At 38.4% G+C, this 144,179-nt stretch overlaps 3 protein-coding genes across 8 annotated transcripts in view; 1 reads left to right on the forward strand and 2 right to left on the reverse strand.

Moving 5' to 3' along the window:
* Positions 1-14,122: 14,122 nt before the first annotated feature.
* jak1 (Janus kinase 1 (a protein tyrosine kinase)) lies at positions 14,123-76,864 on the forward strand. The gene is made up of 24 exons (XM_002931596.5): positions 14,123-14,296; positions 37,525-37,723; positions 39,732-39,855; positions 50,430-50,580; positions 50,912-51,075; positions 51,739-52,081; positions 53,180-53,362; positions 54,968-55,125; positions 57,127-57,250; positions 58,007-58,196; positions 59,832-59,938; positions 61,230-61,379; positions 61,479-61,566; positions 62,119-62,246; positions 66,345-66,480; positions 67,506-67,657; positions 67,763-67,913; positions 69,466-69,560; positions 70,890-71,079; positions 72,479-72,603; positions 73,178-73,350; positions 74,143-74,260; positions 74,701-74,811; positions 75,599-76,864. The coding sequence occupies exons 2-24, from the start codon at positions 37,558-37,560 to the stop codon at positions 75,698-75,700; spliced, it is 3,429 nt and encodes a 1,142-aa protein (XP_002931642.1). The 5' UTR covers positions 14,123-14,296; positions 37,525-37,557; the 3' UTR covers positions 75,701-76,864.
* A 3,852-nt stretch (positions 76,865-80,716) lies between these two features.
* raver2 (ribonucleoprotein, PTB binding 2) lies at positions 80,717-113,794 on the reverse strand. 6 transcript variants are annotated; one of them, NM_001079382.1, is given in 16 exon segments: positions 80,737-81,329; positions 82,540-82,653; positions 82,727-82,780; positions 83,981-84,061; positions 84,172-84,293; positions 86,315-86,426; positions 91,216-91,406; positions 92,301-92,403; positions 92,498-92,599; positions 93,105-93,181; positions 95,235-95,361; positions 95,576-95,767; positions 99,379-99,848; positions 107,062-107,064; positions 107,067-107,128; positions 113,490-113,749. In NM_001079382.1, coding segments are annotated over 15 exon segments (1,920 nt in total). In that variant the 5' UTR covers positions 107,104-107,128; positions 113,490-113,749; the 3' UTR covers positions 80,737-81,194.
* Positions 113,795-120,381: 6,587 nt separating this feature from the next.
* The window catches only part of cachd1 (cache domain containing 1), a 93,183-nt gene continuing 69,385 nt past the window's right edge, over positions 120,382-144,179 (reverse strand). Inside the window, exons 7-27 of the mRNA XM_002931614.5 lie at positions 143,267-143,483; positions 139,033-139,182; positions 138,232-138,465; positions 137,169-137,318; positions 136,827-136,950; positions 135,809-135,926; positions 133,901-134,069; positions 133,659-133,801; positions 131,606-131,787; positions 131,271-131,381; positions 130,174-130,296; positions 129,501-129,600; positions 129,298-129,414; positions 128,368-128,528; positions 126,802-126,888; positions 126,334-126,450; positions 125,789-125,940; positions 124,932-125,093; positions 124,038-124,115; positions 123,853-123,954; positions 120,382-123,020 (exon numbers count right to left, since the gene is read on the reverse strand). Of these exons, the coding sequence (XP_002931660.2) occupies positions 122,779-123,020; positions 123,853-123,954; positions 124,038-124,115; positions 124,932-125,093; positions 125,789-125,940; positions 126,334-126,450; positions 126,802-126,888; positions 128,368-128,528; positions 129,298-129,414; positions 129,501-129,600; positions 130,174-130,296; positions 131,271-131,381; positions 131,606-131,787; positions 133,659-133,801; positions 133,901-134,069; positions 135,809-135,926; positions 136,827-136,950; positions 137,169-137,318; positions 138,232-138,465; positions 139,033-139,182; positions 143,267-143,483 (3,039 nt within the window). The 3' untranslated portion in view covers positions 120,382-122,778. The remainder of the gene's footprint in view (positions 123,021-123,852; positions 123,955-124,037; positions 124,116-124,931; positions 125,094-125,788; positions 125,941-126,333; positions 126,451-126,801; positions 126,889-128,367; positions 128,529-129,297; positions 129,415-129,500; positions 129,601-130,173; positions 130,297-131,270; positions 131,382-131,605; positions 131,788-133,658; positions 133,802-133,900; positions 134,070-135,808; positions 135,927-136,826; positions 136,951-137,168; positions 137,319-138,231; positions 138,466-139,032; positions 139,183-143,266; positions 143,484-144,179) is intronic.

Consider the following 144,179-nt stretch of genomic DNA (forward strand, 5'->3'; position numbering starts at 1 on the left):
GCTTTCCCGCCGTTTACAATCATTTAATAGGAAAATGTTGTGACTTTCAGATCACCAATACAATATTATCATGACTATTCCGATTTTTTCGTAAGCATTTTCGTGATATTTACGATCATCAGAAATTATCGTATCTACGGGATTCAAACTAGTACTTTGATGAATGTGCTCCTAAATGTTGTACAACCAATATCAATTCCTTCTGCCATCAGTTTGTTTAAATATATGGGACACACTCAGAATGGATTATCAGGCTAGGATGTAGTTTTGAATGATTCCATCGTCTAATCAAGATAGGCTAATAGAATTTGTTGTTCATTACAATTTGGTGCTAATTTAAGGCATCTCTTTGAGTGTTTTGTTTTATAATTTCACTAATTTATATAAATGATTTCTTTGGCATTCTTTTATTTCTTGTGGGCATGAAAAACTGAAGTTTAAAAAGAAGGAAAACAGCTAGTTTTCCAAAACAGTAAGCTGATGTAAAATGGTTAGGACAGAGATGTTTGTTATGGGTAAGGATAATGCCTGTGTTTTGAGAGGTTTTGGGGAGTTACCATTGTTAATTTATTTTGTTGCATTTTGTTAATTTATACACATAAGAATGATTTGGGAATTGTCCCTATGAGCCTAATAAAATGTATGAAAAGAGATTTTATGGAATTGTTGTCTGCAAAACAAAATTGTTATGGTAATGTATTGGCCTAAAAACCTTACTAGAAGTATTTGGAGTCATGTAATTATAATGATATTGATACAGCCAAATTTCAAATTGACAGGGAACTGATGAGGTAAATTATATTAAATGGGCAGAAATAGTAACACAGATACAGTACCCTTTTTTAAGAAGTGCATAAAGTTTTTCTTTAAGGCATAAGGCTTGAGAAAGCAAGATGTAGGGCCTAAAACCATTATTTTGACCTTAATAAACACACATTTTTTTCACTTTGCCAAATAAAAAGAATTACAATTTCTGGATATTATAGACCCCTGGCAACAGTATAGCTGTTGTGCACATACCAGCAACTTGGTGTACTAGTTGATGCACTCTAATCTCTAAGTAACTGAAAGCAAATCACCATGTTTTTTAAAACCACAATTGCAACTTAATTTGCACTTCATTGTAGTGAAGGACAGGGCCAGAAGTAGGGGTAGGCAGACAGAAGTGAGGGGGTTCTAGGCAGGTGCCTCATTAGTCAACCCCTAGTTCGGGATCTCTTACCCCCGCTACTGATTTTTTGATGCTCCCACCCTTCATGGCATCCCTGCCCATTGCGCACGTTCATGCTCACGGGGGAAGTGGTGGGGGGAGGTGTCTGGTCTGGTCACCGGCTTGGCCTTCCTCTGGTGGAGGGTTGGGTCTAACACAGTTGCATCTGATGACTTCCAAGGTGGCAATAGCTCCAGGGTCAATACACACTTGCTGTTGAGTGAACAGATGCCATGAGATAGATGCACTAGTGCCAATCACAACTATATGGATTTGCAGAAACAAGTACAGTTGAATAGAGTTAATACACAAACAGCATTGCAACTATTTTTTCTCGGGCTCACTTGTAAGGCCTATACGGTAGCAGGATTAATTACTGAGTACAGTAAATTAAATAGCTGGGCCTCGATCTTTTTTAACCAGAGATTGCAGGATGAAGTATAGAGACACTGGAGGTGTTACAGAATATGTGCAATAAGCATTTATGAGTGAGTCCTAAAAAATTTATAATGATTTTAATACTAAAATGGTGCATCTCTATTAGAAATATTTACCACTAGAGTCTTTTTTCTCAGTAGCCAATTAACCCATCTGTATGTCTTGGGAATGTGGAAGGAAAATGAAGTACACAGAGAAAACCTACACCATTGCAGGTAGTGCCCAGGATGGACTCAAACTCAGACCTCTCAGCTTTCAGCTGCCTTTGTTTCCTTGCTACATAAAGAATATGTGCACTATAATTCTTCTGGAAAGTTGATGATGCATGGAAATAGGCACAAGGCTGATTACTGAACCACAGCTGAGTGATACAACATTAGGCATTGTCTATGTTTAGATGGCAAGTTTTTCACAAAAATGTGATAGCAACATATGCTATGACTAGCTTTACTTAAGAGAAACTATGGCATACATTATGTGCTGTCCTGTTCATCTCTTATAGCCAGTGTGGTGAGAAGGAAAAGAGGGAAAACTTATGACCCTTCTGCTGCCAATAAGTGATGAGCCATTATTATTATTCTCTACTGTAGTTAATTTACATAGCTGTCTGAATTTAAAAAATCCAGTGTTTATTCAGGAGATTACTGGTGGTTAAGTGACTGCAAGGGGCTTCCTGTGGGCAGCTAGCTCATCTTGTTACACATCATAACAACCTTTTTTTTTTTTTTTAACTTAACCTAAAGTGAACCATGTCTTTAACTGTTTGTTGACTTACAAACAGTGGAATAAATAATTCAGGGTTCCACAGTAAATTATTTTCAGGTGCACTCTTATACCTATAAATATATGTTAATAATATTAACAACTGATGGATCTACCGAGGGACTAGGGCACTAAAGTTGTACTGCAGATCAGAAAGGGTCACAGTTAGGGACACAAGACATAGAAGAACCAGGCAAAATACAGTCTCTGCCAAACCTTTATAGGAGGAGCTTAGATGGAAATGCAGTATACTGAAATAGCTTTAGAAGGGGAAGAGGAACAATTTGGCAAGATTTGGTGAAAGTGTTTTCCATATTAGAATAAGGTATTTGGGAGAACAACCAGCTAGGTTGCACAGGAAGCAACAACTGTAGAGCTGAGAAAGGAACAAGACTGAAATGAAACAAGGTATAAACACTAAAGTGCTACAAAAAAGGTCACTATTTCACCAGAAATATGGGGCAGTTGTTGCCAGGAGGCCACAGAGATTTACATTGTAACATAGAAAGTTAGGTTGAAAAAAAGACACATGTTGACCCAAATGAAGGCAAAAAAAACCCATCTGAAGCCTCTCTAATTTGCCTCAAAGGGGCAAAAAATTCCCTCCTGACTCCAAGATGGCAATTGGACCAGTCCCTGAATCAACTATGATCTACTAGATCTACTATGATCTTTCTCCCATAACCCTGTATTCCCTCACTTGCTAAAAAGCCATCCAACTCCTTCTTGAAGCTATCTAATGTATCTGCCAGTATGACTGATTCAGGGAGAGAATTCCCCAAAATGCTTTCCCACCGCCAATAATGCAAATTGTTGGTGGGAAAGAATATGCAGTGCTTCATTTTTCTTGAAGTTGCCCAAAGTTTCCTTGCAAGGCAAGTTAAACTTCAGAAAAATGAAGCACTGCGTATGTTTTCCCACCAGTGATGCACTTTATTTCTGGTGGGAAAGCATTTCAGGGACATTAGTTGCCCACAGTAGTGAATATTTATTGCAGGCAACTACTCTCCCCTTGTTCCAGTACCCTAAAAGATATATTAGATCTAACTGTCAATCAAAATCGGCCACCCAATAAGACATGAAGAGAGAATGAAGGGAAACGGAATTTGTAATTGATTATGTTTAGAAAGTTTCATGCTCATATTAAATTTATAATATATTAAGTTGTAATTTTCACAAGTTACCCTTTAAACATGGAAAAACCCAAAACTGAGAGTTGCTTCTAAATGAACTTCCTAAGAAGGTTTCCATCTTTTTATCATAATCATTTCAGCAGAACTTTCCTTGTTATAGAGCCAAAGCTATTTTAATTTATATACATTTCCACATTCAGACAAAAAAGCCTAAATTTGCAGAAAACCCTATATCGACAATGTTTTACAAATGTATAGAGAAGGGAAGGACCGCTAAACTGCAAAAGTTATTGCCCCCCATATCCCTTATTAACACAGACATGAAACTATTTGCGAAAATTCTGCCCACAAGACTTGCCCACACTGGTACACTCTGACTAGGTCAGCTTCAGTTTCAGGTAGACAGGCAGGAGACAACATCAGAAAAGCCATAAATGTAATCCACCTAGGCGCTCAGCTGCCTGTAGCCACCATGTTTCTCACATTAGATGCCCAAAAGGTGCTCCAGAGGCTGAATTGAAAGTACAGGCAGTGCTTGAAATTTTAAATCCCCCCACCCTTTAGACGAGGGATACAGCAGCTCTCCATCAGCCAAGGTAACTATTGTAAGAAATCATTCATCTTGGATGCCCTTACTCCACCTCCACTCCACTTACAGCACCACACTCCAAAATCTGCTGCTCTGCAGCTGCCCCTGTGCACGGGATATCATATAAATATCAAAATAAAACAGCCAGCACCAAGGGTCTTTGTGTTTCAAAAAATCTCTCGTGTATTATCATTGCATGTACAACCGACGTTTCAGTCCCTTTTGGGACCCTTGAAAAAGGTCCCAAAAGGGACCGAAACGTCGGTTGTACATGCAATTATAATACACGAGAGATTTTTTGAAACACAAAGACCCTTGGTGCTGGCTGTTTTATTTTGATATATGTGTGTGTGTCTCTATAAATATACACTGTGTAGAGGGGAGCTCTAAAGATTAATATAAACCAGTTATTCAAGTTACACCCAAAGCCAAATCTCCATATCAAAGGGTTTCTCTTGGATGGTGGGACAGTATGTCTGCAAGAAGCCATAAAACTCAACAGTTACTGAACAATGGGCAAAGTGTGGTTTTTATCAACCCAATCTGATCCATTGGTATGTGGGGGGCAGTGGCTGAAAGGTGTATAAATGTGGGCTGGACAGTGGTCAAGGGAGCAACCTGGCAAAGGAACCTGAGGGGAGAACCTGGGGAGAACTGCATCAGAAGTGACCGGGCAGGATGTGAGGGACAGACCAGAGGAGGCCATAGCTAGAGAAAAGGAACCAGACCACCATGCTCTGTGTTTTTTGGTAGCTATGATGATGTAGACTTCGTTATTAATTTGTAGTTGTAAATAATGTAAATATATTTTGTTGTGTTAACTAATCTTTTCATTGAAACAATCCATTGATTTGCTACTCAATATATTCATTTTAATATACACTTATTGGTGTGGGTTATTTGTCTGCTTCTCAAAAGAACCAGAACCCTAGTAAGAGGGGTGATTATTAATATTATATTATTATTATATATAGTCAAAAATCTTACACTATGATGGGACTACTCTCTGCAGATATAACAATAAAAGGTGGAATGAGACAGGGCTGCCTCCTCTCCCCCCCTTTGTTTGTCCTTCCCTTAAAACCCTTAGCGAATGCAGTGCGCCTTGACCCACACATAGGGGGCATTAGGATAAGAGAGATGGAGCACAAAACTGCACTGTACACGGACAACATCCTTCTCACTTTAAGCTTGCCCCAGACATCCTGACCACACCTCATCCACACCTCATGTCCAACTGGCGGCCCTCCACCTGTCTGGCTGCACCTGTCTGTCTTACCTTTGAGTAAGGTTTAAATGGTATCAATACTGAGATTAACTGCCCCCCTGCATGGTTCTCACCTAAAATTCAGGCTGTAATCCCCCTGTATTGTTTAAACATGTAATCCCTTGTGTTGTTCACACCTTTTAATTCCTGCATTGTTCATCCCCTGCAGTGTTCACACCCCAGGCTCAGACATTGTACCGTGTTTCCCCGAAAATAAGACACTGTCTTATATTTTTTTAAGCTCCAAAATATGCACTAGGACTTATTTTCAGGGGATGTCTTATTTTTCCATGAAGAAGAATACAGTACACATTTATTCCATCGTTTGGGTGGGTGTCTTATTTTCGGGGGGTGCCTTATTTTCCGAGGGGGTGAAAAATGGGGGGGGTGCCTTACTTTCGGAGGATGTCCTATTTTCGGGAAAACAGGGTATGTACTGCCTGACCTATGCTGCCTGTGTGTATGGCACACAGAGGCAGCATAGGGTAGGCAGAGTATTGCACATAGGCAGCATAGGGCAGGGAGGGTATGGCACACACAGGCAGCATAGGGCAGGCAGTGTATGGCACACACAGGCAGGGTAGGGCAGGCAGAGCATGGCACACACAGGCAGATAAGGGCAGGCAGAGTATGGTACACACAGGCAGCATAGGGCAGGTAGAGTATAGCACACAAAGGCAGGGTAGGGCAGGCAGAGTATGGCACACACAGGCAGCATAGGACTAGCAGAGGAAATACTAATCTGGAGGAAATACAACCTCTCATTGTTCAGTCGCATCACTGCAGTAAAGATGACATTGTTCCCTATAATTCTATAGCTCTTCCGGGTCCTCCCTATACACTTCCTAGAAAGAGTAGCTGACTCTTAATGTTAACATGATAATGTGTATTTATACTTATTTATTGTATTCATTATGATACTTGTCCTCCCTGCGTGTAATTGTGTAAACTGTAAGATTGTGCAGCACTGCATATCCTTGTAGCGCTTTATAAATAAAGTTATACATACATACATTTTAGTCAATGTTTCATAACAAGCAATTTGTTATTTGTCATTTTCCGCTGAACCTACTTGGTGACATCAATAAACATAAAAAAAGAGACAACATATATCAGAAAAAATGTGAATTGTGTATTAACCTCTACTTTCAAATTATACCGTTAAGTGTATTTTTCTCTAAACCAACAAAAATGCAGTTATTGAAGCCAAAGAAACATCCTTCCTGTAGTGGTTTTGTAGTTTTCTAGAGCAGCTAATAAATGCTGTGTTCAGCATAAGTGTAACATGAATGTTTTTATACAAAGTGAAGCGCAATATCCTTTTGTTTTCAGGGAACAACTGTCTCATACATATGACAGATTGTTGTGTGCATTGATCCAACCAGATTGAGTTTAATTAGTGGGACACAAAATAAACTATTTACACACTGTAATGCACATGTCAACAGAATATGAATAGATCTACTCTAATCAGACTGTTTATAGATGTTTGTATTAAGAAGATAAGAGAGAATGCAACATTTATTAGCAATTCTAAGAATACTTATTAGAATTAAAGGGGATGTCCACCTTTTGCAAAGTCTTACCAGACTTGTAGGCAAGAAAGCACATTCTAAATATTTTTTTTAAAAAATATGTATTGGGAGGCATGAGCAAGGGAGCTCCAGGAGGAGTTGATAAAATATTATTATATTACTGTATTGTTGTTTGTTCAATAAGAGCATAACTTTCTATTTAAAGGGAAATTATACCATATTTCTAAGTGATATTTATGCATCTTTCTTAAAATGCAGTAAATGTACTGTATATGTATATATATATATGTAAATATAGATATAAATTATTGTGTGAAAAGAAAGCATTGTACCAACTTTGTGTTTCTATAGATACATATATGAAAGGGCACTAATATGTATCCAAGTGTCATAAATTTTACTTTAGATAGCTAGTGTATTAGTAAAATACTGGAGATAATGCATTCACCATTGTTACAAATATATTACGCATCAAGAAGTTCCTTGATAAGGAAGAAGGTTGAGTGCATTTATATAGATCCCTAAACATTAAGGTACCTTTCAATATCCTTAGGCATCAATACAAGACAGTAGGAGACTTCCATACTTATGTTCAATGTCTAATATAAACATATTTTTTAAAGAGCTAGTTTGCCTTCAGAACACTATAGTTTATATAAATGCTGTGTAGCTATGGGGGCAGCCTTTCAATCTGAGAGAGGAGAAAAAGCATAGGTTACATGTCAGACAGCTGAAAAGGCCTGTAGAACACAATGGTTTTAGTTCCTACATGGAAAGATAAACAGGGGTCAAATGCCATTTATGGCCCCCTAATTAACAATATACAGGGGTGTATTTATAATAAAGAACCGGAGGGCCAGTGCCTAAGGCGGCACATTTTGGGGGGTGGCCTTTGGGTGCCTATATTTTCTTTTTTTATATATTAAAAAAAAAGCAAAAAAAGCCCCCATTCTCCACCGCAGATTTTCATAGGAAAACAACCGGGGGTTGTGGGCTCTGGGAAAGTGAAGTCACATGCAGCCATCACACATACGGTGCGAGTGACGTCACACACACAACGTGGGAGCATGTTTAGGCCCAGTGCCTAGGGCTGCACTTGACCTAAATACACCCCTGACAATATAATGAATACCTCTCTCATAAGAAATAGGGCATTGCCAAGAAATGGCTTACTTGTTGGTTCTGGATTAACAAATACCGACTTTAAATGTACAAAATATTTTTTATCTTTTTTACATTACCAGTACTTTAAAAGTGATACTTACATAGTATTACTGGTTTAGGCATCACTATTATTCTGTTTGAAAAAGCCTCCATTTTGCCCCCAGCCCAGTTCGTGAGGTGAAAAGAGAGCTGCAGACAATGTGCTGTTTTCTTCAGCTGGGTTGGAGGCACAGGAAGCAGTGTCAGACTGACAGGAGACACAGCCAATAAGAGTTAAGCCTGCTGGCAGTACTATGAGTGTGTATAAGGATATTATCCTGGCTTTTGCATTGAAAACCCAGTGGGTAAGCATTAGTCTTTAGGATAAACCTATATAAATGGGACAAGCCCATGTAAATGGGACTTTTCTAAGAGCCTAAAGGAATTTGTTCCCAGAATCCCTTTTTGACTTATTTGCATACATATGAGGCGGTCTCCTCAACCCTTTTAGCTTGTTCGTGAATCCCCACTCCTGGCTCTACGTAAGCTGATCAGAAAACCCTGCACTACACTGATGAGCCCCAAGAAGGGTGAAACTGGTGTGTAGTTGAGAATCTGATCAGCTATTATCCTGGCTTTTGCATTGAAAACCCAGTGGGTAAGCATTAGTCTATAGGATAAACCCGTGTAAATGGGACTTTTCTAAGAGCCTTAAGGAATTTGTTCCCAGAATCCCTTTTTGACTTATTTATAAGGAAGTAAAAAAGCAACTGTAATGTTAATAGGGGTCACTGATACCCCCATCCCCCAGCACAGCGTCTGTGCAGAATTGAAGGATCAGCAGAGGGATGATTCTGAGGTGGATTTCTCTTCAGCTGCACATTTTTTGTTAACTTTGTATATGGCAAAGATTGTTCTACTAATGTGAACTGTTAGGGGCTTATTTATCAGTTTTTGAATTTGTTAATTCAATTTTGCTTTTCTAAGTCGATTAAACTCGCATATTGTATGTTCGCTTATTAAAGTGGTAAACTCGGGCAATTAAAAAAAATCTAATGCTTTAATTTTCGAGTCTGAAACTTGAATTACAAACTTGAATAAAACTCATAAACTCAGACTGACAATATGACTTGACTTCACCTAGGACAACTCCCATTTACTTCTATAGAAACTCACAAGCTTTTAGATGGCACATTTCTAAATTCAAGCTTTTGGGTTTTTTGCACTTAAAACATCCAAACATTCAAATTTTGAACCACAACTCAAATTCAAGTTTTTTAATCTCAAAAAAACTTGAATCCAAATAAAAAAACAAGCACGACCGTTGATACATCACCCCCTTAGATTTGTGAATGTTGTACAAAGGTGAAGAACTAAATACAATTATTCCAAACTTTCTCTAAGCCAGCCACCACATCAAACCAAATTTAAAATAGCCAGTCTCAATTAGCATTCACTCACCCCTTCACAAAGTTGGTCCAGTTCCTTACCCCAGACCCTTCACTCAGGGAAAACATTTTTTACGACTATTTCTTCATTAAAATATCACATAAATCACAGTTTTCACTGACACTCACCCCACTGATCCAGTGGTCTGGGTGCAGTGCTCCAGACGCGAACCAAAGGGAGACCCAGCAGTCACAAGCACAATTTCTGGATGGGTATGCACTCCAGACACAGTTGAAGGTGGTTAAGAAAAAACTTTATTCACTTATAAACTTTATTTATTCTAAAGGTGAAGAACCCCTTCAACCTTTGTCAAATTGTTGTGTGAGGTAAGTAATGTTGGGTCAGGGGGACTTGGGTGAATTTTTAAACAAGAAAAATTCTGATGTCTAAACACCCCCAATAATACTAAGACCTGTCTTTTATAGGAACGAGTCAGTATTGCTAACATTTATTGTTCTTTTTTCTTTTTATATATTTCTTAATAGCAGCAGTTCCCATCCCTACTAAGCATGCGCCCTGACCTTTACTGAAGTCAACTTCTGAGGTTATTATTATCCTAAGTCAACTAAAGTCAATGCTTTCTGAGGTTATTATTATTATCCTTCATTTATATAGCACCAACTGCATCAACTAATGTAGCCACCTGTAACAGTTTAGAGAGTCAACAACCCCTCTTACTAAGCTGATACTGGCAAACCTGAAAAAAAGGAAACACAATAATTTTTCAAATAGAAAAATGGTAAAAATAGAAAAAAGTCACTTCTACTCCTTCAACAAACCATTCACCACATTTAAATATATATATACAGGTATATATATAATTCAATACAATTCATTATCATTTGACTCTTTCCTATTTTCCAGCCAGGAGATTGAAAATCACTTTAAAATCAAAATGTTTGTTAACAAGAAATTTACCTTCTCTCTTCCTAATCACTGACTGACCCTTGTTATCTTGTATTTTCTTGTTTCCCTTTTCTCTTTGCTTAAGCTATAACTGTTTCTCTGGAGAAGGGCGGATGGCTACAGCCTTGGCAGGGAATACAGATCAGGCTGGGTAAATACTGGGTCCACAAGAAGAATACTTGGTATCACGGAGAGTTATCTAATTCCAACAAAGTTTTGGCAAACACTCATAAATCCCACCACCAGGTATAAAAAAGGAGAAGATAAGTAAACTGTGTTTAAACAAATATAGGACACACCATAGACTTCCTGGTGAGCTAATCCAAAACTATGTAGGGATTCTTGCAAGTATTTAATGGTCAGTACAGAGGCATTCTGTCATTTAATAGCACTCCTCCAGCAGAATCCTGCATTAAAAAACATTTTTCAAAAGAGCAAACAGGTTTTTTAAATTATATTTTGAAATTTGATGTGGTGCTAGAAATATTGTCTTTATTGCTAGACAATTTGTCTTTATTTTTTTCATCATACCCAACTACAAAACTTGAAAAATCAGTAACCAACTGTAGTGATACAGGACATTATTATTTGGTTACAGCATTTTACAATGTTGTTACCTTAAAAAGTATATTTCAAGACAATGGCAACTAATCTAAACAGTCAACCAATAAACATTCCTAAGTAGACTAAAGGTGGCCATACACGAGCAGATCCGCTCGCTTGGCGATGTCGCCAAGCGAGCGGATCTTCCCCCGATATCCCCACCTACGGGTGGGCGATATCGGGGATCATTTAGGTAAAAAAAATAATAATCCGATCGTTTGGCCCTGGGGCCAGACGATCGGATTATGTGAGCGGCAATGGGGCAGTCGGATCGGGGACCGCATCAACGAGCCGATGCGGTCCCCGATCCGACCAGATTTTCTAACCTGGCCGATCGAGATCTGGCCAATTTCAGGCCAGATATCGGTCGGCCAGGCTGCTCTGCTCTCCCCATACACGGGCCGATTAGCTGCCGAATCGGTCCAAGGGACCGATATCGGCAGCTATAGTCGGCCCGTGTATGGCCACCTTAACAGTCTACTGTTGTTTCTTGGGGAAGGGGAGGGAAATCAAGGGGTTTGTGTGTGATGTGGTCAGCACATTTTGGAAAGTTATAAGGGGGAGATGTTCCTCAGTCCAGTGGGATCATACCTTTTTGAATTATGTTGAAGAACCTCTGCAGAAGTATGATATTTGGTATAAGAAGATTGAATTATTAACCATTTCAATGCATTGTCTTTTTCGAGGTGGTTCAGCAGCCTTCCATTTTAGTGCTATAAACCTTTTTGCCTGAATAAAAAGGAAACTTAGTGGTGCCCTTTGTGAATTGGTTGGGGCAGTGTCCTTCACTTGGTTTTAGGAATAATAAAGCTGGTTCAAGGGAAATTATGAGTGCCAAAAGTCTGCCGACTTCCTCGGTCGTTGATTTCCAAAATTTCCTAATGGCTGAGCATTGCCAGACCATGTCTGAGTAATCTGCAGGTAAAACATAAATCAGGGATGTTTGGGTTTATCAGGTGGAGTATGTGAGAAGCCAGACTAGAGCTAGCCATATTCTAAAGGTGGTCATACACCTTACAATAACAATCTTTCCTGAGACCAATGGTTGCAGGAAAGTTCATTCATCTACTCCACTAGCGTTAAGAGCTGAATCGTGAGATGTGCAAATAGAATAAATAGAATTCTACCCCATCTGACGATTCAGCATTAACCTACTGCTATTTGTGCGCCTTTAAAAGCACCCAATTAAAGTTTTCTACCCTGGCCAATTGACAAGACGACCATTATCCAAGGCTTTTGCCAATCTCATCACCTTGTCAAACCACCATACATGCACTGAACTGTAAGAAACCTTGTTTCGTACGATATCAGTGTGTGTATGGGGACCTTTAGTTTCAACGGTACAGAATATTTAATAGCACTCAATAGCAAAACACCCAAGTCTGGCTATGTCTCCTGCATTACACTGAGTAGGGGAAACAATAACTTGTTTTGAGAAGTATGGCTCTTTCTGAAAGTACAGGATCAGGCACAATGACCTGAAATGGCTGCTTACACACCCATATTTCAGCTAAAAAAACATTTATTGATTTATTAAAAACCAATAACATTTTTAATAGTAGAATAAATTATTGATATACGACAAAACTGCGACAATTTCTGAATCTAAAAATTCTCCATCTAAAACTTGTCGAGATCATGTAGAAGTCAATGGCAGATGTTGTTTCCCTTCTCTCTAACATCTTTCTTTGCTTCGCATTTTTAGAGGTTTTTTGTATTTTTGACGTTGGCTTTTGCGTGACAATACAAAAAAGTTGCAGTTATCCTGTGACATTTTCCTTCAACTTTGATTTCAGATTTGTTGATAGATACTAGTGGAAATGAGTTTATTCTTTTTATTTTAAAAAATGAGAAAAATTAAGAGTATTAGTAAATCTTCCCCTAAACATTATTTATACCAGCTATGCCCCTACAATCTCAGGGGCGGAAGGGAGAAAATAGACCCAGGAAGATGGCTCAGGCGTGTATATACGGCTCTAATTAATGAGCATTTTTACTATATTATTGGTAAGACAATACAAGTTGGTAAGACAGATGGCAGACGTTACGACCATTACTTATCACCACACAGATACAGGCAACACATCGCTGCCAGAAGCAGCATCTGCGGAGACAAGCGCAGGTAAGGAAGATGAACCTGGTAAGGGGCAGGAAGTAAAGTCAAAGTTAGAGCTTTGCGATCCAATAATCAATTAGCCCACTGACTACCACCATCGTTAAAGGAGACATATAGGATAAATGGGAAAACGCTAATTTTGTAGGCAATTATGAATAATATACGGTGCTGGATTCCCTTTGGGCTAAACATTAACCCTATCTGTAACAATGGCCCCTTTATTGGAGCTCCCTATAGATCCTATCACTTCTCTGTCCGAGTTTGAAATGGAGAGTGGGCGTGTCCTAACGGTCCCTGCCAGAAGCACAGTAGGAGGGGGAGAGAGGGGGCTTCCCTTTGGGCTAAACATTAACCCTATCTGTAACAATGGCACCTTTATTGGAGCTCCCTATAGATCCTCTCACTTCTCTGTCCCAGTTTGAAATGGAGAGTGGGCGTGTCCTAATGGTCCCTGCCAGAAGCACAGTAGGAGGGGGAGAGCCAATCACAGCCCTGCAGTCACACAAGCACAGACAGGCTTCAGTTCCCTATCAGGTCAGCCTAGCTGCTGATTGGTTCCTATCCTACAGTGCAGTGTATGGAGGGCCGAGGCTCCCCAGCTCATCCAGAGAATTCAGCCAGCAGGAAGTGGAACAGATGGACGGGACTAGTGGGGTTTTGGTGGAATTTCTCAATAAATCAGCTTGAAACACAACTTTTTTAAGCACAATCCTTCTATATCTAGAGGAGTATAATTCACTGGTACATTCATCATTTTTATAGGATATGTCTCCTTTAATAGAACTGAAAAGGAAGCACTAAAGGTTCCTCTAGCCGTTTTCGAACAACTTCGCCGTTCCACCTTAAAGAAAGTTAGCTAAAGCTCAGCGCATGCGCAGCAGAAGGCTTCCAGAAAACGGTGTTGACAAGAATTGTGACCGCTCGTCACGTGACGTCACATAGTTTCTCTTGCCTTGAGCTAAGAGACTGGAAGAAGGAACCTACCGGGGCGGCTGCGCAGGCGCACAGTAGGAGGAGCGGGAGGGGAGTGCTAGAGCTGCGCTGTGGGGAAGAAGAAAAAAAAGAGAAGTTACCGTAAAACAGCAGAGGAAGGGAGGGTGGATTAAAGAGTCCTCTGAAAACCTACGTACCGGCAGAGTGGAGAGGTAAGACGGAAAGCGATATCTTCCGGAAGCTCCTAGGCAGCTGGTTTAGGTAGTAGTAGAGTAGTAACGGGGGTGACAGAGTGTGGATCGACGGGCGGAAACGAAAGAGCAGAAGAGGCTTCTGTAGTAAGTAAGCTGGTCGCGGAGTTACATAGGGCAATGGGCAGAATGTAGGTCACATATGGGTAGGGGGCTATAGTCCCTGTAAGTTGCTAGGAGAAGGGACAAGCTTGCTGGGTAATACTGCCATCGGAGGGATACCAGAATTTCTGGGAAAACCCCGTCCGTAATGCTGAGAAACTATGTGGGGATTTTGGAGACTGTATTTGGTATCAGTCACAGAATGTGTCTGTATATTCTGTTTAATTTTTGCAAGTGAGAATGATATTGCAATGGTACGTGCATACAGGGAGCAAGGGGAAAGTAAATGCATATACTGCTTATATCTGACACACAGGATGGGGGATTTTCCTCATCACAAATGTAGAGTGGGATAAAAAACGGAGAAAATGTGTTGATTTTTTTAATATATAACATTTCTAATATATAAATGCGACGGTGGCAGAAGTGAGTAGAGATTACAGCTTGTCCGGGGTAGGGTTTCTGTACAGAGTAGGATTAATATGTTATCCCTTCCAACAGAAAGGCTTTTGGAAATTTCCCAGTTCTTGGCCAAATATATGTGTTAGCCCCTTACCAATTGTTTCCTTAGTTTTATATTTAGTGGGATACTTTTTCTAGCGCTAATACTTAAGATGCCTCAAGTGAAATGGGGTCACCAAATAATATAAACGTTTTGGATGGAGGTAAAAAAAAAAACATAATTCTATAGTGGGTGAGTGGTGACTTCCCATTTCCACTTCTTTCTAACCTCTTGGGCAATGTTACTGTGTACCTAAAATTACTATTAAATTGTAATAGAGGATCTCATGTGTATGGGATCCGTTATCCAGAAAGCTCCTAATTAAGGAAAGGCCACCCCCTATGGAATCCATTTTAATGAAATAATTAAATGTTTTAAAACATATTTTCCTTTTCTCTGTAATAATAAAACAATATCTTGTACTTGATCCTAACTAAATATAAGTAATCCTTAATGGAGGCATAACAATCCTATTGGGTCATTTAATGTTTAAATTATCTTTTAGTAGACAAAGTATGGAGATCCAAATTATACGAAGACTCCTTATTTGGAAGACCCCAGGTCCCGAGCATTCTGGATAACAGCTCCCATACCTGTATAAGAAAATAGCTGAGAATATTGGACTCAAACTGATATGTATTTGATTAGAGGATATTTGGCCCAGTCTTAGACACTCAACCAACTCCAGACTATTGTTGTCACTGGATCATTAGAAAACACATTTCAACCAGATATGCTAGCACAAATGAGTGTAATCTCATAAAAATTGAAAATTTTATATTTGACCACATCCAAAAGTTATTTTTTTCTAGTGCTTTTATTATTGTTCTTGTTAAAATATTATTTATTATTATTGCTCTTAACAGTTGAATGTGAAGACTGCCATTTGCAGTTGTTTGTAGATAAAACAGTCTTCAGTTTTAAGGTATTTGCTGAAAAGGCAATGTAAGCATAACTGTAGCAGCAATGTTTGCAGACACTTAATTACTTGAATTTCTGCTTCAATGAAATTGACCATTGGCTTCTCACAATATCATTGGTGTTGTCTTGTTTTAAAACAGGATGCATTATTTCCAAATGCTGCAGATGTACTTAATCCAGGATTCTACTTATCATAGAATGCTAGTATTTTTTTACAAGTTTTGGATTTTGTCAGGCTGAATCTGTGCCCTTTGGTATCATGGGAATTTATTATGCAGATCACAAGTTTGGCTGAGATATTGGGGATCAGGAACAAGTTAATATGGTGTTTAGGATCCAGCTATTGTTTTTTGCAGGAGGAGTTCTCAGTTGACAGAAGCCAGTTATTAAATTATTATTTGTTGCATCTGAACAAGTACAACAACTTCATATAAATGTGGTGCAGCAATCATGTTGTTTTTATTTATTTAAAAAAATATATGCTGTTTTTTTCAGACTGGAGGCTTCTGGTCTGGTTGTGGCTATTTAACTGCCTGGGATGTCCTTGTATGACATTTTATCATAATGTGGTCTAACATTTTTAATATATATAGATATATTGACCTAATGATATGAGGTTAAAAGGAGACCATAGCATATTAAAAAACTCCCTGTAATAGAAAAGTATCAAAATGGATGTACAAATTGTATTTTATGTACTAGCATGTTTTACAAATTGCATTATTTATAGATTAGTAAGTGGGTAATGCTCCAGACATACCTAGGGGCTTATAAACATGTAATACTTCAGACAATCACTGCTGGGTAATGTAGATTTTGGCCTATTTCACCCTCGTAAGTGTGCACAATGATAGGCACAGGAACAGCCTTTTAATGCACACACTGAGCAGATTTTGTCACTAAATGCATACTTTAGTGTTTTCCCACCAAAATCAATTCTGTGTGTGCACTGACAGGCTGATATTGTTCCTGTCAGTGCACACAGACAGGAGACATAAGGCAGCAGAGAAAATGACCCATGCTCCATTAGTCTTAGTATTATTGTACAGCAGATAAACATCAAGACCTGTCACCCTACTGTTCCCTAATAGCTCTTAAAATAACAAAAAAAACCCCAAAACATAGTACAGGTATGGGATCCCTTATCCGGAATCCAGAAAGCTCCGAATTACGGAATGCCCATCTTCCATTTTAATCAAATAATTCAGAATTTTAAAACTGATTTCCTTTTTCTCTGTAATAATAAAACAGTACCTTGTAATTGGTCCCAACTAAGATATAAATAATCCTTATTGGATGCAAAACAATCCCATAGGGTTTAATGTTTTATTGATTCTTTATTAGACTTAAGGTATGGAGATCCAAATTACGGAAAGACCCCTTATCCGGAATACCCTTGGTCCCGAGCATTCTGGATAACGGGTCCTATCCTTGTACTGCATGTAAATGTTAATGTCAGTTGACATTACCACAGGAAAGCATGATTGTCCAGCCTGGAGCTTACCAGAGGTTAAGGGGGATGCCAACTCAAAACTACAATTTTACATAGTAAAGAATCTTTTATTCTACTGAACTTTAAAATATAAATTAATTAAAATTAGCAAAAAAATATCAATTTAAAGTTGTATGTAAATTTCTGTAAGCAGTGTTTGCTCCCCTAGCAAATACAGGTCTGTAAATATTAATTTACATTGCTTCAATAATTTCAATAGCCATTACATTTACAAAAAACTGTTGCAAATTTGTAAGTATAGCTGACAGGAAAAATTCTTTCACTAGGCAATTTTTTTTTTTTTTTGTATTGACACCTTCTTTAACTAGTCCCAGCATTCCTGCACATCCTTACAGTCCAGTCTACTGCTTGGCTCTCATATATGAGCAATGCCAAGTAACATTTATCAAGTTTTTCTCGCCTGGTTTAAAGTTGTAATTGTTCAGGCATATACTGTTATTAGCAACATTTATTTTTTGTTAAATTAAAACAAACAAATTTCACTTTTGTTTATCTGGTTTACTTACTGTGTTTTATGTTTGCAACATTTTTGCCCATAAATGAAATGCGTTTTTTTCCATCATAGGCCAGGCAAAATATTTTGGCGGAAAAAAAAGTTGTAATTTGTAAATACTTGAATACTAACGTAAAGTGCTACACAATTTTCTGGCATTGTATCAATTGATTATGATAGGGTAAAAATATTTGATCTAAAAACAATTTTCTACTGGTAAAAACACCATAAAAAATTTTTTCACAAATGTATAAAAATTTGGACTGCAGAAAAAAGGCCATTTGTATTCAAAATTGAGCAGGGAAATACTTGACTAGGTAAATCTACTCCTTAATGTTCATCTTAATTTAAAGGACAAGAAAAGCCTGATTCATGGGGGTGACACACAATATTGCAATAGAGTAAAATCTAAAAATGTTACTCTGCTGTGTCTGTGGAAGTCTTAAGCTAAAGCAAATGCCTGGAAAGATTAGGCATGTCATTATTTTTTCCACATCCTAGTGCATTTTTTCCTAAAAGGAGCACTGACCCCAAGGATAATTCTTAGAAATTAGTTTCAATGGGTGCACCCCAAATTGGCACCCCAAATTGGCACCCCAAGTGTATCAGTGTTCTCTTGTTCTTTAAGTATATATAGGAGAGCTAATACTACGTTGTTCATAAAACAGCAATTTTGGCAAACCAATTTAAATATGTGACCAGTGGTTTAGATTTGACTTGGTATTTACCAAATCAAAATTTTGGATTAAGTGCCTCCAGCAGCCCAAGTCCTGCCTCTGCCTTTCACAGTAAGGTTTCTTGCTCACACTAAAGTGTGTGCTACCTTGGGCAAAAAATCTCCTAAAAATGCCTTGCCATTGCCTTACATTGCTATTGCACAAGTAAAACATATTAGTCATGGTGATCTGGCTTAAAGGAGAACTATACCCCCCCCCCCCCCGGGCTATAAAATCCCCCTTAACTAGCACTGCCTTGACCCTTCTCACCTTTCCCTTATCGCATAGTTTCTAACTTTTAAAACTGTCCCTATCACTAACCCCAACCTAAAAGAGCAGAGTAGCACAGCTGCGTACCTGGCTGACATCTTACCCACAACTGAACAGTCTTCAGGTCTCACTGACACGGACACTGCTTGCGCATGCGCAGTTTAAGCAGATTTCCTGCTACCTCCAACTGCGCATGTGCAAGCAGGGTTTGTATCGGTCGGAGAGACCCGAAGAATGTTCACTTGCAGGGAAGATGTCGCCCAGGTACGCAGCTGTGCTACTCAGCTGTTTTAGGTTGGGGTTAGTGATAGGGACGGTTTTAAACGTTATAAACTATGCAATAAGGGAGAGGTGAGGGTGGTCAAGGCAGTGCTACTTAAGGGGGCTTTTATAGCCCGGGGGGGTATAAATATCCTTTAACAGTGAGAAAATGCAAAGGGAGGCAATTATTTAGCTTTTTGTTCTGCAGCTCTCCAGTTTGGAGTTTTAGCAACTATCTGGTTGCTTGGGCCAGATTTACTCTAGCAACCAGCCTATGGTTTGAAAGAAATTCAAAATTATGAATAGAGGAGGGCCTAAATAGAAAGATAAGTAATTAAAAGTAACAATAGCGTTGTAGCCTCACATAGGAATAGTTTTTTGCTGCTGGGGTCAGTGACCGCCATTTGAAAGCTGGAAAGGGTCAGAAGAGGAAGGCAAATAATTAAAAAGCTAGGACTACTTTTTTGCAGCTGGATGTTTGACTGCAAATAGATACATTAAAACACTATAACTTGCAAAAAATGCTTATCTTGTTGGAGTTAGCTCTGTCTGCTGTTCTGGTTGGAGAACTCCCTAAGTGGTTTGCTTCTTTCATTCTAAGAGGGGGTGGCTTAAGCTTGTATCTGAAAGCCACCTAGAGTCTCCTGGCTGCATCTCTTACTGTTCTAGCCTTTAGAACAACAAACGCCATCAAATGTTTTTGCTGGTTGTCACACAAACAATAGTTTTAGTGAAAGTTAGTGTGCATGCATTCTGTCATATAAGGTTGGGTGGTGGTATCTTAGGCTTTGTCTGCTTATTGTACTCTTTGGAACAAACAACAGCTTATTGTGTCTCTTTGGGGGAAATTCACAAAAGTGGAGAACGAAAGACAGTTTACGGACACTTTTGTGAATTTGTCTTTAAAACAACATTTTAACAACATTTTCCCTGAATTTTTCCTGACATTTTTCCCTAAATAATGGAGTAAAACTTTGTCTGAACAATTCTAAGCTCTTCTGTTTTGCTTTGTTTCACCGAGCCTTCATTTCATATCTCTGATAGGTGCCCAGTTGGGGTCATTAGCATAATTATGGGGATTAGCAGCCTATTGTCATTGGACAAGATTCTGTCAAACTCTAGAACAGGGATACCCAACCTTTCTAAAGGTCCCAATACACCATAAGATCTGCTCGTTTGGCGATGTTGCCATGCGAGCGGATCTTCTCCCGATATCCCCCACCTACGGGTGGGTGATATTGGGAGAATCCAGGGTAATTCGATCGTTTGGCCCTGGGGGCAAAAGATCGAATTATAACGGCAGGTATAGGAAAATTCGGTCCGGGGACCGCATCAACGAGCCGATGCGGTCCCCGATCCGACTAGATTTTCTAACCTGCCCGGTCAGGCAGGCCCGTCGGGAGTGCCCATACACGGGCCGATTATTGGCCCCTGTATGGGGACCTTTACTCGTGAGCCACAGTCAAATGTAAAAAGACTTTTGGAGCAACACAAGCATCATAACAGTTCATGGAGGTGCCAAATAAGGGCTAAGTTTGCTAATAGGCAGCCTCTATGCACACTATCAGCTTACAGGAGGCTTTATTTCGTAGTAAATCTTTATTTTATTCAACCAAAACTTGCCACTAAGTCAGGAATTCAAAAATAATTACCTGGCTTGGGGGCACTGAGAGCAACATCCAAGGAGTTGGTGAGCAACATGTTGCCCCCGAGCCACTGGTTGGGGATCACTGTCCTAGAACAATAGGTGCAAAGTTCCAATTAACATTTTATAAACAAGTAAACACTGATTAAACAAAAAAGTGTAATTTATACAGTCTTGTATATAAAAAGTTTTTACCTGACATTTGCATTAATATTCTATTTTCACCTTAATTTATGAGGCAATGATAACTTAAAAAAAAAATAAAAATAAATAAATATATATATATACATATATATATAGTATAAAAAAGACCAGCAACACCAGGATTTCTTGTGAAAAAATCAAAACATATATTTAAAGTAGCATAAGCAGCCCAATGGGGACCGAAACATTATGTCAGCTGTTTATGCTACTTTAAATATATGTTTTGATTTTTTTACAAGAAATCCCTCTGTTGCTGGTCTTTTTTATACTATTGGAACCTATTACCGAGCACCCGAGGTATGTTATGTAGCGGTGTGCCATCCTTTGTTTATATATATATATATATATATATATATATATATATATATATATATATATATATATATATATATTGTATAAATCTTTATTTAAAGGAAAAGTAAAGCCTCCCAGGTAAATTCTTTATTTTACCAGCAGTGTCCCCCTCTTTAATCACTTTACTGACACTTGTCCCGACTTATTTGTGCCCCCATGACAGAACTATAGAGATGCTTGACAACATTGCTCCCCACCTTTAGCTCTGTCACTTCTGTTTCCAGCAGCCATCTAGGTCATCAGCAAGCAGCATGTGCACACTGGCTCTCAAACAAGGGTATTGGGGTACTGTGAATTCAAGGTTGTACTGGGGAAAAACCTGGTGGGCCTTGGTCTTGTTGGGCCCCTTTTCATCGAGCATGTTGGTGGGTGAGCCAGATTGCTGTTGACTGGTAATCAGTAGGGGGTAGAGAAGTAGTGCAGTGGCATAGTAGTGCAGGGGCTGGGCCCTTGATTCACTTCTTCACATTAAGTGTTTAGACTCTTAAATCTTGTTACAGAAGTGGAACTTACACAAAAATTTAGAAACAATTACAAAGCCCACCATGTTCTGAAAAAAAATATGTATAGTTTTCCTAGGCAATCTAAAATGCCCCTAAGCAGAAATGACATTAAATGAAATGCAAAATCATTATTACAGGTCTCATGTAGATGTGGGACTGAGCTAAAGAAAAATTCATAAAAAAATGTCATCTAAAAGACAAAATCCAAAAACTGTTTGTTTAAAAGACAAATTAACAAAGGTGGAGATAGAGGTTTGTGAATAAGGTGAAAAATCTGACAAATCTCCACTTTATTTTGTCTCAATATCACCACTTTTTGTGAATCCCCACTTTGGGTTGCAAAAGTTACTTGTGTGATACACCTACCTCATTATAACCAATGTTGTTGTTATATGAAGAAAACATATTTACATTAAATGGCTTGTTTCTTGGAAAATAGTTTGGCAGAAACATTAATATATTTAGCAAATGTATTCCAGTATGTTTCCTGAAAAACAGGTTAGGCTGGAAGGAACTGTGAACAAATCAAGTTGCAGCCCATGTCCTAATTTAAATGGATATCTCATCTGTGTTTTCATATGAGTATTATAAAACATAATTTGAGTAATAAAAAAAGACTAAGATTTGCCCACAGCTGATAACTTGTAGCACGCAACCAGAGGTGTGTTTTCAAACAGCTGCTACCTGCTGATTGGTTACTAGACAAGTAGCAAACTTTATACTGTTTATTACATTACCCCAAGTCAGCACATAACAGGGAGCATCATATTCATAGATATTTAGTTTCTACTGTGATAAGTGTCCTGTTTTTTTCTGGATGGTTAAAATTAGCGGGAGGGACCCCCCACTGGTACAGACGCTAGCTGGCAAAAATCTTATAAGACAAGATGAGTAGGGCCCTTGTTTTTTAATTTGTTGCATAGTTTAAAGCCTCCATGTTATCTGATACAGTGTTGCAGAAAATGCTTGATGTGTATAAATATAATAATTATAAAAAGTGAAATATTGTTGCTTTACAATTTCTATGAAGAAACTTACAGTCAATTACATTGTATCTAACATAAAATATTAAATGAAAATGGTAAAGAAAATAGTTTTCTTCTTATAGACAGTCGAAAATATTATTTCATAGAAAAAAGTAATTAAATTAATTAAGGGCTTTGATTAAAAAGTTGCCACAGAGCAGTCTTTACTGCAGCAGATCTTACATCATCCCCACAGAGCTCTTCACTTTTATCATTCTTCAAATTTAATTCTTTGACTCCTGAGACCAATTCTAAAGTCTTTCAGCCTCGCTTGTCCACTGCATTTATGACATGCTTTACTGATCCCATGCCCTACTTTTGGCACAGGTATTGTGCAGCTAACCGTACTTCAACATATATAGAATTTTTCCTTCATATCTTGAAATGTTATCTATCAAATATGCATTCAAGTTTATTCGCAAAAACGCTACTGTGGGTTTATCTTGCCTTTTTAATAGAGTCTGATTTTCCTGTGCCACTAACTTTAAACTCTGTTTATTTTTCTTCATTATCTTCAGCTTACCTTTCAAACTGATCCTTCTCTGTGTCTTATGCTGAAAAAAATTTCCTTTAAGGTGGCCATACACGTTCAAATTTTAGTCTTCTTTCCACAAACGTTCCTGGTTCTAATAGGCTCCCTACTTCCCACTTGCTGCCCCCCTGCTGCTTTACACTTGCTCCTTGCCTCTTCCAACCGCTCCCCCTTTTGTGCACTCCCTAGCAATGGTGCCTGAGGCTTGTGTATCCTCTTCCAAACCCAAGTTTTGACCCTGTTTATATTATATATGTAACAATGTAATTACTGTGTTAAAAATATGTTGTGTGGAGTCAAGGCAAAGGCAGTTGGCATCACAGGTGACCACAGTCAACCAGTAGAGCAGAGCCCAACACGGCACATGGAGTCAGGGGGGCAACTAGGTTTTTTCCCTGTATCCCAGTGGGCCAGTCTGAACCCTGAGTGTGTTTTAACAAAATTTGGAAAAAAACAACACATAAAGGTGTTATCTAGAATGCTGTAATTTGGATCTCTATACATTAAGTCAACTAAAACATAATGTAAACATTAAATAAACCCAATAAAATTGTTTTGGCTCCAATAAGGATTCATTATATCTTAGTCGGGATCAAGTACAAGGTACTGTGTTATTATTAAAGAGAAAAAAGTAATGAATTTGTAAAAATTGAAATATTTGATTAAAGTTGAGCCTATGGAAGAAATAATTTGGAGCTCTCTGGATAATGGGTTTCCAGATTATGGATCTCATACCTGTATATAACACCATATAATACTTAAAAGGAAAAGTTACCTTTAAAAAGGTAATTATGTTGGGTTGAAAACCCCAACATACTGTTCTTCGACTTTAGCTTATTCTTCCGCTTCTTCTTCTTTTTCTTCTTCTTATTCTTAGCGCCCCCTATTTTCTAAACGCTACTCCTCCTACAGTTTTAGGGGTACAACACCCAAACTCCCCACACTTCTTCGCCCTATAGCAGAGCAGGTTGCTTGTGCTTTTCTAGGCGATCCGGCCCCCCGTCTTTTTGTGGCGCCGTTCCGAACCCCCCAATTTTCCCATTGACTTTGACAGGGAAGATTTTCAAACTGCTGCCACACTTACAGCTTTGAAGCTACACCCCCCAAACTTGAATAACATAATCATGGGGTCACCCCGAATGAACCAGCAACATTTGTTGGATGACCCCAAAGTGGGAGGGGCCAACAACAGCCAATCAAATTTTAATCATTGACTTTAATGGGGAAATTGAAACTGCTGCCAATCTTACAGCTTTGAGGCTACACTCCCCAAACTTTAATCACATAGTCATGGGGTCAGCCTGAATGAAAATAGCATGATTATTGGATGCCCAAAAGTGGGCGGAGCTGTGAACCGCTAATCAGATTTTACCTATTGATTTGGTGGAAATCCAACCTGCTGCCATTCTCACAGTAATAACGTCGGGGTCCCCAAACTTTTTACACTTGGTCACTAGGGGACTGCAGTTTAAGTTTTGAAAAGTGGGCGGAGCCACCAACAGCCAATCAAATGTCACCTATTGATTTTTATTGGTTTGATGCCAGATTTTCCAAACTTTGCACATTCAGGTTTTTTTTAAAAAAAAAAAAAACCACAAAGTGGGAGGGGCCAACAGCAGCCAATCATATTGTACCCATTGACTTTTATGGGGAAATTGAAACTGCTGCCAAACTTACAGTTTTGAGGCTACTCTCCCCAAACTTGAATCACACCGTCATGGGCTCAGCCTGAATGAAAATGTGATGATTGTTGGATGCCCAAAAGTGGGCGGAGATGTGAACAGTCAATCAGATTTTACCTATTGACTTGGCAGAAATCCAACCTGTTGCCATTCTCACAGTAATAACACCGGGGTCCCCAAACTTTGCAGGGTTAGGCACCAGGTAACTGTGGTTCAAGGTAAGAAAAGATGGGTGGAGCCACCAACAGCCAATCAGAGTTTACCTATTGACTTTCAATGGGGAAATTCAACCTGCTGCCATTCTCACAGTATTAACACCAGGGTCCCCAAACTTTTCACAGTTGGTCACTAGGGGACTGCAATTTTACTTCTGAAAAGTGGGCAGAGCCACCAACAGCCAATCAGATTTCACCTATTGATTTTTATTGGTTTGTTGCCAGGGTTCCCAAACTTTGCATAGTCAGTCACTGGGTGACTACGCATTTAAGGTTTTTTGTATTTTTTTTAAGTGGGTGGAGCCACCAACAGCCAATCAGATTTTACCTATTGACTTTTAATGGGAAAATTCAACCTGCTGCCATTCTCACAGAATTAACACCTGGGTCCCCAAACTTTTCACAATTGGTCACTAGGGGACTGCAGTTTTAGGTTTGAAAAAGTGGGCGGAGCCACAAACAGCCAATCAGATTTCACCTATTGAATTTTATTGGTTAAGTGCCAGGGTTCCCAAACTTTGCACATTCAGTCACTGGGTGACTACATACTCAAAGTTAGAAAAAGTGGGCGTGGCCACCAAAAGCCAATCACATTTCTTTCATTGTTTTCAGTGGGAAAATTTTAACTGTTGCCATTCTCACATGTTTAATGTCAGGGTCCCCAAACTTTGCACAGTCAGTCACTGGGTGACTATGTTCCACGTTTGGAAAAGTGGGCAGGGCCAACAACAGCCAATCAGATTTCACCTATAGACTTCATATGTTTAAATTTAAACTGCTGCTATTCTTTAAATATTAATACTAAGGTCTCCAAACTTTGCAGAGCTAGTCACCAGGTAACTGCGGTTCAGAGTTGGAAAAAGTGGGCGGAGCCACCAACAGCCAACCCATTTCCACCCATTTAATTTCATTGGTTTATATTTAACTGATGCCATTATTTAAGTATTAATTCCAAATAATTAATTAATTGACTTTTATTGGTTTAAATTTAAACTGCTGCGGTTCTTTAACTATTAATCCTATGGTCCCTAAACTTTGCAGAGTTAGTCACTGGGTAACTGCAGTTCCAGGTTAGAAAAAGGGGGTGGAGCCGCCAATCAGATGTCACTCATTGACTTTCAGTGGGGAAATTTAAATTGCTGCCATTCAGACACTATTAAAGCCAGGGTCCCCAAACTTTTCTCAGTGGTTTTACTATATAACTGTAGTCCAAGGTTAGAAAAAATGGGCGGAGCCAACAACAGATCAGATTTCATTCAGTGACTTCATGCTTTTCAACCCAACATGAAGTTTGTTCACCAAAATGGTACGGTCTGATCTTTAGTTATAGGGGCTGTCATGAAACCGTATCATTATGTTGGGTTAAAAAACCCAACCTACTGTTCTTCGACTTTAGCTTATTTTTCCTCTTTTTCTTATTTGTTGTCTTAGTGCCCCCTATTTTCTAAACGCTACTCCTCCTACAGTTTTAGGGGTACAACACCAAAACTCTCCACACATCTTCCCCTTTAGCTGAGCAGGTTGCTTGTGCTTTTCTAAGCGATCCTGCCCCCCCCATCTTTTTGTGGTTCTGCTCTGAACACCCCAATTTACCCATTGACTTTGACAGGGAAGATTTTCAAACTGCTGCCACTCTTACAGCTTTGAAGCTACAGCCCCCAAACTTGAATAACATAATAATGGGGTCACCCTGAATGAAACAGCGACATTGTTGGATGACCCTAAAGCGGAAGGGGCCAACAACAGCCAATCAGATAATTGAAACTGCTGCTAATCTTACAGCTTTGAGGCTACACTCCCCAAACTTGAATCACATAGTCATGGGGTCAGCCTGAATGAAAATATGATGATTGTTGGATGCCCAAAAGTGGGCGGAGCTGTGAACAGCCAATCAGATTGTACCTATTGACTTGGCAGAAATCCAACCTGCTGCCATTCTCACAGTAATAACACTGGGGTCCCCAAACTTTGCAGAGTTAGGCACCAGGTAACTGTGATTCAAGGTTAGAAAAAGTGGGTGGAGCCACCAACAGCCAATCAGATTTTACCTATTGACTTTCAATGGAGAAAAGTCAACCTGCTGTGATTCTCCACAGTATTAACACCAGGATCCCCAAACTTTTCACAGTTAGTCACTAGGGGACTGCAGTTTTAGTTTTAAAAAAGTGGTTGGAACCACCAACAGCCAATCAGATATCCCCTATAGAATTTTATTGGTTTGATGCCAGATGGTACATTCCGACCCTCCCCCAAAAAATGGTACGATCCAACCCCCCCTACAAAAAAATTGGTATGGTCCGACCCCCCCCCCTCCAAAAAAATGGTACGGTCCGACCCCCCCTCCAATAAAATGGTACATTCCGACCCCCCCCAAAAAATAGTACGGTCCAACCCCCCCCCCGTACAAAAAATTGGTATGGTCTGACCCCCCCTCCAAAAAAATGGTACGGGCCGACCCCCCCCCCCAAGAAAATGGTACAATCCAACCCCCCCATCCACCAAAATGGTACGGTCCGACCCCCCCTCCCCTCCAAAAAAATGGTACGGTCCGACCCCCCCCTAATAAAATGGTATAGTCCAACCCCCCCGTCCACCAAAATGGTAGGTCCAATCTTTAGTTATAGGGGCTGTCATGAAACCGTATCATTATGTTGTGTTGAAAAAACCGACCTACCGTTCTTCAACTGTTTTTCAGCTTATTCTTCCTCTTTTTCTTCTTTGTTGTGTTAGCGACCCCCATTTTCTAAACGCTACTCCTCCTACAGTTTTAAGGGTACAACACCCAAACTATCCACACTTCTTCACCCTATAGCAGAGCAGGTTGCTTGTGCTTTTCTAAGTGATCCTGCCCCCCCCCCCCCCGTCTTTTTGTGGTGCTGCTCTGAACACCCCAATTTTCCCATTGACTTTGACAGGGAAGATTTTCAAACTGCTGCCACACTTACAGCTTTGAAGCTGCATCCCCCAAACTTGAATAACAGAATCATGGGGTCACCCCGAATGAAACAGCGACATTTGTTGGATGACCCCAACAACAGCCAATCAAATTTCACCCATTGACTTTTATGAGGAAATTGAAACTGCTGTCAATCTTACAGCTTTGAGGCTACACTCCCCAAACTTGAATCCCATAGTCATGGGGTCAGCCTGAATGAAAATATGATGATTGTTGGATGCCCAAAAGTGGGCGGAGCTGTGAACAGCCAATCAGATTGTACCTGTTGACTTGGCAGAAATCCAACCTGCTGCCATTCTCACAGTAATAACACTGGGGGTCCCCAAACTTTGTAGAGTTAGGCACCAGGTAACTGTGATTCAAGGTTAGAAAAAGTGGGTGGAGCCACCAACAGCCAATCAGATTTTACCTATTGACTTTCAATGGAGAAAAGTCAACCTGCTGTGATTCTCCACAGTATTAACACCAGGATCCCCAAACTTTTCACAGTTAGTCACTAGGGGACTGCAGTTTTAGTTTTAAAAAAAGTGGGTGGTGCCACCAACAGCCAATCAGATATCCCCTATAGAATTTTATTGGTTTGATGCCAGAGTGCCCAAACTTTGCACAGTCAGTCGCTGGGTGACTACATACTCAAGGTTAGAAAAAGTGAACTGAATTGCCAAGAGCCAATCACATTTCTTTCATTGTTTTCAGTGGGGAAATTTTAACTGCTGCCATTCTCACAGTATTAACCCCAGGGTCCCCAAACTTTTCTCAGTTGGTCACTAGGGGACTGCAGGTTTAGTTTTAAAAAAAGTGGGTGGAGCCAACAACAGCCAATCATATTTCACCTATTGAATTTTATTGGTTTGATGTCAGGGTCCCCAAACTTTGTTTGTCACTGGGTGACTATGTTCAAGTTTAGAAAAGTGGGCAGGGCCAACAACAGCCAATCAGATTTCACCTATAGACTTCATATGTTTAAATTTAAACTGCTGCCATTCTTTAAATATTAATACTAAGGTCCCCAAACTTTGCAAAGCAGAGCCACCAACAGCCAATCCATTTCCACCCATTAAATTTCATCCAATCAAATTTCATACATTGAATTTTATTGGTTTAAATGTAAAATGCTGTCATTCTCACACTATTTATGCCAGGGTGCCCACTGTTTGTCACTGGGTGACTTCGAATCAAGGTTAGAGAAAGTAGGCAGAGCCAGCAACCACCAATCACAATTTACCTATTGACTTTTATTGGTTTAAATTTAAACTGCTGCCGTTCTTTAACTATTAATCCTAGTCTAGTGTCCCTAAACTTTGCAGAGTTAGTCACTGGGTAACTGCAGTTCCATGTTAGGAAAGTGGGAGGAGCCACCAACCACCAATCAGATGTCACTCATTGACTTTCAGTGGGGAAATTTAAATTGCTGCCATTCAGACACTATTAAAACCAGGGTCCCCAAACTTTGCACAGTGGTTTTTACTATATAACTGTCATCCAAGGTTAGAAAAAGTGGGCAGAGTCAACAACAGATCAGATTTAATTCAGTGAAAACCGTCAGTGACAACGTTTTTCAACCCAACATGAAGTTTGTTCTCAAACTTCCCTTTCTAGTTCTAAAATGTTATTTCCTGTTAAAGCTATATGTGTCTGACTGTTACATTCTGCTTACTCCAAACAATGTTGCCAACCAGTTGATTAAAATGATTAAAAGACCAAGAGGGGACTTAATTAGTCAGATCCAGTAAACAGAAAGGGATAAACAACAGAAATTCCATTTACATGTAACTTTATAATAATTGAAAAGCATTTATGAATCTATATTGGAAAGCTGCTTAGAATTATATTTTCCTTCATTATGTAGTGGAGCTACCCTTTATGGTTACTTTTCTGAAGACAGTTGTTTAGGGTTAACAGGGTATTTTTTACAGATTCAAGGGTTACTTGCATTATGTATCTGCTACTCAGAATCATCTTACTTCATCATAATTCTCTTTAATTGAAAAGGTCAGCTTCTTAAGTCAAATTATATGCTGATAATGTCAATTATCAAGCCACATCACCTTAAATGCCATATCATTTTACATTACTGTCCAACATTATTCCAAGACACGGGCAAATTATTAGATGTGTCATGTTCATTGGTCAGATTACAGTAAAATAATGATGTCAAACAAAAGATACCTTGGAGGCATATTTGGTTTAATGTGGCAGTATAGCCCCCTTGTTCAACATTCAGTTCAGTGAGTAGTGCCTGTGCTGAATTATTTGCCTATTGTTTTAATAACAAAAACATCTATGGTCTTCGTTTTGACTTTAGCTAATGGCAATAACATAGGGAGATTTGTTGCCCACGTTAAAAATTTGCTGTTAAATTAATTAGTAAACAGTTGTGAATATTAATTTGAAGTGTTTATCAATTTAGTAGTATTATATAGACATGCTTAACCATCGCTGATTACCATCAAAGCAATGGTAAATTAAGAATACAATTATTGATCAGTAATGTCATAAAATAAGTGTGTATATCATATATATATATATATATATATATATATATATATATATATATACAGTGGCTTGCAAAAGTATTCGGCCCCCTTGAACTTTTCCACATTTTGTCACATTACAGCCACAAACATGAATCAATTTTATTGCAATTCCACGGGAAAGACCAATACAAAGTGGTGTATCGTGAGAAGTGGAACGAAAATCATACATGATTCCAAACATTTTTTGCAAATAAATAACTGCAAAGTGGGGTGTGCGTAATTATTCAGCCCCCTTTGGTCTAAGTGCAGTCAGTTGCCCATAGACATTGCCTGATGAGTGCTAATGACTAAATAGAGTGCACCTGTGTGTAATCTAATGTCAGTACAAATACAGCTGCTCTGTGATGGCCTCAGAGGTTGTCTAAGAGAATATTGGGAGCAACAACACCATGAAGTCCAAAGAACACACCAAACAGGTCAGGGATAAAGTTATTGAGAAATTTAAAGCAGGCTTGGGCTACAAAAAGATTTCCAAAGCCTTGAACATCCCACGGAGCACTGTTCAAGTGATCATTCAGAAATGGAAGGAGTATGGCACAACTGTAAACCTACCAAGACAAGGCCGTCCCCCTAAACTCACAGGCCGAACAAGGAGAGCGCTGATCAGAAATGCAGCCAAGAGGCCCATGGTGACTCTGGACGAGCTGCAGAGATCTACAGCTCAGGTGGGGGAATCTATCCATAGGACAACTATTAGTCGTGCACTGCACAAAGTTGGCCTTTATGGAAGAGTGGCAAGAAGAAAGCCATTGTTAACAGAAAAGCATAAGAAGTCCCGTTTGCAGTTTGCCACAAGCCATGTGGGGGACACAGCAAACATGTGGAAGAAGGTGCTCTGGTCAGATGAGACCAAAATGGAACTTTTTGGCCAAAATGCAAAACGCTTTGGGGCACATTTACAAAAGCACGAACGGCCGAGCGTTCATGCGAACGCTCCGAGCGTATTTTCGCCGTTTTTTTCGGGCGTCCGCACGACTTTTTCGTACGGCGCCCGACTTTTTCGTACGGCGCACAACTTTTTCGGACGTTTACACGAAAAAATCGGAAAGGTGTTTACAATTGTTCGGTACGAAAATTTAGTGACTTTCAGATCGCCAATACGATATTATCATGACTAATACGATTTTTTCGTAAGCATTTTCATGATATTTGCGATATTATGAAATTTTCGTTTCAAATACAATTTTTTTCCCATTCGTGATTCGGATTCGTGGATTAGTAAATGTGCCCCTATGTGTGGTGGAAAACTAACACTGCACATCACTCTGAACACACCATCCCCACTGTCAAATATGGTGGTGGCAGCATCATGCTCTGGGGGTGCTTCTCTTCAGCAGGGACAGGGAAGCTGGTCAGAGTTGATGGGAAGATGGATGGAGCCAAATACAGGACAATCTTGGAAGAAAACCTCTTGGAGTCTGCAAAAGACTTGAGACTGGGGCGGAGGTTCACCTTCCAGCAGGACAACGACCCTAAACATAAAGCTAGGGCAACAATGGAATGGTTTAAAACAAAACATATCCATGTGTTAGAATGGCCCAGTCACAGTCCAGATCTAAATCCAATCGAGAATCTGTGGCAAGATCTGAAAACTGCTGTTCCCAAACACTGTCCATCTAATCTGACTGAGCTGGAGCTGTTTTGCAAAGAAGAATGGGCAAGGTTTTCAGTCTCTAGATGTGCAAAGACATACCCTAAAAGCCTGGCAGCTGTAATTGCAGCAAAAGGGGGTTCTACAAAGTATTGACTCAGGGGGCTGAATAATTACGCACACCCCACTTTGCAGTTATGTATTTGTAAAAAATGTTTGGAATCATGTATGATTTTCGTTCCACTTCTCACGTGTACACCATTTTGTATTTGTCTTTCACGTGGAATTCCAATAAAATTGATTCATGTTTGTGGCTGTAATGTGACAAAATGTGGAAAAGTTCAAGGGGGCCGAATACTTTTGCAAGCCACTGTATATATATATATATATATATATATATATATATATATTATGTTTCTATCTGTTGAATGCACAACTGCAAATAAACAACTTGACAACAATGGCATATGTTATATGAGAGGTTTTCATTTATAGGCTTTTTTTTTTTTTGCCATGGGTAATCTATCTCCAGACTAGGCGACAAAGCACCTAAACATACTTTTACATTTCAGGACAGTGGTATATCCATGTCTAAACCTCTTCCAGGGAGAATGCAAAAGGAAGCATTTTTATGTGATCATGTGGTAGCAGAGGATAAGATGTTCATTATTTCTGTTATCTGAATCCCTCTCAGATTATTTTAAAAACATGCCCTGGTTTGCTACACTGATTAGTAATGTGACAATTCTACTTACAGAACTTAATTCAAAATGTATTGGAGAATCTGGTATTTCAATTGGAGATGACTTGAAACAAAAACAAGTAATACAAAGTAACAGTAACAATATAATTGTAACCTCACAGAGCAATAGTTGTTTTGGCTATTATATTGAAGATCATTGAAAAAGTTGCTTAGAATTGGCTGTTTTACAACATACTACAAGCTAACTTAAAGGTGAACCACCCCATTAAAATAAATTGGGCCCAAGCAATCAGATAACTGCTGAAACTGTAGAGCTGCTAAACAAAAAGTAAAATCATTTATCCAATTGCAAATTGTCTTTGAATATCAGCCTACATCATAAAAAACGTTAACGGGTAACAGCCAGTGTAAAATAACTTGTTTTCTAGCATTTTAAGTTTCTTGTAGAGCTTTCATTTGTACTAATGGTGGTGATCAAACCTATTTACTAGCTTTTAATAGTTTAGAAATTTTGTTTGAGGTCTCACGGGCAAGAGCCAGATATTTTAGTTGAAAATGCCCTAATTGTCCTGTTTCTTACTTGGTTTAGAAGAGTGACTCTTGTGGTTGAGTCATTAATGAAACTGTATACAAGTATGGGATCTGTTATCAGGAATGTTTGGTAACTGGGGTTTCCTAATTTTGGAAATATGAAGAAACATGTTTTATCATTACAATGAAAACACAAATCAGCCAAAAATTAGAAACATGTGTCAGACATGACAGTATTTGTATGAGATACTATATTTTATTTGTCAAGCTCTGCTTAATCATACAAAACTATACTCTGTGCGATTTTCAGACCGTGTCTGGACTCCAAATTATTTTACCGATAATTTTCATACCATGGCAAAATTAGTCATTTATTCTGTCAGACAGGTTAGAAAATTTCTGTCAGATAATGATAAAATCTAATGTATTGTGTATCTGATGATATCCTTGGGTGACCTACAATGCATTTACTTTTGTGTAATTGTTGTCTACCAATTATTTTATCTTTTGAACATCCCCCAATTTGTTATTTTTAGTACGTTATCCTACAGTTTCAATCTAAATGTTACTTTTAGATCATTGCATTTAAATGTACGATCAATATCCAGACTTTTATAGGAAGAAGACTAAAATCTGAACATGTATGGTCAGTTAAAAATTCTTCTCTTGAACACTGCTTGTTTGTGTGTGTGATTAATCAGAATTGGTCTTCCATGATGCTGAAGTCTAAAAAAGACCCCCAGCTAATCGTGTGTGTCTTTTGGAATTACAATCTGTCCAATTTGGATTGTAACCTTATATGACCTTCATAAAGTTGTTTTAGACTTGCACAATGAAATACAAAGTTGTGGTTATAGGCTTATGACACGCAGGTCATTTTCTCTACTGTTCCTATGCCTTTTGCACCTAGTACAAATGGACTTCAGTGTGAAAATGATTACATTAGGGTTTTCACATCAAAATCAGGTTTTTGTGTTCCCTGAATGACTGATTTTGTAACTGTCAGTGAACATACATACAGGAAGGATCAGCTTTAAAAAAAAAAAATAAAATAAAATAATTACGGAAGTACTAGTGAGGTTAGGGTGTGGTGGGCTAAAATTAGCTGAAGTGTCCTTCAGTGTGGAATTAATGCAGTGAACCCCCTTCTTAAAGGAGAACCCACATTCCATTCCAGTTTTTTGAAAGTGCCATCCCTGCAAATAGCCCCCTGTCCTCTTCACATCAAATGGCCCTCATTGGCTACCTCCTTGCACTGTAGATGCGGGGTTGAAGTCCTGATTTCCACAGTGGATGGAGCATAGATTCTTTGGAAAGCAGACCGACTGACTTTAAGTCCCATATAGACCATTACTTTACAATGAAACAAAGTGAGGGAGGAGGTTGCATTACACTGCACATCAGCAATCACATAGATATCATGTGTTCTGTGGAATCAAGTATATCTGGGTATAAATAAATAGATTCAGATCAGAACTTTTCTTCAAAAGCCGAGCTTAATGAGCTCATGTCAAAGCGGGAAGGGAGATAAAGGAAATTGGATGGAGGAGGGCTCAGAAGCAATGTACAGAAAATGCATGGGTTGACTGCCATGACAATTTTTTGGTGTGGGAGGATGTCCTAAAATGTTCACTAAACCCCTGTGTTTACATGGGAGGCACAAAGGAATAGTGAGATGCACCAAACGCCAGGTTTGGTTTGGGATTTGACTTTAGACCGAGTGACATCAGAAACGGTTGATTTTTTTCAAGGTTTTTGCTAATTTGCATATGAAGATTTGGATTTAGCCAAATCTTTAGTGGAGCATTAGATTTTCATCCAAATTTAATAAAGGGGATGTGGTGCATTTCCAGAGGATTGTGGGATTTGGAGTGGGACATGAGAAAGGGAAGACATGGTAACCAACTCTCGACTAGGTAGTTAGGAGAAGCAGCACAGTGGTCAATACCCGGCAGGTGTACTTTTTAAAGCAAAGGTCCACCCAAAATTAAAACATTACATTTCATTATACATTCATTAATTATTTTCACTTGTTTTTAAGTTATTTGTATGTTTAAATCAGTTCTCTCTGTCTCTTACATTTCCTTACACTCCTTTTCCACTATCCATCAACAGTGGTAGTGAGTGAAAAGTGTTCGGGGCAATGTGGGAATGGCTTGAGAAGTCATGGCTTGAGAATGGCTTGAATGGCAATGGCAATGGCTTGAGAAGTCATGGCATGAGAAAGCTACATTTTTGATATATTATTTCTGCAGTCAAGCAAGCTGAGAAGGCAATAGAAAAGAACAGATAGAAACTGCTTTGAAGTGCCATTTAGTTTAAAAATAACTCTTAAAATCATGATAATTATTAAAAAGTTTCTTAAAGTTATATTTGCTTTAATTATGAAGAAAAAGTGTTCTTGGGTGGACATCCACTGTATATAGCAATTTCATGTAAAATCTACTTTAAAGCACTGACATTTTTAAATGGTTGTATGAAATCATTTGTACAGCATATTGATGTTGCTTACTGTTATGTTTGTGTGGGCGTCCCCTTTAATGCCAAAGGTTAAACAATATGTAGAAATGAAACCCAGCATTGTAAGAAGGACACAGACAGAAAGCGGATATTGTGTAGTACCCCAAGGCTTTTTTTTTCGCAGGTTATCAAAAGCACCTAAACTACCCAGTAAAGGATTTCCTGTTTTATTCAGCACTTTGGCTGATGTTCAGACACAAGTGTTTTAACTTTGTTTATATCCACTGACAGTATGCACTCTGTACCATTCTAAAACACATACAAAATACTGTGTCCTTTTGATATAAAACATGACTGGAGCACAGGTCAAAAGTTATATAATTTTATTGGCCTTATATGAATACATGTGTTAAATCATGTTTTACCTGGTGGTAAGCAAGAGAAGCATTATTAATCTGGGTGGTAGAAAGAGAAAGTACAGTAAATTCTTACCCTGCCTTCTCTTTACAAATACCTGTCAGTGGACCTGAGGATTGTAGCAGTGTAGTATTGGGTAGCCTAGATCCCAGTGTGATGTAAACCCCGCACTTCCCCAGTACTTCGGACCCATCTTAGAAGCAGAAGCTGGTGGCATGCCGCCCCTAAAGCCCTGCCACCCTATGCCTGGGCCTTTGTGGCCTTGCCACAAATCCGGGCCTGCATGCACAGATTTCATCGTCATCAAATTGAAAATTTCTAACCTGTCCAATCGACAAAACAACCGATCACCATGGTAACAAAATTATCGGGACACTAATCATATTTACATTTTTAATGTATTCATTTTTAAATTACAAATGTATAATGTTACATTTTGGGTTTTTGTTGAACATATGGGCTTATTACCCACTATAAGGATTTAAGCAAGTTTCATAGTTAGCTGCTGTTGCAGAAATTTTCAACTTTTCTTCCTATTTGCGATTTGATCATTATTGTAGATAAATGCAAGGTTACGTGTATTTGAAGTTCAAAATATGCAAACAGAACCCAGATAAATAAGTAGCATGAAGCTCACTAGGTGGACTTTATAGAAGGTAAGTCAATCAATCATATGTAAAAAGTAAGTACAATACAAAGTTATGGACATGCCATAGAAACATACTAGCATGTACTGTGCCTGTTACAGGAGAGGAAGATTCAGCTAGTGTTTGCCAGATAACCTTCAAACTGTGTTTTGAGAAAACAACCTGGGCATATGTCATCATACAGTAGCGATTGGACAGGTTCGAAAATGTTGGTCTTTAAGAATTTTTCAGAAAATGTCCTTAATCAAAATCAATTCTTTGTCTTTGCACCCACCTGTCTGGCCTGTCTGATGTATCTCTGTTTCAGAAACAAAAGACAAAGATTCATACCTGAAAAAGTGAAGTTTGTCAAATATGCTTTTATTTTCCCCCAGATTACAAAAATGCCTATTTTTGTATTTTAATTCAGAATCTAAATGTTTCGGAAAATTTGAAAACAAAAATGGCCTTTTGTGCAAAAATGAGGAATTCAAAGAAGTTAGAAGTAGGTATAGCTGCAAAAGATGGCCTGGAAATCTGCTTTTACTTGCCTGACAAGTCAACTCTCTATCATCTCCAAGGAGAATTTACTGCTGAGGATTTGTGCATTGAGTCTGCTTTGCACTGCAGTAAGTATTTCTTCTATTTTGTCCACGCATTCCATCACATATTTGTGTTGTTAAAGTATGAAGAGAACTATTTTCTAATGCTAACTTTTGGTAATTAGGATGAAGCAGTATTTATAAAGGCTATAATTAAGTCAAACAAGTATTCTATATGCAATTTGCCCATTATCTTAAATTGCCAAATTGTTTTAATCCATTCATTCAGGTCACAGATTGGATAATATCAAAACTGTCTGCAACAACTATTCTGATGCCTCCACATGGAGCTCAATCTGAATGGAAATTATTCTATATATAATGGGCAGGTTAAGTAAATCTTAAATTACAGATTCTCAAAGGTCATGATACAAAATTTGTGGTCAGTTTAGTGCAGGGGTGGGCAAACTTTTTGGCTCACGGGCCACATTTACTTACCCCCGGGCCAGGGCGGGCAGGGCCAGGCCAGCGTTACGCCCCCTTAGTCTGTTTAATTCCGGCCCGCCAATGACACCAAGTCTCGGCCCCTTGGCTTAAAAAGGCCAAGGGGCCGGATGTGGCCCGCGGTCCGTGGTTTGCCCACCCCTGGTTTAGTGCATCATGGTTTTTCAACTGAGTTATTTCACTGCCACTGAAAATTTACCTTATTTCAATACAAGCAGGAAAAACAGTGTTGCTCCAAGTGCTATAAAAACTTTGAACGGTTTATTAAAAAATGTATACACTTAAAAAATTACACTTGAATAAAATGTATCTCATGAACCACTGCTTAAATATGCTTTGCATCCATGCAATCACTTTCTAATAATTCTGTGCAGGCTAGGTAAAGCCCATGGAACCCACAAGTCAGACGGGTTCGGGCCTGCACTAGATAGCGTCAGCCCAAACTTCAGAGCCCCACCCTGCCCGCATTGGTGTTAAAGTACCACTGTTGTGTGGCAAGTATTGGCTGACCCATAGCTTAGCTAATTTTAGCTCAGCTGCACCAAGGTGCAGGCACACACTGCCAATATCCGCCAACAAAAGTCAAGTCTTGCGTTTGTTGGCAGATATCGGCTGTGTGTGCCTGCACCTGGGCGGATTCAGTGCTTCTGGGTGCAAGCACAGTTAGAAGATTTTATTAGCGTAGGGGCAGATTTTCAGGCTGCAATTATCCCCTTAAGTTGCCTTCAATAAACACGGGCAAAAGCAATGCTTTACAACAAGGGTTGCCTTATAATAATGCATATTTGTTTGGCAGTTGGTTCTGCCTGCTGAAGCACTTACTTTCTGTAAAAGTGTTCTGGTAAATGGAGTGACCTAGTCAGCTAATGCTCAAAACTAAATGCCTATGTCACCCTGATTATTCAAAATTGCATACTGCCACCCCCATTATTTTTATAGCAATGGGGTAAAAGCACCAGCACTGGTGCTTTTCAAATCATTTTCACTTGCATGGTTTCCCATGTAGGTAAGGGCCATATCTATATTTATAGCTTTTTATTGTACGTAATTCTACACCTATACCACAAAATATCTTTTCTTGTAATGCCCAGAACTAAACTGAACCCAAGCCCATAAATTCATTTAATTTTAGTGCTCTGAACAAATGAGTGTTACAATTTCTTGTTCTAAGTTGATGCGATATATATTTATTTTTCATAAATTTCAATATGCAAAATATTATTAGGATTTAGTTCAGTACACAGAGGTGCATGGAAGTTTGTGAACCCTTTAAAATGTTCTATATTTTTATATGAATGTGACCTAAAACGCTGTGACCTATGCGCTTTGGGTCCTACGGGAGAAAAGCGCTTTACAAATGTTTGTTGTTGTTGTTGTAAAACATCATTTTCAAACAAATGGATCAGTTCTGATCTTGGTGGGCATCTTTGGCCCAGGAGTCCACTTGCCTTCAAGTAAATAGGAAGTGGATGCTGGCAGGGAAGGGAGTTTACCTAAAGCAGTTTGCGCTCTAAACTATTGCCATATTGTAATTTATGTTTTTTTTATGTTAACATTTTTAAATTATATTTTTTCTGTTTTTCTCTTTAAGATATATCTCCCCTTTGCCACAATCTGTTTGCTCTGTATAATGAGAGAAGCCAAAGCTGGTATTCACCGAATCATAACTTCAAGATAGATTCTAATGTTTCACTGAAACTTCATTATCGTATGAGGTATGGGGTTTTATTTATGTATTCAACATTCAGCAGTGCTGGTTCCACCATTAAGTTATTGAAAATAAAATGACTTGTTAAACTCAGGGCAGGCCTATGAGCATAGGTGCTAAATTGTACAAGTTGCCAGAAGAAACTAGTCAGCATTTAGTGTTGAACAATCTACTATATTATATAAAATTATCAGCTTATTTTGTACTTGGCATCATGCAACAGTTTTATTGACAAGATAGTGACCCTAGAGTGAAATTTTCTTTTTATAGATTTTGCTAGCAATAGCATGCCTTTTGGTCAAAACTGTGGGTTGTCTAGTCGGAAGATATGAGTCTTAAGCCTTTTTGTGAATGATCATATGGTGAAAGAATGTTGCGTGCAAATTAGGATAATTAATAGGAATTTCAAAATAGGCTCATCTGCTTCCTTCTATTCCCTTTTCTGATTATACTGCTAGATGCAGACCTTGTGTGCCCATAGCCTAATAGGTGGACAGCTTCCAGACTTAGGAATGTATACAAATTTTTCTACCGATTGTGTCTAAAATCTTTCTTTGTCTACCTGACTGAGCTTTAAGTATTACCAGAAACCTTAATTTTCTGTTTCAGAGATTTTCAAATTTTTGGACACCTTTTCCTAAAGTTGAACTACTGTTGCTCATTAATTTTCTTGCAAAGTTTGGGGAGACATTCGGTTAGAAAAATGCGTTAATGTTTTTGTTTAATTTCCACCTCTTCATCATTCTTTTGTTTCTGTAGGTGAATTTGGTTATATGCTGTTTTTATGTTCACCAATTTTATGAAAACCGTAATTTTCATGTTGGGTTGTGACTTAACAAGTTTCAGAATTAGTTCACATGTTTTAACTATCTGGCATAAGAACTCTGTTCCTGAACCAGCATCTTATTAAACCATGGTTCAGAGTAAAAATAATACCCATTCTTCTAGGTACCTGCCACTATACCATTAAAATGAAAGCAATACAATACAGCATGAGCACAGAATAGCTGGAGTGGGGCAAAGAGGACAATAATCTAATCTTATTTTAATATTATGTAAGAGTGTTGTATTTACATAGTATTTAGTATTTTTCAGTACAGACAAATACACCAACCATTTAGCTATTTGTGTCAAGTGGCAGGGTTATTTTTGCTCTTGTCAGCAGTACATACATAAGTGACAGATTACATAATCAGTCAATCAAGGCAAATTCAAAACTTTTGGAGAAATGTCAAACTTTATCCAGCTAACTGGCACTCCTGCCTTTACTGTCTCCTCATTGCTACTTCCTTGACATCAATAATGAAAATATTAAACATTTGCAATAAAAATTTTATGAAGTATTATATGTATATGTTTATTTTTGGCTTTAATTGTATTGTCTCAATTTAGTTTAAAAAGAGTAGTTCAGGGGGGCGGAGCCGCATGCCGAGCTAGTAAGCTGCGTGGTGAGGTTGCTCCGCTGAAAGTCATCCTGAAACTACAACTTAGGACCCCGAGATCCACACCAAACTATCTCAAGTCGTTACCCCTAAACTCCTGGTGCCACGGAGCCGGAAAGATGGGGAAACATACGCAGAAGACACGCTCAGACACCACTGCAAAACTAGAGCAGTATGCGCGCACTGTAATCCAAGATGGCGCCCGCAGCACTCCTCCATCTCCCGACAGACGCAAGTGGAACAGGAGCCAAGTAACCCAAACGCCCTTACACCTAATGCACAGGACATCCTAACGGCAATTGCAAACTACCAAGCTACACTTACCGCCACGCTGACCACCAAGATAGAGGAGGTGAAGATGGAGCTATCATTACTAAAACACAATGTCCAGAATATACGTGAAAGAACAGGTGCAATCGAGGGGCGGGTAAGCATCCTAGAGGATAGGACAACTCCACTCCCAAATGAACTCGCTCAGATACACAAAGCACTAAAGCAGGCCACTGAGCGCATGGAAGACATGGAGAACCGACAGAGGCGCTCCAACATCAGAGTGGTGGGACTCCCTGAGAGGAGCGAGGGCCAAAACCCTGAGCAGTTTGCAGAGCAGTGGCTCAAAGACCTGGGAGACCTGGGAATCAACTACAGTATGATTTTTCCTGCCAAGCTGAGAGTCATGGACGGAGGCCACATTTTTGAACAACCTGCCGGGGCGGAACACTGGATCGAATTCCGCGCATCATCACCACAGCGTAACCCACAGCGACCCAGTCCAACGCACTCTCCAAGGCAACAGGACACCTAGCAGCAATCCGATATGGTGCCGTAAGTAACCAGGCAACTGGGCCGCCTAACTCTAAGAGCCCAGAAGTCACACATAAGACGCTGCTGGGGATACCGACAGCCTGCATTACTTTACTGCCAGTATAACAGGAACCGCAACCACCGTACAGGCCATGGGCAGGGAAAACAGGTACACTGAAGGGCCAAGGCACTTAAAGTACACTCCACAACGGGGGCCCAAGCGAGGGAAACAGTGGAGTAGACCCTCAATTACCTCAATAACTTGTATTTCACTTTGCCAGTTGAAAGCGACTGCAGAGAAACCAGTTCTTTAAAAGTTAAGTTGACACAGTTCACAGCCTGGTTGACTATCTGGCTATAGCTCCAGGCTCCTACTCCATGAAACCAGTTAAGGGATTAATGTATCTCCCAGATGTTTTTTGGGGGGATACCGGGAGGGGGGACAGTTGGGGAGGGAATTGTACTATTTTTTTCTTTGTTATTTCTTATTTATAACACTTTAATCTATGTCGGTGGATGGGCGTCCACACTATGTTTTTCTACAGTAAATGCGCCAGTCTGTGGGTTAGTAACTGTATGTAAAAGATGTGTACCATGGCAGGGCCGAACATCAAGCTAATCTGGAACGTCAGGGGTATGAATGATATAATCAAAAGGGCAGTAATATTAGATCACCTTAAAAGGCTCAAGGCTGACATAATATTACTCCAAGAAACGCATCTAGTGGGTCAAAGGGTAAGGGCTCTGAATAAGCGTTGGCTAAACCCCACATTCCACGCTGAGATTATTCTACCTTCTGGCTAGGTGACTTTAACGCAGTCCCTGACCCTGCAAAAGATAGATTAAAACCACTCAAGGGAGAAACAAGTGCATTTGGTGATTGGTTGAGAGCCACAAACTTAACCGATATTTGGAGATGGCTGCACCCAACGCTACAGCAGTACTCATGTTATACAGTAACAACCTCTGCTCTTTCCCGTATAGACTTGGCACTAGCCTCCCCGTCTACTCTGCAGATGGTGGCTAGCACATCCTATGCCCCAAGAATATGCTCAGATCATGCCCCTCTTCAATTAGAATTGCGGCTGAGTGAAGGGAAAGGGCCAAGGCAGTGGAGATTACCTCCAAAATGGATCACACACAATTTTGTCCAAGGCAGCTTTAAATCCCAAATTAGAGAATTCTGGGAGATAAACGCAGAAACAGCCCCCCCACCAAGTGGTATGGGACGCAAGCAAGGCCTACGCAAGGGGTGCATACATCTCACTAATTAAAGAGGCCAGACGCCAACAAGACTCTGAACTAGAAACCCTACGGGAAACTCAAGGGGAAGCCAAAAAGGCATATGTTAACGACCCATCCGACACAAAAGGGGCAACCCTTGAGATTACCCAGCGAGACGTTAATTTAGCGTATATACATAAACACACTCAATGGGAACTCACAAGGGCTGCCTCCTGGTATGAAAAAGGTGACAAATGCGGTAAGCTGCTAGCCATTCTTGCTAGGGAGCCTACGCAAGTGACATCCATTCCAAGATTACTTATCCCTAACGGCCAAGAAGTGCTTACTCAAGACCGAATCCAAGCTGAATTTGTTAGCTTCTACACTACCCTCTATCAGTCCAAAATAAACTATACACCCGAGACCCTAACCCAGTACCTAAGCGAAATACCAATCCCACAACTGAGTTACAGGGACGCTGAAGCCCTAAATAGAGAAATTACTCCAGATGAGGTCGCGGAGGCCATAGACAGTTTCCCCAATGGGAAGTCCCCCGGTCCTGACGGACTGCCCATTGAATGGTACAAAGCAAACACAGAAACAGTAATACCACAACTATGTAATATGTTCAATAAAATCACACAGGGAGCCCGTCTACCAGAGAGTGCCAAACTAGCCACTATTTCCCTAATCCTAAAGCAAGGGAAACCCCCGGAAAGCTGCGGATCTTATAGGCCAATCTCATTGTTAAATTCTGACATCAAAATACTGGCCAAAGTTCTAGCTAACAGGCTCAAGCAGGTCATAGAACTCCTAATACACCCTGACCAAACTGGCTTTATGCCAGGTAGGGCCACAGATGTTAACATCAGGCGCCTGTATATCAATATCTGGGCCAAACACGACAATAGAGGGGAAAGAGTAGTGGTGGCTCTAGACACCGAAAAAGCATTTGATACCGTGGAGTGGCCGTATCTCTGGGCCCTACTTGCAAGATATGGGCTGGGGCCTCAGTTTATTGCATGGGTAAAAGCCCTATATGACTCACCAGCTGCCAGGATCCTAATTAACGGGGAACTATCACAGACATTCCCCCTGGCACGGGGAACTAGGCAGGGATGCCCACTCTCGCCATTCCTGTTTGCACTGGCCATAGAGCCCCTGGCCATTAGAATACGCAATAATCCAGGCATACAAGGTCTTAAGCTGCAGAGAATAGAGGAGAAAATCTCGCTCTATGCAGATGATATGTTAATATATCTGGCTAATCCTAAACAGTCCCTCTCGGAACTTCACACCGAGATCTTGAGATTTGGTGGTCTGTCAGGTCTCAAGGTCAATTGGACAAAATCCCTGGTATTCCCTATTGACAGGGAAAGTGTCAGAGATCCACTGCACGGCCCCCAACTTCAATGGGTCACCTCCTTCACTTACTTAGGCATAGTGATACACAGAGACCTAGCACAATTTGTAGAGCTGAACCTAACTCCTGCCCTTAAGTCCCTCAGATCCAAGCTACACCATTGGGCCAATCTGCCACTCTCTCTACCTGGCCGCATCGACATCCTAAAAATGGTCTGGTTACCAAAATTTTTGTACATATTCCACAACGCGCCAACTCCGCCTACAAAGAAGTGGTTCAGGGAAATTGATGTATGTGTAAGAGAGTTTATTTGGGCGGGGGAACGACCAAGAATCAGTTTCCCAATGCTTCAATCCCCGGTTAAGAAAGGAGGCTTAGCCCTACCTAACTGTCAATTATACTTTTACGCAAGCCAACTGGTATATGCAAGGTGGTGGCTAAACCCAGACCCCAACAACCAAGCCACAGTATTAGAAGCTGCGGTAATCTCCTCATTCGAGGCACTGGCTAACCAACTTTACAGAGGACTACCACCACTCTACCCCTTAACTCCCCCAATGAAGACTGTTACTCAGGTCTTTGCCAGTACGGTAGGACAATTCCACCAAAAAGCAGGCAGCTGGTCTAAATGGACACCACTGTGGGGTAATAACTCCCTTGCACAATTTAAGTTCTTCCCAGATGCCAACCTCTGGGCTGCTGTAGGGGTAAAACGCTTAAGCGATGTGGTTGAACAAAGAGCACTTAAGCAATTCGCCCAACTAAAACAGGAATTCGATTTGCAAAGTTACATGGTATTCAGGTACCTCCAGCTGAAACATGCATACCAGGTCCAATTCTCTAGGGAACCCCCTAGCATAACGGAGAGTACTTTGGAACGGTATCTACATAGACCTGACCTCCCCAAACCACTTAGCTGGCTCTATGCTATACTTCTACAAAATAACTTTGATTCAGTAAACCACATTAAACTTAAATGGGCCCAGGACCTTCCTCAGCTAGATAGGGAAACCTGGGAGGACATACTTGAGCAAATTTCTGAAATAAATATAGCTACAAGGGACCGCTATATTCACGTTAAATTTCTTAACAGAGTCTATTTAACTCCCCACAGGCTGGCGCAAATGTACCAGGGTTACCCAGATGTGTGTGTGAAATGTAATCTAGTTCAGGGTAACTATTTGCACGTGTTCTGGGACTGTCCCAAAATCCAGCGTTTCTGGACTGAAATACTTACCTATCTCAGCTCTACACTGGAAGTACCGAATATTCGGACAGCCACATTCTGCTTATTAGGCCACACTGAAAGCCTCACCATACCCCCTGGAGACAGACTATGTCTGCAACAACTTTTGCACTACGCCAGAAAAGCCATACTACTCACCTGGAAGGCCACTGAGCCACCTACACTCAGATTCTGGACCAAGCTAGTAGACGATATACTGCCACGGCAAAAACTCACCGATCTCGCTCGAGGGTGTCCAACCAAGTTTGAGAAAGTCTGGAGCCGCTGGTTGGCGGACCCACGATCGCACAATACAGCAGACCAAAATGGCTAGCTTAATGGTATAAAAAGCTCTAACAATTACCTGTATCTAACCTGCATAAATGGTAACCGAGTAATTATGGGCGCCCACCACCACCTTTATCTATCTTCTCTTTCTTTTTCTATTCTATATCAAAGTTTATTTTTGTGTAATGTTGTAAAAACCAATAAAGAAAAACTTACAAAAAAAGAGTAGTTCACTCTTAAACTTTTAGTATTATATAGATAGTGGTATTCTAAGAGAAATTGGCAGTTGGTTTTAATTTTTTTTATTTCTTGAGTTTTGTGTAGCAGTTCTTCAGTTTGGAATTCCAGTTTGGAATGGTTGGTAAGGTCCAGTTTATCCAGCAACCAGACAATGATTTGAATGAGAGCTTAGAATAGAAGAAGGACTCAACAGAAACATAAGTTATATAAAATAACAGTAAACTTGTAGCCTCACAGACAGAAGAGGGAAGTATATAAACTATAAAAATAACTTAAAGGTAAAGTACTCCTTTTATTATTAAACAGAAAGTTGTTAAAACTGTAAGAGTAAGGTGAGAATATGTTTGCAAGGGACATTGACTGCAAAGTCAATATTTAATATTCTATTTAGTATTCATATTTTGGGAAGTAATTCTTTTTGGTTACAAAGAGGAATTGCTAAATATGTCTAAAAAGAGAAGTTTATCTAGTTGAGGCTCCAGGGTCATGTAATAAAAGGTGCAAAGTTTGCACGGTCTAATTAAATCAGCTGGCAACCTGTTTAAAAGCAAACATCTTATTGGTTGCTATGGAGCAACTGGATTCAATTTCTCTCTTTATTCTGTTACACTTGTTTCTTAAATGTTTGTTACAAATTATTGTAAAGCACTTTATAAATACATTCCTAATATAGCAGATTCATTAGCATATGGACAGTAAGGGCAAGGGCACTTCTCTTAAGGTGGCCATACACGCACCGATATTATCGTACGAAACCTCGTTTCGTACGATAATCGGTGCGTGTATGGCATGTCAGCGAGCCGACCGATATCGCAGGAAGCTGCTGAAATCGGTCGGCTCGCCGATCGGCCAAGTTAGAAAATTTTGATCGGGCGCCATAGAAGGCGCCTGACCAAAATTCTCCCTTCAGAGCTGAATCGGCAGAAGGAGGTAGAAATCCTATTGTTTCTACCTCCTTACCTGCCGATTCAGCCCTGAATGGTGTGTGGCGGATCTGACGATGTTTCGTGCGACCGACGGTCGTACGAAACATCGTGAGATCGCCACGTGTATGGCCAGCTTTAGCCCTGCGTTTTTCAGTCAGGCTGAGAGAAGTGGATCCACTTGCCTACACTGCACTGTGTGCCTGCACTAAAACCTACAGGAACCGCCTGAGTGCAGGCACACAGAGGAGAGGGGATCGGCAGTCAGCCTAAGAATGTCTGCTATAGGATTTTTTAGGCTGCCTCTGATCCACTCCGCTCTGTGTGCCCACACTTAGGCGGTTACTGTAGGTTTTAGTGCAGGAACACGTGGCAGCATAGGTAAGCACATCATCCACTTCTCTCAGCCTGACAAAAAACACAGGGCTGAGAGAAGAGGATATTCTCACCATGCGCCCTTGCCCTAGGGAAGAGATGTATATGAACACCACTGCATGCAGGCACATACTGATTTTAGTGTTTCTGAAGGTGTACAGCCCCTAGCAGAGACAATGAGAGTTGGAAGTGGAGCTGCATATAAAGGCTGCAAGGGAATGGCTGTGTCCTCTGCCTTTGTTGAAAATAGACAGTTGCTCGGAATAGCAGTTCAAAAGAGAGCAGGAACTGGGGGAAGGGACCTGAACTGAAAATCCAGTCAGCATCATCTCTGGAGATTACTTGCTAGGACTGCTGACCCTAGAGACCTGGCAAGAACATTTTCAGCTGCACACAGCCTGCCTTTTACTATAATACATGAACATGCAGAAAATGTCTGTATGTATAATTGTAGCGTGTAGGGTTAGGAAGAGTGATTTTGATTTCTTAGATTTGGGGGCATATTTATTATGCTGTGTAAAAAACGGCGAGAAAATTCGCCACACATCGCCAAGCTTCGCCATGTAAAAATGACGTAAAATCGGCGTAATTGTTTTACGCATTTTTTCTTCCACCAGAACTTATGGAAAATAACGGCATAATATCTGGCGTTCAGATAGCGATCTTTTCCATTTATTTTACACAGCTTTTTTTTTCGGCGAATTAGTTTTACACAGCATAATAAATACGCCCCTTGGTGTAAACAAGTTCATTGTTTGTATAAATTGGATTATACACATAGTATCTAGTTATTAGATCATAGTTATTTGTTCACTGGATGCACATGTGAGTTAATAACCAGTAAGGGGTGTGTCGCCAAACGTTTAAAAGTCTGCTCCAAAAGCACAACTTTTGACTTGATAAAGAGAACCTTTTATAGTTGGACGTCTGTCATTATACAGAATTGTGAATTAAATTAAAAAAAAGCCACTAGAAGTATTTAAAGAGTTTGTAACCTTTATAAAAGCTCTCAGGCTGTTTTTTTTTTTAAATAGAGCATGCGTTATCATTTATAATCAACAAGTGTTAATTTATGGTGTGATGATGCTATATAAATGGTTACAAAAATAAATCATGACTGTGATGCATAAGGTTTCAAATTAGATACCCCTCAAAATTCTCATGGTTCAGTTTTGGCTTTTCTTCCTTACAGCTCCCCTGCAAGTACGTTTAGTGCCATGCACAACCACCAAATCTATTTTCTCCTTTTGAGAAATATGCTGCTAAAAATCCTTTGCTGAAAAATTCCCAAATGACTTTAGAGTGGTTAAATAACTGTGGTGAGCTCTAATTTAGATAACTATTCCCCAGGTTCTTGAGTGGGTCCAAAGAGAAAAAGTCTAACTTTGATTTTTGTATCTTATCAGTTGAGACCTCTCCATCCTGTGGTGCTGTGTATAATATGATAGGGGTATCAGGTGCCTTTGCCACTGGCTTGTTAACCATACCTATTAAGGGCTGTGACAGATGGGTGAGATTAGTCACGGCGCAACAAATCTCCCTTGTTGCGGCCAACTAATCTCCCCGAAATGCCATCCCACCGGTGAGAATGTAAATCGCCGGTGGGATGGCATACACGGCGCCGAAATCGCTGAAGTTTCCTCTCGAGGCAATTTCGGCAAATTGCCTCGCCGCGTATGCCATCCCACCGGCGATTTCCATTCTCGCCGGTGGGATGGCATTACGGGAAGATTAGTCGCCCGCGACAAGGGAGATTTGTCGCGCGGCAACTAATCTCCCCATCTGTCACAGCCCTAAAGAAACCATATAATCTTTAAGCAATTTTAGTGTATTCTTATTAGATGTCATATGCTTAATATACTCCAGCACTAGGTTGCATCCTTGCATATTATATCTAATGGTTTCCTTTGGTGTATTGCTTATTAAGTATAAGTCGCTATTTTATATATTGTCACTATTAAATAAACTGACCAACTCATGCTGTTTTATTTTCTGTGTATATCTGCCGAGAATAAAGTGCCCAGTTAGCTTGTTAGTACCTGTATCTGTCAGCCACCAGAGCAGTAAGTGGTGTATGTAGCTTGTGTTTGTTGTGTGTTCCTGAATCTGCGGGTGGCCACAGAGGGAGTGCCTTAACTAGTCTGTGCTTAGTGTTTTGCATACCTTGTTTCTGTGCTAACCGCACAGCTCAGTATCCTTCCCTTTTGTGCCTGATCTACCTGTGTTGTACAGCAGGAAATACTCTAACCAAGCATATCTTTTTGTGCCAAGTTGTAGTATAAGGATATCTGCCTACAAAAAAACTCTAGATTGCTGCTATGTTCTTTCTCAGCTTCTATTTATCTGATGTTTAGCGACCCAATTGTCTACTTTTACAATTGTCATTTTTTTTTAAACTGATGCTATGAGCTTGGGATGTCTAGTATTGACGAGAATGCTGATTGTTTTTTTAGAGGGAAGGGGTACATTTGTGTACAGTACTTTAAACCTTTATCTCTTCTCTCTCAAATAAGAAAAATACATATATTCCTTAAGCAAAAAGAAGTTAATTGTTTTGTCATTGTTTACAATTTTTTCCCCCTAAATAAGGAAGTCAGTTTACAGACATTGTTTAATATAGGACATTTACAGTACTTGAATTTAAAATTCTGTTATCACAGACTAAATTTGGATGACATTTTTTTTTCTTTTTATAAGGTTCATTTTTACAAACTGGCATGGGACAAATGAAAATGAGCCATCCGTTTGGAGACATTATCCTAAGAAAAGAGATGGTTATGATAAAAAACAAATCCAGGAAGGTACCCCTCTTCTTGATGCCAGCTCACTGGATTACCTATTTGCCCAGGTACAATATATGCCTTTCCTGGTCAGAACATTCCGATTCTTTGCCTTTTCTTTTTTTCTATTGAAAGATGGGTTTAAAGTTATTTGTAAATGTATTTTTTATTGAAAGCAGAATACATCTGGCTGTTTATTTTCTCTGTTTCTGACTCCTATGACAATGTGGCACTCATTTATTATTCATTAATGAGCTGGAACTTATTTTTATTTTGGATTAAGACACATGGAGGATAACTGGCTTCTTTATGTGAAAATCCCCTTTTAGTAATTTGTTGCCTTTGTTCATTGATCACTAAGGTTTTTGTTTTTTAACATAGACTTTTGTATTTCTCTAGGGCCAGTATGAATTGGTGAAATGCCTAGCTCCAGTCAGAGAGCCAAAAAACGATCAAGAGGTTCACGAAATAGAGAATGAGTGCCTGGGCATGGCGGTTTTGGCAATTTCTCATTATGCCATAAAAAGAAATATACAGCTTCCGGATCTTCCCAAGGACATCAGGTGAACGAAGTAGATTAAAATAATTAGAGGTCTCATAGCTTTTATGTTATATAACGCAGATGTTTTTATTATGTTTAATGGAAAATTATGCACGCACACACACACAAATTAATTGTCTTCCGACCATTAAAGGACCAGTAGCATCTTAAAGTGAAACTCTATTTTCACATTTAAAGTTTGTATCTGTTCATTGAGTACAATTTCTCCAATGGGCGTGCACTCCAAACACAAGCGGCGTTGGATAAGAAACAAAGCTTTATTTCACATCAATCCAGAAGCAAAATGTTTGGAGTGTGCACCCATTGGAAAAATTGTGCTTGTGCCTGCTGGGTCTCCATTTGCTACAGTTCTGGGGCGCTACTGATTTTCTTGTAAGTGGCACCACAAGCTTGATTCTAGGAGATGATGCAGTTGATCTCAGTTCTCACCATATTACCATGTAATAATATCTCAAGATGTTTCTGCTTCAGAGTTACATTTCATTGATAACATACAAACCAATACCAACCCAAGAGGGGTTCAATTACAAAGGACAATGAACCTTTTTTTGGTATGTGGCCCAAAGTGCGATATGCCTTAACTGCAGGAATAAAAATCATTCTGCACATCCCTTTAATGAGGAGTTGAGACGAGGAGTTTATAATTTGATATCTTAATTTTCAGCTACAAGAAATATATTCCAGAAACACTTAACAGAACCATCAAACAAAGGAATTTCCTAACCCGGATGCGGATAAACAACGTTTTTAAGAATTTCCTCAAAGAATTTAACAATAAAACCATATGTGACAGTAGTGTTTCTCCACATGACCTGAAGGTTAAATACTTATCAACCATGGAGACGTTAACCAAGAATTACGGCGCAGAAAGCTTTGAGACAAATTCGCTGATTATCAAATCAGAGAACGAACAAAATGGCTTCAATATAAGTGACTATGACAGTATGCGTCGTTATGAAGTCTTGGTCACTGGAAACTCAGGAATACAGTGGAGACGTAAACCAACCGTAAGTGTTTACAGGGGAAATAAAGTAACTTCAGAAAAATAGTTAATACACTGAATAATATTGTGCAAACCAGATAGTGCAGTCTATTAATTATTTAATTTTTTAGGAACCATAATTTTCTATTTCTTATTTTGTTTGGTTGCTCTGCCAGCAGAGAAAATTTCAATTTGGCTTTCTAACGAGCCCTATTTGTACAAATTGACAAATGTAGAATCTATCTGTCACTTTAAAAAGATGATTGTTACATTGTCGAAGGTTCGATTATTCTATCAGTATAATTTATTATATTTATCATAAATTTCACACATTTTTCAGCCACATGTTTTAAAGTGACGTATTTATCCTTTTTAATATAAAACAAAATATTTGTACAAGATGTAGTTTTTTTTTGGCAGTGTTATTGAGAGAAGTTTGTGAATATGTATTTTCTAAGACTAAGAAATTTGCCTCAGGTGGCAGCAGCCTGCAATTTACCTGGGGAAGCAAAAAAACTGCTCCTGGTAACTTCAAGAGCTGAAATTCTGGTTTCTAAATCAGATTTCTGGTCTCTGATAAGTGGCCCTCCCTCGCCCTGCTTCAGCACTTGGAAAAGTAAGTGCCGGGAACAAGTGCCAGCTCCTGAAAGTCCACCTCAGGGCAGCAAGGGCTCCTGTTGAAGCCAACACATTTGAGGGTTGGGGGCTTTGTTTAGACAACAAATGGAGTCGTAAATCACATCATTTGTATTTTTAGTATTAGAGGTCTTATAAATATGCTACAGGCACCTCCAGCAACAGTTAATACGTTCTGTGAGCCTTTCAGATAAAAAATATTAATTGATCCTGCTTTTTTTGTGGCACAGTGATCCTGAGAGAATATTTAGAATGCCTGTTTAAAGCCAAAGAGCACTAATGCTAATTACAAGAGATGAAATAGAAAGTACAAGCAAATACCTTTTCGTCAAATGTAAACACTTTTTATTCTGCTGACGGTATGCCTTTAATTACAGCAGTTGTAGTTGCTGTATTTTGTGTGTTAAGTAGGGCAAATTAACATTTGGACATTAAAGCTTCTTGCTAATTTAGATCAGTTGTAAAACCTTTTTTCACTTGTGTTCAGTGTACCACATCAGAAAAAGACAGGAAACTAAAACGGAAAAAAACAGAAAGCAAAAGTAAGAACTCAGATGAAAAGGGAAAACTAAAAGATGAATGGAACTGCTTCTCGTATTATCCTGAAATCACACATATTGCCATAAAGGAGGATACCGTCATAATTAATAATCAGGATAACAAGAGCATGGTAAGTGCCAACAGTATTGGTAAACTTGAACTGTAAATTCCTGATATTTATTTTGTTACATAGCCATCTATAAGCCTAGCCAAATATATTGCTTAAAACATCAATGGTATACTAGTTGTATAGATGAAAGTCCCTCCCCCTTCTTAGTTTAGATCTGAAGCACTTTTATTACCACTGGCAGGTGTAAAACCTGTGTGCAAGATGCACGTTGCCATAGCACATTGGTATTATTATTATCTGATAATTATTTAGCGACTACAGATTTGTGCATCTGTTTACATAGAGATTATACATCATTAACTTAAAGGGGACCTGTCACCCTAAGAAATATTTCCAAATTGTTTTCTATTGTGTTTGTCAAGCAAAATAAACTGCATCTACACTGTAGAAATGTTTTTCACAATTGCAGCAAGCAGGCAGGTGCCATTTTGTGGACACTGTTATTAAGGCAAGCTTTGCATCCTGCCAAAATCCTGTTTCTGTGCCTGTATGGGGGGGACCCGATACCCATGTCCATGTGCTGGTTATGAAATTAGATAGCGAGAAGGGAGGGGGAATGTGAGGAGTGCAGCAACATCTAAAAAGTTCTGAATTGAAAGTGAAAGTAACTGTCTGCCCCGCCTCTATGCCTAAGGCATAGAGGCGGGGTAAGCAAAATATGATTGACAGATGTGATTTTTTAAATGCTTATATAATGGGTATGGATGTGTTAATAAAAAAATGGCTTTTGGTTTTATATTTAATTTGAAAGGGGCTTTTATTATACAGCTTTTTATATCTGGGTGACAGGTCCACTTTAAGTCCCTGCCTCAGTGGCACTTAACCTAAGGTTCCTATCAGATGCACCCACACTATGGGCAGGAACTAATTAACCTGCCTGTATGTTTTTTGTGTGTTGTGTTGAGCGTGTACCCTACCTCTAGTACCCTAGAGAAGCAAAAAAACCTATAGAGACAGTGGAATTTGTCTGTCCAGGCATATGTCACTGGAGGATGTGATCACAAAAGCCATCAGTGCCTAAGGCAATTAAGGGAGAATAAATTAGTTTGGCATTCTGGTCACTATTACTAACATTTTAAGAAATATTTTTTTAAATATTTAACTGCCCCTTTTCTAGTAATCAAGAGCAATATATGCAGGTACCTTTTGGATGCATTAGGAACTTGGACTGGCCTAAAAGTTCCTGCCAAGTGGTTATGTACCTTGTTATCATACTTGTGAATGATATTTACATTGTGGGAGCAGCAAACACTAAACAATGTAAAAAATATTATCTAAATAATTAAATACGTATACAATGGCAGTTCTCTATGTACCTTAGGTTTTGTGTAGTCTCTAAATTCCTCCAAGCTATTTGTTTTAAAAAAATGGCAAAAGTAACATGTTGCAATTTTGGTATATCTGGCAGAACTGGAACCCCTTTGTTATGTCAGTGCAGTCTTTCCTGCTTGTTTCTGGAGACATTTGTTCGAACTGTGTATTTTACTGTAGTTGATATCTACACTAGACTTGAATTGAGAAAATTTGAGAAGATTATAATTAATTATAAAACTACAGTATCTAATGAATTGCAGATTGAAATGTATTTCTCTTTGTTATATTTAGGAGCTGAAGCTTTCCTCACAAGAAGAGGCGCTTTCCTTCGCTGCACTGATTGATGGATACTTCCGTCTTACAGCAGATGCACATCATTACCTTTGCTCTGATGTTGCGCCACCTTTGATAGTAAATAACATAAAAAATGGATGTCATGGACCAATATGGTAGGCCACCAACTAGCTGAAAGTGTGTGAATTTAAATCACAATGAGCAAATATAAAATATTCCCTATTTTTTTAGTGGTTTATGTTCCAATAATTGTCCTCTAATAGCCAGTAAAGTAACACAGCTGACTGTGTGCACTTTCTGTACATAGGTGAGAAATTTAAACTTGAAATTTCTCCAGTAATATATGTTTGCAACACTGCAAGTGGACATGGGCATAGAGCTGGTGTAATAGTCTTGGGGATGCTTTAGGTTTTCCTAAGCATAAATAAGCATTATTGCTAACGGAGATGGAAAAGTAAAAACTAAGTAAACTTTATCAGAAAGGTCTATGTAAATACAGCCATAAGCACTTACAGAATAGCTGCAGCGAGTCCTCTATCAAAAGAAACACAGGATTTCTTGTCTCCTTTTTTGTAAACATGTTGTTTGTGTGTCTGACTTCCTCTGTCAGAAAAATCCTTAATTCCTGTGGCCAGAGACTGTGCAGTTCTCTCCCCTCTTCTGCTCCCCCTCCCACAAGAATGCTAAGAACCCCTCCCTTAGAAAGGTATGATCTGAGCTGTAATGGCTAGGCTGCAAGCAGGAAGCTATTTAAAATGGCAGCTGCTGTCTTAAGCAAAAGGAGAAAGCTTCTAGGCCTCTATACTCAGGTATGGTAATGCTTTCTGCAGAATATAGTGTTCTATGTGGCACTAATGTGGCAAATCTATTGGCAGTAAAATGCCAAAATGACTTCCCTTCTCCTTTAAATAGTAATGGTCTTTTTAGGGTACTGTTTTATAAAGGGTCACACTTTCCTTATCAATTATATTTTTGTAAAACAGATTAAATAAAGCGTATATGTGGACATTGCAGATGCATAATTTTATCTGCAGTGGCTAACTGGAATTTTTTTCTATGTATGTTATATATCATGTGATTTTTTTTTTCTATGTATTTTCTATGTGATTTCTCTTGCTAAGGACATTTTAAATTACTAATTGCTATAGGTTTGACCTTTTTTTTTAAATTTCTGTCACAATTTAGTATACAATGCAAAGTTAAATTATTGCTTTTAGCCATGTGATATATTCATCTTAAAGGAACAGTAACACCAAAAAATGAAAGTGTATAAAAGTAACTAAAATGTAATGTGCTTCTGCCCTGCACTGGTAAAAGTTGTGTGTTTACTTCAGAAAGTCTACTATAATTTATATAAATATATATGTAGCCATGGAGGCAGCCATTCAAAGGAGAAAAGGCACAGGCACATAGCAGTTAACAGATAAAACACTATTGTATTCTACAGAACTTATCTGTTATCTGCTATGTAACATGTGCCTTTTCTCCTTTTTTCCAGCTTGAATGGCTGCCCCCGTGGCTACACAGCAGCTTATTTATATAAATTATAGTAGTGTTACTGTAGCAAACACACCAGTTTTACCAGTGCAGGGCAACAGTGCATTATATTTTTATTACTTTAAAGCTCTTTCATTTTTTGGTGTTACTGTTCCTTTAATGGCACCCCACTGGTCTTTATGCTTAATAAAATTAATCGAGCAGTATGTTTACTTCAAAATTTTTGTAAAGTAGCAAAATTCCATTAATATGTATACATAATCTACAAAACAACTTTGTTTTTAGATATTTTATTAAGTTACATAAACAGAGTAAACATGTGCAATTGTTTACTCTGTGCTGTATTGAGCAGGGCCTTCAACCTTCTGTGTCGATCAGCATTTGTAGTAAAGATGCACCAAATCCAGGACAGAACTAAATCCAAACCCTTGAAGTCTTTAAAGCCCTAGACAGCTGAATGCAACATTTTTTTGTTCTAAATGTATGTAATTTAAAAAATGTTCTCAAATATTAAAATTCCAATTGGGGATCAGATAAAGTTCAGCCAATTTTTTTGTGGAGGAATTGGTATTTCACTGAATACAAAATTAGGTATTTGGCACATCTCCAATTTGTAATTAATTTGATTAATATACATTTGTTTCCAATTATATTATTAGCACAGAATATGCAATAAACAAATTACGGCAAGAAGGAAATGAGGAGGGAATGTATGTGTTGAGATGGAGCTGTACAGATTTTAACAATATTCTTATGACGGTGTCATGCAGTAAAATGTCACAGGTAACTTTTTCCTCTCCTCTGAAATGTTCTAAACTTTTCTCCATGATGGTCTCGGTTATCTGACATTTTGTCTAGTTAAGCCAGGGTTACACAAGCAGCAAAGGCACATGAAGTGCAGGGCTCCAGAGATGTCGGCCTAGCTGGGTGTGCCTGTAGTTTGAGACCCAGTAATGATGCTTTATTGCCAAGTCACAGGCAAGTTTCATAGGGGAAACACTTCCAAAAATCTCTGCTGACTTGTTTTTGCTTTGATTAATTCATAGCATTTTGTTGTTTTTCAAGCAGTGAGTATCAGAAGATATTCCATACAGGTGCAAAAACACATAGCAAATTATAAGATCTTCTAACATTATGGCAAATATAGATGGCGAAATTAGCTGCCTTGATTTTTAAAATCCAGTCACAGAGATTAATCGCCACCGCTAAAGGTAATGCTGTCTTGTACTGTAGCGGTATATTTTTATGCACAAGGGTTAGTTGCCGTGATTAGTTGGTTTTAAAAAAACAAAATAATCACAACTATAGCAACTCAAGCAACTAATCACCTCATCTAAGTAGATAAATCAAAGATAATTGCTATGTTTGCAGTTAGTAAAACCATTTTTATTTTGATGATGGGGACTATGTCAACAATACGATATCTTACAACAATTTAGCATATCTGCACCAAAACAACCAATAAATGTGAACCTACCTGTAGATTTGTTTTTAGAAAATTCTACACATTTAAGAGCATTTTTTGTTCCTTTCAAACAGTTTGAGTCCAAATATGTGAAACAGTACAAAAACTTTCAGATCGAAGTAAAAAAAGGTAGATACTCTTTGCTTGGTCCAGATCGTGGCTTTGACTCACTGAAAGATCTGATGAAGCATTTGAAAGGACAAGTGCTGAAGACAGATGATGTCAGCTTTACATTAAAAAAATGCTGTCCACCAAAACCAAGAGGTAAGGTATTAATGAGAACCCCAAACCTACACATATCTGAGTGTTGCCAAAATTAGATAAGTTATTTTGGTGGTTAAATGGTTTGTTAACAATATTTTACTGCCAGAGCTATTGTAGATTCTCTTAGCCTGTTACTGCCTGAAGCCCCCATTCATTTAAAAAATCAATTTTTACCCAGTAAAATGCACAGCATAGTGATTCCTTGAGTGCTGGAAATTCCCAGAAGCCAAACTAAAACAGTTTTGACAGATAATGAGTTTGTCAGGTATAAATAGCTATGCACCCATTGCTTTATTTCTTTGATGTATCTGAAAAATAGTCTAGAAAATGTTATGGCTTCAGAAAGTTGATATCTTGCAGATTCTTTTTTTACAGCTTAATTACGTAACCAGTGAAAGCCATGTTATTCTATTATTATTTTCTCTTTTCCAGTAATGCAGTGGCTAACGATCAAAAACATGCAGTTCATTTGCAGACAGTAGATCGCAGTGGTCTCTTGGTTGCAAATGTGAATGTACAGTCGCATGTCTATGCAGATAACTAAGCATGTTTATGCTGTACAGATTACTGGAGAGAACGTGGAACTGCATGTTCTCAGTAATTAGTGTAGTGCTGATTTAATGAAAAGGTAGAAAGCTAGTTGGGGTGGCAGGTCACCCAAAAACTCTACAATGGTCCAAGCTGCAGATGGTGTCGCAAACGAGAGTCTTGCCAAAAGTTTGTCATCTATATATCCTGCATATCTTTGCAGGATATGCAGACAACAATTCATAGGTTTTTATGGATTTTCTAAACAGTTTTTGTTAAATATAAAAGGATTAGGAGTATGAAGTGTATGCTAGTATTTCCCCAATCATTTAGTTTTACCCCTTGCTTCATCCTTTTGTCTTCAAATTGAAAACAAATTGTTTAATTCAGTATTTTGCTTTTTAATGAATCAGCTGCTTGTAAAGATAAGCCTTTATCCCAAACTTGAATCAAATTTAAGTGACAGTAGTACAGTTGTAATATATACTCACCTTCCAGTGTTCCTTTTTGTGGTAATACAATACCTAGTCGGCATCATAATGATTACAAATATACACATGAGTTTTAGGGCAAAGACACACAGCTACTTAGTAGGAACTACTTGTCACGGCTACTAAACCCCAAAAAATATCCTGCCATAGATAATACTGAGAATTGCCTCTGCTAAAACACACGTAGAGACAAATATCAGTACATGATCATTGATCATAGTCTATTTTAGTAGCCACGACAAGTAGCTGCTACTAGTAGCTCTGAGTGTCTTCATCCTTATGGACTCACAGAGGTAAATTGGAAAAGACTGTTGTTAACTAATAAGACCCCAATCCACAGAATACTATCACCCCAAATCCATCATCTCAGGTACTATCTCTACACTTATAAAGAGATTTTACATTTAACAAAACTGCATGTAATGATGTTTGCAAAAGAAAAAATGGAACTCAACTATCTTAAACTTTGTGACTGCAATAGTTATTGATGACACATAAAAATTAAAAAAAAGAATCACTGTTTGATACTATTCTGCTTTGTACTGGTCGTTAACATTATTCTGGTAATCAGATTATGATCAGACTGGTTATAACATTAGTTTCTTGTTTCTTTTAGAAATTTCAAACTTGTTGGTTGCAACAAAAAAAGCATTAGAGTGGCAGCCGGTCTACCACCTGAGTCAACTGAGTTTCCATAGAATACTGAAAGAAGAAATCACACAAGTGAGTCATGTTCTTCCTTATTTCATTTTGTGCAAGTTCATTTCATTATTAATTTCATTATATATTTTACAAGTGACTTATTAGATTTACCATCACTCATTACACAAGCCTATTTCTTTTCAGCAGAAATAGAAGAAAAAAAAACAGACTATTGTTAAACCATTTCAAAAATGAAGAAGCACTAGGGGGCAGACTTATTATGCATAATTTTGTATATGAAGACAATATCTGGAAAGATCCAAATTACTGCAGTCTACAGTCTATGGCACACAAAGGCTTAAGAGTGCAAACACTCCAACAAGTTATTTTCTAATCAATATAAATAATAGCAGAAAGACTTGAGTGTTTGTGTATAATTAAACCTTTTTGTATATAATAGGTGCAGAAATAGAAACTACTTGATCTTGTGGTAGAATATGAGGATGCACCCCACCTTACTTTCCTGCTTGTTCTCACACATGCCTAAACCAGCACCACACAATATAAAAAATGTATGAACTATACAGACACTATATTATAAAGCCTGCAACTAAAGTGAAACCACAGTGTCATTTGTGCACACTAGTTGTTTATAAGTTGCCAGCCTAAAAAATGTATACCAAAATTTCCACAAGCCTGTCCATGTTTGGAAACAAAACAGTCATAATGGAATAGAATCTACCATCCAAAAATGTGACCCCAGCCTAAATAGTGAGTGAAGGGCCTGGTGACAATAGTGTATGGTGCTTATATTGACCTGACCTTTGTATCGGATTGCAAACTTAACAGCTTCCTTATTCTCCAAGAACCAGACATATAAATGGACAGATTTTGTAACTTAGAATTAGACCATCCACATAAGTGGGCTGCAGGAGTGTCTGTTTAACAAGCTTTACACTTATGAATGTAAATTAATGATTTCTTCCTGTAGGTTAATGCATTAGGGCAGATTTCTGCCTATGTAAGAAAACTGGGTTCATGGGATTTTAGTCTGGAATAGAGAGAATGGGAAATGTTCCATTGGTAAATGTAATTCTGGAAACAAAAAAATAATTTAACATTGTAGCCTGCAGTTGTGTTTGTTATACTATATAACTTTATAAAGTAACATTGATTTTGCTATTTAAAACAAACCATCTGGTATTAAGGCACAAGACACAAAATTATTAGAAAATCATATATCTCTTGTGGGGGACTGCAATTTGTAGCTGAAGTTGCAATATTGAAATCTCAATATCAAGAACATTGCCTTGTTTATGTCCTGTGAATTACTGTACACCTTAATCTGATAAAGGTACATTGTCTTTTTTAGCTGGAACATTTGGGTAGAGGAACTAGGACCCAAATCTATGCTGGAAAACTAAACTACAAAGATGACAATGATAGTGAAAGCTATTCTACAGAAAAGGAGATAAAAGTCATACTAAAAGTGCTGGATCCAAGTCATAGAGACATCTCTTTGGTATGTAATGCCCAAATAGACACCAAAGTTACCACTAAATAGTCGTTTTTTTATTCTACCTTTTTTATTTTATCATTTTATCTCTGCTTCTACTTTTAGGCATTTTTTGAGACTGCAAGTATGATGAGGCAGGTTTCACACAAGCACATTGTATTGCTTCACGGTGTATGTGTCAGAGATGTCGAAAGTAAGTCAAAAAGACAATGTTTTATTCTTACTGTTATGATTTTTAACTGGAAACAAATCTGTAATGCAAGAATGTAATGTGCACTTAAACCCAGAATGCCCGGGCCTATTTTGAAGCCCAGTCCAGTCCATAAACCCAAAATTCCCATACAAGAATCAAATAAAAAATGGACAAAACTAACATCATCTTACACTGTTTATCCACACATAATTTGAAAATAAATTATTATGGTATAGGATAACTGTCTTAGAAGGTCCAGTTCTCAAACATATCCCCATTACTGCTGAATGCTTGGGGGGGGGGTAATATTAAATTGCCAAAATGGTGTTTATCTAAATTACAAGTGTGAGTTAAAGCAAAATGCATAATAAATAATACAACAACATTTAGTTGGTTGGACTTGGTCAGGCAGTTAATGGCAACATGTGGACTTGGTCTGCATCCTTATGATCCAACATTGCATTCCAAGCTCACAGAAAAGGTTTTTGTTGTTGTTTTGTGAAAATGCTTTTCTTTTAAATACTAGATGTTGAGAGTCTATTATTGTTACAGATATAATGGTTGAAGAATTTGTGGACTTTGGCCCGCTTGATCTGTTCATGCATCGTAAAAGTGAGGTTCTGACCACCCCATGGAAATTTAAAGTTGCCAAGCAACTCGCTAGTGCCCTGAGCTACTTGGTAAGCATGTTTTATGAAGCAGACCAGATCTGTGATGGATTTGCAGAAGCAGGAACCAAGTGCAACCTGTATTGGAATGAGAGCCACTGAATTCTGTATGTCTCAACTTTTTGGCCTTAATGCTAGGACTAGACATGTAGGTTTCCCGGGGCACCAGCTACACCGGAGATTCTTAACTCTGCCTCCTATAATAGATGCTAGCAGTAACACTGAGATTGTAAGTCAATGGCCAGCCCTGTGGAAAGCACACATGAGCAAGTAGCAGAATAATAATTTACAATACAGTTTTATCACACTGAGCCTTTCAAATATTCTTCCCCATTTTAGCTCTGATAAACAACTGATTATTCCACATGGCTTGGTAAATATTTAATGGCTTTTCAGTTCCAGCAATCATAAAGGAAACCCCACATAAATTAAGCAACTCTCATTGGGGTTTGGGGAAAAAAACATTGTTAAGGTTTTAGTTAAGGTATTTTCCCTTCCCTGTGCTTTCTTAAAGGAATACTATCATGAGAGAACATGTTTTTTTCAAACCACATCAGTAAATAGAGCTTCTTCAGCAGAATCCTGCATTGAAATCCGTTTTTCAAAAACACAAACCTATTTTTTCATATTTAATTTTGAAATTTTACATGGGGCTAGCCATATTCTCCATTTCCACAGGGTGCCACAGCCATGTGACCTGTGCTCTGATAAACTTTAGTTTTACTGCTGCACTGCACGTTGGAGTGATATCACCCCCCCCTTCCCCCCCAGTAGCCGATCAGCAGAACAATGGTAAGGTAGCAAGATAGCAGCTCCCAGTAGATATCAGAATTAGGGATGGGCGAAGTTATTTAGCTGTACGTCACTTCCTTTTGCGGGCATCATCTTTTATCGCACGCGTCACCGGAATGAAGCACGCATAAAAAAAGCTGCGCCTGCGTCAAAAGTGACGCCTGCGTCTGTCGCAGTTTTCGTAGGACAGTCCCTCTTTTGACAGCTCAGGATTCTTACTGAAAAGTCCCTCATTTTCCTTTGATCTCCTGCACTAAGCTAGAAAAGATACAAATGTAATTAAAAGTAGCTTTTGGCAGAGAGCCCAGAAGGTTAACAAGCTTCTCCTGCACATATATACAACTGTAACTAATAAGCTATACAGATTTCTTGGGGGAACTGAGACTTGCATCTTAAAGGGCAATTTCAGCTTTTTTAGTAAAACTGTAATAACACATAAAACAAGACCCCAAAACCCCCAGAAATGTGTACAAACTTTAAATAACCTGCCAAATTTAGTCAAATGGGAGTGGTATTTAGGTGGTATGGTCGCAAAATGGGCGTGGTAAAAAAAAAAAAATAGCCGTGCGCAGCTTTAAGATGCCAAACATTTCCTTATTTAAAGAATAGGTAACATTTGGGCCAAGTAGGCAGTGTCAAATATCTAGCTTCCTTCTTGTTGGCACTTTCCCTCAGGCAGGCAGCATTTAGTGCTGTGTTGTGTGTAAAGATGCTGCCCAATATTAAGATCTAATCATAGAATTACCCTCACTGTTTCCAGTTTGATTACAAATGGGATAGATAGCTAATACCAAAAGGACGTATTGTTACAGGAGTCCAGCAGTTATTTAAACATTAAATTGACTATTTAGATTTTTCTAAATGAAATTTGATTGGTTAGTGGGTTTGACTTAGGGCACATATATCAGTAGTGATCTAGATTGGGCAGAAAAGACCATATTGACCAACAGTCTGTGCTGATGTTGGGATAGAATTAGTTTAGATCACATACAGTGAGGTTCAGCCCTGACCGGTAATGTAGCATCTTGATGTGAGAAGGAATTAACAATTCTTTTTGTGAATGCAGTGCATGACTAAAGCAAGAAATATGTATTTGTTCAATAAAACAGTATTCTGCATATAATGGTAACATACAGTTAAGGGTTAGGTTCTCCTATATTTTGTTTGTAACCTTGATTTGTAGAGCTTCAGAATGATTTTAGGATATATTGTTTTATTATAGAATTGGTACCTGTTATTTTTATCTAAAATAATCAAAAATGCAGACATTCACAAGCAATAGGGAATTAAATGTAGTCCTATAAGCCTGGTGTTTTTTGAGTATGGTTCCCTATAGCATTGATGTGGAATGTGGTAACTGTTCTAATAATTGCTTACACTACATCTTTCTTCATAGACATGAGTAATAGTACGCAATTAGGGCATCAGGCAAAGAAAATCGATACAGCTATTCATTTTCATTGTGTTGCTGCTGACATCCAGTAGTTATTGTGCATGTATGCCAAATTGCTCTGTAAAATTTCAGATGAAATTGTGCAGCCTCAATTAGCATCTGTTCATTAACTAGACCATCCATTTTTTTTTTATTACTGTTATTATCCTGAGTGCTATAGAGGGAGCTGCCTGGTTTAATGTGTAAACAGCAACATGGGTCATGGTCATGCTTACAGCATCACCTGCCAGTCTCTGGACAGATAGAAGAAACGCTAAAGGTTGCATGTCTCTTGCTTTTCAGATCATGTCCTTGGAGCAAGTCTTGGTGATATAGCTAGGGCTGTATATAGGTCTGGTGGTTCCCGAGACACACTGATTACAGAGGGTCCAGGCAATGGTGGAAAACTGCCCCTCTCTGTCGGTCACCTTTGCTGATGTCACAATAGTGACAAGTTGACGCCCACTAAAAAAAAATTCTTGTAAGGGTCCAACCTGCTTCACACACTGCACTTCTGATTCAGTATCAGCAATAGTGACAGGTGAACAGGGTGAACAGGGATGGTTTGACTGCCACCCTTTTCTACTGGATGTCAGTAACAGTCAAAATGCCTTTTGTGCCAAAGGCCTAAGTCTTGTTCCAAGGACATTTAATTGTACTGTGTGGCCTTGCTCAGATTGACTCTGATCATTTACACGTTGTAAACGTCAGAGAGCAGTGGCAGTCAGAATGCATGTGTGTCATAGGCAAATGGCACTAAGGTGGCGACTGGGAAATTCTCTTCCCAATTGTCATCTGGTCAGGCTTGTTCTTATACTGATCTGGCTGTGTGAAAATGTGACTGGTTGAGGAAGACTTTGGGCCTTTGTATGTGATCTGCAGAAGAACACATTGCACAGGCCCCACGTGTGATCTGATTGATGCCATGAAAACAGTCAAACTGCCTTATTTAGTGCACCATCTAAATAGCTGGAGTGGGCATATTTGCTTCTTTGTTGACCTGTCCACACAAGGAGATGTTTAATCTAAGCTTTAGTTACTCTTACAGTAGTGGTTTATAATGAAAAATGTCCCTATGTGGCATGCTGAAGAACTGAATCATATCTGAGAACATGCTTCTTCATTGCAACCACTAGCAAAAGATCAGTAATTGACCTATTAAAGTTTGTGCCTGTATGTTACCCAACCACTCAGATTGTAAGCTCTACGGGGCAGGGATCTCCTTCCTACTGTGTCTCATACCACATGGCACTTATATATATATATATGTATTTATTGTATTTATTTATTATATCACTCGTCCTCCCTGTGTGTAATTTTGTATTCTGTAAGACTGTACAGCGCTGCGTACCTTGTGGCGCTTTATAAATAAAGTTATACATACATACATTAAAGGGTTATACATTTAACAAAAAACCATAATTAAAAAAGTCATGAGCCCACAATAGGCAAAGCTGGTGTTTGGGATCTAATCGACTGCTGCCTCAATGAAAATGAACATTTTAGGAGCTAAACTGGAGCTTTTTTCCTTCTTTGCTATAAAAATTTAGATTGAAGTTAAATTGACTTTGATTTTATAGAAAAACATCAATTCAAAGAGATTAAGTCACCATTGTATTTTATAAACATATTTTCCTCCTGCAAAAGTCCTTTTTTATTTGCTTAATTTTCTTGCAACTTGCAATTTACTGATTAAAATAATTGTCCTGGAATATTCCTTAACATTTTTTAACAAAATCATCACCTCAGACCTTTAATAGTTTAACTGTATCATTTTTATATCATAGTAATCTGCTTTGTTCCTATTTTAGCCACAGGTTGTTTATGACTTGAGTTTCGCTATTTGATTTAATACATGCATTATGTTTGCCTTTTTTCTTTAACAGGAAGATAAAGATTTAGTGCATGGAAATGTTTGTACTAAAAATATTTTACTGGCGAGAGAAGGAATTGACAATGATTGTGGTCCATTCATAAAGCTTAGTGATCCTGGAATCCCGATTACTGTGTTAACAAGGCAAGGTAGGGTATTCTTGTACACTAGAAGCAAATACTTGGTGAAGTGTTGTCCTAAGCAATCATTTTCCAATGCTTATTGGAGTTGTTTGCAAATGCTTTCAAATAAACCTATTGCTACCATGTGCAATGGCAAGCATCATCTGAAGTGGGGTAAAGGTCTTCTCCATTGGACTCTGGAGTAGTGGATTTGCATCCTCTGGTGTGATTGATGCCATTTCCCTATCTGGCAGTCTGGTGGAAAAGTCTGGGTTTGGTAAATACCTGGAGAACACTTTCTGTTAGAATCCATAATACACGAAAAGTTTGGTAGAAGAGGACTAATACGATGGGGCTAAATTAACCTAAAGGCTACAGTATACAATGATATTCTTGTCACTTCTGCGCTTTTCACTCATTGGCAACAATTGGGGAAATGTTTTTTTTCCAGTTTTGGCACAATGATTCATTTAAAAAGGGAGGTCTGGGTCTTGTGGAAAAATACTACAATTTTGGCACTGGAAACAATACTATTACATTTTTATTTGGAATCTGGAAATTTTAACTTTTCAAATCCTAAATACTTGCAGACTTTTGGTTGCAAGAAATAGGGAAAAAACAAGATGTTCCAAGCATTGCACAAGTGATAAGATAAGAGTTCCAAGGCTGTTTCAAGAGATTTTGTTGGAAAAAAACAAGTTCTGGGAGCTTATCAACTCTGGATGACTAATATCCAAACTTAGTACATTTACTAGTTTTATTGTATTCTACCTAAATTTAGGTCCATTTAACATAATGAAAGAAATTGTAATTTTAAGCAACTTCTCAAAGTATATGAATTTATATTGTCAGTGGTTTTAAAGGACCGAAAAAGACTGAAACACTAAAAGGGGGGGGGGGGGGCAGTTTGTTAAGCACCTCCCAATGACAATTATCTCTACCATAAAATTGAGGAAGGATCTGCGTATTTGGCAATCTTGCCAAACGTTCATATCTACATGTATGCCCAACTGTGGTATGTGTATTTATGTGATAGTTTATGTTTCCTTTAGAGCGTGTAGAGCGGATTCCATGGATTGCTCCTGAATGTGTTGAGGATTCCAGAGTATTAAGTGTTGCTGCTGACAAGTGGAGCTTTGGAACCACTTTATGGGAAATCTGTTTCAATGGAGAAGTGCCTCTTAAAGACCGGACGCTAGCAGAGGTAATGTCACTGCCAAAATATGATGATCCTGACATTATGAATCCAGTCAGGAATCCCAATCTTCAGAATGTAATGGTAATATCTCTATTTTTTATTTTTTTACAGAAAGAAAGATTTTATGGAGGCTGCTTTATGTTAGTCGCCCCTTCATGCAAAGAGTTAGCAGATCTAATTAATCAATGCATGAATTATGACCCCCTCAGAAGACCATTTTTTAGGGCAATTATGAGAGAAATCAACAAGCTGGAAGAGCAAAGTAAGAATCTTTCTTTCTGCCAACACATACTCTCATTTTTTGTGAATAACTTGATTGCTTGTTTAGATTGTCCAAACTTTCTATTCGTACAAGACTATTGTTGCAAGTACTACTTTCAATTGTATGGCTGATATTCTGTGCAGATATTCATGTTAAGGCTAAGAGCTAGGGCTGAACAGAATATTGGGCCTACTTTGTTAAATATAGAAAATGAAGTATTAGTATGCTGAGATGCACATACATTGCAATCACTGACTCTGGGAATATATGGTATATAAAAGAACTAAAATGAACCATTGCTGGTGGGAGATTCTATTTACAGAATGTATATATCTGATAACACATGTTGTCAAGATTTCATCTGAAATATTGAATGATGGTTTAACATTAAATTAAGTCAGTATGATGTAGACAGTTTTCTGAGACTGTTTTTAGTTTGTCTTTAGTTTTTGTGCTTTTGTCAATTGCGTAGCTCTACAATTTGAAATTTCTGCAGATATCTAGTTGTTGAGTGAGAGACTGGAATATGAAGAGAAATGGACCTGAATAGAATAATAAGTGATTAAATGTAACAATAACATAGTAGCCTTACATATCAATATGATAATGAACTATTTGAAACTGAAAGAGGCAGAAGAGAAAAACATAGTAAAAAAAGATATATTTATAAGATGACCAGTTGGAACATTGCTTTGATGTAACTTAAAGGTGATATTTTTTTTGGCTCTGTTGTTATAATGTTTTTAAAGCCTGTCAGTTGTTCCCACCTTTTGTGAGAGGTAGGTTTCCAACCTTGTAAAATGACATGTCAGTGTCATAAAATGGCATCTTTGCAGTAGTAGAAGCGTCTTTTAAGAGTAAGGACACACATGGCGATTCTATTATAGCCTATGGAAGAAAAGTCACTGCGATTAGTCGCCGCAACAGACTTACTTTTTTTTTCGCCCACCCTGACCTAACCGGATACGTTTGCATTTAGTTTTCTTCAGAACAGTTTAGCTCAGTAATCCCCAACCAGTGGCTCACAAGCAACATGCTGCTCATAGCCTCCTATAGTCTTCTAGTCCATGTGGCTCTACCAAATAACCAATCCTTACTGGGCCCAAAAAAGGTTGGGGGCCCCCAGTTTAGCTAATACATCTTCCCTGAAAAGAAAGTGAATGAGTTGATGAAGTGCATGCACACTGACAGCCTGAAAAGGTCATTGACAGGGTTGTATATCTGCTCTTTCCAACCATAGGTTATAAAAACAGGGCAAAAAAAAATCAAAACCAACTCAAAAATACTTATGTATATTGTAGAACACATACACTGATAGATTGGCTTAGAGAGGTCACCAATAAGCAGATTAGGTCCATACATTTGATCCCCAGGCTAACGATCAGATCATAAGGAGGCCTATGGCAATCTGTAAGGAGAACCACATCAATTCTAAGATGTTGCCTTTACCTGACTGGATTTTTAAACCTGCTCGACAGATATCTTAGTGATTTTGTGCCAGATAAAAGCGGACATAAAAATTGTATTGTTCTTATTCCTCTTTTAATATTAGATCCAGACATTGTCTCTGAAAAGACCCCATCTGCAGAAGTGGACCCTACTTTATTTGAGAAAAGATTCTTGAAGAGAGTAAGAGATCTAGGAGAGGTAGGTTGTTCTAAAGCATTCATCTCCTTGTGCAAACTTTTCTATTTCACAATTGTGTTTGTTTTATTGTATATCCAGTGATTATAATTCCATGCCAGTTTAGAAACAATAGCCTCTGTCCTCCACCTCTACATCAGTAATAGCTCCTTATTTCTCCATCTTCCCTTCTTATGCAAGTTGGTCAAATTACTCTGTTGAGAAGATTAATCTGAGCAATTTTACATACACATAGGGGCCGATTCATTAAAACACAAGTTCGAATCCCGAATGGGAAAAATTCTGATTGGATACAATAATTTCTGAAGATCGCAAATATCACGAAAATGCTTACGAAAAGATTGTATTAGTCACGATAATATCGTATTGGCGATCCGAAAGTCACAACATTTTCGTACCGAATGATTGTAAACAGTGGCAGAACCTTTCCGAATGTTTCGCGCAAGCGTCCGAAAAAGTTGTGCGTGTATGTGAAAAAGTCGCGCAAGCGTGGAAAAAACGGAGAGAATACGCTCGGAGCGTTCGAGTCTTAATAAATTTCCCCCATAGGGTATATATATCCACTTTAAAGGGCATGTCAACCCCCAAAATAATTTTTTGCATAATGAAAGAAAACATAATTCTAAGCAACTTTCCAATATGAAATAATGAAATATTTGTAATTGCTATTGAAAGCAGGATTTGCTGAACTCCTGGTTGTTACATTTTAAACAATGTTTCAAAGGTCTTGCTCCTCCAGCAATACAGGTCTGTCAGTCTGCTGCCTTGTGTTACATTGTTTCAACAGTCTGAACCACCAGGGCAGAGAATAGAAAAGGACAGGCAAACACTGCTTTTCTAATAGCAATTATAAATACAAATAACTCAAAAACCATTACAAACTTGTAATAAATGTATATTGCAAAGCTGCTTAGAGTTTTGGTTTCTTTTATTAGGCAAAACATTATGTTTTGCGTTGCCTTGTCCTTTAAGCTAAGCAACAATATTAAAGAAAATCCATAAACATTTACTGATGGTTGTATGGAGCAGTGTGCTAAAAAAATACTGGTTGCTGCATAACAGTGAGCGGGGTGCTAGAAACTGATCAGCTTTCCTGCTTTGGGCAAATTGCTATATTTGGACACAAATTAGGGTTGATAGGTTACTTAAAAAATCAAGGAAGATTCTAAAAAAATAAAGAAAGTTGCTGAGTTGACTGATTGGAAACTCATTGCGTTTAAATGAAAGGGACAGCGCTCTAGCTGAATGCTCTCTGTGTGTTTAACATGTTCTGTAGCATAGTCTCAAATAAATGACTTTGAAACCAACCCTTTTATATTCATTATTTTACAGGGCCACTTTGGAAAAGTTGAGTTGTGTAGGTATGACCCAGAAGGCGACAACACCGGGGAACTGGTTGCTGTGAAATCACTAAAGCCTGGCACAGCGGGCAGTCACATTGCTGATCTGAAAAAGGAGATTGAAATCCTGAGAAATCTGTATCATGAGAACATTGTAAAATACAAAGGAATTTGTGAAGATGGTACTTGATACTCTTCTTTGTATAATCATATATTTGCTTTTGGAGCAATTATATCTTTTGTATAAGCACACTAAGTATATAACGTACTGATCTTTCTGAACAAATGTATGTTGATCCAGCCTTGCTGTCGGGTTATCATATGGGTTCATTTCTAGTGATGAGCAAATTTTTTCGGCAGGCATGGATTTGCAGAGAATTTCCGCATTTCACCGTGCCTAAAAAATTTTCGCCATGCGTCAATTTGGACGCAGGTGCGGCAAAAAAGGGTGCGGTCACAGCAAAAAAGGGCACTGGGGGGTCAAAAAAAGGTTGAGCCAAAACGCAGGCGACAAAAAAAAAAGACATGGGCGACACAAAAAAAAAAAAAAAAAAAAAGCACAACAAATGCATTTCACACTTTTTTTGCTGTTTCGCAGATTTTATGGCGAAACGAAATGGGACAGATTCGCTCGTCACTATTCGTTTCTTGTGCCCTAACAGTGTTGGATATCTTGATCATTTACGGCTGATTGAAGATTACAAACATATCAAAATATATTATTGTGTTATGCTGTAGCTTTCACTTTAAAATTGCAAACATGGGAGTATTTCATTGATGCCATTCATGCCAAAAGGGAATACACAAATTATTAAAGCATTAAAGGGCAAGTCAACACCAAAAATATTTTGCATAATAAAAGAAAACATAATTCTAAGCAATTTTCCAATATGAAATAATTAAAAATTTGTAGCGCGTTAAAAGTTATTTGTAAATGGAATTGCTATTGAAAGCAGCATTTGCTGAACTCCTGGTTGTTACTTCTTAAACAATGTTACAGCTCTCAGTCTCTTCCAGCAAGTCAGGTCTGTCAGTCTGCTGCCCTGTGTTACATTGTTTCAACAGTCACAGCCACCAGGGCAGAGAATAGAAAAGGACAGGTAAACACTGCTTTTAATAGCAATAATATATACAAATAACTAAAAAATCATCACAAATTTGTAATAAATGTATATTGCAAAGCTGCTTAGAATTTTGTTGTCTTTTATTAGGCAAAAAATGATATTTTGCGTTGCCTTGTCCTTTAAAATTGGGAGATAAATCACCTTTAAGAAAGATGATTTCTCCTGCAGGTCACATCACCTGTCACATTTCTCTGTCATAGAAAACTTCATCAGAAAGCAGGCATGGTTTTCTATTTGTCTGGAAGCCAATATAAGCTGAATAATATTCACTGGGTTTTGAAGCACAGAGCTAGATACAAGCTATAGCTTGATTTTATGTGATACGGGCCGTTCCAGGCTTTTACTAAACATTTGCATCCCACAACCTCAGTTACAGTTTTTGTATTAATGATTTTCTGTACAAATATGTCTATGAGATGTACTTATACTGTACAACTAAATTGCTTTTATTTTTTAGGAGGCAGTGGAATAAAATTGATCATGGAATATCTCCCATCAGGGAGTCTAAAGGAGTACCTTCCAAGAAATGTGAACAAAATCAATCTGAAACAGCAGTTGAAATATGCAACACAAATATGCAAGGTGAAGTCTAATATGCCATTTCACTAAATCACTCTCAACAAATGAGTTTCTTAATGATCTCTCTAAATACAGTAAATGCACCTCCTACAATAGACATTAGTATTTACAATAAGATAAATGGGTTTACTCTGATTTGTGGGTCACCAGGCTGATTCCCCCCAAAAATATGGGTCCCAAGAGAAAAAAGTTATTTTTGTAATAATCTGGCCATCTAAAAGTTCATTAATTATTGCAACTAACCAGAGAACGTTATTAGTTAGCTTGTATTTATTTTTTTGTTGCAGAAATTACAGGTATAGTAGAAATATTTTATAAAGAAATAAAGCTCTTCTTTCTTAACCTTAAAGGGCAACCAAACTCATTGCTCTACTTATTTGTTTACACAAATCTTTTAAACACTGCCTATAGATGGATACATACAATTACAATTATTAGTAAAATAATACATTGTGAAACTTATGGGCTTACAAATCAGGGAACATTACACAATATGCAATGCATTTCCTTTGCTAAACTATTTGCTTAGATGTTGTAAAGCAGCTGTAACCAACCTGTTCACCCTCTTCTCACCTAGGGAATGGACTATTTGGGTTCACGTCAGTATGTCCATCGAGACTTGGCTGCAAGGAATGTTCTTGTTGAAAATGAACAAATAATAAAGATTGGAGATTTTGGATTGACCAAGGCTATTGAAACTGATAAGGAATATTATACTGTCAAAGATGACCTGGATAGTCCTGTTTTCTGGTAGTGAATTCCTTCCTTTTAAGCACATTGTAAGAAATGAGTTAGCTGAGCAGTGTATGGAAGCTGTTCCTTTGTTGCAGATTAGGAACATAAAAAGGTGCTCAATCTTCTAGCAGATTGCCTACTATGATTCTCTTCCTATATTTTAATATATTTACTACGGGTGTGGGACCTATTATCTAGAGCAGGGGTCCCCAACCTTTTTTGCACCAAGGCCCGGTAGGACCAGGCGGAAAGGGGGGCACGGCGCTGCGAGGCACAAACTTCAGGCGCGTTATACATGCGCTGCGATGGGGGGGTTGGTTGCGCATTATACATGCAACGCGGTGGGCTTGATAGCTCCTTTAGGTGTGCGTCCCATGGTTTTTCTGCGCTGCGGGAACTGATGCGGCCCGGAACTGGTCCGCGGCCCCGCGGTTGGGGACCCCTGATCTAGAGTGCTCGGGGACTGGGGTTTTCTGGATAAGGGATCTCTCTGTAATTGTATCACTATACTTATTAAGTCTACTAAAAAATCATTTAAACCTTAATTAAACCCAAAAGGATTGCTTTTTATCCAGTAAGGATTAATTATAGTTGGGATAAAGCACAAGGTACTGTTTTATAATTACAGAGAAAAGGGAAATGTAATATTTATTTTACCGTTACTGGGTAAAGCAAATAGAAAATAATCACATTTTCATATGTCGGCCTTATCTTTCTTTAGAATTGCTATAATTTATTATAGTGCATGCCATATACAAAATTTAAATGCCTTCTATTTGTGCAACTGTGTTAATTCATTTCTTGCAGGTATGCTCCAGAATGTTTGCTGCACTGCAAGTTTTACATTGCCTCTGATGTCTGGTCATTTGGAGTAACCTTGTATGAACTGCTCACATACTGCAATTCAGAATACAGTCCTATGACGGTAATGTTATTTCTGAATGCAGAAAACATTTTTACAAATAATTCAGGGCAATTGCTGGTACTAGGCTGTCTGTCTTGGAATGGTTGTGAGTAATAATTATATATATATATATATATATATATATATATATATATATATATATATATATATATATATATATATATATATATATTTCCACATGCATATTAATATATATATGAGTACCTCCATGATATCTTTAGATAACCACACAGGTAAAAAGCTAAGCCAGCTCTATAACTTAATTCTAACTGGCTGCATTTTCCCATCCATGGAACAGTGTAGTCAACCCTGTAAATTCTGATTATTAGCAGTAATACCCTTCTTCATTTCATTTTATAGAAACACTGATGTGCTAAGTATTTACACATAACCAGCACATAGATCCCTTTTACTGCTAATCCACTGATTTATTTTAACAGATGTTTTTGAAAATGATTGGCCCAACACAAGGACAAATGACGGTTACGAGACTTGTACGCGTGTTGGAAGAGGACAAGCGTTTGCCAATACCAGCAAACTGCCCAAAGCAGGTATGGGGTGTTTGGGACTAAGGAATGCCACCCCCTGGCCCCTCCATGTTTAGGTTTAGTGCGTCAGAGGTAGAGTGGGATCTGTGTTGATTTGTGGCCAAATTTTATAGCAATAAAATTTCAGCGCCAGCTTCATGTTTAATGCCCCCGGACCAGTATATATGCTGTGTCGGTTTCCCATTTAATAGCCCCAAAACACATAGCAATATAAATGTAGAGCCAGCATCATGTTAAATGCCAACCCAGAACACATTGCATTCTCAGAGCACTTTGTCATAATAAAGTACTGATGAACCTTACAAAATACTTTCTTTTAGTAGCAGGATTAAGAAAATAGAGGTATTGCTGAACGCAGCATGTTCATGGAATCCTGTACAGAAAATACGGGTTATGTGATATAAGGTGCAAAGTTTGCTACAGTTCTTATCGCCTATAGCAACGAATCAGCAAGTAGAATTTAATTGTCATTGGTTGCTATGGGTTACTGCACCTAGGAAAATTTGTGCCTTTTATTACATGTAGGGCATCTAAAGCTGCCTCCTCACCATTATAACATAACACTGAACTGTACAGCATAATGCAGACAGAAGAGTGCCCAGTAGCAGAATTGTATATATATAGTTATGGACATTATGTCAGTCCGCGCATCTTAACAAACTAGTTAGATTCCTCATAACCAGGCCGCTACAGTATGACTACCAGGCATAATCTCCCTGTCCCATGTTAGTGCTGCTTATTCTGGTACTTCTCATTCATGTTCTCTGACTGTGTTTTGTCTGTGTGACAGGTGTACCAGCTCATGCTCAAATGCTGGGAACAAAATCCAAGCCACCGCACCACTTTTCAGGACCTAATTAAAGGCTTTGAAGCTATTATAAATACTTTGTAGCCATATTGCTACACACTGGCGAAAGGACGATATTTAGACTTTCTAACTCTCGATGCTGCTCCTGTGGATGCATATTTTTGTTTTTATTCGCACTTCTATTTGTGATACCTGTCTTCTACATTTCTACTACTAGATAGGACAAAACTTTCTCCTATGCATTATTCCTTTTGGGGCTTCACAAAGAAAAGGTGGAAACATGTCAAGGAACTTACTGGCTCCTCCAGAAATGAACTCAATGTAGCAGAACTGTAAAACACCCCAGGCTTGCACAGCGTGCCAGATGCACACAGAAAGGCTTTGTCTTTCCTAAAACATATTCTATAACAGTTTCAGTTCTAACGTATCAAGTAAATATAAGTGTATATACATGTATATAAAAATCTAAAACACAAATCATGGGAACCATTCTTGCCCATTGCAGGGACAGGATGCTGAACACTTTCAGGACATATACTGTATTTTGCAGGCAAATTGGCTTAACCAGTAGTTTTTGACAAAGGAATACATTGGCTTATTGTGCATAATACTTGGTTGTTCTTACATAGCAACAGTTTTTCTGCAATTCCAGGCAATAATAATTGTCATTATGTTAAGCATATCAGCAAGTTGGATTCATAGAAAGGAATTCAAACTGGAACCATTCATTCTGAACCACGCCCAGTGCTAGATTGGGGCCTACATTACCAGATGTTGCAGATAGTTGCACCTATGTACCATTTTATCACACAGGGCTGTGATTGTTTTATGGAAACGGCACAGTCCCTAAAAGTATGTTATATCAGTGTAACACAGAGATCTCCGTATAAATAAGGATCAGTAACACATAAGATACATTTGCATCACCCAGAACAACCTTCGAAAATATACTCAAATCAAAAATGTAGTTTTTTTTAAAAGTGAAATGTGCTTTCGGCCCTAATAGCACCGCTCAATTCCTGTTTCTTTCTCTTTTTATACCAAATGTTGGAGCCCAACAAAATGCAATAATTACAAGCACTCTGACACACCTCCCGCCCAATGCTGTAGAACTGCACCCGTATCAGACAAAATCTATCTTTTGTTTTCCTCAGGCTCCTGTTAGTTACATATAAGTTTCCCTTCATGAAGAGGTCTGTACTGTGCCATGGTTCATATTTTAATAAAGAGTTTGAATTATATTGTTAATCTGCATTATTTTTTCCTGAGATACTGAATAATATTATGAATGTGCAAGTACACTGTAAGGGACTGAATGAACGTATGCAAGTGCTTTGCAGATCTTATTTACTAATATGAGAAACGTGTGCAAGTGTCAGTACTTGTGTTATTGGGCTGACAAATGTCAGTACTGGCCCCTTTAATGTTTCCAGTATTAGTACATATTGTTTCAGCCAACACTTCCCTTCTTAAAGGAGAAAGAAAGGTAAAAACTAAGTAAGCTTTATCAGAAAGGTCTGTGTAAATACAGCCATAAGCACTCACAGAAACGCTGCACTGACTTCTCTGAAAAAAGATTAGTTGTGTCTGTAATTCCTGTGCCAGAGACACGCAGCTTTCTGTTCTCTGCTCTTTCCTGCCCCCCCCCCTCAAGAATGCTAAGAAATCACTCCCCCCCCCTTAGGAATGTGGATCTGAGCCAATCAGCAGGAAGCTGACTCATAGTCTAACTAACAGAGCATGTACACTGGTCTTGCTTTTGGTGCAGGAGTGAGGCATTACGGGAACTTTCTTTACACAGCTCAGTGTTTTTTCTTCCTGTTTGGCTTCAGATCTTCTGAACAGGAGAAATATGGGGAGACTTAAGGGCACTATTGATACAACAGAAGGTATGCCTGCAGCTTGAGATTAACTCTTTATTAGCCTTTCCTTCTCCTTTAAAGAACATTTTCCCTTTTAGAATGTCCTGTGTCTTTAGGATTACTCTCTTGGTAGCTTGATAAGCTTAAATGGGGTAGATCACTTCAGGCACATTGGAATGAACCAGACAAGTCTCTAGAGTCTGTGCCCGACCCTGCAATGGCACCTTCCAGCCTGACTTCCTGAACAATTGCCAGGGCAACCTCTGACAAGGTGGCAACTGCTAGGGGTTCTTTTAAAGCCTCTGGACCTTCACCTTTTTTGAAAGCAATACATGACTCCTCCAGCTCCGTTTCCTTTCCCAGCCTACACAAAGCCTTATTAATTCACCCAAACAGGTTGTAACCCATCTGCTGAACCTTACGAGTTAAATCAGAGCATGTCAGGGGCAAAATTTGGACAGGTGAAAAAAAATCAGCTATCCGCTATGGTGGCAAAAATGAGTAGAGTGATATAATAATTGGCTCATAAAAACTATTTTTCGTCACATGTTCAAGTATATCCAGGGAACTGTCTGATGAAAATGTGCCCAAAACCTGTAGTGAATACAGTTAGTAGAAATTAATTTCACACACATTTTATTTATATTTAGTGCACTCTCAGTCTCACCCTAATCCATGCTGGCTCTGGAGCTAAAGAAGAACAGGAGCAGTGGGACTTCTATACTTAGAACTTAATGGTGAAAAATTTTGTTCATTCATTGTTCCTGCAGTGATAGTAAAAGTATGATTGTAGTTTGTACCAGATTTGTCCATTCACTCAGAGCTCACTGCTGACCTGGAAATATCACTTAGTCAGGAGCACAGAAGAATGGCAGTTACACCTGATAAATCTACGGTAAATGTCAGTGCTGCTTGTGCCTCTCAACTGCCATCTCTTTACTCCAAGAGACAGATTAAAGCAACCATGGGCGGGAACAGCCACCAGGGAGAGGAACTGAAAGAAAGGGGCCAGTCAGAATACTATAAGAGTAAGTAAAAATTAAAAAGAGAGGAAATTGCAAGATACTAAAAGACATTAAGGAGTTAAAGGGGTAAATGGGGGTAGTACACAGACGGATATGAAAGTGTAAGTTTGGGGAAAGAAATATTTACCCATGTTGAATTCAGCATTTCCAAAACTGTATGGTATTCTTGGGTGTTTGCACTGCGACGGGTCAGGTGATTGTGCATTGTCTTAATTATAGCAACTATGCCTCACTGTGTGAGCAGCACAGATACTGAGAGATGGGCCTGAGTGCATCTGAGGTACCCCGTGTGGACCTACACGCCGTGTGTCTGTTTTATTTTCTTGGCTAAACCGTTAGCTTTGAGCATTAATATGCACCTTCCATATTCTGGGATTTCAACATGAATAATCATATGTGATAAAGAAACGAGACATTTGTACCTAAGAACGCATAAGCGATAAGATGCTATAAAGTGCAATATTCATTGTCACTATTCATAATTTGGGGTCTCTCCATATAAAATCATTGGGTAGTTAAAAGCACCCAACACCAAAGCATTAGAAAACCCAAGGCATTCATATTTATGATATTTGTTATAACATGTTATACAAACCAACTGTAGTAGAATTGTGGTTGTGTAGGTTGCAGATACATAAAGCCGCTTTGAATTTTAAGAAATATATGGTTTTGTGAGGTTATTCTAGAGTTAAGGTGCTTTTGTGGCACAAACAGCAGACAAGGAGCTCAAATATTAAATGAAGAGGGAAATGAGTATTAGTGCAGTAACCCATGACAAATGGAAACTTTCACGGTTTTAGCAGTTGCCTAAACAAAGTCCAACTGATTGCTTTCACACGTTACTGCCAAAGTGCAAATTTACCCAGTACTATGAATCTCTAAAGCAGAGTGAAACACAGAGTTTGGCTACATGTTAGAAACGTGTATACTCCAGGGCACTGAGAGTACAATTACGTTTATTTTGACTAAAGTATTCCCAGCTGTAACCAGACTGCTGCTTCTAACTGAACTCCAGTCATTCTGAGAGTAAGGTAACCAGTATACAAGAAGCTAAATCACGGCATAAGCAGGCTGCTACACGTATGGGATCTATTAACCAGAAACAGGTTATCCAAAAAGCTTCATGTTACATTTCCTGTAGAGCCCTATGTTAACAAGCAAGTCATTATTTTTCTCTTTAACAGATTTGCCTTTTCTCAGCTATAATTAGTCAGTACCTTGTAGTCGGTGATAATTAAGCTTACAAATCCATACAGATACAGATGTAATTTTTTTAGTAGCCTTTAAAGGATAAGTAAACCTTTAAAATAAGTTGATGTAAAATTGATGAGAGTGCTATTCTAAGCATTTTGCCATTTACAATCATTTTCTTTAATTATCCCAAGACATTCAGGGTTAAAGTACTGTTAATCTGAATGGATTTTTGTTACGACTGTGCCACCTGCTGGTCACTCACGGACCATGAAGTAATCAAGGAGGTTTTCGAGGCAGTTGTTAAGAGAGGATCAGAGAAAAGTAATCGGAGGTTTGTAATGTCTGTCCTAACTAGAAGAACATCAGATCAGCCTCTTTCTCCTAACAACTTCCTCAACAACACCCTCTACTACTTCATGTTTGGAAATGACCGACGGGCGGTGCAGTTGTAACAAAATGCTTTTATATTAACAGTACTTTGAACCCTCTAATCTTGGGATTAAAAAAATAATGAATATAAAATCCCAAAGTGCTTACAACAGCACTCTCATCAATTCCACAAACTTATTTTAAAGATTTACTTCTCCTTTAAGCAGAGTTCTCCAAACTATGGAAAACACCAGGTCCCAAGCATTCTAAGCAATAGAACCCATACCCGCACTTCCTAGTTTTCCAGGAACTGAACCATATGAACAAACAGACTCCAGGATCCTGGAAGTGAAGCCTATAAGGATGGAGAACCTGTAAATAAAGTCAGCCAAGTGACAAATATCACACAAACCTTGCCTTTCAGAAGTTGCTGGAGCCACACCCTGTGCTCATATAGGGACTGGGTGGGGGCACTTCCAGCTATGGCTGCATAGGCAGGCACCAAGATAATGCCCTGACATTATCCAAACTCACCAACATGAGCAAATGCATTCTACCAGCCAACCGTACGTCTGAGACAAAAGGCCTGAAGTCGAAGTTCAACTTTATATATACTTTTAGTTTTAGGGATTATATCCTACAGTACAATGCAGATTTCAACAAGGTTTTATTTTTTTATTGCTCAAAAACTACAGGAGGTAAGGAAGTTTTTGGAAAGCATGCCATTGGAGACACAGTCACAGTTGGAAGATGTTGCCGGCTCTAGTGGCTAATACAGAGGTGTCCATCAGTGCATCAGCTTGTAGGCAAACACAGGCCATTTGAAGTCACTTGTAAAAGTAAATCTTTACTATTAACTTTATTGCTTAATATTTACAAATTAACTTTTTTTTGCAGGCAATAGCAATATTATTATATTATCAAATATGTTATTTACCAAGACATATTCCGGTGTAGAAAATATCTACAAATCTTAAGATTTTTACCATTTATAATAAACAATTCAGCCTGAGAAGTTGAATGTAACCCTTTAGTTCCCTGCTAAAAGGCTTAGAAGAAGATGAACTGCATTGTGCATCTTTGGGTATGTGATGATGGAAGCAGAAGGGACTTGTATAGTTCACACAATTAATAAACTTTCTTCCTTTTAAAGTATGAATCGCCATAGTGCTCTCCCGAACCTTCTGTTAACGGATTCATGTATCCTGCTGGGCTGGCCTCTGTAGCAGATAAAATATACGCTCTCTTTTCTTTAGTTGATGCCTAAAAGAAAAAAAAAAAACAGGGCTGCCACTTGCTATTCAGGTTTAGTGAAAGAACAATACCACTGAAAAGATTATAAACTTATTCTTTGGATAAAGTTGAAAAAGTCCATACTAACAAACAGGAAGTATTTGTCCTCTCCTAGCCCTTACCGATTACCAGGTAACACAGTGCCATAATGGCAAGGGCAGCTTTTGAGTATTGTGGCCCTGTCAGGGCAAGACTAAGGAAAGGAGGACTTCAGGCCTACATACATAATCAGCCAATTCTGTCTTACGCTTCGTTCATTGAAAGCTTATTTGGGATTTAGCCACTTGCATAATAAACACTAGTATAACCTTATTCCTTCAGCCTTGTTCCCCCTTGAGTTTTTTTCATTATCAAGGTCCATTAATACAAAGGATCTATAGGTAACCCAGGAATGGAAAAACTGTGCAGGTGAAAATGCCTGACATGATATAATTCAAGACTAGGGGGCACATTTACTAATCCACGAACGTCCGAAAAGCGTCCGAATGCGTTTTTTTCGTAATGATCGGTACTTTGCGACTTTTTCGCAAATTGTCGCGACTTTTTTGAGCTCTCAATACGAAAGTTGCGACAATTCGCGAAAGTCGTAATGGCTATGAAAAAGTCGCGACAATTCACGAAAGTTATAATGGCAATGAAAAAGTCGCGACAATTCTCCAAAGGCATAATGGCAATGAAAAAGTCGCGACAATTCTCCAAAAGCATAATGGCAATGAAAAAGTCGCGACATTTCACCAAATTTGTTATGGCTACGAAAAAGTTGCGACAATTTACGGGAAAGTCGTAACGGCGACGAAAAAAACGCAAAAAATACAAAAAAGTCGCAAAATGTTCGTTTTCCAATCCGAATTGTTCTCATTCGGATTTGGATTCGTGGATTAGTAAAATCAGCCCCTAGGTGTTTCCCCACTGCTTCTCTAATCCATGACTAATAGCCTTTAGTTTCCATTGGTCCCTAGACCCAAACAGCTTTTACATATCATAAGATATATTGAAACTCAAAGGCTTCTTCAAGACTCAGCTGCATCCCATCATTCTGAACACATTTATATATTTTCATTCAGATAAAATAACCCCCACTGCTTAAAACACCCAATTCCTTGTTTCAGGATTAGGATTGACACTTTATTTCACAATCATGCTATAAATCTGGGTCTCCTCTCTATCCTCTATTACTTACCTTATTAGATGGCGCTGTACTCTCCGCCTGGTAGGTCATCTGGGCACTGGAGTAGTATGTTGGTGGTGCTTGGACATATGCACTATAATTTCCATACGCCAAACCAGAAGACGACTAGGAAAGAAACAAAATTCTGAAATTTGTCATGACAAAGAGTATACAATAAAAAAACTTGAATATACTATACCTGATAATAGTAATTCTCTCCTTCAACTCCAGTTGTATATGAGTTTTGCTGCTCCTTAGAAAATAAATAAAGATCTAATTTGATCGGAAGTAGAAGGGGCCAGAGAAATGGAGCTACTGTCCAGCCAATAACTGAGTGCAATGCTACAGGGTGTAGCAAGCACAGCGCCTTAAATCTAAAGCAAGCTGTAGGCAGAAAGATGTGACACAGCGGGGGTACACTAATGGCTTTCTGTGTTACCGTTTGTATCCGAGACACCTGCCAATACTCTCCAATATCTTACACATATATTAGCAAGAAGGAGTGTCTTTTTGATAGGACATAAAGGAGAAACAAATTTATTACTACATTATTAGCATTCGATATCCAAAACAAGCTTTATAACCCTACTTAGAAGTGTGTTTATTCAGTAAGCAAAGGCTCATTAAGCCTCGAGTATATCTGTAAAAAAAAAAAAAAAAGGCTGGCTGTGGACCCACAATGGTTTTTTATGGTGCTCCATAGGCTACTTTGCAGAACAACATTTTAATTGAATTCGGTCCTTGAACATGCATTATGAGAACTACATGGCCCAACAACTGTGAAAAGCAGGGCATCACTGATCTAAATCATTGACAAATAGAAGGTTTATGTTGAAAGCACTTTCCCAATAGGAGAGACACCAAATGACAGGTAAGACACGTGAAAAAACCATAAACTTCTCACTAATGACATATTATTCAATTCAATTCTAACTTGCATTCATTACCTACTGAGTAAGCATTTAGTACAGTAAGGGCAGACACACTGAGCTACTAGTAGCATCTACTTTTTCATGGCTGCATGGCCAAAAATAACCTGCCATAGAAAATTCGGAGAACTGCCCTTTGCTAAAACACCAGAGACAATTATCAGTAAATGCTCAGCATTGTCTGTTTTAGTAGCCTTGACAAAAAGCTACTAGTAGCTGCTGTGCATGGGTCTTCAACCTAAGTTGATCCACTGCATTCTAACCCTTATCCCAGCAGCACTGACAGCAAATGCCAATCAGTATGTGCACATGGTGGATTTGGTCATGCAAATTGCTTGCTTAATTTAAACCTCAATAAAAAAAAAAAAAAAAAAAACAACAAGCAGAAAACTGCAGAATTCAGACCTTTCACAGTTGTGCATTTTTGGGCTAAACATGGCATGCGTAACAATAGTCTTACGAGTCTCATACAAAACAATGGCCTGACTAGAAGTTAAATGTTAATGGTATTAGGCATTGCTTACAGCTTGCTCTTCACTATGGGACTGCTCCACTTGACTGCTGCTGTAAGCAGAATATTGATCGTACCACTGCTGCAGGGCTTCCTAGAATGCAAGCAAATGCTGCTCTAGTACATCAAAGAAGCTTGGAGGGAAAAAAAAAACATTTTTTAACATAGAAATGAAACATGTAGACCTCCTAAGGACCAGCATACCTGTGAATAATCTCCATATTGCTGACTGTAGCCAAAATAACTTTCCAACCCAGGCTGTGATGCCGATTCCTGAGTGGTTGATCTATTCATATTATGTTGCTGAATGTTCCGTAAGCCCATGCCTGGCCAATAAAACACACAAATAACATTAGATATTAACAGCAGTGTTGCCAATGCTGTTTGTAGGCATAAAAGATACACATCTTTATAAATAAAACAGCCTAAAAACGCATAACCACCAGGGAAGGTATCATGCTGGTAGCATTCCAAGATCTTCTCATTTGGTAAACAAGCTGCAGCCCCACAAAGTTGTGCTTTTATCTTTCAATGTATCAATGCAATACAATTATCAATAATGCCTGTTATCCAGAATGCTTGGGACCTGGAGTTTTCCCAGAAAAGGGGTCTTTCTGCAATTTCGGTCTCCATACTACTACTAAAAAAATCATTTCAGAAAGGATGCTTTTGCCCCCAATAAGGATTAATTATATCTTAGTTAGGATCAAGTACAGGGTACTGTTTTATTATTTTAGAGAAAGGGAAAATCATTTTTAAAAATTTGAATTATTTGAATACAAATGAGTCTATGGGGGACGGCCTTTTCGTTATTTGGAGACTTTTGGATAACTGGTTCCTAGATAACAGATCCTATACCTGTACTATATTACCAGTAATTAAATTTAGCACTACTGAACACTGATAGCAATTGATTTTTAGGTCTTAAATGACATATAAAATGTTCTGATATATTCAAATGAGAGGTTATTTTCAACCAGCATCTGTATAAATGAATAATACGTATGGTGTCTTCTTGATTTATGTACTATTCTTGTTCCCTCAGGCACTTAATATTGTGCACTCTTACATGGTAAGCCCACACATATTATAGAATACTTATTTATACATGGCTCTAATATTTGCCTACAAAATTAAGGTGATCAAAATTTAAAAAAAATGAAAGGCTCGGGTAGTGCAGGAACAGGAATATTGCTCCAGTCTGTCATTGAATTTGGGCATTAGCACAGAGAATGCCACATGGCTTAAATGAGGAATTGTACAGGCCCTGCCAGGGGAATGAGCAATGGTTTATTTGGGTGTGATGTGATGTAGCTGGTTGGGAGTGTTGTCTATTTATGAGACCATTTTAAAAGTAAAAACCTTATTTACTTAGTTGCCAGGGACCCACCCCAAGGGGTCCACCCCTTCCTACTTAATTGCATAGGCTCCCATGATTTCTGAAGACAGGAACTTTTACGCTTGCCATGCTATTTACTGTGAGTAAACACACAGTGCGGCACTGATCAAACAAAACCTGCAGATGCAGACTCTATGACGCAGGTACTATGGTACTTTAATGTTAGTACCATAGATTATATGCTGGCTAAGAAGGAAAATCTCCCCGTTTGACATATTCTCATTCAGTTAGGCTCTCTGTACACAGGCACCAGTTCCCTACTGGGAGGGGAGGGGGCCACCTATGTGCTTCCCCTTGCCCGTCCCTTTAGAATCGAGAGTTGCCGAACACAGGCCACAAAGGAGTCTAGGTGCAGGCTACAGGAGTACAGAGGCCTGCAGCTATCTGCACACTGCACCTGGGTGTTTGCCCAAAGGCTAATGGTGGCCTTTTTTGCACTTTGCATGCTGCGCCTTGTTTCACAAGTGAGCCCTTATGTGTTATAATAAAAATTTCAGTGGCATCTTACCCAAAACTTAAATTGTTTTCTAATAATGCTGTGAATGTAATTGCAAGTGTTCCTTGCATGGCTATTTAATTGGGGGCCCCCCCCATAATCATTTAGCACCAGGTTTGAGAGGCCAGGTGTGCGTGTGCACTTACTTTGGTTTCAGTGAATGTAATTGCCTCAGTTTCACAGAGTTTAGTATTAAAAACTGTTTATTATACCAATCACCATCTATTCCTGTGTGAAGTCAGAACAGGAAAGCACACTGTGGTCTGTTTTATGTAACCCCTAGATGCTTTTTGGTGCAGGTGCAGTAGAACTGTTCTATTTCCAGCCATCTGGTAGATGCTTCAGAAGCAGCCGGGGATGCACATAGGTAACACTTGGACAAAATTCCATGAAACACTGAGCTATACCAAATGATACTTATGATAAAGAAACCACATTGTTATTTTTCTCACCTGCTATTGAGGAACCAGCCAACACACTTGCCAGATTTAGATATGGATTTGTACTCAGTCTGATATCTCTTGGAGGCTCACCCAGAAGTGAGGTCTGATTACTGGATTTATTCTGAAACCAATTGATAAGGATAAATATGTTGCATCCAATTAATATAAGCACAAAAGGATTTGGATGATTTAGGATGTTTTTGGTTTGTTTTTTTTTTGCTATAGCACATTTATCTGGCAATAACAGAAGGAAACAGCAAAGGAAAAGTAATGATTTATTCTTTATGGCCTCTTTAGGCTAGAACTTTGTTATTACTCCTGGTCAAATGTAACCCTAGCCATCTCCATGCACATCCATCATAACACTGTCTTTGCATGCTATTTATAATTTTCCCTTAAAAGTATTTCCTGATGCTTTTACATTCCCTATCTGATCCCCTATGTTGCTCTATGAGGAGGCTGCCATATTTGTGCAGCAGGAGTCAGTTAGCATATTAGCGTTAGCATTAGAAGCTATAACTGACAGTTTGAGAAGGGACAGTCAGATTGGCAAATCAGTCAGGTTCAGGAACTTCACTTTACAATTACTTACAAAAGCAGCCCTATCAGAGAAAAATGATCAACATGACCTGTAGGTAACTTTTAATGTACATTCATATTTTGAAGGGTAGTATTTCAATGTGCTTATCACTTTAATGGTTATATTCTAAACAGTTTCTGGAGTATATACATTTTTAAGACAGCTAATAGAAGGCTTTTGGCTCAACTGAGAGTCAGCAACCCTAGTGTTAACTGAATGCAGGAAGTGCATAGAAAGCACATAGGGTCACTGACACTCAGGGACTTAAAAATGCTGTTGAGCTAAAAGCCAGTCTAGCAGTTACAGAATTACTGATCTTAGACCAATTACAGTTTTACAGATTTTTCACAAGAGAAGGACAGATTTTTACATAGTTACAAGTTAGGTGCTAATTCACTTGTTTAGAGATTCAGTTATATTAAAGGGGTTGTTCACCTTTAAATTAACTTTTAGTATGATGTAGAGAGTAATATTCGGAGACAATTTGCAATTGGTCTTCATTTTTTATTATTTGTACAGTAGTATGTTTAGTTATTTTACTTTCAATTCAGCAGCTCTTCAGTTTTGAGTTTCAGCAGTTATTTGGTTGCTAGGGTCCAAGTTACCTTAGCAACCAGGGAGTGGTTTGGATGAGAGACTGGTGTATGAATAGGTGAGGGTCTGAATAGAAAAGAAAGTTACAAAAAGTAACAATAACATTAAAACTGTAGCCTCACAGAGCAATAGTTTTTGACTGCCAGGGTCAGTGACCCCCATTTGAAAGCTGCAAAGAGCAGGAAGAAGGCGGCAAATAATTCAAAAACTATAACAAGTAAATAATGAAGACCAATTTTAAAAGTTGCTTAGAATTGGGCATTCTATAACATAAACTAAAAATTAACTTTGTTGGAATAGATGGAAGTGAATGTGTGTACCATTATATATTTTTGGTCCATGTAATTCAATAGTACAGCTGTCTCTGAGTAGGCTCTCGGTGTAGGTCTTGCCTTTGAGAAGGATTCTTTGGCTTCTTTTAGCCTATCCCTGCCTAACTAATATGGATTTTTTGCTTCACCTGTCCTACCCTGTAGGAAGCCATGTTCCAATTTCAAGTGATGCAGTGATCCCCAACCAGTGGCTCCGGAGCAACATGTTGCTTACCAACCGCTTAGATCAGGCTCGGGAGCCAGATGTGGCTCTTTTGATGGCTGCATCTGGCTTGCTGCCAAATCTTTAATAAAAAAAAATAACGGGGGCGTGTCCTGCGCTCGGCAGATAGAAGACGTGTTCTACGCCCTCCTCTGCATCGCAATCGCATCTGGCATCCTTGGGACCCACCCTACCTTGCCCCGAAGCATCCGCGGCCAAACATATTGTTTGGCTCTCACAGAATTAATTTTAAAATATGTGGTGTTTATGGCTCTCTCAGCCAAAAAGGTTCCTGACCCCTGGCTTAGATGTTGCTCTCAGTTGCTGGTTGCATAAAAATCAGGTGTACTGAAAAACAGAACCTCCTGGAGGCTGCCAGTCCACATAAAGTCTACCAAATAGCCAATCACAACCTATTTTTGGCACCACCACGAACCCTTTTTTATTTTACATTTGAATGTGGCTCACAGGTAAAAAAAGGTTGGGGACTTCTGCACTAATAAAATTTAAGGAGAGTGAAACAGGCTGTCTGCAAGTTTGGATACATGGGCAAATGTTAGACACCCCCCAGTAATTGTAAGCACTTACCTGATACCCTGGGCTGGTTCTCCTGTTAGCACAAAACTGCACAAGCTGGGGTATTTCCGTGTGAGCAGCAATGGAGCGATCTACTTCTACTTGCCATTCCACCGGCAAGAATGTAAATCGTTGGTGGGGTGGCATATGCGGGGAAACTGAGGCAACACTTATGCCATCCCACTGGCGATTTACATTCTTGCCGGTGGGATGGCATGTCGGGAAGATTAGTCGCCTGTGATAAATCTTCACTATTGCGGACGACTAATCTCCCCACTGCCCTTAAAAGGCCAGCATTTTGTTAAAATTCACTTGTTTCTCTATTGCACATAAGCATTCATGCAAAGAACGAAGAAGCAGGAAGACAATTGCTTGCACAGATGTATGCCAGGTTGGTGCAGTCTTCTGCTCAGATGAGCACCATCCTGGAGTATCAGGTTAAAATATTAAAATTACTGGGGGGTGGTGCCTAGCATTTGGCACCCCTAGTGATTAAAGCTTTCCTTCCCCTTTAATGCAGTGCTATGTGTATAGCATGAGGCATGCAAATAAACCTTCTCTGTCTAAGTGTCTTTGAGAAGAGTCAGTCTCTCTCTAACCTGTATGGTTCTTTTGCGTATCTACTTCCATACAAGGGTGCAGGCAGTTGTGATAAATGCTATTGGATAATAATAAAAAGCATGCTCCTACAAGTGAGCAGGTGGCTCTACATCTGGCACATAGCTAAAAACAGCATTTATTCAAAGCTAGTTAGTTATTCTGCGACAGATTAAAAGCCACCTACAATAGTACATCAGGAGGTGGTCCTGTAGCTGTGATTAAATTACAGGTGTTCTTGAACTAAGGATGAGGGAGCTGTTGCAGGCAGCAGGCCACACCATTGTGTATTTTAGTAACTGGGGACAGCCGGAGTGCCAATTTCTGATATATACTATTGGACAATTAAAAAAAAGTTCCTCTATGTGAATGGTGGCCCTCTAGCTGTTGCAGGACAAGAACAACATTTGCCCTTGGATGTAGCCAACTGTTCTCTGACAGCTAGACAGCCACCTAGTTACACCAGTATATCAGCAGTTGGCTGCCCATCTGTGAATAAATCACAATTTGCTCAATCTAAGGCTAATGCTCCACGGGGATATTAGTTGCCTGAGGTTAATATCTGCTACTATGGGCGACCAATCTTTCAGAAATGCCTTTCTACCAGCAATAAAATGAATTGCCAGTGGATTGCTTCGTGTTTCTGAAGTCGCCTGAAATGGAAACACGCCGCTGAAGTGGAAAGGCATTTCTGGGAGATTAGCTGCCTGTGAAAGCAAAGATTAACCACTAGCAACTAATCTCGCCATTAGCCATTGCCATAAAGTTGAAGGTTGTTGCTTCTGGCAGCAGGAAAGACATCCCATAGTACACAAAAGTTACTATTGTATTGCAGACTGCTATACTTAGATGTCATTCCCAGCACTCTTATTTGCACATATTCTACTAACAGCTGATAAAGAGGCAGTTTGGAGGAGAGTTGTAGCTCCACTAACCACAGCTTCATAGAGCTGGAGAGTTGCTTGTCACTCAAATGACCACTTCCTGTTGGAGAACTGGCAATATACATTGAAAGAAAGGAGGAATATAATACTAACATTAGGCAAACACAATATTTTATAGTTTAATATTGACAAAATCTCAAGTGTGCCATAGGCCTAAATATTTCTAGGCCATTTAGTTAGTTTTATTAACCTGCCAGCATGACTGTAGAGATAATATAGTGCATACTTGTACAGGAGTTAAAGCAGAAGAAAATTCTTCACAGTGCATAATGCGTCACAGAATAGGCCAATTTCTTTAACTGTGTACATATTGTAGTTAGTCAACAATCCATAATTTTAGCTAGCAATCCTGACATGGAAGAATTTATGACATGAGCAATATCAAGTAAAGATCACGTATAGTTGCAGATAACCCTACCATGCAATTACAACTGCTGTAATCCAAGTAAAAAATCATTTAGTTAGAGTAAACAGATAATGTACCCTATAACAATGTAAAATTGCCCACAGTGTCTCCAGCAGTGTCTCCTGATGCTTCTCTGCTCCATTCTATCACTTTTTTCACACTGAGCTGCCCTTACCAGGGCAGATAAGCAAGGGACACTACTGTTACAGATTCATGATATTTGTAGTGTAAAAACTGCTAATGTCGTGAAATATGAAACAAAAATGAAAATGAATGTTAAAGTGGTCAAAAGACCACTCTAAGCAATTTACATTAAGGTACAGAGGCGGGTATATATGTCCCCTTTGATGTCCCCTGAGCCACAATTAAAGCCTACAGAAAACTGTTTGCCAGTACACATGGTTGCAACCAAAACCTGCCTCCAAGCCAGAAATTCAAAAATGAGCACCTGCTTTGAGGCCACTGGGAGCAACATCCAAGGGGTTGGTGAACAACATGTTGCTCCCAAGCTACTGGTTGGGGGGATCACTGAATTAGAGGTTCCTGTGGCTTTTTTTTTTTTTTTATTAACATTGATATGGAAAAAATACTCATAAAAAACAAGTTGTGATTGTGTCACTATTAATTATTAATGAAACACTGAAAATGAAGAAAAAAAAAATCAAGGGAAGCATCTTACCAAGAGTGGTGACCCAGAGCTAGCAGGCTGGTTTTGTGGCTGATTCGGCCCTGTAAGCACTGATCCAGACTGCTGTAAATAAGGCTGAGATCCTGCCCCTTCCAGCAAAGCTATAGATGTCGGCTGTTTATCCTGTGTCAGACGGGACAGAACTGAACTCATGTGCGGATTGTGGTAGAAAGGCATCATGCCTAGAAGAACAAAATATAGATAGAAAGTGATTGTAAAATGAACCATCACAAACCTGCCTGGGAAATTCAAGTTCCTCCTCTGAATTTATTCAACTAGCCCTTTAGCCATCTCCATGTATCCCATGTGCCAGCTGTTCTATGTAGTGATTTTATAATTTAGGCCTTTCAAGCTGCACAGCAATGCTCTCTATATTCAGAGGATGTGGGAGGACAGAAGGCGGCAAGCTGAAATGCAAACTGGTGTGAACTCAAAACAAGCTATATTTCACATATATCTGAGGGTTTACACAGTGGGGAAAAAAGGAAAATAAAAATTGTTTAAAATGAAGGACATGCTGAATATTCCATAAGTAGATACAGATATACAGAATCAGTTATCCAGAAATGGATAGGCCATCTTGATTTTAATCGAATTCAGATTTTTTAAAAAATTATTTCCTTTTTCCCTGTACTAATAAAACAGTACCTTGTACTTGATCCTAACTAAGATATTATGAATCCTTATTGGAGGCAAAACAAACTTACTGTGTTCATTTAACATTTAAATTTAATTTGAATGTTTCATTTTTTTAGTAGACTTAAGCTTATCTGAAAACCCCCAGGTCTTGAGCATTCTGGATAACGAGTCCCATACCTGTACTACTAAACATTTTTAAAAAACCTGGTAGGGAGTACAAACTACAACTTAGCATATCTGAATGTGGATGTAGAACATAAAACTGAAGCCATTTATATATTTTAAGATATACTGAACATTTAGGTGGCCATTTATAAACGCTGGGCAAATTTGCACAGTAACCCAAAGCAACCAATGAATTTCTTTTTTTAGCTATCTGCAGGTTGAACATTAAAAGCAATTATCTGATTCCTCATAGAATTTTAAAGACAAATTACTTTTCTGCCCATCTTGTTGCGAAGCCTCCACTGATCCTGGCTGTGATGGGCCCATTCCTGTCTGTAACACGGAGACTGGAGCTTCTCCGAGAAGGCCAGGTTTCTATTATGAAAGAAACATTTCTTTAGGGTACAAAGACTGCAACTACTTGTATATAACAACATGCAATTATACACATACTTATGCACATACTTACACAATTATTCGACTGAGCACTTTTTAGCTGCAAAAGTTGCTTCTGTGCCATTTGTAGATGTGAGAAGTTTTGAAGCAGGGAATTACCTCCCATACCTTGTGTCTGTGTAGGAACAAGCATACTGTATTTTTTAACAAGGTCCAAAGTACTTTATTAGCAGTGAGAAGCCCTTTTGCCCAGAAAAAGTTATTTTGGCCACGCAGTATTTCTCTGATCTAGAGACAACTGTCCAAATATACAATGCTGTTGAGATTGTGTCCTTTTTAATGTCACTTATAGACTAAAATTTTCTGCCACATTTAATGATACATAGTTTTGCTTTCTGGTATCTTTTAGGGCATGTTAAATGTAAAGAACATTGTTAAAGACCCAAAGAAAGCGTATTGGTATACAAATAGTATGGTAATAGGAACAAATCTAGCGTGTATGGCTAGCTTGTTGGAGGGTATATGTATTCCTTTAAAAGTTTAGTTGCATATAAAGGAACTGCTGTGATATCTATAACTTCATCAGGTTGCTTAGCGTGTCAAACGCACAGCAGAGTTTATTAATGTACAGGTTAGAGTTTCTAAGTATCACCGGTTACCAAAATGTAAAGGTTTGTTACCTGATGCAGTTTGTTGAGTTGTAGTAAGGCTTGGCTTACTGTCGGATTCACAAAGTGAGGCCGTCCTGATGTTGAACCTTTTAAAGGCAATATTTACAACTGTTAGTAGAACAACATAACTTGCTGCTGCTTGAATTAAAATGATCATCATTCATTTAGAACCCACAGACATCATCGCTGACATATCAGGCTGCAGCACTGCAATTTGCTATGATGTAAAGGGTACTAATGTGGTCATCAGCAATACTAACTTAAAGGGCCACCAAGCAATTAAGTCTTTTCAGTAAAATGTGTTGAACACAAGGGGATACATATACTGACATAATTACATTAGTATTTTTTAATATCAGCAAAACTATGTACTTGTTCGTTTTACAAGTAATGTTAGAGAATACCCCTCTGCCCAATAAACTATGCTTTTTATAAGGGTATTACAAAACTAAGGATGTTAAGGGAAGCAAAATGTGATATGCAGCTCTTTCAGATCATAATTGTATAATGTAAACCATCATTTATGAAGCACCAATATATTCCTCAGCACTGTAATAGGGTGCAAACATGCAACATATAGAATACATACATGTGTCTGCTACATTTAATTTTCTACACAAAACGAAATTACGTTCAAACTCTCTTTAGAGACTAACATTTGAGTCTAATCTGAATATGCAAATAAGGGTTTGGATTTGGTTTATTATTCAGACGCATATTAGAGAAAGCTAGTATTTACTTAGAATAAAATAAAAATATTATTTTCAATATAAATATGGATGCTCTGAATCCTTTGTTATTGTAAAATGACTTTCTGCTCAGAATGGTATTTAAAGGAGAAAAAAAAGGTAAAAACAAAGTAAGCTTGATCAGAAAGGTCTATGTAAATACAGCCATAAGCACTAAGAAATGCTGCACTGATTTCTCTGTCAAAAGATTTGTTGTGTCTGTAATTCATGTGCCAGAGACACACAGCTTTCTGTTCTCTCCCCTCTCCTGCTCGCTCCTCCCTCAAGAATGCTAAGAACTCACTCCCCCCCCTTAGGAATGTGGATCTGAGCCAATCAGCAGAAAGCTGACTCATAGTCTAACTAACTGAGCATGTACACTTGGTCTCGGTCTCGGTGCAGGAGTGAAGCATTATGGGAACTTTCTTTACACAGCTCAGTGTTTTTTCTTCCTGTTTGGCTTCAGATCATCTGAACGGGAGAAATATGGGGAGACTTAAGGGTACTACTGAGACAACGGAAGATATACCTGCAGCTTGAGATTAACTCTTTATTAGTCTTTCCTTCTCCTTTAAGTACAGCCACCCAGGGCATGTGTAATGCCTTATACACCAATAGAGATCTAACAAATGGTAAGCTATGGCTGATGCAGAGATCTTCACTGTCATGGCTGCAATACTTTTCTATCTCTCAAAATGTGTAAATTTAGGGTTAAGCTTCTCTTTGCACAGAGTGTATCTGAATCTTTTGGGCTTATATAGAAAAGATGCAGATTTGCCCCATATTAAGTAAAGTCTCTGACAGCAACCAGTATATTTTAATTCAGATGTTTATTGAACTTTTCATGAACAAGTTAAAAAGTCATACTTTCCAAAATAACTTCTTTATAGCTTGTTGCTAATGTAAAACAAAAAAAAAATATTAAAGAAAAAAACCCACCACAGTGGAGACACAGAGATATATTGGTATTGCTGTATAAGAGGGGTCCCCAACCTTTCTTACTCGTGAGCCACAGTCAAATGTAAAAAGACTTGGAGAGCAACGCAAGCATCATAAAAGTTCATGGAGGTGCCAAATATGGGTATTAGGCAGCCTCTATGCACTACATCAGCTTACAGGAGAATTTATTTGGGAGTAAATCTTGTTTGTATTCAACTAAAACTTGCCACCAAGTCAGGAATTTAAAAATAACTATCTGGCTTGGGGGCACTGAGAGCAACATCCAAGGGGTTGGTAAGCAATATGTTGCCCCTTAGCCACTGGTTGGGGATCACTGCTGTAGAAGATATACGCTGTACTGAGTACAAGAGTGTCAGCTTTACTAATTTTGCCAAGAACAAAGGCTGCATTGGTGCTATAAGCAAAGCTTTGCTGAGAAGATCAGAGACATTACCTTAAACAATTGGCTTACCATGCTTTCCCGGTCTTCCTCTTTGCTGGGGTTGCAACAGCATCTGTAACATTGCTGGGTTACTAAAACTTTGCATTATTTGTACTGGGTTTGGTTCTGGAAGCAATCCTTTCCTATTATTCTGCAGCTGTAAATGGACATGTAGAAAATAATTTATATATATCATTTAGCCATTAGTAAGAAAAATATATCTTTGCATGCAAAAATGTGCTATTTAATTGAATTTTTAAGTGACCTGGTCAAACATGTGGGCCACATTAGAACTTTAGGCCTTTAAAATATCGACCCACTGCGCCTCCATAAGCAAAATCTTAAAGAGAGAAATAGTTAAAATTCCTCACCATTCCTTGTGCTGCTATAAGAGCTGCTAAAGTGCTTCTGCCTGGAGAGCCCGGGGCACAGAAGGACAGCTGGATTCTGCTTCCTTTGACAGTGGTACCATCCATTGACTTTCTTACCTCCTCAGCCTGCTCAGCTGTCTCATACTCCACCACTGCAAAACCAACAAAACAACCAACTTCATCTTCAGCCAACTGCAAAACAAATGAGACATTTAATTTAGAAGATGCTGAATACTTCTTTTTACCATATACATAAAAGAGCAGCAGCCACATTTAAATTCCCCTTTAAAGGGTAAATTCTATCAATATCAAATTGCCTAGAGGTCTATTATAAACACTTCTGCAATTTACATTAAATGTATCTTGAGCACCCTCACTTGTTACACCTGAGTGACAGGGAACTACCAAAAATATTGACACAAAAAAAAATCAAGTATTTACCCTTTGTGTCCCCTTTAATGCACAAAAAGCCTAAAGACTTTGTACTAATCTGTACTACCTGTGGCAGTTATCAAAACATCTCTACCTGCCATAGATAACTTGGTATATGAATGGGCACCACAAAGGTCTACAAGTACCCATGATTATTTCCCAATTTTGAACATGAGTCCCAGTTGCTTAAAATGGAATTAGTGCTAGCTAACTGCTACATGTGCTACACCCCTAAAGGCAAATGAGGAAGAAAACTTTCTATAAACATTTATGAAAAGTACTGCTACAAAAGCTCCAGCATTCATATCACTCCCTTCTTCTGCACTTATTTCACGATAATCAAAAATACCTGGGAACAGGAGGCATATTTCTGGCATGTTGCTCAGTGTATTTTTTTTTTTTTTTTTTTTTTTTTAAATCAGTCACTCCCATAATGTTAAAAAGCAATTGTCTAAATATGTAACGTGGCAGCTGATGGCAGCCTAAAGGTGGCCATACACGTGGTGATCTGACGATGTTTCGTGCGACCATCGGTCGCACGAAACATAGTCAGATGTGCTACACACCATTCAGGGCTGAATCGGCAGGTAAGGAGGTAGAAACAATAGGATTTCTACCGCCTTCTGCCGATTCAGCTCTGAAGGGAGAATTTTGGTCAGGCGCCTTCTATGGCGCCCGATCAAAATTTTCAAACTGGTCCGATCGGCGAGTCGTCCGATATCAGCAGCTTCCTGCGATATCGGGCGACTCGCCGACATGCCATACACGCACCGATTATCGTACGAAACGAGGTTTCGTACGATAATATCGGTGCGTGTATGGCCACCTTTAGATTTGTGTCTTCTTTTATTAGGAAAAAATTATATTTTGGGTTGACTTGTCCAATAACAAAACTTATTAAAGAAAATACTGTGGTGTGCACGTTTTAAGGTGGCCATACACGCACCGATAATATCGTACGAAATCTCGTTTCGTACGATATTCGGTGCGTGTATGGTATGTCGGCGAGTCGACCGATATCGCAGGAAGCTGCTGATATCGGCCGATCGGACCAGTTGGAAAATTTTGATCGGGCGCCATAGAAGGCGCCTGATCAAAATCTCCCTTCAGAGCTGAATCGGCAGAAGGAGGTAGAAATCCTATTGTTTCTACCTCCTTACCTGCCGATTCAGCCCTGAATGGTGTGTGGCGGATCTTACGATGTTTCGTGCGACCGATGGTCGTACGAAACATCGTCAGATCGCCACGTGTATGGCCACCTTTAGTAACGTTGCAATATACATTCATTACATATTTGCAATGGTTTCTGCATTATTTCTACATATAAATGCTATTAGAAGCAGTGTTTGTCTTTTGCTGCGGGAGACTTTTGCAACATTGTTTAAAAAGTAACAACCAGGAGTCCAGAAAATGCTGCGTTCAATAGTAATTACATTTACAAATAACTTTTAAAGCATTAAATAAGTTTAATACATTCATATTTGGAAAGTTGCTTAGAATTATGTTTTTTTTTTTATTCAGCAAAAAAATATTTTTGGGGTTGACATATCCTTTAAGATCATGGTATGAACAGGAGTGTGGCAAGTGAAAGCAAAAACAAATACTGCTGTTGTGTTTACAGACTACTCGGCTCCTGAATAGGAAAGCCCACCCCTTTGAATCAAGCAGAGGGATTTATTTTATGTGTATATATGTTTCTGCATATGTACAAATGTTAAAAATGATAGCCCCTTTATGGTACTGTTAAGCAAAAAAAACCGTGAATAAACCTATTTTTTTTTTTTTTTTTTTGCTATTTTGCACTGTTCTAGAATCCATTTTGTTGCTTTCTGCCTCCTCTGGCTCAAAGATTGTTCTTTAGTGACCTCATTCCAACTGAATACCAAAACTTTTTGATCTGGAGAAACATGAACATTTATCTCTCCCACAACAAACACACATGCATAGATAATGGTATTTAAAAAACAAAACATGTATAGATAATGGTGTATATATATATATATATATATATATATATATATATATATATATATATATATATATATATATATATATATATATATATATATATATACATACACACACACACACACACACCATTCTGGGGGTCGTGAAATTCAGGTCCCTACCATCATAGTCAAAGTGGATAAAAGGTAAGCTTGAGGGTGGGTAACATTGGGTTACTGGCCTCAGGCTACAGGGAGTGAAATGCCCATGGTTCCCACTAGATCACAGCAAATGAAGAATTTGCCCATTTAGAAATAAGAAGGGGCCAGTTTTAGTTCAAATTTGCTGTTTAGGCCATTGGCTGAATAAACAGATCAAATACTTTTTGATCGAGCCTGGATGGCCAAACTGGACAATATAGTGTAGATAACAGTTAAAGGAGAAGGAAAGTTACGAACAAAATTTTAGGCACCCCCTCAGTGATTGTAATCACTTACCTGAAACCCTCAGCCAGTGCTCCTGTTAGGGAAAACTGCATCGGCCAGGTGGTACGAAAGGAGAAGGAAGGGGATTGCTTGTCTGTATTTACCCCATGGCCGATGCCGTTTTCTCCTAACAGGAGCACCAGCCGGGGTTTCGGGTAACACTTGCCACCCCCTAATGATTTAATATAGAGTTAATCTCAAGCAGCAGGCATACATTCAGTTGTCTCAATAGTGCCCTTAAGTCTCCCTATATTTCTCCTGTTCAGATGATCAGAAGCCAAACAGGAAGAAAAAACGCTGAGCTGTGTAAAGAAAGTTCCCATAATGCCTCACTCCTGCACCGAGACCAAGTGAACATGCTCAGTTAGACAGACTATGAGTCAGCTTCCTGCTGATTGGCTCAGATCCACATTCCTAAGGGGGGGAGTGAATTCTTAGCATTCTTGAGGGAGGGGGGAGCAAGAGAGGGGAGAAAGAAAAGAGCTGCGTGTCTCTGGCACAGGAATTACAGACACAAATCTTTTGACAGAGAAGTCAGTGCAGCGTTTCTGTGAGTACTTATGGCTGTATTTACATAGACCTTTCTGATAAAGCTTACTTAGTTTTTACCTTTCTTTCTCCTTTAAATTCAATGTGCATGGATGTTTTCAAAACACTTTCAGATCTTTTGGATTCAGGACACCTTTCATTGTGTACCAAAATATGATCTACACCCTTACCTTATAATAGGTTTAAAGATTAAAAGATATATATTTTTTTTAAAAAAGGGCCTACATTTCACCTAGATTGGACTCTGCGATACAGAGCTTTTGGTGGGCGAGACTGGATAACTATAAAAAGATTAAAAAAAAAAAAAAAAACCTAAAAAATAAATATTTATATTTATTTTGTATTTTACTGGAGGAACACCAAAGAGAAAATAAACTGACTGAATCCTACCTGGCAGAACAATGGTTTGTATAAAGCAGAGAACAGCTGTGTTAGTTCATTAGAATCATTGTAGCCCTTGGGAAGCTTATTAACACACAGGCACTTTGAGTGAATAAGTTCTGTGGTTAGCTGATTGCTATCCATCCATTGTGCAAAAAGGGTATATTCTGCCAACGTTTTCCCAATTAATTCCAGTCTAGCTTTAGAGGCAGAATCTTTTTTCATGTATTCCACAAATCCATATCCTTTGGAATGACCTGTAAATTCACTGTAGACCAGCAGGCATCTCTCAGTATTGCCATAAGCTCTCACTAAATCTTCAAAGTCATGCAATGTAAAAAACGGGGGTAAATTGGTAACACAGAGTACAGCATCCGTAGGCTGAAGTTGAACTGAAATGTCTCTGTCACGGAGTGCGTACTGATGGAACTTCTGAATGACATTTTGTGCTTGCTCTCCATTTAATAACGTGATGAAGGCTGAAATAAGAGGAATCAATGTGAAAATCAAAAGATACATGCCAAAGATTACATTCAGAAAAGCATTATAGTTACTCTGGGGAAAAAAAATCAAGTTCAGACATAGCATTAACTTGAACATTAATTTAAATATTTGTAAGCAATATCATCTCCTTTAAAGAACCAACTTGTTTTGAAATTGTATAAAAAGTGTTTTACCATTTTCCACACAGCTTCTCTTTTATCTTGCTGTGTCTTGTGTTGCAACATAAATCAAAGAGAAACCTAGAACCATGTGGTCAATTTATGGCGACACTATTAGATTGTACAACAGGTGGCACTTAAAGAGCTGCTCAGCATGGCTTACTGTACCTGCCCACAGCCAAAGGATTTGAGATAAAGCATCCATGACACTGATATGGGCCTATTCTAATGTCAGCTTCCTTTATAGAAGAAACAAATATCTTTGCTACACACTGCTTCCTGTTACAGTTAAAGCTGCATTATTCCTGGTCATGTGATCTCTGAGGGAGCACAGAGCCCATCACTAAATGGTGGATCAAAGGAAAGGATGTAAAAGAGCAATATTTTCGGATATACATATTCCAGTTTGGAAACATTCTTTAAAAAGGTCACTTTTAATAAAATACAGTCACATAATATAAACTGTTGGTTAAGTATTCATTCTGGGGGGTATAGTTTTCCTTTAAAGACAATCTCTGCATTTACATGGGGGAGGAGTGGGTTGGCAACCTCCTTCTCCAGAGGTGGAAGCCCAAAGGCACCTTAGAATTAAGTGATACTGACATGAAAAATGTAGTCCTCAAAATAATGGTGTACATCAAAAGTTAGCTATGGGCTATACTGATTGTTTTTTGCCCAGATGTCTGCTTTATTTAGTAAAGTTACATGAATGTCTAAAACCCGACTGTTTTGCAAACCCGACTGGCACTTCTCAAACTGTCAATTACTGTTTCACTTCATTGACGTCAGCTGAAGCTGGGCGGTTCTATTCCCCTTACTTCCTTGCAGTCTGTGCCTCCCCCACATCACAGACATCAAGATACTTTCACGGAGCGAGCGCTGCCTGTAAGTGTCTTCTCAATAAATCTTTGCACCAGAGCTATACTAATTAATCCTGCTGTGATTTATTATTTGAAAGGAATGCGCTCCCATATAGATAAAAAGTATACACGCTGCGTGTGTCTGCTATAGAGTGTACATGACAGAGACGGCCAGTTCAAAGGGTATCGGAGCAAATATGCTTAGAAAGGAATACAAATACCTCGTTCCTAAACACCACTGTCCACTGTTGTACTTCAGCATTAAAAGATTTCATTAGAAATAGTTTGTATGTGCAGCACTGATTCCGATTGGCTAGGATTTTTAAACTAAAATTAAGGGGAGTGTTTTCAAACAACAACAAACAGCTACTGCCCAAACATGGCAGCCCCCTCAGAGAGAAACCCATGAGACCAGAATGGCATTGTAAAAGTGATAGCTATATGGTTATAGGTTGAAATTAAAGAGATAATACAATGATAAAGCAATGAAAGGTTTAAAAAACATCATTATTTTTGGTGTCAGTATCACTTTAGGTGTAGACTATAATTAATAAAATTAAAAGGATTTTTCATACATTCATGTATTTGAAAGTGCTTCTTTGCAAAAGTCATATCACTTTAGTGAGCATCCTCTATAAGTATCTGGACAACGGGTGGCCGCACAATTTCCTGGTGATCTGCTTTTAGGCCAAATCATGTGTGATTTAAAAGCCCTATATTTTTAAGGGAACTGTGACAGAAAGGAGGTTTGTCAGGTGATTTTGACACTCTCGGGGTCCTTCTGCTAGGGTAGACTAACATCAGCATTTTCGACAGATAGAACCCAGTCACATCATATCTTCTACCCTTCACTCAAAAAGATAGCTGGTTATGACCTCATCACCTGGTTAAGGGCAGTGACACACAGGGAAATTAGTCGCCCATGACAAATCTTCACTATTGCAGGCAACATTTGATGGTCTTTTGATTTTGATTTTAATATATGAATTTTTTTTTTACTGCTGGAAAGCCAAATTGATACTTGGTACTTCAATAAAACTACTTTTAATGAAGACTTCTGCCTGAAGATTTGCTCATTGAGTGTCTGCTCTTCAAAAAATGTTCCTAAAATGGCTGCTGGAGCAATTCCTGTTTGGGAAAAATAAAAAGGATTCATGGAAATGAATGGCCATAAAAATTTCATGAATTTCTCAAATTTTTTAGCTCAAAAATTTTGGACAATAAACTCAATATTTTCGTTCAACCCTACCAGCATTATTGTGACATTTAATAAATGCAAAAGTGATCATGTTTTATTCAAAAATATACAAAGTCAAGTTTGCACAAGTTTCAAGGCCAGAAAAATTCTAGTTTTAGTACATCTAATGTAAAGAAGGATCTGTGGATTTCTGTGGATAAAAGGCTGTGTAAATCTAGGCAGTGTCACTCAGTGGCTATTAAAGAAAAAAAGTACTTCCTTGCATACAAAAGGGTATTAACTTAGGGATGAAAACATAATTTTTCCCCTTTATAGGTCCGTAGTAAGACCTCACCTTGAGTATGCAGTGCTGTTCTGTGATCAATTACTTAAGCAGGATATTAATGAACTGGAGAGAGTGCAGAGATGTGCAATTAAACTGGTAAAGTGAATGGATCAATGAGTAAAGGCTATCAAGGTTGGTGCTTGTTTTCTCTGGAGAAAATGCACTTGTAAGGGGACTTTATAAATACATTTGAGGACATTGTATAAAATAGCAGATGGTCTTTTCTCCCATAGAAAAGAAAACAAAAAAAGTAAGTCACCCATAAGAAACTTGAAGACATCAGAAACATAAATTTTATTTGAAGCAACGTAGGTGGTTCTTCACAGTGGTGGAAGTGAGGCTATGGAATGCCCTGCTGGGTGATGCAGTGATTGCAGATTCTATTAATGCTCTTAATAGGTGGCTTGGATAACATGAACAAGCATAATATCAAAGAGTATTGGGATCTTAAAATTTACAGTTAGCTTAGTTTAAGTATTGGTACATATAACTAATATATGTAAATGTATAGATACGGCATGTTAATGTGTACTGGGGTTGAACTTGTTGGGCTTTTATTTTATTTTAACCCAAACTAAACATCTAACTATAAAACTTTAAATCTGAGTTTGCAAAATTCAGGTTTAACCGTATGTAAATGAAAAAAATAACTTCTCTTTTAAAAAGGAGTAAATTTAGTTGGACTTTTGTAGAAAAGGTGCAGTCGACTGCCAAAAATTAAAGTGACTCTGACACACAAAAAAACCCACAACTTTTCAAAATATTAATGTACCGTATATACTCAAGTATAAGCCGATCCGAATATAAACCGAGGTACCTAATTTTACCTAAGGAAACGGGAAAAACTTATTGACTCGAGAATAAGCCTATACCAAGAAAATGACATTAATTGAGGCATCAGTGGGGTATATATTATTAAATATTTATTTCAAAGAAAAACAGTAAACTAGCTCTGTAAGTGGAGAAGAGGGTGTAATATATAGCCTGGCTTTTGATTTTTAATTTCAAATTAAAGAATAAAAACAGTTGCTTTAATAAATGTGGAATGTAGTGAAAATGAGCTCCCCCCACCCAGCGTCCTCCCCAACATCCTCCAGCTCCACTCAGCGTCCTCCCCAACGTACTCCAGCTCCCCCACCTCAGCGTCCTCCCCAACATCCCCCAGCGTTCCCCGTAATATCCTCCCCCACCCCTCCTGCTCGCCTGCCTGTCTGCCTCCCTGGCCGCCGCGTCCGCCTGCGTCCCCCGTCTCTTCTTAGGTCCCAATTCTCACAGCTGCAGATCATTTATTATTGTAAGTAATTGTTATTGAAATCCCTAAACTTGACAGTTTTGCCAACCTGACTGTCCCTTCTCAGCCTGTCAGTTATAGCTTCTAATGCTAACGGACTCCTGCTGCACAAATATGGCAGCCCCCCATAGAGAACATGGGGGATTAGATAGGTAATGTAAAAGCATCAGGAAAAACTTATGGCAAAATTTTAAAGCATAAACAAACACAATGTTATGATATACTTAAAAATAAGTTCAATGTCAGGTGTCAGTATCTCATTAATATAAGTTTTTTTTCCCCCACAGGTTAAAAAGGAAACAATAATACAGAAGTGAACCATAACACAACATCATTTAGGCAGTCATGCACTTCCTTGCACACCTTGTCCCATTGTGAATAAATGGATTCTGAGACCTGAAGCCTCTCTGCTTTGCATAGTGGGTTTGGCACAGATTCTACAGAAAGCAGATTGACTTTATGTACCAGAATCCATCAGTTCACAATGGAACATGGAAAGGCAGGGGTCAGATCATTTTGTGGAACTAAAGGGGTGGGGTGTGGAGAAGGTCTGTGCAGCACAGGCAAACCATCATGGCTTTCTTTAATATGTGGAATCAGTAAAAAAAAAAAAAAAAAAAAAAAGAGCTCATATTAAAATGGGGTGTATATTTCCTTTATAAGGCATGGAATTCAAATCACAGAAAAAACATTCCGGCTAATAGATTCTATAACTGTACAAAACTATTTTAACTATTTTAACTTTTAATTAACAGGGCTCATGACAAGTTCAAGAAGATAATTTATCTTTAGGGGTTTAGATCCTCTTAAGTAATAGAACATAATTAAAATTTAACCGAATATATATTGCATTTACATTGATTTTCAAGGTTTAATGGTTTCTAGGATATTAGCAGATGACTAATAGTGGGCTCAACAACCCTCACAGTGACAATGACTATGTCCTGTTCTACACCACTTCCTATTTTCAATAAACTCTAGGGTTGCGGATTCTTGGTTGAGCCAAATGCCTCATAGCAGTCTAAAAATGAAAAACAAAAAAACACTAAAAATAAAAATTTAAACTGCAAAATCTTTAGAGAACCATAAAGAATAAGTGAATGTTTGCAATTAAAGAGCCAAGAAAAAATAAAAAAAACTATGCTGCACAGTATTTCACAGAATTTCAAACATTAAACATGAATATGTAGATATTTTGATAAGCACAGATGCCTTTACAAAATGGGTAATATGTACAATGTCCAAATACACATCATAAAATGCAGCTATGTATAATTTCTTAGTTTTGTTCTTAGTAATACCAAGCTGTTAATTCAGTTGTGCTACAAACAAACCAGATCTAAAGACAAAACAAAGCAAAGTGTAAAAAAAAAAAAACAAAAACCAGAGGACCCATTGTTAGTATTAATCTTAATCTCTCTCTGTTTTTAAGGGTAATGGCACATGGGACGCTTTCAGTCTGGAATATTTCATGGTGTGGCAACAATAGTCTTAATTGCACATAAAAATAGATTTATAATGTAAGACTGATCAATAAATCAACACATATAACCACATCTGTGAAATGATATGCAAAGTGGATCAGAGCTCAAAGGGAAACTTAAGTGCTACAAATAATTTTGCAGAAAAGCTTGTCTCTGCATTGGGCTCCTGTACTGTTTTACCATGTACAGCAGACCTATGCAACTAAATTCAAGAACCCAACCTGATCTCCCAGCACTTACCTTCTGTCTGGTGATGGTCTGTGACTCCACGTGTGCCCAGAGTGCTTGCACACCTCCAAAGTCAGTTGAAATCTCAGGGACATTGATTTAAGGATTGGGGGCTGGATATAACAGAGAGCATCTGGAAGATAAACAGTGCAGATCGGGGGGCTATAAAATTAGTTGCACAGGGCTGCAGTACTAGATACATTTTTAGCAGCCCTATGCAAAGAGACAAGCTTATCTGCAAAAGTATATGAAAGGATTAGTATTCCATTATTCCTGTTTTGTAAAAGTACAGCTGTAACTACATTTGCCAGAGACATTTACTAACTTAACTAAATGTATACATTCCTGCACTTTACATAACACTTACCCAAGTCCCATGAGGAGTGCAAAACTGATGTTCCTAAGTAATGATTTTCTGAAAATAAAAAATTAGCATGGGCCTACATTTTACTCTGTGGAGCTCCGCAACAATCTACAAAACAGGAAACTGTATATCTTTGTAAGAGCTGTGGGGAGCGAGGCATAGTGTAAAAGATTTATTTTCCTTTTTTATAAAAGGCATGACAATATTTTTTTTTATATCCTGATTTTAAAGACACCTGTTCTTATATGTAGAGAGAGACGCCCCAATATCTATCTGCACTATCCCATGCAACCTAGAGAGATGGAGACTTGTATGGGGGGCAGCATTAAGGTGGTAAATCAATGTACGCCACGCAGGAATTTTGCAGCTGCAAAATAGATATGCAGTATATATGTGGATAAAAGTACATTTGAAATAAATTGTGGATAAATCTTGCCATACAAAACTGAAAATGTTATTGCTGCCATGTGCTGGCCATTCTATTGGCTTCTCTGAAATAGCTGCCCATACAGGTAGTGCTGAGGACTCTGACTGTAAGTCATGCATTTGCACTGGACCCAATCCAGTGAGCCTGGAGCACATGCACATTCTCTGAAACAGCAAGTGGGTTCACTCATAGAAAGAAAGCAGGACGACACACCTGGAGAGAGCAGCTGCTTTACCTGTAATGAACAGCAGCCTTATAAGAAGTATTACATTCATGGCAACTTTTATTAAAGGACAAGGAAAGGCAAAGTCACTTGGGGGTGCCAAAATGTTAGCCACCCCCAAGTGACTTTAATCGCTTACCTTGTACCCCGGGCTGGTGCCCCTGTTAGGAGAAAACAGCACCAGCCCCGAGTACCTGCGATTGAGCGCTTCCTCCTTCTGGCTTCGTTTTGCCGGGACCCCACGACAGGCGCATGTAGAGTGTAAAGCCGACTTCTCTGTTAAAGTTCAGCTTTCTCACTCTACTGCGCATGTGCACGCGAGCGAACAGGAAGGAGGAAATGCTGCAGCTACCCTGGGCTGGTGCGGTTCTCTCCGAACAGGGGCACCAGCCCGTGGTAAAAGGTAGGCGATTAAAGTCACTTGGGGGTGCCTAACATTTTGGCACCCCCAAGTGACTTTGCCTTTCCTTCTCCTTTAAAGTATCTTAGATGGCTTGTCCTATTTTACCAACCAACCTCTGTTCATATCTCAATATTTTTTGGACTGGAATTACATTAAACATTGTCAGATAGAATTGTGTTTTTATAATGTATTATTTTACTTCCCTGAAATAAAAAATATGGTATTACCTGTTTTTTTATTTTTGTCCACGTAGCAGTATTTAATTTCATAGCCTTTCAGCAAGTCATGGATATCCTGCAGATGAATCAGAAACGGAAAATGAAAATGTTAAACAAACGGATTCAGTTTTTGTCAGGAAACAGAGCGAGAATTCAAACAAAACAAAAGGTGACTTATGTTCTTGCAAACCTTGGCACAAAATAGCCTAATGTGACCCCCTTCTACACCTAAATACACTGGAGGCCACAAGAGGAACCATATTAACTTTAGCCTTAAAAAAAAGGGAATTGTAATATTCCCTTAGAAGTGCAATCCAAATAAATATGGCCTCACTTTTTAATAGTCTTACGGCAAAGGGCTACTGTGCATTACCACAACCACCAGCTTTATGAGACGTATTGTGGTCCTCCTCCTCCTCCAAGCTTCCTGCATACGCATGCATACATATACATTTCTACCAACAATTGAAATTAAACAAATCAATGTTATTTATAAAATGTATACATATGGTTCAAGAAAAATATGCTTATGCTTCTTTTATTTCCAGAGCAATGATGAGAAGATGTAGTTTATACCAGTCTATCCTGCTTTCCTGGAAGGCTAGCCATTTAACTGACACACCTAAAATATCACCACTGCCAAGATTCACAAATAAAAGGAAAGACAGCTGCAATTTGATATCATTCATCAATAAAATCCATTGTTGGTTGTAGATCAGCATCCAAAAGTAGTAAATTTAAATAGATGAATACACAAATACATAGCAACATAGTAACTTAAGTGGAAAAACAAAAGCATGTCCATCAAATCTCTTATATGTAAAAGAAACCTGCCTATTTGCTAGTTAATGTAGAGCAGGGGTCCCCAATCTTTCTTACTCGTGAGCCACAGTCAAATGTAAAAAGACTTGGAGAGCAACACAAGCATCATAACAGTTCATGGGGGAGCCAAATAAAGGCTAAGATTGGTTATTAGGTAGCCTCTATGCACACTATCAGCTCACAGGGGCTTTATTTGCTAGTAAATCCTGTTTTTATTCAACCAAAACTTGCCACCAAGTCAGGAATTCAAAAATACCTGGGGGGCACTGAGAGCCACATTCTGCAACAAGCCACTGGTTGGGGGTCACTGATGTAGAGGATGGCAAAAAAAAAAAACCATCTGAAGCCTGTCCAATAAGCCTCAGAGAGGGACGAATAATTGCCAAACTAATTTGTGATTTTAAAAGCTAAAAACAAAAGGTAAAATAGTGTATTTGTATGTTCTGTACAAACTCTTATTTTTCAATAATTCTACTTAATAATTAGGCATTGGCTTAAAATGCAAAAAATGTTATTCTGTCAACTTTTCCTTTCTGTTGGTTAACAGAAGTCAATTCATCTCCAGGTCCCTTAATCAGCTGGTTTCTGCCACAATATTTCAGGAGAAAGTGGTGGCAGCTGTAAAGAGACACTTCTAATTTCAAATACATTTACAAAATAACTTCAACCATTGAAAAATGTTTAAATTAATATGTACTGGAATGTACTGGACATTTAAAAAAACACAAAAGAGACTTGGTTGGAGGACCCCTTTAATAGAGATACTGACACCAAAACTGAAACCTTACTTTACATTAGAACATTGTCTCTGTATGATATTCATAATTTTGCCATAAAAGTATTTGCCCAGTGCTTTTACATTCCCTATCTGATCCCCATGTTCCTCTATGAGGGGGCTGCCATATTTGTGCAGCAGGAGTCCGTTAGCATTAGAAGCTATAACTGACAGGCTGAGAAGGACAGTCAGGTTGGCAATCAGTCAGACTTAGGAACTTCATTTACAATTACTTACAAAAGCAGCCCTATCAGCAAAAAATTATCAACATGACCTATAGGTAACTTTTAATGTACATTTATGTTTCGAAAAGTATTTTGTTTGTGTCAGTCTCAGTAAAAAATATATGAGCCCAAAAAGGCGACTACCATATCATGGGTTTTTTTTTTTCTTTGTGAACTGCTTTAAAGTACTTGCCAGCTGTCCAGTGTATCCCCACTACCAATAAAATGATTAATACCCAAGAACTGCTCAGCATCTTTACCTTCAAAGGAACTTTAGATGTACAGCATATGCAAGGCTTGAGCTGATGAATTATTCTTGTTACTGAGCCTGACATTCTTTTATTTCTCAGGCACATGCTGTCAGATGTTTCATAAATAAAACATAACACTACCCAGTGGGCTGAAGACATTCTCATCTCCCACAAAACAAAGCACCAGAATGTATCATAATAAAACCCAAATGTGGAAAAACAGGCTATTGTAACTCTTCCCTTCAAGAAAATGTGGCCATATGCAGCCTATATAGGTCCCATATGCAGAGTTTAGGGGTAACCAAGGTCTGAACTTTGTCAGTGTTTTCAGAACTTTTATGTTCAAGTCTGGTCAGGACTATCTTTACCAGAAAAAAAAATGGGGCTCCTGCAACGGCCCTTTCTATCTTCAGGATATCTAATTTTAGAAAAGGTCAATTATTTTTTTTTTTCACAAAACTTTGGCCTCCAGGATCATAATGGCCCCCAATTTTATCTGACAAATCATATTTTAACATTCCTTTGGGCATAGCCATCTGTTTATCCTAAAATCCTATGCCTCCCCTCTGACCAATCAGTTTACACCATTACATAGCATTGCAGAACAACTAAGTGGGATATTATTGCATACGACATAACATGTAACTAGGGTTATTTAAAGGGGACATATTGTGCCAATGAATTGGAGGGAATGTGCTTTAAAAAGGTAGAGTTTTGGTCTGATTTTTTGAAAATGTCTGCAAAACCCCCACTAGTTCTGCCCATCTGTCCCACTTTCTGCTGTCTCCTTTCCCAGGCTGTGCGGGGACCGGCACCACTCAGTACACTGCACTGTAGGATAGAAACCAGCAGCTAGACTGACCTGATAGGAGACTAAAGCCTGTCTTTGCTTGTGTGACTTTAGGGCTGTGATTGGCTACACCCCTCCTGCTGTACTTCTGGCAGTGACGGCTAGGACACACCCACCCCTAATTTGAAACAGGGACAGGGACCTGAGAGAATCTATAGGGAGCTCCAATAAAGGGGCCATTTGTACAGATAGGATTCATTTTTAGAGCAAAGTGAAACCAGCACCATATATTACTCATAATTGCCTACAGGATTAGAGTTTTTTTTGTTTATCCTATATGTCTCCTTGAAAGGGGCTGAGCTGCCAACCCTTTACCCCAAAATAGCAAAGCGATCTGCCATCCATTTACTCCCAAACCCTGCACCTACCATCACATCAATAAGACTGCAGCCATTCATAGTATTGTATAACTACTCAGCAGTGCATTTTCACAAAACAAAACTATGTACTAAGGGTTCTGAGATTGGTTGCATGGCCTATTTGCCTGAAAACCTGATTGGTTTACCAGCCATTGCTGGGTTCAGGCGCAACTACTGCTATGATCAATTCCATAGCACTGGAGAATTTTGTAAGGGAGAGGGCTTTAAAAAATAATAATAATTATTATTTTATAAATAATAACAATAATACTACTACTATTTTAATGTAGTAACACACAGAATACTTCCAGGAAAATAGAACCAAGTATGACAAGCCTAATTTGGCCCAATGCATGGGTAGCCAAATCAAGCAAAAGCCCACTCATTTGAGAACTCTAGCCAAACAAGCAAATCTTAAAGTGTATGGCCAGGATGAATGCAAATACCTCTAACCTTGTAGGCAATTATGAGTAACATATGGTGCTGGATTCACTTTGCTTTAAAAATGAATCCTATCTCTAAAAATGGCCCCTTTATTGGAGCTCCCTTTAGATTCTCTCAGGCCCTTGTCCATGTTTCAAATGAGGGCTGGGAGTGTCCTAATGGTCCCTGCCAAAGCACAGTAGGAGGGGAGTAGCCAATCGCAGCCCTGCAGTCACACAAGCAAATACAGGTTTCAGCTCTCTATCAGGTCAGCCTAGCAGCGGATTGGTTTCTATCCTACAGAGCAGTGTGCTGAGTGCCACCGGCCCCCACTGCACATCCTGGAATAGAAGTGAAACAGATGGGTGGAACAAGAAGACTTTTTAATAAATCATCATTTTAAAGCATATTCATTCTATATTAAGATGAATACAATTCATTCACAATATTGTTTTTCGCACAATATGTCCCCTTTAAATGGCTGGCTTGGACTGATATATTTTGGTCTGTAACACGGTTATTGATGGAACACAAACCACCAGGCCTGAAAATGTATATTCGTAATGGAGCCCTTGTGCATACAAGACAGAGAAGATGGGTCATTTATGAAATTCCCTGCCGCAAGAGTAGCATGAGAATGCCGCCTATGCCTTGCACTGAATCCAAGGCGCAGCACAATAAAGCGTCCTACTTAATGCCTGCGATAGGGGCCTTGCTGAGTGGTTTGCCTTCCAGCACTAAAATCTTGCATTTATTTCAGAGGTGCAAGTCTTTACGTTTCCAAACAAAAACAAAAAAAACATGGAAACAGTGGATTGCTTCTGCTGTTTGCACCTGTGAAGAAAATAAGCCCTTACATCATTCATTTTTGTATCAGCGTGGATACAAAAATGTATGGCACTTTCCTCCTACTTATTATATTAACCACTGTGTTTATTTATATTAGTGCTTAGTGCTGGATAACATGTGAGTATATTTACAGCTATGTCTCATCTGCTCAGCTGCTATCTAGAATATATAACCATTATCATTTAAGATTTACTTTAAACAACTTAAGCATGAGTCACACATAATATGTAACAATTAAATGACAAGATTTAGCTACATATACCTCACTACAGATGAAGTGACTCTGCCTTAAAAACTATTTAGTGTGTTGCAAACAATTAGTAATGCTACATAAGGGAAACATACTTTATGCCAATAAATTACAATGGTCTAATTTTAAAGACATGGTGTCATATTTGCAAGATAATAGCACGGTGAAACTAGAACGTTACTTATGAGCTATGGATAATGTACCCCCACCTCCCAAACACAAGAGCAAAACAAGTCACCTTGAAGTCGGATAACCTATATAAAGTCACAGGCCTTTGGTACTTTAACACAAATCAGAGCTCCAGAGACATCCAGTTATTAAAATAAAAATATACTATGCGCAAGCTTAAACTCATAAACCTGATGTACATAAAAAGGATATACAGGAAGCCAACGTAAAGTCAAATAAAGGAGTATGGGAATCTGCCTTGTGCCTTTATATGGTCACAGGACTCCTTGCTTCTAATAAACTACAGGCACGGGGTGGCCAATTTCACATTTTACTTCCACTAATGGAAACAGAAACAAGTAGAGTTACCAGTTAGGTGACAATGGATAAAGCTAAACACACACTGTATTACTATGCACCAGTGACCCGCTTAGGAAAGCCATCAGTCACCAAAATAAAATAATGACAGTTTGGAGCAAAACAAACACCTAAAGACAATTTCACTAAAATAATGAAAGCAAATCCTGGCTTTCTCTCTAGACCACATAACAACCCCCATAGTCTGAAAGGATTTGGCAGTTTACAAATGAGCAAACAAAACTCAACAAACACAGGTAAGAGAAGCTAACATTATTTCCACTGCGGTGTATAGGAATATTAACTCCTTCCCTGCCAAGGGAACTAAGAAATCTTAAAATAATCATGCTTAACTTTTTATATGTTGGGCAACAACAGGCATATATACACACATACATGCACACAAACAACTTCTGAAAGTGACAGTGATAATCTGGGAGGTGAAGGACACTAGAGAAACATGCTGTTCAGATTAATGACATAGTGCCCTCACCAATCAGGAGTGGTGGGAGTAGGGGCACAAGAGGATCTAAGAGGTCTCAGGCTACCCATGGCTAGCAGATGGTTTATCCTGGCTAAATGTATTCTAATAACCACACTGCAGGGAAACTGTGGACAACTTTCATAGGCAAGTATAGAGTCATACTTTCTAATAGAACTGAGGAAGAGGCAAATATAGTCATTTCAACTCATTTTCAGGGCAGGGACAATCACATTTTAATCCATGGGCTGCAAGGCTAACTAGTAATTCGTTTATCAACTTTGTGGATGGCTGCACAGAAAGTGGTACAGTCTGCAGCACGCCATAAAATTGCTTGTATTGTATGGGCAGTATGAGGGATGAGGTGGCAATGCTCGGAAGTGTGAGGGAATGCTGCCAGTTGCAGGGTACGTGTGTATAACTCGGTAGAACAGCAGTGCACCTGGGCATGACGGGGCAGTGCCCAGAATGGATCGCTGCCAACTGCCCCATACAATCTGCCTGGAGTGGGGGTAACATGGGTGATATTAGTGGCACCCTCTCTTTGTACACTGCTCCAACCCAGGCCGCAGCCTAGCTATCGCCCATTCCTACCCCCCCCCCCCCCCTTCCCTTCTCGCTGTCCCACCTGGCTGGTGCAGTCCTGCGGCAGGTTCCTCATGAGGATCTTCCTGCGGTTCCCAAGCTCCCACCGGGTTGCCTCCAGTCTCTGTGCTATCTCTAGCTCGCCCAGCGCAGGCACACTTGCAGCTGTTCCCTCACTACACACAGGCTGCTTTAGCCCGCACTCCTGCGAGTCCTGGGAGGCTGCAGCAAAGGGGTCCGGGTTGGCTTCATCCTGCCCAGGAGACATCAGGGGAACCCCGGTATCCCGTGTCGCCATTTTGCTGCGGCTGGCTTGTTGTAAAGAGATGTTGGGGCGGGGACTGTTATTGACCCCGCCCACCAGTCCAACCTCCCTTTACAGTAACTTCTGAACCGCAAACTCTGTGTAGGGTTTCTACCTGTTAGTGTTTTGTACAGACAGACAGGTTATCCGACCTCTGACCCTTAAGCTCCTATTAAATGACCCCCCCCCCCCCCCAGGGAGGATATGGGGGATCCTGGCAGTTGCAGCTGGTTTCCCTGTAACAATTGTATGGGCTGCTGTTCGCTAATTCCATGAGATTCCCGGGGGGCACTATAAGGCATATACTCTGCATACACGGCCCTTAACCTGACAAATGCTTTTCTGTGTTACTGCATATGTATTCCCATTGTTGCTTAGTCTGATAAAAGGTCGATAACGTAAAGGAGTTTTTTAATTCCTTTTATTTGGGGCCAGCTGAAGGGAATTGCTTTCTTTATGCGGAAGGGCATGGGCAGTGCTAGAAGCAGTCAGCAGAGACTGTAAGTGTATGTACAACTGGGCATCTGGGCAGGAGGTTAAAGGATCGAATCGTAATGCCAAAGCAGTCCTTTAACTGGATTTTTTTTAAACTGCCTAATAGATATCAGTCTGAAGTTTAGCAAGATATTGGTCTGGCCATAGGGAAGAACCCATTTCTGGTTTAATAAGCTGCTGGCTTGTCCCTTCATTGCCCTCCAAAGTAGCATAAAATATCAACAAGATGCAGAAAGCCACAGGCCCAGGCAACATTCTCTTTTTAATGCATGGTGGTGGTGTTGAACTTCAAGTACTATGCCTTAGGGCTAAACTACAACAGAGCTTTTGTAGGATGGGGTCAGATCAACAAATTGCATCAGATGTAAAAGCTGCACACTACCTCTGCATGACATAAAATCCAATGGTGACTGAAAGACATTTTCTTCTCAGTGAAATACATTGGTGGAAGTAGATGCTGGAACCATATGCTCCTACCTGTACCTCCTCCCAAATGAATGGAATACGCTCGGGTGCAGGCACATAAATGCGCATAAAACGCGAGACTTTGCATTCTCTCACGTTTTTATGTGGATATCGGATACATGTGCCTGCACCCAAGCATATTCCATTCCAGTGCAGGCACAGGTAGGGGCATATGGTGTGTATGGCACATATTTTACGCCATACACCTGGTGTGGCATTAGCCTAAAATCTGACCCACATCTGGTCTAAATCTCCTATGTAGTTTGGGCCAGTGTTATTTCTGCAGGCTGAGAGAAATGGATCCATTTCTATACATAGATCCATCTACCTGCACTGAAAAATACAGTTTCTGCCCGTGTGCATTTGAGCGGAGTGGAGGTTGTCCTGAAAATGCCTGCTTTCATATTATTTTGGGCCTACCTTCCCTCCATTTACCTGCACTGAACAGAACCTGTACTTTTCAGTGAAGATAAGCACATATGCTTCTCTCAGTCTGCAGAAAAAATGCAGGCGAGAGAAGTGGAGCAGATACTCCATGTGCCCATGGTCCTAAGGGAAATAATTTGTTTAAAGGACCACTTAAAGGAGTAATTCACCTTTTAGTTAACATTTAATATGGTATAGAATGGCTAGTTTTACGCAATTTTTCAATTGGTCTTTTATAGTTTTTGAATTATTTGTCTCTTTCCAACTTTCAAATGGGGATTACTGACCCCGGCAGCAAAAAAAAAACTGTTCTCTGTGAGGCTACAAATTTATTGTTATCTTATATTTCTATTCAGCCCATCTACTATGCCTATATCAGTCACTCTCTCAAATCACTCCCTGGTTACTAAGGTAAACTGAACCCTAGCAATCAGATTACTGCTAATATTCCAAAATGGAGAGCTGCAGAACAAAACGTAAAATAATGAAAACACTAACAATGATATAAAATGTGGCCACCTTTACCCTGGTTAATTCAATAGGGCATGGGTTACATTTTAACCTCTTCAATCAGATAAGATGATTACTATGGTGTAACTGAATAAGCTACATGTGGCATCATGGGTTTACCATTAAATGATCAAAATGTATCAAATGGTGATGTTTCCTTATACCTACCCCTATGCATATGAAGTGGTTAGCCTCAGTTAAACAAAATTGTACTGGGATTGTACTGGGAGTTTGTTAGCAGTTGGAAATAGCCATTAAATGGTCCCTAAGGTGTGTAATTATGTACTGGGGGTTGCTGTGCTATCCACAGGGGAGGAGGCATGTGGATTTAAGGGTGTGGCTTAATATGACATAATTCTTTCACATATGAATGATGGTTGATATCTCTGCAGACAACCATTTGGGTTTTTGCTGCACTACCACCATTGTGATCAAATAGGAGTGGTTTAAAGGGGGGAGTGGTCAAAACTGGCTTCCATTAGCGGCCCTCCACCATGTATGCGAGAAAAATTCCGGCCCTCAGCACCGCAGAAGTTGGACAGCACTGCTGTAGCTGATTTACAATTGCTAAACTGCATAAGTTTCTAAGCATGAGGAAAGCTAGAGAGCGTATAAATAAACATGCCTGCAGTTAATCTTAACCTAGAAAGGATCAGGCAGAGATTCTTCTTGTCTTAAAGGAACAGTAATGCCAAAAAATGAAAGTGTATGAAAGTAATTAGAATATAATGTACTGCTGCCCTGCACTGGTACAACTGGGGTGTTTTCCCCAGAAACTTATATAAATAAAGCTGCTCTGTAGCAATGGGGGCAGCCATTCAAAGGAGAAAAGGCACAGGCACATAGCAGATAACAGATAAAACACTATTGTATTCTAGAGAGGTTAACGGTTATCTGCTATGTAACCTGTGCCTTTTCTCCATTTTTCCCCCATGGCCACACACCAGCTTATTTATATAAACTATATTAGCGTTACTGTAGCAAAAACACAACTTTTACCAGTGCAGGGCAACAGTACAATATATTTTAATTGATTTAAAAAATTTTCATTTTTGGTGTTACTGTTCCTTTAAGGCTGGTGGCACATGGGAAGATTAGTTGCCTGCAATAATTCTTCCCCCCCCCCCCCCCCCCCAAGAAAGTGAGTCACTGGTGGGATGGCATATGCGTTGCTTCAGTTTTCTGAAGTTGTGCAAGATGAAACTTCAGGCGACATTGGAAAACTGAAGCGATGCACACGCGAATCACATTCTTGCTGTTGGGAAGGCATTTCAGGGATATTAGTTATCTGCAATAGTGAAGATTTATCATGGGTGACTAATCTCTCCATGTGCCACCAGCCTTAGAGTAATGTCCCACGGAGATATTAGTCGCCCGCAAAAGATCTCTGCTACCATGGACAAAAATGCCTTTCCACTGGCAACAAAGGGAATCGCTAGTGCACAGGCCTATGCATTACAGTTTTCCAAAGTCACATAAAGTCTCCTTCTGCAGACAACTTTGGAAAACCGAAGGGCAAGTACACACACATAAACTGTGCTAGAGTGAGTCCCCACTTGTCACTAGCACCGAAGGGCTAAATTATTTGAAAGCAGCCAAATGGAATGCACTTGTTGTCACCAGTAAGTAGTGCTCTAAACTTTATGTGTTGCACTACAGTTAGAAAACAGCACCCACATTCTCTTCCTCAGTCTCGTAGCCAACAATTATACAACTTTTCTCCTTTTTCTAAACAAACATACATACATACATACATGCTAGATGCAGTTTCATATAACAGTACAGAAAAATCTGTCTCTCCAATTCTCCAATAGGACAAATATATATATATATATATATATATATATATATATATATATATATATATATATATATATATATATATATATATATATATAAATTTAGCAAAATTTTAATTGCCGTTGTACAGATTTCCAGTTGAAGCTACACAAATTACACTGGGAATACAACAGATTTATTGACTGTGATTTTCTTAGATACAAATGAAATGTTACAAAAAGAATACACTTATGTACAACCTGACAGTCTGTGTGTCATTTACATTTTCCAAGCCACAATCTCTACAACAATCTTCACTTTATAATGGACTATACCACCAGGTGAGAAATTTCCAATCTGCAGTTGTGTTTCCAGTTTCCTTCAACAAAAACACCAGGGGATTTTTGGGAGTCGTGGTTCAAAGACTTCTGCCTAAGGGCTGTGGCACAGGGAGCAATTGCCAACTTGGGAAGTAGGGACAAAATGCTTAAAACGCCTTCCCTTGTGTGTTCACTTGTATGGCAGGTGTCTGCAAGCGAAAGTGCAATTAACAACCAGGACTTTGCAACTAGGTGTTTGCCCTAGAAATGACCAGAGAAGCAATGTTTCCCTGACCCCTGCATCAACAATCAAAATCACCCTGTGTAACTTTTCCTTATATATAATATTTGAAAATATTTTTTCCTTTCAGTCATTTTTCACAAACCTCATGTGACTTACGATTGTCACAGTAAACTGGTAATGAATTAAACGGCTCAACCCATTAAGTTTAGGAATTTAAAAGAAGCAAATTTGCAATGAGGATTTTTATTTTAGTTTTAGCCTCCACTTAGTGGGTTGACTTTTTAATCAAAACACAAAAGAATTACCAGGGGTTTAATTTTAAGTGAATAAATGGGCCCAAAACCTTTGTGATAGCATTCATAGCACTATTTGATAGCATCCATACACTTAAATGTAACAACCTCTGTGAATAGAAAGATGTGCAGTAAAAGAAAAGTAAACTCCATATTTCAGAGAAATCCTACTATTGGCAGTAAAGGGGGCATTTGAAGTAAGCATCCCGTAAGTCCAGGAATCTAACATTTATCACTACAAAAAATGTATTGGCAACTGTGCCTTTCATGGCAGATATGCTTGCTAATAAACACAGGAAAAAAATGATACTTATACATCTAAAGGGAAATGTACCCTGCTAATATTTAATGTTATTGTAACATAAATATACAACTTTATATGAGGACAGGGTATTTATCCTCAAATGGAGATTACCATGAATTAGCATACACATTCTCACTGATCTGCAATGATAGATGGACACTAAGGGGCAGATTTACTAATCCACGAATTCGAATCCCGAATGGGAAAAATTCAGATTGGAAACGAAAATTTCTGAAGATCGCAAATATCACGAAAATGCTTACGAAAAAATCGTATTAGTCACAATAATATCGTATTGGCGATCCGAAAGTCACAAAATTTTCGTACCGAACCATTGTAAATAGCGGTAAAACCTTTCCGTTTTTTTTGCGCAAGCGTACGAAAAAGTCGTGCAGATGGCCGAAAAATTTGGCCAAAATACGCTCGGATCATTCGAATGAACGCTCCGAGCGTTCGTGCTTTTGTAAATATGCCCCCTAGTCTGGGGTGATCAGAGCACTTGAAAATTCAGGGACACATCATTTTTTTAAGAGCTCTTACACATGGGCGTTTTTAATGCGTTTAACATGTGCTTGAGTGCATCTAAATGCATCAACTAACCGATTCCATTATATTCTAACTGGTTTTACTCATGAGTGTTCAGAGTTGCATTCGTATTTCATTGCATTATTTTTTTTTTTTTTTGTCACGTGCTGTATTTTCTTCAACTTGATGCACACTCAGATACAAGAGAACAGAGGGTTATGTGCTCTTGTGTTTCTCAATGCTTAAAAAATGTCTGTGTGTAAGAGCCCTTAAATAATATTCCATGCACACGTGATTTTTTTTTTTTTATTATAATCAAGTTTTTCAAAAACTCGTATTTAAAGGTTATTATTGTAATTTCACACTGCAATGTCTTTTTGAAACTGGAACACGAACAGAATAACAGAGAAACACACATCTGATTTCCATTAAAGAAATAAAGCTAAGGGTTTGTTTGAAGCTAGGCACTAAAATGGGTGCAAAAATGTTGCACTGTGGGTAAAAATCTGGTGAATTTTGCACTTTGTCCATGTTATGTATTAAGCCCGCTCTGATCCATATGGATTAGTATCGTCAGCACTACTAAGCATTATCCATACACTGTATTAAATTCATATCAGTGTATTAAATGTATAACTGATACAACAGTACTTAACATTCCACAGATGCTGCTATAAAAGGTATCAACTAATGAAGCAAACTGTAACAGTTCAGAGTCAGCACCTAAATTAATAAAATGCCAGACTGAAGCATCAGAGGAACATCAAAAGCTTTTATAAAAAATGGTTAAAAAATAGGAATAAGTTAAAAAAGTAATTATTTCTGATGTACTATCTGAAACCATCTGAGCAATGTGTGTAGAAGGTGAACTACCCCTATAAGAGATGTTCCATTAGGGCAACCCCACCCCTCAGTTACAAAGCACACACAATTGCCAAAATATACATATCTGTAAGGATTGGGTGTCCAAATGCTAACGAGATAATGGTCCATTTAACAAATTATACACTGAAAATTGGAGGTGTTTTGTATTTTACAAATAATCTATCACACAGGAGCATCTTGTATTTTTCTCAAATTTACCTTTTAAACTACAAACCAGATGTAAATATGAAAAAAATGAGAAATTAAATTGCTAACCAAATAATCCATTCAAATATCTCCCTAAAGTAGATTAAACTGAGTATGTTTTGCCAATGAATAAAATACATGTGTATTGTTTAACCCTTAAACTACAATTGGTGAACAAGAAAAACACAAACAAAAGGACTACCAGTAAGATTATTAATAAGACAAATGTAATGCATATATAGTTTCCAATTTGTTGGCATTCTTTAAACAAATCATAATGCATAATGAATATTTCTGTTATCCAATGTACAAAGGCAAAAACCCCTAAAAAACAATGCTAAATAAATAAAACATCTACATATTTTAAATAGTGATACAGTTGCATTGGAACTTGCCACAACACAGGCGCGTGTATATATGTAACTATGTATGTATATACAAACGTGCCTGCGCATACATAGAACTGTGTGGCTAAATAATGGCAAAACTGAAAATAAGGAAGACTGTTTTTTTTAAAAAAAGATCTTTTTTTAAGGGTCTGAATTATATGTAAACGTTGCAGTGCCAGAGCCCGTTGTAGCTATCATTTCTATTTTTTTCCAATGTGTTATACATCTGCCGTTTGTTCTTATGGCCAAGAAGACAGACGTGAATAGCGTGAATTTCTTGGTGGCTGTGAAGTCTTGTAAAAGATATTCTAGTGTGCTGGGTTCAAGAGTGCTTTTACAGATGTGGGCCAGATGGGGCCACACACGTGCCAAATGAGATCCTTAACCAGCTGCGTTGACCATGGATCATATCTAGCTGCGTTTTTACAGTTTTTGTAAAGACTGCTTGAACAAGTAGATTTCAAAGCTTTTCAACTAAGGAGCCTCAGTAGAGAGAGGTAATTTGCCATTTCAGCCAAGATCAGCCATACTGTCTGATCATATTGCTTACAGCATTGTCTAAGTACTTAAAGTACTATCAGGTACAACCCTGAAAATGAATACACAGTGGCTTAAGTCACATGTAACCCTTTTGCTTCAAAAGGCCTGGAATGCAGTATAAGGGAGATAGATTTTTCTTATGAAAAGGGACTTAAAATAGTGGTTATTTTGAAGTTCGGTCAGCAGTGGTTAAAAGTGTTTTACACCTGTTTCTTAAAAGGGCCAGTAACCTAAAGCTTTATGTATGTATGTATGTATATTTTATTTATATAGCACTACTATGCAAGCAGCACTATATGCATTCCAATACAATTTACTCACAATTTAGTACTGCTACAAGCATTACTCCCATTAAAGCTCTCATTTTTATAACAACATTTTTTATCATGTGTGTATAAAAAACACATCAAAACATGATTGACCTTTGCATGATGTCTGCCCAGCTAATCCAATATAACTGAATATCAGGTGAACAACAAGCTTTATGAAATCACTCCCGATGGTTACAGTGAGCAATTGTATTTATGAAAAATTGCATATTCTGGAGGAAATATATATTGCATTATAGACAGACGTAGAGCACATACATATAATATAATTAACCTTTTTTAAGGTTACTGGACTTTAAGAGGCAAAAATGAAACTGAAGCTGCACCCTATTTATAAATATGTCTAAAGTGTAATTTAACAGACCGACAGCAATAACTGGAGTAGAGAAAACAAAATAATCACTTGCATATTTGCATTTAAACATATGGGCTGGAGCTGCCATAGATTCTTCGAGATAAAACATGGAACATTTTCCCTGTAGGCTCATTGAACAAGGTTTTTTTCTGAGAAAAAATGAATTTAGTTATATTGCCATACCACCTATTTTTCTTTAAAACACAAGGATTGTACTTCAGTGGCTTTGAAGACAGAAACAGTGCATTTGCCCTGGTTTTAAAATGTGGTTATTAATGACAAACCCTGATATGACAAGTCACCTACAGACTAAAAAAAATAAAAAGTTATCAGCAGCAAGTGGCTTTAGCAAGTGATCATACAATAGAAAACCAAGAAGAACCAGACTGAAAGAAATCAATGTATTGCTTCCTGTGTAGATAATGTACTGTAGGAAGAATCCTAACCATTCTTTGTAGAGAACACTCCATTGCATTCACTCTCTTCTTCAGGTAAACATAGTGTTTAATGTTCTTAGGTAAGGGTGTAGGGTTTCCACTGTCCACAAGTTTTGAATATTCAATAAATAGTAGAAAAATAATCCTTTAATTAAAAATTGAGATGCATTGTTAAGAAACTATTAACATTTCTACTCAAGACAATGAGTATAGTTTTTTTTTTTTTGTTTAGACACTTTTTTTTTAATAAACCAGTATCTTCATTTGTTCAACTGTCCAAGGTCAAGTGATAAAAAGTCAGGAAAGCCCTGTCCTTCACTTGGGTCTGAAGTCCACTCTTTGTGCAGCTGTTTGCATGCAATATTCTCTCCACATTTTCTGTATTGAGGTCCGTTCACTAGGGCATAATCATTTGCAGAATAGTGTTTTTTTATTGTCATTTCTAAATGCCAAACGTACTCAAACAATTGCTTAAAATGCATATGTTGAATGCAGGACTGAGTGGTCACCATTTTCCATGGTCTTTTGGCAACAGTTTTAGTTCCATCAGCATTCAGCATCTACAGAATGTACTGTCACAGCTGCCTGTAAATGGTGACTGTGATGTAAAGCTGGATGATGAAGTCTGTAATGGTGATGAAATTTGTGGCTCAAAAGTGCAGCAGTCTGAGGGGGGGTGTCTGGTTCTAGATCTTCATCATGGTTGCCAACATCAACCCCAGCTGACAAAGGGTCATTATTGCAAGGTGGGTTTTCACTATCTTCTTGAGGGCTCATGGTGCTATAACCTAATTAAAAAAAGAAAAAGTAAATTCTGAGATATACTAAGAAAAACAAACTAATGTATTTTTTACTTTTTACCAGGACCTTCAAAAAAATTGCTCAGTGTATTGAGGTAACAAAATATACTTTATTATAAAAGCTCAAAACAACTGCCTGGTATTTCATTAAAAGCCTGGTCAGCATATTATTTATTTATATCTATCTATCTATCTATCTATCTATCTGTGTGTGTGTGTGTATATATATATATATATATATATATATATATATATATATATATATATGTATACACACACACACACACACACACACACAGTATTACAGTTTCCAAGCTTCCAAGAAATAAAAGGGCAGCACTGTATCTGTATAAACAGGGAGAGTAAGTAACATAAACCAGAAGACCAGAGAGATCTTTCCTAACTGCTCTGTCTCTCTGAACAGCAATTATTTAGCATTCCATTCGGTTCTGCTTTACCTGATTCTTTGTAGAATACATTCAATATAGATGAAACTTGTTTTAAACAATCTGCAGTAACTACTGCAAACAAATAGGTGATGGCCTAGGCCCTGTTATCTACATCGTTTTCACAACTTTATTGCTTTAATCAGCAATTTCAGCAATCAGCAAGTACTCCTCTTTACTTATTAAAAATGAATAAAAGCAATGGTAAAAATCTTTACTGCATTATTCAAAACATTAAAAGCATTCAGAGCAATAAATAAGTCATTGTATTGACAGGGCCAGCACTAGTAGCTTGCCTACATGTTTTAAAGACACATAATCCTCAAACTGTGTATGTTAATGCAATATGAAAAGATGCACAAGCACTATCTTACCATGGTCACTCTCTGTACCAGACCTTCCCCAGTAACGCCGTCTGCGTTCTGGACTGTGGGCATGCCTTTCAATTACTGCTGCTATGAATCTTGTGTTACTTACTGTGAAACAAATATATAGTTAGCATGGCACTGTGCTGCTTCCAGAGTATATTTTTACATATAGCAGAAATAAAAGCACTCACTGATTCCCCGATCCTCATGGCTGTCTTCATCCCGTTCATCTCGGTCATTTTCCAGGTTGGACATTCGTACAGACATTTCTATACATCATACACAAAAGATAAATGCAAAAAGACCCACTAAATACATTATTAAAAATAATGTTGTTTATCTTCAGTATTGTAAAGATTGTGCACTCAACAGGTCCTAATAATAATAAAAAATACTTACTGGTAGAAAGAAAGGATACGCTTAATCAATTTTGCAAATACTATGGCTCAGCAGCTTACATTTATTAGAAGCGTCTCAGGTGTTTTTAGATGATCTGCTAACCTCACTCTAGTGTACTCTAGTGCATTAACTTGTTCTACTTTTAAAGTTATTAGTTAAGTGTTTTCCCTAAAGGCTCAAATGAAGGCTATGTAAGGGAAACTGACATTATAGGTCAGTCCCACAAAGGCCTAAATTGCAGTTTTATTCTTATCATTGCATTAAAGAACATCTGCACAAAGGGTTCAAAGCTAGTCTTATGTGCGTTGCAGCCAAAACAGCAAAGATTTTGCTCACAAAGTGCTGAAAGGTATAAACACCTTGTAAAAATCCTTGTCTAGGTTCAATTTCTAACTTTTGATAAAAACAATGACCCGGAAGTACCACATCACACTAAAGAGTCAAAAGCAGTCCAAACTTATCTACTGTCAGTACCATGCACATTCCTGGGGTCAACCACTGAACATGATGGCAGCTCTGCAGCAAAAATAGCTTTTCCAGATATAGTTATGCAGGGAAAAAAAATTGTCCATATGGATCTGGCACATTGCAGTTGGTAAGGAACATGCACACGGTAATGATAGGTAAAAGCATGTTTATTACCAAGTTTTAGTTTTTTTTTTTAGTTTAAAAATTAAAAGAATTACCTTGGGCTGCAAGTGGTGACATATGCTGATGGCTCCTTCTGTGGATCTGGTGACGATAAGCATACACAGCCAGGACAAGCACCATTATACAACCCATTATTCCTCCAGCTACAGGCCCAACAGGAGCACTTTTAATCATGTTCAGTGTGATCACTTCATCCCCTGTAAGAAAGTAAACATCACAACTAGATTAGAACTCCAAATCAGAAGCTAAGGATGCAAGTGAGCATAAACTTGTAAAGAAAATTCTTTTTATACAAAATCAATGCTGTATATTAAAGTGAGACGGCCATAAAGAGAGATTTCCACAGCCTATCAATCAGGAAATATTGCTACTTATATGAAAAAAAAAATCACACTAATTTTGAAAGGTTTGCTATGGTGTGGGCAATTTTTAAATCCAGCATTTTTGGAATGAAATTACCTGTACCATTGGTTTTAGGCATTTTGAATGCAAATAGCTGAGTACACAGTGTGCTGCTTTTAAGCAGACTGACTGAGAGGGCTTGTGTCTGCCATTAGCCCTAAGGTTAACAAGGTATCCTCACTAAAACCATTGTTTTGTTTATACCTGTATAGCTTCCTTTCTCTCCGTGGCTAGCCCCATATGAAATTTCAAAATTAAATATAAAAAAATCTGTTTGCACTTTATAAAAAAAATAAAAATGGATTTCAATGCAGGATCCTGCTGGAGAAGCTCTATTTTACAAGCAGAGAGTAAATTCTTCTGGTATTGCTCTGCTTAGGAAGACCAGAGAATGACTTTTAGATAAGCACTCTGTGCAATTTGTTTTGATGGTTTATATGTCCTTTAACATCAGAAGGGTTGTAGTAGCAGTCGCTAAAATGTAAATTACCTATGGAACTCATATCATCTGCATACGGACTTTTAGCTCCAACAATGCCTCCAAAGCATTCCTTCTGGAGTGCACAATAAGGTTTGTCTAGATGGGTTTTCCCATCACTGTCCACCATGCACCATTCACAATCCAGAACTCCAAAGCAATAACTGTTGGAAAAAAATAGCCAATATTAAAAAGATAATAAATAATAAAGTATTGGATGAATAAGGTATTCAGGAACAGAAGAAATGTAACTTCTTTCTGAAAGCTTAAAAGTTTAGTTACAATTATTGAGTGACCAAGTAAATATGAAAAATATTATTTTAAGAGGTAGTTAACATTTCTTATATATTATAAAATTATAATAAATGTCATATTCCTAACAAATATATTAGAATTTCAAATGCACTTCTAGAAAACAGGCCTGCACTCCTTTACCATGTTTTTCACACGAGGTGGGGGATCTCAGAATACCCCCTCCAAACAGTAATAGTCCATAAAATAATGCAATCAAGTGCTACATTTTATTCTAGGATAAATATAAGAACTGCTAAATTCACCTGCTTTCCATTCTTTGTGTGCATCCAGTATTGACACATTGAAAAAGTGCATCCTGTAGGCTGGGATCAAGCATGGTGAAGGTCATAGGTTCCTGATGAACTTCACAACTTGGATTCCTGCAGGGTAAAATACAACAGCTCATATATTATTAACCAGTCTCACAAAATGAAATTGATATTTAATCTGACACACCTTTCAATTTGGGACCTACATATGAGTAAATATTTTTTTTATAATAAACCAAATAATAGTTTGGAAACATTTAAATGGAAAATATACCTTGGGTCTTTTTTACTTGTGCTAAGTAAATCTTTGGATGCTACTATTGTTTTTCTATGGTTGGTGCTTAAAGAGACAATGAGGTGAACCCCATATCTACTAAAACTAAATCCCATCACTAAATAAGTTAATATAAAAATAAAAGGCACTACTTGCAATTAATATATTTATTTTATACCAATATTTACCTGCTTTCTGCGTTTGTAAGATTCCCAGTGCACTCGTTCACCTCTAGAGGGCACTCACATGGGCATTCACACTCATTCTGCTCCATCCTAACAGGCAAAAATTAGTCCATATCAGTACATAATATTGCTCACAGTGTGTAAACTTAAGTGAGCAAAATACTAATACACTTAAAAAATCTGAAAACACAGTATATAGAAATAGTACAGTAAAACCATAAAAACTAAATTGGGTGCACAGGCAGGGTCCTGGAACCCCCCCCCCCCCCCCCCCACACACTTTTATTTTAAGTAAGAGCGGAGACAGAAGGGGCAAATAGTCAGTGTGATTAGTTACCTCAACTGGGTTTTGTGTCATTGCGACTGGATTTTCATAAAAGTTGTGGTGACTAATCGCCCTGTCTGTCTTCATCCTAAGGGCAGTGGCACATGGGGAAAGTAGTTGCCCGCAACAGTCAAGATTTATCGCGGCCAAGTAATGTCCCTGTGTGCCACTGCCCTAAAAAGTAACACTGGCCTGGGTAAAATTAGCAATTCTATTCACTGGGGGATACCAAACAGATTGGCATCCACCAGTGAGCTTCTTTGTTCTTTTCCCAAAAGTTAATAAAAAGAGATTTAACAGCCTTTTTAGATTCATAATTTAATCACAAATTGTTGTGATGCCCAGTCAGCATTCAATAGGGGTGGATGTTTGAGAGAGCTGGATCTGGGATGCACACAATTGTTTAATAAGCGTACACATATATTTATAATACCAACATATTCCACAACGTTGTACAATAAGTGGTAATAAATTAACAAATGGGTGTTGACATTGAGCATACAGATTACATACAAATAAGCTGCAGAAAGAGCACCTGCCAGGTCCACCAGGTAAAACAGGATATAATTTGCATTCAGATACTTTTTCTATAACTGCTCTGGATACGATCCCCTGATTTGTTTGGCCAGAGAGGGGCGCTTATTTGTATGGCCAGTAGCTCTGTAGCTAGTACAAAGATCATGGGAGTGAGGGTTCCCTTGACTTGTTCCCTGCTCCCGTCAAATGCAGTCTGAAAGCAGTCCACTGAAGATTTTTTGTGTGGGGTAGTAATAAAACACTGGACTTTAGGTTTGGAGGCAGGCTTCGAACTTAAACTGGACCACGATTTCCCAGACAGTTCCACTGCACTGTGACAAACATCTTATCTTGTATAAAGCTGTATAACTGATATCTCTGTCCTTTGTTCATAGTCTCCTAATATAAATATCTGTAGCAATGCTGGGTATTAACCCTATATGACCAGGGTGGACAATTTTACCAATAACAACTTGGTTGCTTCTTAGTAATGCATGAACAGTCCATTATAGAATCCAAATGCACCACTGCCATGCCAACAGTATCTTTTGCCACAATATTTAACACTAGTGTAATAAGGGAGGTCTCAAAATAAAAGTAATACTATTAATCTTATTTAATATTCATATTTTTTTCCAGTGTTTTTACAGCTGCCAGTTTGTGCAATCTCTACTCTAGTATTTAGGATATTCATTATCTTTCATGTAACTCCTTGTTGATTTATTTACCTGTGACAGTTAAGGCACAGACGATCTACCATGCTGCAGGCACAAAAAGCAAGAGAATCACATGTTTCATTTACTATTCCCACAAAAGCATTTGTCCCTGGTACTCTAGTCAGTCGGTATTTGGAGCAGTGACTTCCGTGAACGAGGTTTGTAAGGTCCCCCTAGTGGATGTAAAGTATATTTGTAAAACAATTCCCAAAAGGAAAATCAGAAAACAAAAAATGAGCAATATTACTGCTGCAGTGCCTGAGCTTTGGCATTGTTAAAAATGTTATTGTTGGCATATTCATCAACTAGACAGTTTGTATTAATACAGTATATTTTATAGCCATACACACAAGATTAAGTGTTCACATTAGGTAATAAAACGTATTAAGGTACCCCAGGTGCAGTAACCAAAAGATGTTTGCTTTTAAATTGGTGATTAGTAAATATTTCCTGCTGATTGGTTGCTATAGTGAATTAGACAAGTAGCAAATTTTGCACCTTTAATTACATTTTGCACATTAATTACATATACGTTGTTTTGCATGCCACATTTTTCAATAGCTCAAATATGTGAAGCCAAACAGTCATACTCCATTGCCCTATATAAAAATCACCTTGCTTATTCAAGTTCTTGCCTGGTGATTTTCAGGTGAGAAGAAATGGGAAAACAAACCCTTCCAGGTGACTGAAGTACAGGGTAATAGAGGGATTCCCTTAAAAAACGGGTGCCCAAATTTGCCAATACAATATGTACTTGTGCAAGTTTCATACTAGCTTTGCTAGAAGATCATAAATGAGAGTTTTTTCCTGTAATACATCTTTGGGCAAGATGCAGCAACAGAACACTACATTTACTACAGCTCTTGGCACTTTCATTCTTACTTTCTGGAAATAACGATAAGAGACACTTACAAATTGAAACATTTACAAAAGTAAGCTTACCACCAGACTAGTATTGAATTTATAAAATCTCTGTACAGTTCTGTCACTGAAACTGTTGCACAGATTCTTCTTAACAAAGTTGGGGTGGTTTAGGATGTCGTTTGCCACTAAAGGTTCCTGTGATACAAAATGAAAAGATAAGATGATCAGTAAACGTGCAGTGTATTCCTTACATGTGCTCTTAAATTAAAATGCACTGGCACCTTGTGTGTAATATGCTGCTGTTCTACAGGAGCGTGGCCTTTGGGATCAATTAAAGTTGGGTGAGCAACAAGATAGCCTCGGTCTTCCATGATAAAGCACCTGACAAAGAAAAATAGTTTGTCACACAGGATTAATAATGTACGTGTGAAACTGTTGCATGTAGCACCAAAGCAATGCTTACATGTGAACTGTGAAGTGTTATTGCTATTAACATGCAAACAAAATGTACCTGTTGCTTACTTTTTTTCCCACAAACATTTTGTTAATTATTAATGGTTCATTAGTGCATCCTCAATCTAACATTAATATCTTACTGCAAACGTTAACGGTGACAGACAACAACAGGTTGCAACACAACAACATTATATATATATATATATATATATATATATATATATATATATATATATATATATATATATATATATAATAAAGACAAATTGATATAGTTAAGTGACCTTGATAACACAAAACAGTGCCCTAGACAATTATGGTAAAATGGGCAGGTGATGACTTTTTGCTGTTCCACATGCTATTGGAACTATACTGGGGTGACTTTTACAACACTGTTCTTATTTACAACCTCATTCACTCTGGAGTGAATGCACATATAGACAGCTGCATGAAACCTCTTGCTTAAGAAGTTATACAGTACATTTCTTTAGTTATTACCTTATTTTGTTGCCTCCATCTTGATTGCAAACTGGAAGCAGCTCCATAAGCACTTTGTAAAAGTACCTTAGAGTAAAATCTATTCCCATCACTGCCACTGTGTTTCCAGGAGAGATCTGGGAACTAAACAGAACACAGAAAAGAATAATCAGAAAAGAACAATTGCAGAACCAGTTTACAGTAAAGCTCACATTCTTTGTATCCTGCAAGAGAACTTGCAGCCACCTAGCTGTTGCTGACATACTCCAGCATCCCCCCCCAACTAAAAATGGTGAGTGCTGTACATTAGAAACAGCTGGATTGCATAAGGATGTACATTCCTGTATTAAGCCACAGAATAAATGTAGTGTTTACGCTATGTACACACATGATGACAGTGCTTGGTCAATTGTTTAATGAAATATCTGTGTATGTGGTGCCTAGTGAGTATATCTCTTAATAGATCAATAGAATCAATGGAAATTTGTGAGTTTCTAATAGCAGAGTACCAAGAGCTACTATTAGGTATGCCTGGCATTCTCATGATTATTTAGATCGCCTATCAGGCATTTGTTGCTTGAAAACATGGCATGCTCTCTGGGTTGCTAAAAATTCATGGTGAGCAAAAAGCCCAAAATAACCCTATCACCCATAGCTTTAAGAAGTCTGGACATTATAGGGCTATGGGGTGCAAGCATCTAAATGACACCAAAGTAAGGGGATGGATATAAGGCAGAGGGGGGTTCACCCTCTGAAATGGACTGCAGAGACCTGCAGCAATTCTGAGAGGGATATAAGCATGTGTGCAAAGTGCAACATATGGATGCATTGTGTCTGTGTGTAGCACTTTGCTCATAAATAAGCACTTATAGCTTCAGCTTAGCAAAGTACTGTTCACTGCATGCTCCACCTAGTGGCAGAATGCAGAGTTTACAAATGAACTGAAATATTTAATTAAAGAAAAAAAAAAAAAACAACAAATAGTAAGAAAAGCTATTGTGTTCCATTAAACCACAGTCACATGTATAAATAAATATATATTTTTTTTTCTATAGTCCGTTTTTGACCAAAAGATGGATCCACAGATTCTGTTATCTATTAATACATTTGATCCTTACCTGGAAGAATGTATAGTGTGGCTTATGGTGACAACATAACCAGCACCTCCAACATCCAAATACGGACCAGTAAAAGTGATCAACCCAGGGTTCGCCAACGCATGCAAATACCTAGCATACAAGGAATTTTTTATTAAAAGCTAAACAAAAACCCAACTGTTTCATATGTAAAATGCTTCATTATGGATCTCATATATGTACATTGAAAGAAAACTAGAATAATTTTAAGCAGACAAAACTATATTTAACATAAGCTAAATAGGATCATGACTGACGAGCAAGAAACGGCATCATATTCTCTGACACATGTTAAATATTATGAATCTAAAACTTACCATTGTCTCCTAGTGGGATCAAATGCTTTGTCCATAAGAGAGCCAGGGTAAATTCTGAGCACCCCATTGGGCGTTGCTATGTAACGGCGCACAATGTAACTGTTCAAGCTGCTCATTTCCATTTGGGTCATCCATTCATCTGTGACGTGACTGGTAGCCATGACTTCATTTCTGACAGAAAACTGAAAGACAAAGACCCACATAGCAGGGGTTCCCTTAAGACTCACATGAAAGAGCATTAATCTGCTCCTGGGGATTCCTAAAAAGACTTGGAAAGATAATCTAATCCCAATTACCTTTTATGTCTACACTGAATGTTTATGTTTTCAGTAGCATAGAGGAAAATTGTTTCCAAAGACATATATCTCACTTGCATAGCAATACACATTTATTCTGCATTTCCAGTGTATAAACCAGCCACTGCACTCCCTACCCCGAGAAAGGAAATATGGTTCAATTCTATTTTTCCCATTCCCTTATATGCATATTGGTAGATGGGGATTTGAGAATTAGGTTGTGTTCTGTATTGTTATTTTGCCTTGCTTCTTTTGTATTTCTAAGTTGCTATTTACTGTACAAATATGTGATATTATGGCAATTAGGATAAAAAAAAATTACCATATGTTGCCATGCAGCAGCTAAAATTATATTGCTTTAACCTGCATTCTAACAACGTGCAATATAATTCTAAAGTGTATAAAAAAACAAATACAACAAGAAAAAAAAGGAGGAACCAAAAAGCTAATGTAAATGGTTATTAAAAGAATGTGTTGGGGACATTAGTCTTTTACATTTTTTTTTTTTTATAATTTATCTACTTTTTATCCATTTTTACCTCCAACAGGTAAGCAAAGACACCATAAAGAAAAATCTTCAGCACACCACTTACATACATGTTCTCAAAGGGTGCTTGACTTCCATGGCCGCTCCCAAGCCTTTTTTCCATGTATCTTTGCAAAGGGGAAGAAGCACGCCAGTGTGTCGGCAATGCCTTTAAATCATTTATTTGCAGAAATGAACAAACAGCACAAGCTTTCGGGGGTGACCCCTTCTTCAGGTGATTGCTTGTGCTGTTTGTTCATTTCTGCAAATAAATTATTTAAAGGCATTGCCGACACACTGGTGTGCTTATTCCCCTTTGCAAAGATACAAGCAAAGACACCAACCAGGACGAGAGAGATCAGGGGCCATCTGACCTTGCCCACTCCAACTCAGGCTGGACAGCCCAACCATGCTTCCTGCTCTGGCTGCTTCAGATTTCAGGTGCCACACCTATGCTTTGCAATGGCAGAGTAAAGCAAAGTGTCCGGGTGCAAATTAATGGCTAGCTGTTACTACAGGTGTCTGAGGGTTTAATCTGTGTAACTCTGAAAAATTCTGGGTTATCTGACATGGTAAGATGATTGTGTGTAGTAGTGTGAACTACACCAGTGCTTCAAAAGCCTTGCATTTAGGGATCAATCCATGAACTCAAATGTTTAAGGAGGTTCATTACTTTATGACTATTTATTTATGGCATGTTTATACTTTTCACTTTCTTTCTACCCAACAAAAACTGTATTTATACATTTCTTTGGGGTTGCTGCTACTTGTAGGAGTGGTAACACTAGTTGAAACTCACTACTGGTCCCTTCATTAGGAAGTCAGTGGGTCATCCCAATCCAGAGATTTTCCCCAAGGGAAAAAAAATGCAAGTAAGCCTATTCAGGTTTTTTTTTTTTTCTTTAAAAAAGGGGGGGAGAGCCCCATGTGCCACAACCCTATGTAATTTATAGCATAACCAAAACTAGTACTTTTTACATATAACATTTTAATGCGTGTGTAGAGAATTTTGTTTATACTACAGGCAAACTCTAAACTTCGTGCCCCTTAAAAAACATGAGGTAATACAAATAATAATCATTGCCACTGCTTAAAAAAGCTTTAACTAAAACATTACAGGTACAGATCTGTATTCTGACTCTCTAAGAGCCACAATAAAGTAACTACCTGACCACCTGCGTAGAACAGACTTCTGTCCCTGTGTAGTTTATAGCAAAATGCTAAAAATTACCTTCAGACCAGGATTTGCAATTAGCCGTGTATTATCACTCAGATATGCTGTATAGTGCTCAACCATCCGCTTTGTTTCAGGCTGACTAAGGTGTTCATAAGGCGAAGAAAAACTTCCAGCAGCTAACATTACAGTTGGACTTTCTAAAAGATGAAATGACATGATAGCAGCTTAGTAAAATGGTGGTATAAAAATTCTGGGATGACAGATAACAACCATTGCACATATTTATTGTTACTTACCTAAAGTGGCAAGTTGCTTAAAATGGAGGCAGGCAGAGGGCTGGCCTAAAAGATCAAGACGATGATACAATAATTTGCTACTGGGGACAGTGTTCAGGTTTTTCAGTTGTTTGACTGGTATCTCAGGTTGAATTACTACGATGCAAAGAATGAAGGATGTGTCCTGAACCTAGAGCAAAGGTGCAAACAGATATACAAATTAATTCTGCCAAAGCACTGTCACTAACAACACAACATTGTGTCATTTAACAAATATGTCTGATATATATAGAGAAAACCTCGCACTACACACGGTTTTTAGGGTGCACAGTATTTTGAAGTTTTATGATATAAAGTATAGTGTTAAAGACACAAAAAAGAATCAGAAACTGGCACACCTAAAGATTTAAAATATAACTTTTACTTTGGAGTAATTAAAAAATTGGAATAAAATTAATAGAAAAGTTAAGAAGGAAAAGATTAAAAATGTATAACACACACTGTTCGGGTACTATGTCTAATGGTTGCACTTGTAACTTATTACAGAGTCTCTGTACTAATACTTAAGTGCTACAATAGGAAGCATTTGTGGCTCCGATAAGTTTAGTTGTATACAGCAATATTATTTTCGATACACTTAGGGATGGTGGCTCAAAATGTGTCGGTATTGTTACATAAGTTTGGAGACTTCGTAACATATGTAGTTCACCTGATGCAATCCCTTTTGTTACCTACACACCATATTGGTGTGTAGGTAACAAAAGGGATTGCATCAGGTGAACTATAAGCACAACTGATCAGGTTTACTTTATATGAAAATACGCGAGAATAAATACACACACAACACATGAATGGTAAATCAATAAAGTTTATTATACTGGTACGTTGCATCTCGGCCAAGTTGGATAATACTTACCTGCGAAGTTTAACTTTACTTACCTGATCCCTAGAAACAAAAGAAGGGAAAAGAACGGCTACGGTTTCTCTTAGAACTGATAAATCTTATAAGGGATCAGAGAAAAAACCCTCATCCTGTCTTTGCTACATATGTTACGAAGTCTCCAAACTTATGTAACAATACCGACACATTTTGAGCCACCATCCCTAAGTGTATCGAAAATAATATTGCTGTATACAACTAAACTTATCGGAGCCACAAATGCTTCCTATTGTAGCACTTAAGTATTAGTACAGAGACTCTGTAATAAGTTACAAGTGCAACCATTAGACATAGTACCCGAACAGTGTGTGTTATACATTTTTAATCTTTTCCTTCTTAACTTTTCTATTAATTTTATTCCAATTTTTTAATTACTCCAAAGTAAAAGTTATATTTTAAATCTTTAGGTGTGCCAGTTTCTGATTCTTTTTTGTGTCTTTAACACTATACTTTATATCATTTAACAAATATGACCTCAAGAATAGGACAGCATAAATAAGAGAATATAAACTATGGTCATACATGGCGAAGTTGCCAAATGATCGGATATTTCCTCAATGTCGAGCTGATCCAATCATTTGGCCCTCTCACAAGATGAGAAGCAGACAGCTGGGGCAAGGACCACACCAGTGAGCCTATGCAGTCCTTGTCCTGAAGGGATTTTCATACAGGTACCATAAATATCTGCCAAATTTTCGGTCAGATATTGGTCGGGCAGGCCTGTCGCAGGGCCAAATCAGCACCTTTATTGTTCCGCCAAAATAAACCCTGCAAAACATTGCTAGGACTTGGCAGAATCCCAAACCAAATCTTGGATTCTATGCATCCTTGTTATTTAAGAAGGCTATATATTTGTGAAAGAAGTTTTATAATACTCTTTTATTAAAGGGTATAACACTCATTACGGACTTCACTTTGTACAGCCATTCAGGTAATGTATTATTTTAAACGTATAGAATATATTTGTTAGTCTAGATCTTTATTCGTACCATTTTCCAAGCGTAGCTGACATTATATGCATCTTTTCCAGGGTCTCGTAGTTTGTTGATGTGCCAAGACAGCGATGAATTTACAGGCACTGTAATAATCTGGCTGCCCAGAGGGAGGCTATGTGGGAAACAGACACCAGTAAGTTCCATGAAAGGAAATCTTAGAATCAAGCTGACAGAAAACTAACTGAGGACTCTCATTGCACAGACAATAGTAATGATGCGCAAGTTCCACCATAACTCATCACATAGCTTCAATTGCTGTTTTGGTATTGCAAAACAACAGAGACAAAAAGCAAAACATTGTACCCAGGGGAATAAAAGGACCTTTGTATTCTTTATGATAAACTGCAAATTTCTTTTTGGCAAACCAGACATACTTGTCTGAGAGAAACACGGGTGTGTATGCTGGGAAACACTACAGGTACCTCTGCAGGCTTTGTTACATATAGGGATGTCAACTGAAACAATGTCTAAGCTAAAGTTAACATTCTCTAAAAATAAGAGAACTTCACGTCCTAAAAACCACAAATATACAATTAATAAGCATATTATCTATGCAGAATTTACCCTATGTAACACATCCATAAACTTGATGCACAATAAATGCAGTGTGCTATTTTCTAAAGAGATCAGTTTTTCATGAAATGTCAAAATTAGTGTCTGTTTTGCTCTTCATCTGTAACTGAAATGAGCCCCAATTAAATAAGGCTTTTTTAAGTGTGCCCCTGCCACAAAAGGGGGGGTGGCTGTGCCAGAGATATTAAGAAAGTAAGTGGGGCAGAAAGTGGGCTGAATTTAAAACCAGCCAGCTGTAAATGATCCCAATTCATACCCTGCTGTTTCCCATTCCTGATGGCACATGGACTGGTACCCCTTAGCTAGAAAATGCATATTGAGCTTTAATAATTTAACTTCAATAACTTGCCTTATTGTTAGACTACCTTACCAAAAATATACTAAAGTCAATCTCCCTTTTGCTTATTTAACTATACAAATACTTAATGCTGTATAATACCTTAGGATGTTCTGTCGCACCAAGGCAAACTTGGGGATATTTTCATAATGTATAATGTCTGTGTGCAGTGGAGGTTCTACCAGTAAGTAGGGTCTTGTGAGTGAAGGATGCATCAGAGTGTAACCTTGGAGGAGAAAAGATTTAAAATAAATTAGTTAAAGTGGCATACCAAAAAGAGAACATCTGTCAAAGAGAACACATGCACTAATTATGCTAGGTGTGATTTTATTAAAATAATTGTACATGTTCACAAAAAAAAAAATTAGGTATGTTTTTCTTGCGCATATAGTTATATTTTAACACAAAAATGGCAGAGGTGTCCCCATTTTATCACAAACTTACCCTTGTTATCTATCAGAAAGGTATATGATGCCAAGGAATCCTGGTAGTAGGTGACATCTTCAAGGATATATGCAAGGTTAACATCTACTCCAACAATTCCCAACAACAGGTTTCCAAAATAACAAGGCTTGCTGACTGTCATTATCAAACCTGAAACAGACAACAGCACAAAACACCCAATGTTATGGAATGGAATTGCGGAAATGCTATATCTATGAAAACTTTAAAAATCCACAGTACATTTTTACAGGTTTTTTACCACTGAAAAAAATATCTTTGACCAAAAGATGTTAACATTCTGACCAAGAATTATGGATGCAGTGAATCCTTACTTTTTGCATTTAGCCAAAAACTGTCTCTTCCAAAGTGCTTTGCCAAATGCTGAAGCAGTATGACCCTACGCTGCTTACTTAACTCTAAACATTTTTTTAATGGCTTCATGGTAAAACCATGGCAGTTCAGTACTTTAAAGTCATGTGACTTTAAAGGGTTTGAATTTGGTTCAGTGAGGCATTTAGGAAGCAGATGAATCCAAATTCTGTAGAGTGCTGTGTGATTCAGATAAATGCTGACCAAATCCCAGATTTGGTGATGCCCAACTAATTTTGCCCCATAAAAGAAAATCAGTAAAGCAAAACCCAAAATATTTATGCAGTTACAACTGGCAATGCTACATTTACAATTAAAAGGACAATAATTATAAGATGATTACCATGTAAAATATATATCCAAATGCATCAATTTAGTTTTTATTATTACAAGCACAAAGGGGCTCATTTTAGAAAAAAATTAATAATAGCTGCATGCCAACTGACTTTACTGCTAAAACCTGTATCTTGAAGAAGTTGAATTTTAAAAAGACCTGTGCAAACCTATTAATGCAACATCAGTGCAGAAACTATTGCTGACACATATGGTCAAATGAAAAGCACACCCTATCTAAGGGACTTACAGTAAAGGTGGATCAATGATCAATAAGTACAGAGGGAACCGAGATACATGCTTTACAGATATCCAAAAACAATCAATCATTCATATGTTGAATAGAGACACATTTTCTTACCATCACCCATCTCATCAGTAAAAGGCAGACTAAACACAGCTTCATCAATCATTCGATTCGGAAGGTTAGTATAAAATCGTCCCACAGTCGTCTCCAAGTTGCTGAGTTGGTTTAGCACCATCATGCTTCCCTTTGTAACAGGAAGCCCCGTCTTGTCAGACACACCATACTTAGCAGAGTTTTGCTCGGCCAGGTCTCGAAGAAATGCTAATTCTTTCAAACCTGTAACTCCCTCTGAAAAGGAAACATAAATAACATTAATAGATGTACACTTCCTCTGAACAAATGAATACTGAATTAGTCAATAAAAACGTCAACTACAAAAATGTCTTGATATAAGAATGAGATGTTTTCCTAAAAAGGAAAAAAAAAAATCATAAAAGAGGCTTTTTTCATTAAGCACTTGTTTATTTAAGAAAAAACCTCACACCAAATAAGTGCTTTTGCAAATTGTCATGGAAGAGAAGTTGCACGCCAGCAAAAATCACTTTGTTCCATTCATTTTCAATGATGCTGAAAATCTTGAATGTTTTAATAAACTGGGAAAATAAATAAATACATTTGCTTGAGTCAATCCCTATTGACTTTTAAAGAAACTGACCAGCTTTTACTTGCAGAGTTTCTTTTTTTGATGCCTTTAGCATTTTTTTCCCCTCTTATAAAAACTATTCATAGTTTCAGAATAATATTCTGTAAGCTTTAAATTTTGCCAATGCTTGTATATAGGACCTAGATTCATTTCTAACCATTATCCTCAAAGTCACAAGAATTTATTTTCAGAACTCTGTCCTTTATGCTCACCATTCATAATAGCGTAGGTTAAGATCATTACAGAATTGTTCATCAGACTGTTCTCTTCACTTATGACACGTAAAGTAGCTTTTTTATCCTCTTCAGAAGAATCTTTAGATGTAATGCCAGCTGATAAATAGATAATCACTATGTCTGTATCTTAAAGGAAAGAATAAAAAGAGGAAAACCATTAAAATTGCTAAAAAGACATTCCACATAAATCTATAATCTACTAAAATTACCCAAACAATAAGTGTTTGTTACTGCTTAATAATTTAGGGAACCCTATGTATCATACATTACTCTTGTACCACTTATGTAGAGTGGCCACCTAGTCAATATTTTACCAGCTTAGCCAGTAAAATACCAGCCAATGCCAGGGCCGGCATTACAAATCTACAGACTATGTACTTGCTGGTAAATTTGTAATCCCCAGTTGTTCCGCCACCAGGCAAACCTTAGATCTCCTCTATGCCCCCAAACCCTGCCTACTCACCAAATCTGAAGCACATCAATCTATTATTAACCCAACTGGCCACAGAAATATCATGACTCTGCCTAAAGCACATGTAGTGGTAACAGGTGGACTGCTGCTTAAGAACACTCAAGCTTGTGACCACCATGTGTGCTTTCTTTGTGAAGCAGTAAATCGCTGATTGAGACATTTTTCAGCATATAGGTTACCCTTTCATCATATCAACTGGGGTGGGGGTTACCAATGTTTATTAAAATATTGTAGAATAGTGTTGGAAATTACCTGATTTTTTTTTGTCAGTAATTGGGCCCTCAACTTCAGTTATCTGTTGTTCTTGTATGTAAATCTGTATGTGTAATAGGGATGCAGCCTTTATCGGCAGGATTCGGTTTCTGCCAAATCCATGGTCCTGGCCATGGTTAGGGTTCAGTTTGGTATTCCGCCGAATCCTTTACAGTGGATTCGGGGGTTCAGCCGAACCCAAAAGACTGGATTTGTTGCATCCCTAATGTTTAATGTATACATCCATATCTGTTTATTGTACAGTGCTAAGGAATTTGTTTTTGTTGTGCTTTTTAACTACCTATATACTCGAGTATAAGCCGATCCGAATATAAGCCGAGGTACCTAATTTTACCTAAGAAAACTGGAAAAACGTATTGACTTGAGTATAAGCCTAGGGTGGGAAATGCAGCCGCTACTGCTAAGTTTCAATAATCAAATATAAATACCAATAAAATTACATTAATTGAGGCATCAGTGGGGTATATGTTTTTAAATATGTATTTCAAAGAAAAACAGTAAACTAGCTCTGTAAGTGGAGAAGAGGGTCAACAAAAACAACAGGCACTGGAGGGTCTGGTTGTGGGTGGCCTAATTTGCACACAAAGGACAGAGGGTGCTAGTCTGGAGGGACCCATGGCACCCGACTCGAGTATAAGCCGAGGGTGACTTTTTCAGCACATTTTGGGTGCTGAAAAACTAGGCTTATACTCAAGTATATACAGTATGTAATAACCAGGGTCTGATTCCACTGTAGTAACATTCCTGGTGTTAATAATAACAGCAACAACATATATAAAAACAAATAAATGTTTTTTCCAGTCACATGTATAATCTGTTAAAGGCACTCATACTGCAGGATATTTAAAACAATACCATATTTACTTTGGAGAAATAGAATGGAATGGTGCTAAGCACCATGTTAATATAAAACATTCTCTGCTCTCCCAAAATCGTGCAGTTACAACAGTAATGCACACAGACATGGAACAAAACTGTAAGAACAAAACCAATTACATTCTATATATAGCTATTGGAAAATTAATTTCATAAGACAAAACCCATAAAAGAAACCAATATTCACATCTTAACTTAATGAGAAACCAGCAATGAATTACTATATACTACAGCAGCTGGATTGGCCCACTTGTTAATAATGACCTGACATTTCAGTATTTTAAGCTCATATATTACTGTTATGGATGTATTTATTTATATAAATGACACATTATTTTCTACTTTATTTGCAGATTGATTGTACAAAAGCCCCCCCTAACATCAAATTTCACATCTTTTGCAGCACAAAACAAGGAGACACATAGGAACTCAATATAGTCTGAATTTTGGTGAAGATATAGACAAACATCTGTGCAGCACAATGTTAAGGAGGACTATATCCCCCTTTATCAGAAGGATCCCAGAATGACAGGTCATAAGGTGGCCATACATGGGAAGATTCATTCGTGTGGCAAGGTCGCCAAGCAAGCGGATCTTCTCCAAATATGCCCACATAAAGTCGGGCGATATTGGGCTAATTCAATTTGATCGAATTACCACTGCGGGCATAGGTGCCGTCAGATCGGGGGCTGCATCAACGAGCCAATGTGGTCCCCAATCCAACGGGAGAGCAAATCTGCCCGACTGAAATCTGGCAAGTTTTATGCCAGATCTTGGTCAGGTAGCAATAGCTTGAGAAAGGGTCCCGAAACGTTGCTCTTTGCTTGTTTATATGTACTTGGGCAAATAAAACACATTTTTTTCACGGCTTGCAACTTCAGTGTGCTACTGGATTTTTTTGCTGTTAGATCTTGGTCAGGTAGGCCTGTCGGTTTAAAGGACACAAATCGGCAGCTAAAATCTGCCCATGTGTGGCCACCTTTAGACACTATAGGGCTGATTCACTAAAGTGCAAAATAATGTGCGCTATCTATAGTGTGTGTTAAAAATTTTATCGCGTCTAAATTACCGCGACTTTTCGCACGATTCACTATAAGCATACTTGCGCTATTTTACGCGCGATATTGCATGCGTTATTTAACTCGCGAAGACTATTTTCATGCGGTATTTGACTATTTTCATGCTCGCGTATAGTCGCCGGATATAAATAGTAGCTTATAAATAGTGTATATAAATTGTCGCCGCATATAAATAGTGTATATAAATATTAGCCACATATAAATGGTAGCATATAAATAGTAGCCACATATAAATGGTATCATATAAATAGTAGATGCTTATAAATAGTAGCCACTAGTGATGAGCAAATGTTTTCTGGTTATCTTTGGTGAAAAATTAGCAAATCTTTTGAAAGATCCACGAAATGGCAAAAATGTTGTGCGGGCAAAAAAATAGTTGGACGTGCGGTGAATTTTTGCGAAACGCATGAAAAAATTCGCCGCACGTTCAAAAATTCGCTGCGAATCTATGCCTGGCGAAACATTTCATCACATATAAATAGTCAATAGTTAATTTTCACATAGCCTAATGCGATATTTAGCGCGCCTTACTGTTTGTGAATCATGCGTATTAGTATTCTTTTCTGTGCGCTAATTAACGCATGCGTTAAAACTACCGCATGCGGTCGTGCGAAAAATAACGCATGCGATATGGCGACTTAACACACGCGATAATACTATTATCGCGGCTAATTTAACGCAAAAAAAGTGCGATAAAATTTATCGCACTTTAGTGAATCAGCCCTTATGTGTTACAGGTATTAATACCTGAGTAGTGTAATCACTGTAAAATGAAGTCAACAGCAATACATGCAGACACAAAATATCTGCACAGCAAACATAAAATGAAAGGTCTAAGGCTACTGACACACAAAGAGATTAGTCACCCTGCAAATTAATCTCCTCTAGTGGTGGTGACTAATCTCCTCTTAATGCTTTCCTATTGGCAGTAATGTAAATCGACAGTAGGAAAACACGGGTTGCCTAGGCTTTCCGAAGTCATCCGAAGTTTTCTCGCAAGGCAACTTCAGGTGACTTGGGAAAACCAAAGCAACATATTTTCCTACAGGTGATTTAACTTACCACCGGTAGAAAAGAATTTGAGGAAATTAGTCACAGCTGTAGCAATATTATGCCTAGAATATTAAAATATTTTGTCCAGCAGTCATTATTATCATAACGTATGAACAAAGTACTTGTGAATGGGCCAACCCAGAACCCGTGGGTTTCGGGTTGTGAATGGGCCAACCCCAAATCCATGGGTTTGACATGAAGATTTACAATTTCAGAAGGTCTATCTGCACACATGGTCCACCCCACCAGTGACGTCAGTCTCCCAGCCCCCTCTGAAGTGCTTCCCCTACCCATCTGTCAATTTAATCCATGCAGTAGACAGTACACCTAAATAAAAAATAGCCTTATGACAGTTGCAAATGCTTATAATCAAAAAGAATTGCCTACTGTTGTCTTGTTCTATAGCTTTCTTGTTCAGCTGGATCTAAAAATTGAAATAAGCGACCAAAATTCTTACTTGCATGAATTTTTGTGCCATTTTTGGTATTTCTGATCAGCTGAAAAGCTTTCTGAAATCCAAGGGCATGTTGAGTGGGGCTGTCTGAAGACTTTACAGAAGATACAAAGCTTGCCATCTCTCTCTTGGCTTCACTGGTGGCGGGAGACAGGAACGTCTTGTAGCACGGATCCAGAGAACATGTTCTCCCAATATCAGCTACGGTTAAAACGGAGATCTGCACGACAGTAAATCACCTGCTTAACAACCCCACATATACAGCAAATAGGAACATATTTAAATGTGTGACACATTTGGATAGCACAGCATTACAGTCCTGCAAATTAGTCCTGTCATGTATTTAAAAGGAACACAATGTCATCTAAGAGATTTTTGTTTGTTTTTTTTTACATTTCTTTTGTCTAGATTGTAATTCCTTAAAATACAGGAAGGTGTGTTCCTTACATGTTTTGAAATTGCTGAGTGATGAGATCAGGGCATGTACTGGCCAAGTTTGATACCAGTGTGTGCTTAAGAATACTGCTTAACAATGTCTCAATTTACCCTCTGGCTTCAACAGGCAGATATGAATGTATGTAGCCTGCTTCAAAGCTCATTTGGCCATGCACACTGAATACAGCCTAGCTAATGTTCTGATCCCTAGACTGGCTCCTAGAGATGTACACTTTCAGTCTTCTCCTATTGGAGGATACTTGCTGAGATGAAGATTCTACTTCTGAGATACTAAATTAACTTTGCTGACACTATAGTTCCTTTTCAGATTGTAGCCAGACAAATATATAACTGCTAATAAACAATTAAATTACACTGCTTGGTACAAAAAAACTCCACATTTCTGATTTAGCAGAATATGATTTTGTAGTTCAGGTATTGGACCCCTTATCCGGAAAACCATTATCCAGAAAGTTCCGAA

This window comes from Xenopus tropicalis, chromosome 4 (genome assembly GCF_000004195.4).
Source record: "Xenopus tropicalis strain Nigerian chromosome 4, UCB_Xtro_10.0, whole genome shotgun sequence".
Lineage (NCBI taxonomy): Eukaryota > Metazoa > Chordata > Amphibia > Anura > Pipidae > Xenopus > Xenopus tropicalis.

Bases quoted from the DNA above. Each gene is read 5' to 3' on its own strand.
- raver2 (XM_012961415.3), bottom strand. From the start codon at position 113,744: ATGGCGACACGGGATACCGGGGTTCCCCTGATGTCTCCTGGGCAGGAT. The intron at 92,600-93,104 runs GTAACAAACCTT...GTTCCTACACAG, and splicing joins AACTCAACAAACTGCATCAG to ACACAAGGTATGGGAGGTAA. The intron at 82,781-83,980 runs GTAAGCAATGCC...TTATTTTCTAAG, and splicing joins CCCATAGTGAAGAGCAAGCT to GAGCAGCAAAACTCATATAC.
- jak1 (XM_002931596.5), top strand. From the start codon at position 37,558: ATGGCCTTTTGTGCAAAAATGAGGAATTCAAAGAAGTTAGAAGTAGGT. The intron at 62,247-66,344 runs GTAAGCATGTTT...TTTCTTTAACAG, and splicing joins CTAGTGCCCTGAGCTACTTG to GAAGATAAAGATTTAGTGCA. The intron at 67,914-69,465 runs GTAAGAATCTTT...TTTTAATATTAG, and splicing joins CAACAAGCTGGAAGAGCAAA to ATCCAGACATTGTCTCTGAA.